Source organism: Trachurus japonicus, chromosome 9, assembly GCF_045865225.1.
Source record: "Trachurus japonicus isolate A0001 chromosome 9, Traja_1.0".
NCBI classification, from domain to species: domain Eukaryota; kingdom Metazoa; phylum Chordata; class Actinopteri; order Carangiformes; family Carangidae; genus Trachurus; species Trachurus japonicus.
Window position 1 is genome coordinate 39,740,491 of NC_140915.1, and position 144,179 is coordinate 39,884,669.

Here is a 144,179-nt window from a genome sequence, read left to right on the forward strand (position 1 = left end):
TCCGTCGTCTATCATCTGCAGGGAGTAGTGGAGGAATGCAGAGCTAAACTCACATATTTAAGGTTCATATAGATCGCTGACGCTGATATGCATTTTTAAAAAGTTATTCAAGAAAATCTGCAAGTTGTAGAAGAAACATAGGCACTAGGGTGAACTTGAATGTACTTGAAAATCACCAACAGGGGCTTTTTAATTTAGACCATGCTTCATTTTGCTTATCTTCTGACCCAATACGTCACTACTTTTATTGTTTTATTTGCTCCATTTGTCTTTGAGGTCATGTTACTATTGTACTGTTCGTGCATGTGTATGTGCGTGTGTGTGCGAACTGTGTAGGCATATAAAGAGCAGTATCAAAGTCACCGGAAAAGGAGGATGTGTAAGAGAGAGGTGGGTACATTTAAGGACAAAAGAGAGATTAGAAAAATGGCTTTAAAATCATAATCCATATTTATCTTAGTTTAAAACAGGGGAAGTAGCCAGCCTGGTCCAGTCTGCCTACAAACACCTCTAAATTAGACTGAGTAACACTAAATATTTTTTGTTGAAATTAATTTACAAACTAAAATAAATAAGACAAGCTCTACTTTTGCTGGGAGTGACATGCTGAATTACTTTGGTTGGGTGCAGTGATTTCCTTCACTCTATCACAATGGAAAAAAATGAAATGATTAATAATTGGATTCCAATAGTTGTTATGTTAATCTTTGGACAGAGCTGACCTGGCTGTTTCCCCCTGCTCCCAGTGTTTATGTTAAACTAATTTAGCATCACATTTAGTGCACTGACATGAAAGAGAGAAAAAAAGAAAAAAGAAGTGAAAAGTGGGTTTGCCAAATATGTTAAACTGCTCCCTTCAGAAGGTTTGTTTGCATCTTAGTAAAAAAAAATCCAATTACATACAGAAAATGGTGTTTTACAAATTGAAGAAATCAGCAGTTGCTTGTTAGATTCTTTTTGGCAGCAGTGAATAAAATAATAAAAGTATCGAGGTTGACAAACTATGTGAATGTATCACTGCAGCTTTGCTTCAGTTTCATCCTCCACGCAAAAACCAGAGAAACTCGGGGAGACAGGGCAAACTCTTGTCTGTAAGAGCAGAACGCTGCGCTCAGCTGCTGCTGCCAGCCTTGAACTGGCTGTGATAGCAGCCCATGATAAGTTGAATAAATTATGGTGCTCTTGTCTTTGTAGTGGGAGTTGAACACCTTGCACAGCAGCTCCAGCCCCCAGTCACTTGGTGAAAGTAAAATACTGAACATTACTAAATACCTGTCTGTGAAGACTTGTCGAGACACGCCTATGAAAAATGAGGAAGTGATATCACTGAGGTCATATTTAACAGCGACTGCGTTTATTTTATTATTATGATTTATATAATTTTTGTGCAAAGCTGAACAGTATTGTTTCTGCAGTGCTGGGGGCACAAGTTTTTGACTTGCCTGTCTGTCTGCCCCATTGTTATAATGAACAAAATATTTCAGTAATGTTCTCAGGGAACTTCTCAAGATTTGACACCAAGGTTCACTTGGACTCAGGATGAGCTGCGTGGTCAAAGGTTAACTTTACTGTGACTTCACAAACATGATTTTGATGACTCCCAAATTCATCCACTTATTAAAACACAATTGAACTTAAATGTCCTCAAGGATAAAATGAAGTGATGACATTTGGCCAAAGGTCAACTTTGCTGTGACATCATGATGTTAAAAAAAAATAAACCTGGCCATTTTTCTGTGCAGACATTCAGGAAGGGGGAATATGTCATATGTGACCATATTTCCTTGTAGTTAAATGTCTCTTATATATCAATAACAGTAGGCTATACAATCAAATAGAGTCTGCTTTGTGCATGGGACATAGAAAGACAAAGAAACAGATGCACACAAGCATCAAGACCTTGAAAAATGCTTTTCTCCTCTCATCTTTACAGTAAATGGATTCATTGTCTAACGACTGCAGTCATTATCTTTTGTATATCATTTGAAGAAAACGACCTCCACAGGGGTGGTGCTGTTTTGTGTCGAAGGCGACATATTGTGAGGGCTCACGTGTGTTGTAAAACATTCTTGGCAATCAATAGCAGCAGTTTCCATGGATATAATTTCCTCTGGATTGTTGCTGATGGCGTCTGTTTTCCCCCCACCCCTCAGTGGTACTGTCAACCCCCCCTGGTGTGCTGAGTGGACACCTGCCATCCACAGCTGAATCTGCACTCCGGAGCTTAAAGTCTTTATCTCTGCCTTTCGCTCTAATATTTAGAAGCTTGGAGCTATTAGTTTACAACCTCTCATCCAGCTAAACCCATAAAACAAACCAATCAAAAACCCAGCACAACACCCAGGCTTAGAGAAATCCATTCGCTTTCTTGGGCTATTGATCTTGCCCTCCAGAGCCAAGGCCTTTCTCTAGCTCAGAGGCTTTACAAGAGAGATAGAGACACGTCTATACCGCTAAAAAATTGCATTGATTTGAATAGAGCTGCTTACCTCGTTTAGAGGCATAAATTATCTGGTGATTATTAGCCCATGAGGGGTCATGCTGCGCTCTGAGGGTCTGTAGGAATCTGAATTTGATGAGAATTTGTTTTAGACTTTGTTACATTAAAGTGAAGGTTAGATTTTGGCTTTGGCAGACTTGAATCAAACAGCACTAAACCTATGAAGACCAACTGTCCATTTATAACTTACATTATCCTATACAGCACTCTATGCCAAATGACACGTTGACAGCCAGTACACACAGGATATGATTACAGAAAATTGGAATTGTAGGAAACATGTTGTGCTCTTTTTCACGGTGCCTGTAATGGTGAATACCTTTTGCATGAAATGAATATGTGGATGGGTGAAGAAAATGGCAGAGCACTCAAGTTAAACTCATTAGCGAGCCCAGCGGGGGCATTTGTTCCACAGCTATCAAGGAATCCTGGACTGCTTTTCATTATGCATTCTCCCTGTATGCTTCCAGTCTGTATTTGGTTGGATTAAAAGCATTTAACTACTAGAGATGGGGGAAAGAAATTGCTCTGCCTTCAAGCAACATGCTCCAAGTCTTTGGTACATAAAACAAAAAAAACAGGGATTTGTCTTCTGCACAAAAGAATTGATTCACGATTGTAATTACAAATTGTGAGAAAATTATTTGAGAGCAATTGTTGCTTGTTGCCTTTTTTGTCATTTTGTTGTTAGTATTTCTAGCATTTTTATTTTTATTTTTTATTTTACATTTTATTTTTTTACCAAATTGAGCCAAACACAAGTTCTATAATTGCCAAGCTGAGTATCAGAGAGATTTCTATTGAGCAATTTATTTATTGTGCTTCCTTTTTCATAAGGCTCTATGTGCTTTGGTGATTCATTGACAAACCATAGAGAGTTATAAAAAAAAAATTAGTCATAACCACTGTGACCTTCTGTATTCTGCCTTTCAATGCAGATTTTTTGCAATTTAACACAATGTATAAAATAAAGTCTAAATGCTGTTATTCTTCCTCCTGCTTGTAACGATGATCTGTGAATTTTAAAGAGACCTGCTGCCTTTCTTTGTCACTCTGAGCACCGCAGTGTTACATCTATATTAAAGTGTAAATGGATTTTGGATTCAGTGTGACAAATGTCTTGGCAGGCGGCACCCACATATTCACACCATATTCCTTTAAGGACAAAGTCGCTGTGAGAAAAGGCAAAGTGATAGACAAAGACAAGCACCTCTTTGCAGAGTGTGATCCTCAGGGGATCGATCAAGGGCAACTCTGTCCATATTTGGTTTTGGCAGCACTCTAGCACAGATCAATATTTATCTGTTTATGATGCTTCTGAATGAGCATTTCAACTTAGTGGTTCCTGTGGCCAAGGATACAGCTCATTCTTCTAAAATGTTATATTCACCGTTACAAATCAAATAATGAATGTCCTGTCTCCTGAATGTTCACTTGCTAATATTAATGGAGAAAAAAAACTTGAACGGAAAGTGCTCTTCTAGCTCTAATAAATTTCCAGTGTATAGGCAGGAATTTGTTATAGTTCCAACACCTGTGTCTGGTGCCTGTCTATGTTTATAGAAGCAACATTTTACGGGAAAATAAACCAATTTCAATAGAATTGCTGCAATCAGTGGATATGCATGTGGGCATATCTATCAAAACGAGTTAATCTTAATGTTACATGCAAATCCCATTATAAGCATTGCATTTTATGTTTTGTCTGATGACAAGAAGCTTGGGCATCTGATTAAGATGTCCCTGTAATGTGTCATGGAGATATTCTGGGCACATCCAATTGGGAGAGGACCCCGAAGAAAACCAAGAGCACATCAGAGACTTAATATATCTCCACTAGCACCTAGACACCCAGGGAACCCCCAGAAAGACATGGAAAAACAAATCCCAGCCCTGTTTTTCTTGGTTAGCTGCCGCTATTACCCAAGAGCACAACATGATGGATGGGTGGATGTCTCTTTCAGGGTAAAAGGACAATGGGATTGTCTTTAGAGTATATTAAAGGGCATAAAGTTGTACTGTAGCTGTAGTAATAGTTGTGCGTGATTGCAGCTTTACACGACAAGAGTGCAATATGAACCATTGCGCCTCCAGCAATTGACAAATGTGACAAGTTTTTTTATGCCATGAATGTTGTAAATTGCTCCCTCAAAGGTCATATTCTTTCAGTTGCTGCTGTGATACAGTCACTTTATCAACATTGTCCACCGCAGAGATGACATAACAGGTTTCATGAGATTGTTAAGTTAATCTGCTTAAAAGAGACTGTGGCAACATCAAGGTTGTCAGCAATAAAAAGGGCTTGGGTGAAATTCAATTGGATGAGATGAGTTGCGACAGTTGATACAGAGAGCTGTTGCGCTGATGAAATGGATTCATTGTGACGGCTGAAGATAATGAGCTTTACTCAATCAGCTTGAGAGGGCATCCAACCACCGCTTCCACCGCTACCTGGCTGGTGTTTGGGGGTCTGATGGGGACAGACAGGACAGGTAGCTGTTTTCCAGATGTGTTCAGTAGAGTTCAGTGATCCAGGGCTCCAGAGCAAGCACAGCCCACAGTGCTCAGCATCACACAGGCAGGGTGATGACTAACTTTTATGTATGTTCATACTTTGGTGGTCAGTGACGTTGCGTGATCTTTAAAGCTGCACTAATCAGTGTTTGTTGCAAAATGTATAAAATTGTAAATGTATAATCTAAAAAGCGCTGAGTGTTTTAGTGTCTTTCAGTTTATTGTTTTGGTTTTGTGGCCCTGCTGCTGTCACCAGTCCTGTTTCCATCTGCTTTTCAGATAAACTGCTCCAAAGATCCACTGAGCAGCAACTGGCTTGTAAATAATAAAGAGCTACACCGTATATTTTTCCACAGATATTAGCGGAGAGTAAACCAGAGATGAAAGTTGAGATTTAAAATGGATTTACTTTCATTGGCAGAAATTGATAGAAACACAGTTTACTGTATATTAAAGCTAATGTTGCTTTATGCCTGCTGGAGGAATAAATAGCCATCTTTTGTTATACTGACTTACCACTTACAATGTAATGAGGCCAAAAACGAATTCAAACAATTCTGTTTTTTTGTATCACTTCATCATTGCAGCTACACTTCAAGTGACATTCTTTGAATCAAATAATCATTTTTGATAAATTAGAGAAAACTAAAGACAGCAGCAGGAATGTTCCAATGGTCTCTTACTGATTTACTGATATAGATTTTATTAGGGCCTTTTACATTATGCAAAATTGAGGGTGTGGTACTTTGAGTGATACAGTGCTGTCACGGTCTGCTAGCTGTCTGCTTGGCATCACTTCAGCTAATTCAACTTACTGAATGTGACCTCGACTGTTTTTATGGGTTGTGTGCTTTTGAGGAATATTTTAATGCAAATTTTAGACACACAACAGCCAGTTTTATGACTCCCAGAATGGGAGGGAGTCTGTTTCCTTTTTCTTTTTTTTTGTGAGTTGAGCGATATTCTAATATTCTTATGTCAGTGCAAATAAGCCAGTATCGATCTCTGTATACACCATGCCTGTGTCATTAGGTCAGATTGTTTATTAGCTAATTAGCCAGTGAATTAATTAGCCTTTGGTTAGCCTTTCACTGGAGCTAAAGATGCTGATGCAGTTATTAAACTGTGATGCACCAAAAGTCTTGTTTTCACACATGCCCCACCCCTTTTTGTATTACATTGGAGTTAGGTGGAGTCAGGTAATACTGTTATGATCATGGGGATGATGGAACAGTTCACTCTGAGCTTCAAAACTGTATTTATGCACTATACATTAACTTTATTTAATGAAATGCTCCCATTACTTTTTATGTCCTGCCAAACGTACAGTACGTATAGTAAGGTATTGTACCTGCTGTTTTTCAAGGATACTTTGATAATCTTGTTCTCTTTTTGTGAGCTCATTTCATTTCATTCATTTTTTGCAGCAGCTACTGCCAGCCCTTTGACCTGTGCACCATTTCATAACAACTTGTCTAGTTTGTGGTGCTAAAATCTGCAACGACAACACATTAAAAACTAAATTTTGAAATATGTACTGTATGTTAACTGTGTCTTTTTGTTGGAAACCCACAAACATGTGCAATTCCAGGGGATTTAAAAGCGGTTGGTTCAGCAATAGTTGTTCTGATTTTGCAACACGGTAGCGCTTCAGGGTAATTTGTTTTAGTTCTGCACCACCACTATTTTTGTTCTAGCAGTGCAAAATGCATTCATGAAAAAGATACATTTTAAACATTAGGATTAGACTTCTTCATGTTTATACACAGACAAGCTGTTAAATGGTTGTGGGTAGAGAAGAAACTGCTCATTTCTGGTCCCGTGGCAATTTATGTCACAATCCTATTCCATTTAAAATACCATGCAGTTAATACCAACATTTAGAATGCTCACTTTGATGCACGGTGTAAAACCCAGTCAGCAGTGCACAGCGTGGGGGCACAGGATAAGCAGCAAATACAATACCTATCAAAATTTGCCTGCACCACAGAATTCTGACAATTTCCTCATAGAGAAGACAGTGCAGAGCAGATCTGTCACAAAAGCTTCTCAAAAAAGAAGCTGATGTCCTTGTGTGGGAGGTGCAGCATCACCACAAGCCAATACACTATACAGCACCTTAAATTAGCTTGGAGAGGACATAACACATTTGGTTACTTTATTTTTCAGTTCCAAGGAGATCCAATGTCCAATGAAAGAAACGCTTTAATGACATTAGGTGATGAGCCAACTGGCTGCCGACCATGCGCACAGCTTTGCCAGAACAGGGGAACACCCATCATGTTTGACATTTTTAGACAGTCCCCATCAATTTACATACTCACAGTTTGCTGTATATAGTTAGCATGAAAAATGTAGGTGGCCTCACATATTTTTATCTGCTTGAGAGGTTTATGTCAAAGTCAAATAGCTTATTCTGCATCACTGAGCAGAGCCTCGAAAATATAAAAGATTTTGAATAGAAATAGAATAGAAAATCAAAGTACATTGATCACATGCTGTTATTTTCATTACATGTTTGACTTGGTCCAAGCAGGAAGTGGCAAAAGCACAAATCCTGATGATCCTTGAAACCTTAAATTTGCACTTAAGTGTTCAACTTAATTACTGACACACCTGTTGTTATAATTTTTTCAACCTTTTTTCAGTCATGTGTCAGTTTCCTGTTTTATTATCTCAGTGTTCCCTTCCTGTTTCCCGTGTGATTACCTGTCCCCACCCTAATGTGTTTCACCTGTGTCTCGCAATCCCTTCCCTCCTGTAACCAGTGTTCCCCAGTGTGTCAGTGCCAGATTGTCTTGTCTCTGAGAGCAGCATTCCAGTGTTTGATTATAGAGAATATCCCCGTATCTGACCATTTTTGTCCCTAGTTTCCGAGTCTTAGTCTGCCGATTTTGTACCTTTGCCTGTCTGACTGCCTTTTTGGATTTTGACCCTTGGACCGAATAAACAACCTTGATAACTGTCTACTGTCTGCCTGCCTGCATCTGTGTCCGCCAGTCTCTGTGTTCTTGACAGGTACACACTTAAAAATGCTGGGTTATTTTCATAACCCAACTGCTGGGCAGCTGTGGATTTTGAGCTGATTGGGTTGTTTTTATCCAAGGTTGGGTTAAATATTTTGACCCAACAGATTGGGTTGATTTTCCTGCCCTGAGATTATCCTAGGTTGGGTTAGGCCTAAATATTTTAACCCAACAGTTGGGTTGATTTTCCCGCCCAGAGATTTCGACAGTTGAGATTTCGACAGTTGGGATTTCGACAGTTGAGAGTACACCTCACTCTCCAGCTTCAGACCACAGAAAACACTGTAAATGGTAAGTAAAACTTAAATTATTAGCCTACAGGTTTGGTAGTTTAATGTGGTAGCCAAATAGTTGTGTCTTAGTGTTACTTAAAAACTTCCCCTCACTCTGGACTAGGCGTTTTTTTCCGAGTTGCTTGCTTGCTCGCTAGCTAATTATTTTCAACTGATAAAATGGTTTCCATCACAGCAGCAGCAGCAGCAGCAGTTGTCAGGGCCGTGAAGGAGAGGAAATGACAGGAGTTTCAACGGACAGGAGGACTGTGGTGAGTTGGGAAGTGGGTGTTAGCCGATAATATAATACATCCATGGTGTTAGCAGCGGATGCTAACCGCTAGCGCTAGGCGAAGTTAGCATCGAGCTAGCTGAACTTTTCTTTGCAGTGCTGCTGCTGCTCAGAGAAAGAGATATGCTAGCAGCAGTGGCTAACATCCAGGATAGCTGGTGGGGCTATTAGCTCTCCTACTCTGCTGCACTTAGCTGTCCATCAAAGTCTGAGTGTAGGGATATTTTTCTGTTAGCTGTGTGTGTATATTCAGTTGTGATAACATTAATGTGTGCTGAACCGTTAGTCGTTAAAAAACCGTCTTTGGTCGTTAGTGGGGGGGGGGTTAACGCACGTCGCCATAGTGACTGGCAGCAGTGAGTCAGGAAGGAGGGTGAGTGCCTTATTTAGTGCTTTTTGGTGCTATTTTGAGATGTATAACATTATTGCGGTCTTTCTTTTCTCTGCCCATAGTGAGAAGTGCTTGCAAATGATGTGGCCTTGTCTCATGGACACTCCAGGCATGGTGAGTTTACATCTACAATGTTTGTTTGTTGCCCTGGCTAAAATTCATATATTTTATTTCGACTTCTGGCTAAAAATCAAGGAATCCCTCATCCCAAAATTCATATAGAACCCTGTTTAAAAATTAATGGAATAAATAAATAAATATTTTGAAAACATTATTGTAAAAAATAGAGTTCATGATTTGATTCTACCATATGGGCTTCAACAGGATGGGTATTTGAAGGGTTAAATGCAGAGATGCATACCGGTAGTTCATTAGCTGTGCACATTCAGCTAATTTGATTAAAATAAGGACAGGAACATAAATATCAGTGGTAAAAGATAAAAGCATTTAATAGTTAATGGTACTCTAAGTTTATAGTTACAAACAGTTCAAGTTCATAACTTCTGTTAAAATACAGTAGTTAAAAACAAGTTCATAGATATTAACGCTTCATTATAACGTACCCAGGTGCCTACCCAGTGTACAGATATTATAGCTACCTGGGATGGCTGTTACATGTGCCTAACACCCCCCTCCCCACCCCCCTTTTTTTTGCTCAGGATTTTGCAGTGATACAGCCAGTGTTCTGAAAGAATGTCTGAGAAATGGATCCCGGAGTTGGCTGAGAAGATCATTCGTATGGCTAGGAAGGAGAAGACTGGAGACCCTCTTGCAAACATCGATTCACTCTCAGCAGGTATTCACATAGAGCTGGTGTAACATGTGGCTCTCAACTTTGTAGAAGTCAGCTTTTTCTCAGTGCAGCAGTGTGAGTTTGAGATCATGCACGTCATAGTTTGAATTGACGTCTGTCAATCATCATTATACTGTGCTAAGTGGAATTGACTGGTCATTTTAGCATGTACAGAAATGTGCTTAATGGACTAAGACTCCAGATACAGCACTGGGCATTACCTGTAGAGTTGAACCTAACCTGGTGTACAAACTAATTTTTGAATCTTGTTTTTTTTTTCTTTATTCTTCAGCCCGGAACAAACATGGTGCAGTACCTGGCGACCGCAAGCAGTAGCGCAGAATACCTGTATGTCCCCATGCTAGGGAGAAGCATCAGTGGGATAGCCTTGGAGCACCCATCTCTATCGGGTGCGGTGGATGGGGTATAGTTGTTACTGATATAATTTGCCAAAATATGTAGACTGAACATGTGAAGGGGGCAAAAAGCTAGATGCACTTTGTTTTTTTCTTTTCCTTTCCTTTTTTAATATGCAAGTTATTGTATGTTTAGCACTTAAAATCAATGCACTTTGCATTAATTTTATGATCCAGCAATGTTAAAAATGTATTCCACTGTTTTAAAGTGAATTTCATCTGAACTTGAAATTTCCTTTTACTTGTATGGTAATAAAATAATGAGCATTATGTACTTGTTTCATTGAATCATTTCAGGTTTAATAACAAATTCATTGTGCAATGCTAAGGTTAATGTTCATTAATTAATGCTAATTTTGTTCTCAAACCAACATTTCCATTTTAACCCACTTCTTTGGTAACATTCACCCAACAACGTGGTTGTGTTTTAGCCCATTTATTAGTTAATATTTAACCCAACAGTTTTGTCTCGGCTATATTGTAAATGAGGTTGCTCCTCAATATATTTCTGAGTTTAAATAAAGGTTATAATAAAAATAATAATTGGTTCTATTTTAGCCCATTTATTGGATAACATTAACCCAACAGCAGAGTTGTTTTTAACCCATTTTTGGGTATACAGTCTCAACCCAACATGCTGGGTTAAGCCCATAACCCAACCCTGTTGGTCTAAAACAACCCAGCGTTGGCCAGGTCCAAAAATGGACCAGCGTTGGGTTGAGCGTTAACCCAATTTGGGTTATTTTCAACCCAACATTTTTAAGTGTGTATCATCATTTTACAGCTTCGTACTGATCTTTTTATTTCTTTATGCTGGATTAGCAGCATCATTATGTGCCCTTGGCTGCCTCTCTGTCTTCCCCTTTGCTTATCCATAATGGTCTTTTTTAATTTGGGCAATCACTCTGAGAGTAGATCTAATTATTTTCAAATGGTGGTTATGTCCCTATGATACATGTATCTCATATCCAGAGTGCTACACGGCAAAAGTAATCAAGCTTTAATTCTAGGGAAACATTTTAAGGTAATCTAATTGAAACCAAGCTATTCATGCTGAGATAAATGCTACATTTGCGAAAGTGGAAAAGAAAAAGCATTTCTTTTGCTTTTGAAAGCTTACATTATTTAGGTACTGCTGTTTTCAGACTGTTCTGTTAGCTCACACTCTAGCAGCAAACAATTACCCCCCCCAAGTTCTTCCACTCTTCCACAGCGAGGTATCAGCACCTTCACAGCTTCACAGTGATCTATCCTTCATGCCAGGAGGTGATTGGAGGTTTTCCACAGTTTTTTTAGTGTACAATTATAATAAACATGAGACAAAGTATGTGTGCAGAAAATATAGGGCACACAGTTAATGAATCCACTTGATGTCATGTTGCAGCCAGGCATCACAGTGTTCCTTATTATGGAGCAGTAAGCTTATTACAAATGTGTTTTGGATGTGTTTGTGTCTTGAACTGTACAGTGTGAGTGTTATCCACGCAGAGTGCACCACTTCACAACTCAAGGAAACAGAGTTTCTGGAGAGCTATAAATATCTTGTAACTTGTAATAAATTTGCCATAATATGCACAGCAAAATACCAACCTGATTTTATTGGGTTTATTGAATAATTTACTCATGTTCTCATGCCACTCAAGCTTTGTGCAGAAACAACAGGCTGGGAATTGAATGGAAAGATTCAGTAGGGTTAGTGGTATGAACCAGACATGCGCAGAGATTTTGTGAGAGATGTAAAGCCAGAGTCTGACCTGATCTTTCCCCCAGGGAGCAGTCTGAACTTCAAAGAGCGTAAATCAGAGACTCATTTATCTCCACTTCAATTAGATCACTTACTATGGATAAAAAAAAGATCAGTTATGTTTTATTTCCATTTTATTATCGCATTTTGAAAACCAAATTTGGGGAAATGATGGATTGAATGCAAAGAATTTGGGTCACTCAGCCCTGTGACCAACATGCTGGTGCAGTCCTCCTCTTCTTCAGCGGGCTCATGAACACAACTCAACATGCTCTACCAATCAGTGTTGGCCAGCACTCTGTTTTTTTTTTTTTTTTGCAGTGGAGTGCTGGGGTGGAAACATCAAGGGCAAGGATGCAGACAGGATTAGCAAACTGGTGAAAAAGACATGGCTCTGTTGGCGAGCTGAGCTAGGACACCCTCGAGGATGTGAACTGAACTGAACTCAGTCCAAGAAAACCTAAGATTCAGACTTGCACACCATGCACAGCTGGACATCCACAGATTAGCTTCCTCATAATAAACATGACTAACATTCACCGAGGATGTAGGCTAGCCTATATCGGCTCTTGTTATTTTATTCATAACTTCTCCTTCACATTCCCTCACAACACAATTCATTTTACACACAGACAGCAAAGGCGTCAAACCTGGTTGATTTGCCTTGAGCTTCCTTGTGCAGGAAACAATAACAGTAAGACAGACTAATTTGCTGAGGTGTAGTTGCAGGGTATCAAATGTTTGGACTGAAAAATAGCAGTTGGCATGCTGATTCGGCCTGATTTGGCTTTTTAAACAGTATAAAGGTAATGTGAGAAGTGGGTACGCACTTTGACATCAGGTGGGCTCAGTTGTGCAGTAGCCTACTCACTCACGTAGCCTGGGCTACTCAACAGCAGGGGGTGGAAGAGTTCAATCTACTGCGCTAGAGACGAAGAAGAGGTCAACCAACCAGGCCGCCTAAATAAGTTCACAGCTCCAGCGCCTCACTTAACTCCGCCCGGCTGGTTTCTCAGGTGAGGACGGTGTTTTAACTGAAAAGTAAAGAGACCTTTGAGTTTGAGGTCTGAATACGGCTGGAAGCGGAAGTGAACATTGAGTTAAGTTAGCACACACCTGTCAGTCTATCATGCTAGCTAGCTCCCGGTCGGGTCATGCATCGGCTACTGGCAAAGTAACGTGACAAGGAACTTCCGTTGTCCGTTTGTCGTAGATTGTTAAAGTGACTGTTCACTAGTAACGTTACCGCAGAAATAACGTTACTTCCAGTTACCGTATTGCATGGATTTGCGTGCGTAGCCCTTTACATTTTTAAGTGATGTGAGGAGGAGGCCACCAGGGACTGAGTGCGTGAAAAAACCCTGATTATATTGTTTTCTTCATTGCAGAGTGCGTTGCACTATCATGATAGCCTACTCAAAATGTTCTCCAGGGCTGAGCAAGTCACACTGCCACATAGCCTACCTCTTCCAGTCCCATATGACATCCCTGCCGCAGTAGCCTATGTGCTAGATTGATGATTATATTGTGATGCTGCTCTGTGTAATTTTCTTGTTCCACTACCACCTAATGGCTTGGGCAGGATATTCAAATTAATTGAGTTGGACTCATATTATGTTCAACATATCACATTGCTTCACTCACCCTACGTCCTCTGGATGCCTGAAAACAGGACGATTGGTGTCAGGAAAGGGTAAAGTGCAACAAAAACATTTACTCCAGGGGAGAGCAGGGAGTAATTACCTGCGTGTGGCTTGAATTGGAAAAGTTGAACAGTGCACAGATTAGAGTGCATCCTCCAGTGCCCATTAATCAAGCACATTGGAATTAACTTTCAGCTGACTTTCTTACCTTTCCGCATAAAATAGATGCCACGGCTGAAAAATGGAGTAAGCAAGCAATCTGTAGTTCAAACATGGTTTGTCACGCCAGTCGAAAAGGAGCAACAACAGAGAAGCTTCAATTTTCATTTGGTTTTCAAAGTAAAAAGGGACAGTCTGAAGGCCCAGTGGTGCTTTTCATTTCACCAGGTTTCATAACAATGGTTTCATAACAATGGACACCATATTAAATGATTCAATAGCTTAGAAGATAATTCCAGATTTTTGTAAGTTCTGCAGATCCATTATCTGTCTTTGTCTGTTCCTCTTTTTAAAGCCTTCTTTTAATAACCCTTTTTGGGTGCTGTGTATTTCAGAAAAAAATGTCTTTACTCTTCTCTTTGAATTACCGTGGAAAAAAAAGAGTGAGACTTACAGTAATACTTTAATGGACAAAATGCTTCAATGGACACTGGGAATCATTTAAATGGGGCTGTTACTGAAATCAATTTTTATTCATGTATTCATACGATGATATTGATTTTGTGAGACTGTTACTACACCTGCTATATGCTTGTCCTTCTTTCATCAACAACCCTTTTATCTTTATTGGTGTACATGCGGAGGCATTTGAAGCAAAGATTTACATGCATTTTAAGAGCTTCACAATGTTGTAAATGCTTATTTGCTTTCTTAGTGTTGAATAATGAGACCAATCCCATATCTGTCAAGCAAATATATGCCTACAGCCAGTAGCTGGTTAGCCTAACCTAGCATAACGACTGTGAAATGTGTGGCTCTGTCTAAAAATATAAAAATGTGAGGTTGCATGAAACAATGAGACTTCAAATTTGCATTTGTAGAATCATAGAGATGTAGGGCCTTGGGACATAACCAATTATCAGCTCCAGTATTCAGCATTTTCTGATGATCAGCATTGATATTTATTTTAAGTGATCACTAATGATAGTAGAACCAGCCACCTGTCCGACTGTCCCTGTGTCTGTGGTCTGGACCAATTAGACCAGTATAGCAGCAGTGATCAGTGTTGATTGCTCATGCAAATGGATGATGTTAAACTCGGATGTTGAATATTTGTTCCTTAATCCACATGAATATTGAGATATGTTCAAAGACTCAACAAAGTCCAGCTGATTTAACTTGTCTTTGCAAAAGGACCTCCCTCAATTAGGTGGAAAAACAGTCTGGATGCTGATTACTCACTACCTTGAATCTTACAGAACAGAAACACATGAGGGAAAGATGAACAGTCTGATCAGTCCCTGTGATTAGCTCTCCAATTAATTTGCCTCATATATTTCCAGGTTACAACCAGTGCTGAAGAGGGTCAGTAAGGGATAACATCTAATGAAGAGAGAGAGATGCATGAAAGGAGGAGGAGTACACAGCCAACATGTCACTGTGGGAGAGCCAGCAAGAGCTGGACAGGTGACGTTGGCAGCATACTCAGTAATAGAGCTGTGGTGTGTATTAATTATTTGTCACACAGTGGCTACATAGAAATTAAAATGTGACCTTGTTGCAATTAGGTAGAGGTGGTGCTGAGGAGCTGTGGGCGAGGGTCTTCTTTTGCCCCCTTGTCAAGATTTACTTATTGCTGGCCTCGTTAGCAAGCCTTGTACCATGTATGTGCCAGCCAGGATACATTACACTAGCCAATGCTTCTTGGTTTCTTTCTATTTTCTATTAACTTTTTTCAATTAAATTAAAGCACGTAGCATATATACCAATTCATGTCCTGTTAAGGCAATTATATATATACACATATATATATATATATATATATATATATATATATAAATAAAATGACAGATCAGACACGAATGTGTTGTAGCCTTGCATTTACCAATTATTATCTTGATTTTTTAAAATATAATTTAGCAAATAAGCATATTGCCCAATTTAAGTGTATAGTGTGCTGCATATTATGCTGATAGTACTATACTGATATACAGGTAAATGCATGAAGCATATCTACATGCACAACTCATTAGTTATCTTTGCTTGTGTTTACAATGTCTTATTTCTCTTTCTAGTTTGCTCCATGAAATGCAGAAGCTCTTATCTCCTGGTCCTGGCTGGATGATGTCTTCTTGATGGATCACCATCCTGCTCAACTGGCTCACTGGTTACCATCATGGATCACTATCCGGCTGCATTCTCATTATGGGTACTGTCATGGACCACTTTCTTGTTATGCTGCGCAAACATCAATGGCAGATCAGAGCCTAGGCAATGTTTTGATTCTAGCGTGTTGAGTGCGATCTGGTGCAATACTAGCAAGACAAATACTCGTTCACTGATGATGATTTGAAAACGTAGTGCGAGGGGTTTGGGATTTACAGCTGCTTGTAAATTCACACTGATGGTGAACCATCATTTCATTCTACCTCTCACTCAAACATCACTCTGACTGGCCTCTGGGAGGAGTGATGTTTAAAAGACGTCCCTGCACCCCCATCTCTCTCTTTCCCTCTCTTCCTGCCCTCTAATCAGCCATCAGGGAGTTGTGTGTGTGTGTGTGTGTGTGTGTGTGTGTGTGTGTGTGTATTGAGGACACTGTGAAGCACGAGGAGCGATGGCCCGCAGTCCTCTGCACCCACTCCGACCTCAGCCGCCGCAGTCTCCTGTGGCTTGGCTGCCCCTCCCTCAACACACACACCTCAGCCACCGCACAGCCCTACATTCATTTACTGCTCCCCCCTTCCCCCCCTCCACACCCACCCACATGCCCTCTTCAGCGGCTGAGCCACATAATTATTTTCTCTGGGAGACATACTGCTTGCGTGTGTCTCTATCTTTAATTACAATCGAGCAAAAGGGTCTTAACAGGAGGGAGCAGACGTGCTGCTTTGATGTCGTCTGCTCCTGGCCCTCCACTTTTCTCTTTCTTTTTCCAGGCAAATGGCAGAATACTTACATATCAAACCCACCCTGACCACACAGCATCACATTCTCTCTGGCGGCGATGGGAACTAAAGCGTGGTGTCTTTGTCCAAAAGCAGATTGGGACCGCTTGGATCGGGGGCTGGTGTTCGGGTGGTAGCGTTAGCTTAACAATGACCAGCGTGTTGTTCTGCTCCCAAAGTAAATTCCAGTCTGGCCATCTGCGCGCTTTGATCCCCACTGCCAACGACGACTTTGTTCTTTTGGAGGAAACACTGGCAACATGGATTAGTGTGTGTGTGAAGAGAGTGTGGGCATCAGTGTGCTTGTAGGTTTTGAGGAGTCGCTTAACCTCATGCATGCGTACAGAATGTACAAAGTTGTATGATGGCAAGATTATGGGGTTTTTAAAAACTGGTACAGACAACATTTCAGATCAAAGCTGTAAATTTGAGCACATTCATGCAAAATACTCACAAATACCTTTGGAATGTATTCCTGTTAGCATATGAAACAGCAATTAGAAGATTTCAAAAAATCTATCTGAAGACAGGATGAGCCAACACTTCTAGTCATTTCATGCGTGTGTAAGAGTATTTACACGTACTAGTTTGTACGTGTGTGCGCGGGCAAGTACACTAGGCTTGTACAGTATGTGTGTGCGACGTGCTTGTAGTGTCTGATTAGCAACTTAGGTTTGTGATTGCTGCTGTGAGTCTGTGATTAGTGCGTTGGCTTAGATGTTGGCTGCCGCTTCTTTTTGGCCACGAACGGACAAGAAACAGGACTGAATGAGCGGCTCAGAGCCTGCCACCTCCTAGTGAGTGAGAAACGTTGCTTTCTATCTCTAATATCCTGAACTCATCACTTTATTATGTAAATAAAACATCCAAAATGAAAGCTGGAGCAGCATTTGTTGTCATCTGAGGCTATTATGTGAGTCAGTTTGTGAAAATGGGGCTCTAATATCCTCCTGGTATCACTTCAAAACACATCAGACCATGCCACAGTTTGGTGAAACTGAGAATTACTCTGCACATCAGTGGCGTGCCATCATGGCAAGCTAGACAAGCAGCGCTATACCAGTTAATGTTACAAACTGACATTAATAAAAATGAAACTGAAGTGATACTTTCCTTACATCTGATCTCAGAGCAGTGTAATTTACTGCCCTTGGTGGCAGTTGGCTATCGTCTCCGTCGATTGACTAGCTTGCCTATACCATCCGTCCATATGTTAGTGTTTGTCCTGTGTCAGGCATGGTGGTGAGCAGCAGTTCCTGGACATTCGCTTATGGAGGATAATCCTGGTTTTGTTGACGGATGATTAGCTGTTGCCAGGAGACTGTGAGGGTGGACATTGGGATTTAGCCCCTGACTTGGCCTCCACTGTTCTGCGATCAGTTGGCCTTGCACATAGTGTAGTTGTGGATATACACAGTACATGGAAAACTAAACTTGTACACTGGAAAATTACTTCTTCAACTGCTAAGTGTTAAGAGACAGCAGTCATACATAAACACGTGAATTACACCGGCGGCGTATCGTCTCAGTGCAAGATATGGATTGAGAAGTTAAGGACGGCATATTATTACACAGGTAGTGCAGCTCCTCTCAGGAATAGCTCCATACTTATCGTGTTTGTAGTGGACAAGAGGGAGAGAGACGAGGCTGGCAGCCAAAGCACAAAGTTAGAAAGTAGTCAAACAGTTGTGAACAGAGCAATGCAATGTTTGTGCTTTTTAGAGTTAGAGTTTGTTTTAGGTTAGTTTAGGTCATTAAAGTAAATAAATGTACTGCAAACGTCTGTGCAGATGATGATGAGGAAAGACTAACAACACAGGGGCAGGTAAATGAAAGAATTCTGTATTTGTATCAATGTCAGTTAATGGAAAATATGTTTAGAATTACCATAAAAGGGATTTTTAGATATCCCTCTATACTGCACATTTGATATATTTAGTGTCAGTTCAGTTCACTGGGTTTAGTGTCATTAGGAATAATCCTAATACCTATTATTTTAGGCTGATGTTGAAGAAATTCCTCATTCAATTGCATTAATTTTCATGGTGAATTAGTGGTATGAGCATAAATCTATTACTGGACAAAAACAAGTGAGACTACCTCTAAAAATAGGATTTTTGTTCAAATATGAGTCAGCTTCAAATGACAGAGTAGTCCAGCATTGTTAGAAATATGCTCATTAGCTCTCCTGCTTAGAGAGAAGAGATACTATTCTCATGCCATGTACATTAAAAGGCAAGCAGTAGGTTTTCTTAGCTTATTGTGCAGACTCAGAAAAACATCTTGAGTGCTGTAATTAGCAGGTTACAGCTCTTGTAAACACTGCGCTAACATGCACTTGCAGACTAAGTGTGCATAACTGTTTCCAGTCTTTACCAACTGTGTACGCAAAATGTGAAACAAACAGCGAGACAGAGATGAGAGTGACATCAATATTCTCATCCTGCTTCCAGTCAGGACAGAAATAAGCTTTGCCAAAATGTCAGTCCATAGCTATTAAGTCTATGTAACGTTTTTGTTTCACTTTAAAGGGATCTTGTGCATCACTATAGTTATGACTGTATCATATAAGTCAGCTTGTGTGTACTCTGTCTTTCTACCTTCCTGCTTTTGAACACAAACCAAGCAATATGTTTTACATTTACATTTGTTTTTGAAGGGATACGAAGGACTTTAAATATGCCACAAAATTCCAGGGAGATTGAGTTGTTGTTGCCTCTGTAGCAGCAGTATGGTAGGGAGTGTGCTGCGATGCAACTAAACAAAGTATAGCCGAGGATTTGTTTTACAAATTACAGCCGATTCTGTTTTAAAGGATTTAGCGTTGACAGTATAGAAATCCTCACAAACGTTCCATCATCACACTTTAATGCATCAATTGAATTAACCCACATACGGCGTCACAGCGCTTCATGTAATTTTTACAATGTGTGCGTGTGTGTGTGTCTGAGCTCAAATGTATGCTTTTCGGTGCATTTTTAATAACATTCTCTTTGTGAATCCATCAACGGCTGTTTTTATCAGTAAAAAAAAAACCTCATCTATTGTCTCACCAAGAAATTGAAAACATAAACAGGAGGAATGCTCACAAGCCATGGAATATCAATCAGTCTGCAAACAAGTCGGAGGTGTCAGCAGAGTAATGGCTTTTGTTTGAGAAAGAGTCCATCGCTGGTGCACACAGGGATTTAAAACAATAATCTTTCCGGCATAATGACTAGGTAATATGGATAGTCCATTTATCTTTGATTAGATTTTTTGATGCAGGGATTCATTCCCCGAGCTCCCTGTTTCATTATTCTTTCTAATTACCTGCACCGATTCGCCCATCAAGCATCGGTACACTGGCAAGATGTAATTGCTTCTGCCATAAATCAAGAAACATTTGGGGGTGTCTGGAGAGTTCCTGCGCCATTAATACAAACACATGAGAAGCCAGGCTTATGCTCATATTGATAAATCCAATCACTCATTTTGACAATTTGATATTTAATGTGCTCAGTCTCCAGCTGAATGTTTTGCCAGTTCCTACACAGATAATTCCTGTCACAGTTTTGTTTGACAACATGTGCACAGAAGCGACGCCTCTGCCTCTGCCTCTGTCTCATTAACAGGGTCAAGATTCACCTGGTCCCCACTTGAGGAAAAAAGCACTTTGCATTTGTGGACGGATAGGATAGCACTGAGTGATGCATTACAGGTACAGCCACAGTTGTCTACCAAGGTCAAGGAGTACACTGAGTCTTAATGAGGCCCCGGCTCTGATAAACATTCAGTTGCTGGCCCCAAGTGTTGCCACATCTCTGTTGTACAAAAACCCAAAGAACATGTGAAAACTGGCCCGCAGCTGAACACCACATATTCCAGTCCGCAGGGTTATTATTCTAATTTAGTTAAGGCATTAGGCAAATCAACAGCTCCTGCAGCAACTCAGTGGGGAGAAATGGCTGGAGGTGGAATGTGAATGAGCTAAGTTAAAGCAGACAGAACTGGGGCTTAGCTGTTAGCCTCAGGGTCAAAGTGATAATGTATGAACTTAGCTCTGGCAGGCGTGCAGGCAGCACTACATTAGTGACCAACGAGTGTCTTTGAGTGGCCGCTTTACTCTGAAAGTGACACAGCAAGTCTGCGTGTCAGCTGATCAGGGACAAACATGGATTATTTACTCAGCTACAGCGCCACCCTGGTGCATCAGATTTGTCCATCGTTGTTGTTTTTTTCTGCATTGGCCACGCTGACCTTGATGTTGCTTGTGGCCAATTAGATCATTTGTACTTTTGCCAAAAATGTTATGCATATTAAGCACTGTGAATACAAATGGAGGACATTTTTTATTTTTAATGAAATGAAATATGAAATTTGCTGTTTGCTAAGGTTAGACATGCTATTTGATCACATGTTTGTATATGTGCTCAGTGCCCTAGTAATTCTTACTAGTTAGACTGAATACAAACTATTTACTTTCAAAAAAGCCACAAGGACTTTCTCTCATTAAATTCTATCAACACACCCGAGAGTACATTTTGTGTTCTATTAAAATGTCACAGTGTGTGGCCTGTTTAAACCTGGACAAAATGTTAGACAAATGCACTGAAAGCAAAGACAGAAAAGTGACAAAAAGCTATTTTGATCTCTCACTCTGCTGTTTAAAATGGGTCCTGCAGTGCAGTGGATGCATGTGATCTGTTGACTTCTGGCTGTCCTTGCTTAGTAGTATCTTGTCTGAACACATCCACTCTTTGAGGTCATGTCGACTGGCCGGTGAAAGCAGCTTCAAATGATAACAATGCCCAGTGGACTTAAATCACTGGGGTGTAGCAAACTAAATGATGCCCAACAAAGCACATCTGTTTTACAGTGACTTTTATCCTCTATGGACCTAGGACTGCTCCTGCCCCCCCCCCCCATACTGTACCTGTATTTACTGCATGGTCTCTGTGTAATCCATACTCACATTTCAATGATGCATTAATCAATATTATTCTACAAACAACAGATTAAATAGCTATTTATAATGTGAAGATTGTCATTCATGGTGATAGTTATCACCTGATTGTGCAGTTCCTCAGCACTACACAGCATTTTAGCACCTTTCTCATCATCATCTCACCTCTCTTATCAGTCTGATTTCCAGATGCTGTTAAACCAACTGTGACAGTCGTTTTTCTTTAGAGCACCAACACAGAGCTACGGGAAGAGGGAATGTTGAAGTTTTGATAATCAGGTTTCCTGAAACATGACTCTATTTGGGTGCTGTTGTTTCTCCATCTACTGGTTGTGCAAATAAGCTAGGCAGCTAGCACACTGAAAATCTTGAAAACTTAAAGCAGAAGTAAGCGATATATTTGTGTTAATCTAAGTCTTAAATAGTTAAATCTTCCGACAGCAATCACTTCTATAGAGTGTTTGGACTGAAACACGGGTCTGTCAGTCACTCTGCTCTGCTCTGAGCCCAGGAGAAAACATTCCTTGTATCCTACAACCTTTATCCAATGAGGAGAGAGAACGGCATGCAGGGCTGTGTGTGCAGCCAAGGAACGCCGTGAATGTGGTGACGTAGGGATGAGGACTGTTATGGTGCGTTCAAGGAAACTCGTAGACTCGTGTTTTTCCGACCTGTGAAGTGGTACCAGTTCGATCTGGTACGAGTTCACAGGTCAGAAGTTACGAGTGGCCGTTATAGTGACTTTCACAGGTAAAACAGGTCGGAAAAACATGAGTGGGTTGCCTGGAACGCTACAAAGTCGTAAGTTGTGACTTGAAGCTGTAATTTACGATTTCAAAAGCCTGCCTGGAACGCAGCATTAGCCAAAACCACCGGATCGCTTACTTCTGCTTTAATAACAAATGTTAACATTTTTGTCTACAGGCTAAATGTCATGGACTCAAGCAGTTGCATTCAAATACAGACAACTGCAGGTCCTGGACTTGTGCTGCAGTGTGCTGTGCTAACTCGTTTACTTTGGGGCCAAAGCAGAGGTTTCAGATTTATTTCTGACTGACTTTGTGTCTGCCTTTCAGAAATAAGACTATTTATTCAAAGAATACTGACATTTTGTTGCAAAAAGAAATAACTTTCAGAATGAAGCTACCTTTAGGTCAACAGGTTCACTTTAAGCATTGCCCTGATGAAGACTGATTCATGTACACAATGAGTAGCACTTTTTACAGGATTAGTAACTGTGGAAGCTCCTACTTTGTTTCCTTTGAACGCAGATCAGATGAATACACGGCTATAGATATTTCTGGCTTTCTTGCAGCAGTGACAGATGCACAGAGTTTCCTCCCACTGAATATGTTCAAGTGGCTTATGTAGAAACACTGAGTGGGTTGACTAAGGTGCAGCTGGCAGTGAACCAGGTTAATGTGGTTAAAACACTCGAGTGCCAGCGTCTGCAGTCGCAGAGGCACGCGGGGAGCTGAATGCAGGAAACAGCATGGAAGTCCTGGAAGTCTTGGGGCAGCGATACTGTACAGTAGCTGATGCATAAACAGCTGCGCTGAGGGCTGCACGGCGGCTGAGGTGGCTGGAACGGTGATTTCCCCGTAGTCCGTCTGTTTCTGCAGACCTTGAATCAAATGAGCACCTTTTGTAACGGGGCTCGTGTGCAGCAGGAATCCTCGTTAAAAACTGCATACAAAACCAATTATTTGTAATGTACTGTCATATGGAGGTGAGAAGCATGAGAGCTGCAGGTAGGGAGCTGAAACACACAGGCTACCATCATCAACACACAAAGAGGTGATGATAAGAAGTGCAATGTATCATCACCGACTAGAATAGTACAATCACTGCGGTTCTTTTTTTGATTTCGTATTCATTGGACTATTTCACAATGATGAGCGCTAGATATTTGGATTGGGCTCTGTGGAATATGGCCTGTCAAACCCCTCAGTGCTCTTGTGCATCTTAAATTTGCGTCTTGATAGAGATGATGAGGTCGCGCTCTTTGAAGAGCTCCAGTGCACTCTTCTTCTCCAACTCTGAATCTCAAAGAGGATTAAAAACAAAAGCTCTTGAATCTGCTCAGAGAACCAGAATTGTTTTCATGGTGAAGGAGTATACCATCAAGACATTTAAGAGGCACGAGAATACTTAAGACTGTGTTTTCACATCAGATGTCCTCTACCAAAGAACTGCCTGTAAAAGTAGTGAAGCAGCAAACAAACTGAGGAGTAAAAATCTGAGATTCTCTGGTGGGTGTGAAGTGGGATCAAAGTGCTCTGGGCAGCCTGTGGTTGTTTAATCAAGTAAAAGTACAGTCAGGCTGGATCTCTTTGTACGTGATTTACTTGAGTCATAATTAATTTAGAATGGGAGATGAGGAGCAGCAGGGAGGTAGTAGGTAGTATTTAGTATTTAAAGTTGTTAGGAGGGACTGGCTGCAGATGTTTCTGTATGTTCATGAAGATTGTTGCAGGATTTCTGCATTTCACTTCACAGAGATCAATCAACAGCGTGGGCTGTGGTTTGATGTGGATTTCTTGTGGTTAAAAGTTGAAAGGTGGTTGACATAGAAACATATCTAAGCCCCCCCCCCATATCTGATTTAGAACTAGCTCATATATTAAAGCAGCAGTAAGTGATCTGGTGGTTTTGGCTAACTTCCTGTCAGCAGACGGAGTTAGCAGCCCCCGCCCTCGTCATGGATCTATTGGTCCTCGTCCCTACGTCACCACATTCAGGCGCATCCCTTGGCTGCACACACAGAGAGGACTGCCCCTTTATGCCGTTCTCTCTCCTCATTGGATAAAGGTTGTAGGATACAAGGAAAGTTTTCTCCTGGGCTCAGAGCAGAGCAGAGTGACTGACAGACCCGTGTTTCAGACCAAACACTCTATAGAAGTGATTGCTGTCGGAAGATACAACTATTTAAGACTTAGATTAACACAAACATTCACCTGACTTCTGCTTTAAGGAAAATGTCTGTTAGCTCCAACTTGATGGAGTTGAAGCTCTGGCCAAGCATATGATACGTGCCTTGATGACTCCACTCCTGAGGTTGACCATGCATGTGTGCAGGGGGGGGGGGGGGCAGTTACATAACATGCTAATGCAAAACCTACAACATCTATGCAGCGTGGACGCAAAGCACCAGAGCTGTGAGTTGTTGCCCCCTGGCAGTGGCATCAGAGGTGAGATGGGAAGCAGCGGTCTAGGTCTAACCTCCTGGTCACGGATCAGATAGCAGGAATCTGTTAACACGTCTCCAGCACATTACACAGTTGACTTCCTGATGTCTGATTGGATGAGGGGGGGTGAGACACAACGTGGAAGTATTTACTCCTGTCACGGTCGAGCTGTGTGTTTTAGCCCGAGCTCCTGAATATTCATGATTGTGCCTCTAAACGTCAGGACGCAGCGGCGGCGGCAGCAGCAGCAGCAGAGAGGAGAGAGGAGAGAGGAGGCTGAAGCTGAGAGGAGAGAGGAGACAGGCTGAGAGGAGCTGAGAGAGGCGGAGAGGAGAGAACAGCCACAGCCCGGACACATCTCTGCTCCCACACCGACACCGGCACCGAGCATCGGCATCGTCTGACAGCATCTGCTGCCCTGCACCGCCGATCAGAGAAACAACAATGGACTGACGGAGGACAAACACAGCGAGAGAGACGGAGAGAGAAAAGGAGGGAGAGAAACACACACACACACACACAGAGAGAGAGAGAGAGAGAGAGAGAGAGAGAGAGAGGGCTAGAGAGAGGGAGAGGAGAAACGCCGCCTTGTTTTTGGAGCATGCACATATTCTGTGGACAGAAGCTGCTACATGTTTGCAGAGCGGCGCGGATCGAGCGAGCACAGCGCCTATAGAGAGAGAGGAGAGAGAGGAGAGAGAGGAGATGCCCCAGCCGAGCAGCGGTCTGAGGGGGGGGCTTCCTGCTTCCACACCAGCGGCTGCTGCGCTGCGTCTCCTGTAAGATGGACGAGACGTACCGGGTCTGAGGGTCTGAGGGGAACTGCGGAGGAGAGATGTTTAGCCCCCCCTCAGGCTGCTGCTCCAGAGGATGAAAACCTCCCGTTCCGCCGCGTCATCTCTCTCCGGTGACATGTAGCTCCACACGGACGGCAAGAGCGCGTGCAGCTGTTTTCCTACGGCTAGTAGAGAACCCCCCCCCCCCCCACCAGCAGCCTCTTTCCTCCACCTTGAACTTTGCTGTTCGGAGTGGCGATGCCCCGATGCCCCGCTGCCCCGATGCCCCGCTGCGGACTGAGCGCAGCCTCGTGAGCTGTCCGCGGTGCTGATCCGCTCGGGTCCGCGCGACTTGACCTTCTCTCTCCTCCCGAGTGGAAACACCCCCCCCCCCCCAACCCCCCCCTCTGCAACACACAGTAAGGTGACAAAGAAGAAGAAGCAGGCCCCCACACATGGACAGCTGCTGGGCTTGACCTCAGTCAGCCAGACTACATTCTCTTTTCATGGCTGTGGCACGCAAAATCAAAACTTTGCTGACCGTCAACATCCTGGTGTTCGTGGGGATTATCCTGTTCTCGGTGTACTGCAGGATCCAGGACCGGTCCGAGGAGCTGATCCAGTTGGGGCGGATCTCTGACCAGAGGCTGCGAGCCAGGAACGGCAAAGTTTCCAACTTGGTGGACAGGCAGTCTATTCTCCAGAGGCTGGAGAGGCTGGAGGATGTGGTGTACAACCAGCTGAACGGTAGGACAGCTTCACTCTGTTAAACCCTGCAGAGCTGTATGACTGGGGACAGAGTCTTCCTCTCCTTAAAGCAAACTGACCTATCCAGACAGACATGTTTTTAAACTGCTCTTTGGGAATATGTAGGTATAGTACTTTGTTGTGGCAGGCACCCGATACACTCAGCTGACTTTCTCTGACCATGAAGCATGACTCATGCATATTTTCCCTGTCAACTTACAGCTCTATTTCCTGGACTGTCCAGCTTCTTTTTGTTCAACGTGCTGGTGGTTGAGTGATGTGCAGCCAACGCACTAACCTGCTTGTTAAGAAGCAAATGAAGCAGGGTGATGTATTACAGTGCATACAGACTTTACTGGGCTGTTACTTTAACAGCCTATCAGACTGTGATGCCCTTAACCCATAATTGACTTGTTGTAAACTTCACATAAACTTATAGTAGAAGTATTGATGCCTATTAGTTCTGTATAGATTCCTACATACAGGAAGTCTCTGTCTCAGCAGCTGCTCCTGTCATTTTACCGATGGCACCACTGGTGAAACATATCGGCTTTAACAAGCTGTCTGCGTTTTGGAGGAGAGTCTAATGTATTGGCTCCATAACAGAGTGACAGACATATATTTCATTACATGGCTATTAATCTGTGGGGCAGGTTTTTGGACTTCTCAGCAGAGGAGCAATTTTTTAAATCAAGTTATATTCAGTATGACTCCTGAAGTCTTACTCATGGTCACATTCCCCCAGCGGATAGTCACACTAATCAACAGCTGTTAAAGATACAATTGGCCATTTATTCACATAGATATTTAAAAACACTGAACTGCAAACGGTAACATGAAATATTCCATGGTTATAATTCACCATAAAGAATATAAATGCACTAATTCCATTAGCGTTAGATAATGTCAGTGATGTAAACATTTCATTCATCATTTCACATCCCCAGAATTCATTTTTCAAATCACATCAAGCTCCATGCTCCCATGCTGTTTACAAATAAATATAGGCTTTACAGTGATGGTATTAGCAGACCACATTAGTAGTAAATCAGTGGGCTTTAATCTGATGTTTAAATGCATGACAATCAGGGATGCAACATATAATTATTTTAATTATCGATCAATCTGCTTATTTTCTCAGCTAATTGTGAGCCCAAACCAAACAAATGTATTTTGCTATTATACATGAAGCAGATCAGTAAATCCCCACATTTGTGAACCAGCTGTCAGTGATATAAATAATTAAATTTTTGTAGTCAGACTGATTCATTATTTTTTCAGCTTGAAGAGAATAAGTAAATATTATTATAAGTCATGGGCACTATTTTCCATTAAACCCCTATGAACTAAAGAGTTTAAAGGTCCAGTAGCATTGCCTTTCTCTTTAGTGATGCATATCCATAATTATTTGACATTAATGAGTTGATGTAATATAAGATAGTAATGTGCTGTGACTGGATGGGTTCTCATTGACCCCTGCTTGCTGTAATCAAAGACATTTATTTCTGGAATTACTGTAGGAGCAGTTTCTCAATGCTCACAGGTTTTCAAGGATAAGTGGACTCAGTTGTCTACTTCAAGGCGACATCAGCTGTGCTGTATGAGAACAGGTTACAGTAGAAATTGCTTTACTACATTTTAACCTGTGCAGATCCTAATGGAATAAAACTTCTCACCCAGATATTAAATTCACCTGCCAAACCCCTCACACCAACCATCTTGTTCTCAATCCAGATAATGAGAAACCAGCATTATTTTTTCATTATATATCATGGTGAAATGTTACTGCTCGTGGATTGATTTGTAATCTATCAGTAAAGTCAATTTCTATTTAGCAGCTTACCGATCTCTCCTGGGAAGTGGTGACTTTATCATCTGTGTAAATTGCAGACCACTGTAGCTCTGGGTGAAGGGTGGGGGGGGGGGGCAGCTCTTTTTCTGCTTGTGTTGTTGTTGTGTGGATACTGGTCACCAGTAGAGGTCACAGACGTCTTAATACTCCTTTAACTAGGTGACAGTTCCCCGCTACGAAAGCTGCTGAAACTTATATTTTCTATTTTTGTTTTGTGTGCTCCTGAATTCTATTTCACAACTGAAGACAGAGTATCACATTTCAAATTCCTGTAATGTTCGACTCGAGCAGTGGCTTGACAGTCCATTTGACTGTTTTCTCAGCAGTCGGTAGTTAAGGATGTTTCACAGCTTCATGGCTCCAAAACAGCGCAACTGTGGATTTTTTGCTGCATGATCTTGTTATTATGCCCGAGCTTCAGCAGCTATGTGAGGGTCACTCTGTCACTTTGAGTTATGCTTGGCATCTGGCGTCCAGCCAGCAGGCATTGCCTCTCAAAAAGTACAATGCATCCTTTCAGTCACTCAGCTTTATACAGAGACAATGCAACTAAGTTATTCAACCCAATACAGTATTACTGCTGTGGGATGGAAACACTGTCTAAAAAATCCTTGTTGGAGTGAAAAAGGAAATCTACTATCTGCTAAACTGCCATTTGTGAAATAATATAGTGATGTTGTTCTAGCTGCAAACCTACACTTTGAATAGGAGGACTTTAAAACACAAATGTACAGAAATGTGCTGCTAAAGTCTATTTCATATATCATTTCCTATAGCCTGAGTATTGGCTGGAAAGCACGCTCCTGCTCTGAGCTTTGACACACACAGTGGAAATGTCAGAGCTTACTGTGTCAGTCGCTGTTTGTTAGTGAACATCATATCAGCCTCATGAATTATTCTCAACAGTGACTACTCTGCAGCACCATTAAGTGCAAGTAGCTGGGACACAATTTGCAGGTCTTTCACAAGTGCAGAGAGTAACGGTGGATTGTTGGGTGAGAGGAGGAAAAGGCTTCAGCTCCACAAACTAAGTGCAGTGCTGGCACAGTTTCTTGCCTTCCGGTTAACACAGGGGCATGAGAGAATAGAAACCTACGAAGCTGTTCAGGAATATATTATAATGAAGATGCTGCATTCATTGTCAGAATATGACAGAGAATTTGAATTTATACAAATTCATAAACAGTAACTACAGGCATGAATCTCTTTCTATGCAATTTGAATAAAAAAAGGAATCAGTCGCAGTTGCGTAATTCTTCTTTGACGGAGGCAATGAGTACCCAGGAGTGCGCACAGGCTGGAAACATTCACTGGCTGTCACAATCCCTCCATGATTTGTCTTGAGCTCTTTAATGGCACGCTTAATCATATCCTCATATCCCAGGTCACTGCCCCCTTTTCTAAATCGTGCACAGACCACAAATTGTATTCAATGGCCACTGGGAATAACCGTGGTGAAAGGGGATTCTGTGCGCCAATAACTATCACCATGTCCGGCAGCGGTATGAAGTAATTACCCATTCCTCCTGTTGTTTATTGCCTACCAATGGCATACCATGGGAGCAGAGGGAATGTCCAATTAGATGTGAAGGACGTAAACAAGTGGGAGAATTTATCTTTTATTTGTCTGATGGATTGTCACTGGACTCCCAATAAGAAAACAATGTTGTTAAAGCTTTATCAGCAGTCCAGTCTGCACAGAAATGAGCAACTGGAGAGTTATCAGCAGCACTGCTGTGCTGTTGATGCCCCTGTCATTGAGTAATTAGATGAGAGGTTTTAAGCTTGTTAACCAGCTTATGAAGCAGTGTTTTGACCTTAAGTACTGCATGAGAGCCAGCAAATACCTCGTCGCCTATACTTACCTGCCGGAGCCCTGTGAGTCTGGCTGGCCTTCATCAGTAGTAAACACAAATAGGAGTAGGAAGAGATAGAAATTCATATTTTTAACATAAGTTTGATAAGATTTTGTAGGTCAGTACTGTTGTTATTTTCATTTTGAACCAAACTGTAGATATGTGTCATAATGTATTAATATTCAATTAGTGCAAAACAAACACGATTAAAGAATGAATTCACTGCTTGGTAAATCCTCATGCCTCCATTGCTGTGTCTCTCAGACTTTCTCTTCATGCTCAGATCACTACAGTATCAGTATTGACGGAGCAGGTCCTTGACAGGTAGACAAGAGCAGGACCATTATTTTTATATATAATGTTCGATTTTGCTAGTATAGATGACAACCATCGGCAGTGGATTTTATCAGCAAGTTCCCCAGAGATGCTTCTTTAAAAAAAAGAAGATGAGCAATTGAATGTGCTGCTGTTCACTTTCCTCGTCCGGCCACTGCTGGATGTGTCATTGTTCAAGATGGGCTGTTGTCCCAGAGCTCACGAGCACGCCGAGGCTCTTGTCATCAACCATGCATGTCACTCCCGGCCTTCTCCCAGTGTGTAGGTGCTGATGGGATGGCAGCCTCACGGGCCCAGCTGCAGCACCAGATATGCTTCTTATCTGTAATGCCCAATTATGGCAAAGAAACCACTGCTGTTTATATGCTAAGCCTGGTAGGGCAAAGACTTGAAGAGAAATGAGAAATGTCACACTCTCTCTTCCACACTGACACATACTTGATGCTTTGACTGTATCTTGGTGATACACATCGCAGCGCCTGCATATTGTTGTTGTTGTGTGGAGTGCGATGGCGGCAGCGGCAGGGACACCACATCACAGCATGGTGAACCCTGATTAAATAAAAATATATTCCAATAATAATATGGAGATTAGGCTCTGGTTGACAAAACAGATAGAAATCAATTCTGCTCAGCCTTTTGCGAATGAAGATAATGAATTCAGAGGCTCACCTGATGATCAGCACTGAGCTGCAGACAAAAAATTACAATTTGAGCATTTGTTTTATTTATACTCTTGGCCTCAAGTCATGCAGGGATTACAATATTGTCATTTAATGATAACATTCAATCAGGGATTGCAAATAGGCTGGGCAGTTACTGATGTAAACTGATTATACTGTAGTTATATAGTATTTTGAAACTCTCACAACAAGAACCAAGCTTGTACATACACAGACACAAATATTCAGATATGAACATGTCTTTTTTTGACCAGTCACCAGTGATATAACTCACTCAGAAACCAGACGAAAAAGAGTTTGTGGTAACTGAGACTCTGATATGAAAAGTAACCCAGGTGATGGTTTGTGGTGGTTTCAGTATACTGTACATAGGGACTACAAGCAATTAATGCTGCATGACCTTTCCCAAAATAAATACAAACAACAAATACAAGCAGATACATTTGTTATTTACTTGTACTTGTGATCAACTTTTAAAGTCTGCTACATCACACCGGTAATTAAGATTATCAGACTGAAGATACTTTCTGTTCATGTGAATTCATAAAGCTGCAACACTTAAGTTAAGTGTGCTACAAACAGGAAGTGTGGGCCACACTGAGACTATCAACAGAGTCTTACAGGTTCGTTTCAACCTTGTGTCTCTTAAACCCATGAACAAACGTGGCTTTTATATGAAGAACAAACAGATAAAGTAATAGGATGAATGCCCTGCCTTTGCACTTTGTCTACTTTGAGCCTACTGTATATATCTCTATATTTGGTGCTCTTGCATTCTCAAGTGAGCTCTTGTATGACTTAAATTTTTCAAAAAGACAACAATCCATTGTTTAGAGATAATTTAGGGGTCTAGTGCTACCAATTTCCAAATCAAGGTTGTTATCCCGCTGACATGCCTGCTGCTGTTATGACTGGCAGTGCAGAATTACTGCAGCTCTTCTCCCACTTCTCAATATTTCATGGATTTGTTTTTGTCTTTGAACGCTTTAAACCTCTCTAGAACGAGTTATTTTCCTCTTTTCGAAGAGATCTCTGTATCCCCCAACCCTCCCCTCACCATCAATATTTAGTACTCTGCAGCTGCATCACTTTGGACACGCATAAATCCACTCTTGCTCTTAAATCATTCATTAAAAAGGAGGTCATCTTTGAATTTGAGACTCTATCCTATAAAGGCCAAATCAGGCACATTCTGTGGGCTTGTGTATAATTTAGAGCTGTTACGGGTTTAATGTGTCATGTCAGAGGGATTTGGACAAATAGATTGTGAGGTGCGAGCACGGAGACAGATGTATACTCGGACACAATGAGATTTAAATTGGCACCTTACGTTGCAAGGATGCACATCCAGCTGAGGCTTTGGATGGGAATGAAGGCTGAGTGGAGGAAGCAGATGTTGGGTTGTAATTGCTCTGTAGTGAGATGATGATGAAAGTGTTGCTGTGCTGTTTGGAGTGTTAACCCACATTGGGAAAAGGGAACGGAAGGAAACACGACAGATATGATATTTGTTTTAGTTTTTAATCCAACATTCATTGTGTCTTTGCGATTGTTTTGGTTGTAGAACCACAGAAAGCATTGAAGGCCGTTAGTGGCTGCCATCTATCTTTGACCAGAACATAACAGCCCACCTGCTGGATGCTTTTATACAAAGTGCCTCACATGATCATGTGTACATACATTTTTAACCTATGCATTCAACATATGAATAGAGCCCTTTATCCCTATAGAGTTTGTTCAGTGCTCCACTTGGATCAACATGGTCCAATTCTTCCCTTAAAGTGAAATTTTAAAAGCCTCTATTTTTGTTTTGGTTTTTTTGCATCTTTCTTGGATAAAAAAAAAATCAGGGAGCATTTGGGTCTTGCTATTGATCAATTTATGCATATTCAAGTTTTGTTTGTATGACTTTCAGCTTTCTTCCAAACAGATTTCACAAGAAGTGAAGATGAAATGGAGAAAACATGAATGATGAATCCAACCCAAACAGAGCAATTTATATATTACCAGTCAGGCATTATCAAAACAGGTTTTTACCAGCAGCCACATAAAACCAGATCTTTACAGTTAACAGCTATAAACAGCGTCAGTTTGCTGCATCACTGTTTTGATTTTGGAAAAACAAACTCCTCATCATGACATTGCTTTTCTAGATTCTTTGAACCTATGCCGACAGACGGCTTTTTTTTCCTGAGAATATCCATTTCTGCTCATCCCATAATGGAATTTCTCTCAATCAGACAGAGGAAGTGCGAGGCGGTGGGAAATGGGAAAATAACACAGTGACCAGAAAACAAAGCTGGCAGGCATTGTTGTGCTTCCAACACTCACGGAGAGGCAGAGAGGCCCTCCAGACCCCAGTCTCCGGCTCTGGAGGGTATCTGTGTTATTGTGTGACACGGGCCGCCGTGCCAGATGGCTGGTCCATGACGTGAACCCCACCCATACTTGTCAAAATGCCACCGCACTGGCTGGTGCAGGGCATGCTAAATCCCTCTCGTGGGAGAAGCCAGTTTGAAACCATTCAGCTCCAATTACAAATCTTCAGTAGCACCCGAGGATTTGAGGCCATCCAAATATGGTGATTACGCCGCAGTTCCTGGAGGGGTGAAGCTGAGAGCTGAGCTCTTCATTGGTATGCGCTGTTTACTTACTGTCTGTGTGTCCATCTGTTGATATGGTGAACAGACGCAGCTCCATTTTTCAGTGGAGGCCACACTGAAAGCTTGGCTCGAATAACAATCATCTGACATTATCCTGCAGTTTCATGGAAGTTTATATAGTCAAAGTAGACTCAAGGCTGACAGAGACTTATGTAAAGAAAGCTGACAACTTCAAACTTTGAGAGACTGCACCAGAGCCATTAGGCTGCTGGTGGTCAGAAGCAGAGGGGTCATGGATTTCCTCTGTTTGCTGAGGACAGGGTCTTTCATTTTTTTATGCCCCAGTTACTGAACACTTTGTCAAAATAGTCTTGCCAAAAAACCTCCTTTTATGTTCCCATGGATGATGAAGGTTTCTTTTACCATCTACAGAGGACGGAAGTTATGTGGATCATTATAATTAGTAGGAATTGACCATTATTCCTCACTTATTTTTAGCCAACAGTTGCCCTCTTTGTACTCTGTATCACCACAGCACAGCTACATCTTCATAAAGACTTCACATAATACAAGGCTTTTTCAGCCCCATCCACCTGTTCTGAGTAGAAAATATTATGACGCTGATGGCTCTCAGCCACAGAGCTGCTGCCTGTGTCCCATTGTTTATCCATTAACAGTGGTTATATAATAATGATTTAATTTAGAGCTTTGTAAACAAAACACACAATTAATGTTTAGTATCACCTCAAAAATGACTAATCCCACTTTTAATGTTTGATAAGGGCTATTTAAAATTATTCTTTCATCAAACCCTATTAAAGCTTGAAATCAGGTTGATATGAGAAATGTGGGAAACAAGAGTCAAAGTCAAACATAAGGTTCACCCCTCCTCCCTACCACAATCATTTTTACAGTCCTGTAGAGTTCTGAATTAGTTAACGTTTTTTTTTTTTCTCGGGCTATTTCATTTTTGACTTCGCACCCATTTTTCTCCTTCCCCTTTTTGAAAGTGTCTCTGCCACAGTACCAAACTGACAGTCTGTTAAATCAAAGTCATGAGTCATTTTAATGAGAGCAGAGGGGTATTTGAAGTCGGACACATTAGAAATCCTGTGCTGAATTCAGTTATGTTAGACCAAAGAAGCCTAACATGACGGGGCTGACCAGGGACCAGCTCTCATTAAGCGCTACGCACATAGACACACATTCATGGCTGCACCTCATGCATCCTTTGTGGGATGAAACAACCTGCATGGAGCAGGCACAGTGAGAACACCCTCCTCATGGTCATGGTGATGCTACACTGCTTCTATAATTAGACTTTCACAGCCATTAGGGGCTCAGTGTAACATCTGGTGGCTTTTTTGTTGGACTAAAGGTTTCTGTAAACATTACTGAAACTTAAGTTTACTAAACCAATTAACCTAAACAACACAGCATTGGTGCTTTGTAAGTATTTTTGCAAGATGTGATTAAGTTGACATGTTTCAAACTAAATCTACATGTGCATCATTCTGTCTAATGCAGAATACAGTATTTACATATAAACTCACTTAAAGTGGTTCACAAATACTTTATTACAGGTAAACATTTTTTTTTATTTCCCCCTTCAAATAATTGTTTTTATTTGATTTTCTTATGCAGCATCCCAAATGTCCTAAGCACTGACTGCATTTGAGAGCACTATATGATGTTGACCAAACACACTAATGGCAATTGCAGCAGTTTCCATGCATTACATGAGATGCACCTTTTAAATTACACTGTAGGCTTAAACTGCATTATATTGTATTGTATTGTATTGTATTTTGTGCCTTAAATATTTTAAATTGAGAAATAAAATAGTAAAAAGAATTTACAGTAAACCACTTTATGACTAGCTAAAATTATCTTGTTGCAAATTATTGATACTACAGTTATGAATACGCTGTTAATTGTCAGCTAAGTAGCATAACATAGAGATTGACTTGTTTGATCATTGAAGACAAATGCATTTGAAGCTTGATAAGTAGATGCAAAGTCAAGCAGAATGTTTTTATCCTCTCCAGCTGAAAGAAAAATGCTCACAATAGATCAAGATCATTTTTTGACAAAGAAAGACTCAGTGTCTGAGCGTCTCCATAATCTGCCTAAAACGATTGCAATCTACCCTTTAACACATTCATCTGAATCAGTGTCTTCACAGTATTTTGCATTATTAAAATGACAATTCAAGACTTATTTTTGTCGTCCTCAAAGTGTAAATATCACGAGCAAAACAAATCAGGAAATCAGATATAATCAAGATCATAATCCCTCTCTCCGTGGATTTGAGAGCGTTTTTCCTCCAGGCCTGATTTACCTGCAGACTGTTGCAGGCCCGCTCCTCTTCTGGATGTGAGCACTATCTCCCTGGTCTCTGCTGTTGGCCCCGTTACACCCAGTCTCCTTGCTTCTGCTCTGTCTGCTTATCTGTGTGACGTCGGTGTCCATGTGGGTGTTTTGCAGCTTTTTCATTGACAGACAGTGTAATGATGCCCTATGGATGAGCCCCGCTGGGTGTCTGAGCTGCCATACACCAGTCTCCTCACACTGCTGCAGAATGTCAATCAGCCGGCCCCCTCTGCATGGCCCCCTCCTCTCACCTGTCTCTCCCTGCTTCATGTGCGATGTGTCTGCCTCTAGACGTGGCCATGTGCACGTGTATGATTGTCTTTTCTGTTCTGTCATTGTCTCGGCAGGTTTGGCGAAGCCCATGGGGCTGGTGGAGGGGCCCGGAGGCCTCGGGCAGGGGGGAGCTGCCGCCACGCTCGGAGAGGACAGTCGCGATGCAGAGGGGAAGTACGAGGAGTACGGCTACAACGCTCAGCTCAGTGACCGCATCTCACTGGACAGGAGCATCCCTGACTACAGGCCTAAAAAGTATGTCTACATCTTGTTTCTTCCTATTTTTTGTCATATACTGTACATTTCTATTTCCACTCTCAGCTCTACATTTCTTTTTCCTTCTGGCAGGGTTTTTGTTTCTTTTAACAAATATAAGAGAGCCAGTTTAATCCCTGTAGCAGTTGATTGGTTCCATTTTCATGAAAGCACACAATGTACAGCAGGACATTCTGCCAAGAAACTTGCGTTTTCATCTCCTTTTTGTCTTTTTCTTCTTCTTTCTGTTGGTATTTGTTGAATCTCCAGAACCTGTTCTGTAAGAGAACTAACGGCATAGTTGCAGTATTCGGTGATTCAGAAATGATCAAATGTTACTACAACCGCCCACAAACTCAGATCAGGTCGGATGTGCATTGCCCAGTCATGCTTTTGTAGATACTTTTGCTAATTAATGACGTCTGCACAGATTGATTCCCACAACGCACCAACTCCTCTTGGCCTTAATTCCCTTAAGGAGAAATATTTCTTTCTAAATGCAGCAGTGGTGTGGTTGTAATCCTAAAAGATCTATCCGGATGCACTAAGTGAGACTTGTTCTGCTGATGTCAGGGACAGGTTGGTTGATGGACCTCTTAAGACTGATGAAACATGGGAACTAAGTGTGCTTTCCTCTTTCATTTATTTCTGATTTAAAGTGCAGGATATTTTCAACATTTCCGATGCAAAACATTGAATCCAGTTGCTGCGGTGGGAAGGTGATGGGATGTATGGAACGTCACATGGATCAAAAACAGCCTCACACCGGTTTCCATATTGGACAACATGAAAATGCAAATGTCACTCTGTCAATCTAATGTCTGCCAGCGGGGGACATTCCCAAACATCTACTTCTTTATGACACTCAGCGGAACATGGCATGTAGTAAACTTGCTGCAACCCCAAATGACATGAATCAGAGAGCAGTGCAGATACATTTATATGGTGCCAAAACACAACTTTAATTAGTACATTTCTGTCTTTCATTTTACATTTGTGGCTGTAACGCTGCTAACATCAGACTTATCACTGCCTGATGACTGTGGATGGATTGTATGTGACCACACTGGTGTTCAGTAGAGCAGCTTTTGTTCCCATGAATATCTGATGAAATGTGCATACAGTTTATTATTGTATAGTTCCTCTAATAGAGCTTCATTCTGCAGAAATCATAATGTTCTCATTTAACTCGTCTTCCTGATATATAACTTAACACTCTGTATTGTGCGGCTTGATAAGCAACATAAATTAGCAGCTTAAAATCAATTGAAAGGAAGAAATACCTCTTAATTCAAATGGAGTTGAAAGAAGAAAGAAGCGTGGCAGGTTTATGAAGCAGCTCTACACTGTTTTCCTCCTTACTATTTGCTATTTTTCAGCTGTGTTATGGGTTTCACTACTGTCAGCGTTCTTAAAGCACAACTAGACAATCTGCTAAGGCCACCAAAAAGGAACATACCATCTATTTCGCTGTCTGTTCTGTCACATGACTTTGGCCTCGCAGGTTGCGATGGTCTCTGGAGAGTCTCCCTCTTCACTTCACTTCCTTGATACTTTCTTGATACTTTTCATCTTCTTCATCTGTCTTATTGCCTAACTCCACTTAATCCTTCCTCCTCTCATCTGTCAACGGCCAAGAGAGGTTTCTGAGGGCTTTACTGGGGATAACAATTCATTTCATCCAATCTGCTTTGTTCCGAGCTCTTTTTCACGCCCAGAAAAATTAGACAAGAGTGGAACGGGGAGGAGGAGGGCAGCTAAAAGGGAGCATGCTAATTAATAAAATCAGCTGAGAGTGCCTCTGGAATGGAAGGGTTTCAGGAAACCCTTTTTTTCTTTTAATCAACCTTTTCAACAGAAAATCTGATGCAAGACAAAAAGAAACTGAGAATTGGGGTTTTGCTGAAGAGTTTTTTTTTCTGGTCTCAAATGCCCTGCGAGATTATGTGTCACTTACTTATAAATAAAAATGTTTGTGCTCATTTAAAAACAGCCCACATCTCCAAATGCAAACAAAATATGTCAGTCAAAGTTATGTATGAACCTCTGGCAGATCCTAGTACTGTCGGTACACATGAAGACCTGGTTAACTTGTTTTGAAGCTCAGTGGAAGTAAAGACGATACAAAGTGCATAGTTGCTTTTGAGTTTGAAGAACAGATGAACATCCAAACACTGTCCTTAGCAACTGGAAAACAGAGAATATATATGTTTACAGCAAGCAACAAACTGTAACTGCCAGTGCTGCGGTGGCACCAGTCAGGACTTTTAGTGGTTTGCACAAACTCTGCTGTTTTGGCCCATTGGGCGGCTGTGAAAGCTGTCTGTCAGGTTTTAGTATTTGACTAAACCACCAGACCAAGACCACTTGAGGAGGTGGATCTGCTTCCAAGTGCAGTGCTTTGGTTGTGTGCAATCAAAACAGACAAATGTAGGCTATGATTTTGTGATAATGTGAATGTAGCATGAATTCCAAAGCTAAGTATTTGTTAAATTTGTCTGCTGGTGTGTGTAACAAAAACACTTGGTAACTATGGTAACATATTTGGGAGCCTGTCTGGAGTTCAGAGTAAAACAGGACTTCACATTTGGAGTGATTGTACTAAAGTACACTCGTTCATGTTTTTGCCTCAGTCGGTGAAATTGTTCTCCTTTCTCCATCTTTCTTCTCTGTGTGTGATAACCTGTGGCACAGACACCATTTCTTTTGCAAACTGTTTAACACTGAAGTCCTCATCCATTTACTGGTTTATTGTTCTCCTGTGCCCATTTAGTGAGATTTATATTTAAAAAAAACATGTTTATGTGCTGTTTTATAATTCTCACGAAAGAAAAATATTCATATTTGTGGATTTGTGCAAACACAGTTATGAATCTACACACTTTGATGCCTCTGCTCCTGGGTAAATGTAGCAAAAGTCACACTACAGAACTTAATTATAACAAGCTTTGTTTTCTTCTTCAATCAGGACTAAATTAACTCAACTTACTAATTAATTTGATTTGTTCTCAAGTGAAACTTTGTGGGATTAAAGAATTGTTTCTTAAGAGCACAATTATCTAGACCTGTCATATGATTCATGTGAAGACGTAGGATTATTTCTACAGAGAAGAAAAGCACTTCCTTGACTTTGACAGAACTTTAATGCTTTGGTCTGAACTGGACTGAATCAGCTGTATCTCACGAAGCGCTCTCCACATGAACAGGTGCATTCATCCAACTGAAACAAATCATTTATAAATGTCCAGTTAAGAGAGTATTATGGACACTCATACCTCACAGAAAAAGGTTTGGGATGTGAAATGCTCCTTGGAGGTCTACCTGCTGCAGCCAGCTACAGTTCCCAGCCTCATACAATATGAAAGACACTCATATATCTCTAATTCTGATTCTGTAATTATGTCCTGTGGGCAAAAGGTGAGAGCAGCGCTGAAATTAGGTTAAATGCAGAGACCAGGCACTTTCTGTCCAATGGGCTTTTAATTGTATGGGAATCATTGGGCAGAGAGGACTTTGATAACTGTGGAGAAGCACGCTGACTGAGTGATCCGCACATTCAAGTCTCTCTCTTTTCAAACCTGACTTGTCTTCAGCAAAACCAACTCAATCTAATTACAGCCACTATTGGCTCCCACACAAAAACCTGTAATCCCCATTCAGCATGTCCTGGTCCACATTTCTCTCCTCTGCCCTTCACTTCTGCAAGTGATATCCTTAACTGAGATACCAAGGGACTTTAGCAGGCCTTATGATACAGTAACTCTGAGCCTCCCATCACTGTCCTTGGGAGTTCATTAAGCTGTGAAGAGAAAAACAAAAAAAAGGCAGACGAGCTGGTAAAATCATAATGTACATGAAACAAAAAGGTTTTGAACGTAACTTGTGTCCCTCATGAAGGAAAGAAAAATGCAATTCGAGCCGTTAAAGCTGCTTTTCACCCCCTGGTTCCCGTCCTGCAGAGCTTTCTTATTCAGTTATTTCTAATCTCACCTCCATCTCTATTGTCACTTTGCAGAGGATTTGATTTATATTTTGTCAAAATAGTTGTTAAACCCAAAACTATATTGAATGCTCTGCTTCCCCAAGGACCCGTCGTCGTTGTGTTTGTCTGCCTGTGGGAGGGTGATAACCAGAAAGGAGGCTGAAGAAACAGGCTTACCTCATCCCTAAAGCGTCTGATACTGCAGAATGGGATCGTAAGGTCTCTATGGTGCAGGAGCTCCTGCTGCAAATTGTTGCTCTTTCCAGTGCCAGAGTTTATCTCCTGGATTGAGGGGGTGGGGGTGTTGGAGAAATGACAAGGCAAACGATTATCTTTGAGAGAGGAGTGCTTGCGGATTGGAAAGTTGCTTTGGTCTTGCCTACGCTGGGCAGGTTATGGGAGGTTAATGTGAAATTTCACAGCGAATAGGAGCGGCCAGCGGGAAAAAGAAAAAAAAGTCAGAGGGAGCGGTTGGGACTACGGACCGCTGGAGGAGGCGAAAGAGGGAGGTGTGGTAGAAATACATCTTAATCTGGCACTCTGTTTCTGTCAAAGCTTGTTCCGGGTCAAATTATGAGCGCTGGCCAGTGAGCTCAGTCCCATTACAAACAGATGAGTCGATCGCTCATCCTGTTACAGCTTTACAAGGCTTCCCCGCTACTGCAGACAGGTACAAATTTAAGGTTGAGCGATGCCCTAAATTGGATCCAGTAACTAGGGCAATGGAACTACAATTTCACTTTACGATTTCGACACTGAAATCCAGCCTCACGCCGCATCTCGGCAAGGAGCGCTGCCCTCGCTCTCTTTGACATTTCCAAGATATTACTCACGTGATATTCATTAAAGCCAACATCTAGTGCATTGTATAAGTGAACAAGAGTGAAATTTACATTTCTTTGTTTTGCGGAGTTGCCATGTCATGGCGGTGTCTCTGCAAAAGAGCGCAGCCGTGCAAAAAATCCCCCCTCAAACTCACTGCCAGATTTGTCATTGTATTTATAGACCTGGCAAGGCTGATTGAGAGAGGCAATAGAGAAAGCTGTGAGAGGGAACAAAGGAGTTGCTGAGGGAGAGCATAAATGCACCAGGAATGACTGAAGTGATACGGAAGGGTTATCAATCAAAGCACTTGTGCATTTACTTTTAAGAATAGAGAGCAAGAGCAGGGCTTAAAGTATAGACAGATGTGCGCTGCGTGCTCTATCATAAACACTCTCTGTAGTTCAGTTTTCTTTTCCCTACCTCTGCTGTCAAATGCATGTTGGCTGTGGTAATGGAAATGATTGATAACTGTGCATGAAATTAAGCTTTTCTAGTCCAGAGCAGCGAGCACTAGCCTATATGGCCAGTACTATAGGCAGCAAAATGTCATTCCTATGCATGGATAGTAGCCAGTATATTGTTTCAGGAGAGATGTGCCAATACCATTTTTCATTACTGACACTGGGTGTTGGCTGATATCTGATACTAATACATTAAAAAGAAGTTTTAACACCCGTACCAGCTGTATACTACTAACCCTGTACTGCAACTGCATGCATGTGATTTGATCAGTATCATTATTTGGCATGGCTCAGGTTAAACCCTTTATAAAAGCTGAATGTAGTGGAGAATTTAGCTTGTAAAGAGACAGATAGTCCCCTAAAGACAGAGCTAGAAGGAGATTATATAGCGGATGTATGCTCATCAGGTGACAGCACAGCGCCATGTCTGATTCCAAGAGGGGGAGTAAGTTCAGACAGTCCGACTGAATGCTAATTTTGCTCTGTACGTGATGTGTAAACACATTGCCAGCTAATTAAAAATCTTAGTTGGCAAAACATCAAAAAAGGAGTAGAGGCTGTTGTCTAAAAGCTTTCTGGGTGGTGACTGTACTACACATTTGGATATGGATAGTTTTGTCAGTATTGAGCTAATGATTGTGATGATGGAATTTGATGTCATCAAAACTATAAAACAGGAAAAATAAATAGGATATTAAATTTTGATTAAATTTGAATATTATTGTCGAAAAACCAATGTATTTCACTAATACAATAAACTGAGCTGTAATGGCTATTTTTGTTATTGAAAAAGAAGTTGTTGCGAGTTTATGGTTTAGAAACTAGTATTTGCTGGAGCACATCAGAGTTATGCACCATCCCTTTTTTTCTTCAAGTTGCAAAATAAAATATCATAAATTAGCATAATCTGGTTAAAAGTCATAAACATTTTTCGGACTTGAAGATCCAATCAATAGTAAATGTTCCACCATAAAAGATGCTGCGAGCTGCCAGTGCCCTTTAGCTGCACAGTGAATGAAACTGTTAAGTAGTAAACACAGACAGGAAGAAAAACATCCAAACATTCGTCACTCGGTCCTCTGACACTTTCTCTGGTTGTGATGCACATACACACAAACATTTTCAAGCCAACAGCTTGTGCTGTTTGAAATTCAAGCTAGCTTTGTCCATTACCTTAGCTTGACCTCTGTCTGCACTCTTCCTTTTCCTCAGAATGGATGTTTCCAGTGTCGTTTCAATGAAATCATTCAAAACATAGACTTCTTGTATTCACTCGCCTCTGTTGCTGAATGTCACGCTAATTAATGACAGGCCACGTATTGAGGGCCAGTCACACGCAGGCTGCACGCGGGCTACATTTAACAGCACAGCACAGTGCTGCTCTCATCCACAGACGAGGCGTAACAACCACAGCTGATTGGTTAAGGTGTTCACTGACTAGATGCATTTATTCCAACTGACCAATGACGTAGGCTGATGAAAATTATGATGTAATAAGTTGAGGTACAATACGTCTTTGCTTAATTCTTAGTACAGTCATATTTTTAGAATTATATTGGAAACAAATAAAGGCCTGTTCTTTAATTCATACAACATAATCGCAATCTGTAATCTAGGTCACACACATGTCAGCCTTCCCCCATAGTTCTTGTATTTATTTGCATCATTTTAGGTCTAAAAACTTTGTCTTTTGATTCTCTGTATACTATATGCCGATCCACCTGTGCATTCACCCTATTTTGCATATAAAGTTCAGGCATTTAATTGACAGTTTAAAGTTGATTGCAACAATATGCACTGATGGGAAAAATATGTTTACTGTATATTCTGAGACAATTAATTAAAAGCAATCAGCTTAAATTGCAAGAGAGTTATTTACAGTGACAGTTGATGTGACAGATGCTCGAGATAAATGTGAAAGTAGAAATTAAAGGTAAAAACTCAAAGAGCGGAGCAGAAATCCCTTGTACTCACATTGTTATCATATTTATTATATAATTTCACAAGTAAATAAGATGCCATCTGTTGTGTCGTCCTACATAATTGCTAGTCCCTCTCTTGCCAGTTCTCATTGTTGAAAGGTGAGAACCTGCTAACACATGCCCACCACACGCACACACACAAACACACACACACACACACACACACACACACACGCACACACAAACACACACACAGACACACACACACAGACCAGTAGCTGTGGAGTATGTGAACGGTTCCACTGGGTGGAGAGAGAAGAGGATGTAACTTTAACGCCACGCTGGGATCCATCTGCTGTGTGGCCGTCCTCCTGCAGCCTGACCCCGTGGTACCCCGTGGTACCCCGTGGATGCTGCTGACTCAAGCTGATACCCCAGTCCGCCGGGGTATCAGAGCACTGAGCACCAGCAGAGTTCAGATGGCTCACAGCGAGGGTGGAGACAGCAGTTAACGCGTTGTCTTCGAACAAAACATGTTCAAGGGAGCGTTGCCTCGCCACAATTGTTACATTTATATGATCACTATCAATTTTTATATCTAAAAATACCATGATTAAGAAAATAAGCGGTTACAGAACCATTGTTACCTTTATGTGCAGAAATAATAGAGTATAACATGAGCCTGGACGAGACCTCCTCCTGTAGGCAGCGCCACATTTTAATCTGGGAGGCGTTTGCTGTATTTTATTAGCTGAATCTGTGATTCAGGATGACAAGACAGTTCATTTTTAAATAACATCTTTTCCCAGAGTAGATTTCCAGCTTTACTTGTTGCCTCCGTCACATCTAATAATCTATGATAGCATGTGAGACTGATACATTCTGACAAATCAATATCTTGTCTCATTAATAGCTCCGGTGTGAATGGTTTTTCACCTGGCAAACGCAGTATGTCACTTGGATGTCTTTAACTCCACACTTGGTGAAAGACTTAACAGGATTTGCTGAAGCTAAATGGAACTCATAGATTTGTTTACACTATGGTTGATTAATGTCAATTTGATATTCTAATATAGTACAGCAATACAAGTGTTTCATCACTGCCAGAATCTCTTGTGAATAATTAAACCACAACAGTTCTACTAGCCACCTCATTATCTCCACATAATGACGCAGCACTGCTGAATAAGATATGTGGAAACATGGGGCAAGAAGAGGCAGAAGCCAGTGAAATGTGTTTGTCAGCTGTTGCGCCTGGATCCTAATTGGAGCACCGTGGAAAGATTCACAAGATGCTCGGTGCGTGTCTGCGTGTGCTCTCCGTTGCCATGGGAATCAGCTAAGAGCCTCGGTCCAGTCAGTGCTGTTATTTCTGATTTCAGGGCCAAAGGATGTTGCTGGAAATGACAGAGGAGTTTGACAGACTTGAGAGCAAAGACCATGAGCAGCAGAAAGCAACCGAGGCATTTGAATGGTGAAGTTTGTTGTAATAATTGGGTCAGTGTAAGTGGCATCATGAAGTAGGATGTCGATGGCAGATGTTACCATGGAGTCTGTGTATGAGAGCAAGCGAAGGAAGCAGAGACTAAGTGCTCAGGTTGTGAGAGAGGACATTGAACACATGCTGCTACACTGTTGTTTTGATCATGTTTGTGCTTCTAACATCGGCCAAGTTGTTTTTTTTTTTGACAGATGTGAGGAGATGAGGGGAGAGGGCAGAAGGCTGCAAGTCAGACTCCAACCTGAGCTGCTACTATATATAGTATATATATATACTATGGGATGTGGCCCATGTGGCATGATGCACTCTGCCAGGTTTCTTTAACCATGCAGGCATGAGTGTGCCTTCATCCAGCCACGGCTTCGTTTACATGCCACAGATTCCAAAAGCCTTGGGCTGCTCATACTCACATATACAGGTTTTTCAGAACCAGGATAACAACTTCTCTAGTTTTCACAAATGTTTCCCTGTGCAGACACAACACAACATGCTCCTCGTTGCTCCTCCATCTCTGATGCTTCCCTTCTTCACTCTGGTCGACTGGCCATTATTGGCTGACCTAAAACTCAACTCTACTGGGTTTACTTCAAACTCAGCATTGTGTTTTGGAAGGGCTGTACACTAACAAACATTCATTTAAATGTTAAACTGGCCCTTTAAAGGGATAGTTCACCCAAAATTCAAATTTCACTCATTATCTACTCCCCCTCATGTGGACTAAGGGCTGGGAGAAGTTTCAGAGTCCTCCGTGGCTTCTCTGAGTTACAGGGGGTCTCAGCGCAGCACTGCATGTCCATATGACGGGTGAGAATGGAGCTCACTTTTCTTCGTCCAAAAAGACACACCAAATAACATCCAAATACCTCCATGCTGCTCGTCTGTAATGTCCCTCTTGTATTGAAGCCCCAACATGACATTACAGATCAGCTGTGTGGAGGTATTTGGATGTTTTTTGGTGTGTCTTTTTGGACGAAGAAAAGTGAGCTCCGTTTGCTACCGTCATATGGACATGCAGTGCTGCACGGAGCCCCGCTGTAACTCAGAGAAGCCACGGAGGACTCTGAAACTTCTCCCAGCCCTTAGTCCACATGAGGGGGAGGAGATATTGAGGGAAATTTGAATTTTGGGTGAACTATCCCTTTAATAGGAACACAGTAACATAACAAATGAGTACTGCCAAAGGTTAATTGGTCATGATGAACCTGTCAAACTCCAGTAAATACATTCTTCTATGACTCTGGAGAATATGATGTTTGCGCAGCATATAGTTTCAGTATTGCAGCTGTGCAGCAGCAGTCGTCACAGCAACGCTGCAGAACATGCAGGTCTGGGGGCTGCAGCTTTACCATCAAATAAAAGTGGGCCTTCAAACAAAATCTTAGAAGAGTGCTATTTTTTGCCTCGCTGTCTTGGTGTACTGAGGAGAAGGAGATTCTGGATACATATCTTTGTTTTGGAGAGAAATAAAAGGCTCCATGCACCATGGGAATGTGACACTGAATGTTTTTGCTTTGTTTTTAACGGGGAAAAAGCATCTTAAACTCCAGGCAGTGGAAGGAAACCGTGAGGCTGACTCAACACATCCATCTATTAAATCTCACCAGAACATTTCCAGGCTAGCTGTTTCAAGTCTTTACGCTAAGCTAAGCCAGTTGTCTCCAGAGTGCAACCGTATTTTTAACAGACACATGAACCTTGTTATTAAACACCCGACAGAAAGAAATAGCAAACTGCATCATACGCTAGGCAGATGCTCAATTGCAACACACACACAGATGAATCTGTTGTGTGTGTGTGTGTGTTTCCCCTCATTGAATGATGTGATTTGAGCTCTGGCTAATGAGATGTAATGTGTGTTAACAGGTGTAAGCTGCTGTCCTACCCAGAGGACCTTCCTCAGATCTCCGTCGTCTTCATCTTCGTGAACGAAGCGCTGTCGGTGATCCTGCGATCTGTCCACAGCGTGGTCAACCACACACCAGCACACCTGCTCAAGGAGATCATTCTGGTGGACGACAACAGCGACAGTGGTAAGACCTTTGCAGCTTTATTGGTAGGATGGGATGGTTCAGCATTATAAAAAGGGGCTTCATACAGCAGCACCTGTGGAGGTTTTATCTAGTGTCTCTCTGACCATATACCTTTTCTGTCTGGTTTAATTGTTTCACTCCTCCCAGTGTAGGGTTAGATACACTCTAGATCACCTGTAGATTTACTTGCAGTTTATCACTGTCTTGTGCCCTAGGTTTGCTTATTCAGTTGAGAGAGGCTCCCTATTTATCATGTTTTGTCTTCCCTGGTGGGAACTGAACTCTGGCGTGGCACACAGATGAGTTGGTGTGATGTTTTTGGACTTATTCCAGAGCAGCCGGTCTGCTTATATGATGACGTCTGCGTATTCCTGGTGTGTGAATGTATGTTTAGGTGTGTGTGACACAGTTTCGTGTGTGTGTTTGGTTTGTGAGTAAAAGCTGAGGGGACTGAGAACCCCCCCAGGCTGGACTGTTGAACACCAGGTTTTTAAAATGGCTTTACAGAGGAGGGGGGGGAGGAGTCTCAGCTTTTTTTCTAAACCGCTCCGTACTACTGTACTGTCTCCATGGCGATGGGGGTACATGCCTCAGTTGCCTCCACACACCACGATGCCCACAGCAGCTGACGATGCTCGACTCCGCATCCCAAATGCTTTCCTGTTTGGAGAGGGAGGGACAGTGAACTAGATTCCAGACGACGCTTGGCCCTCCTTCACTTGGCACAGAATAACGGGCCTGCCTCCCTCAGGCTGGCAGAGGAAAAGGGTGCATAAATAACATACTGAAAGAAGGCCGAGAAGGAGTCGCCACTGGCACACGCTCCCCGCCGAGGCTGGAACTGCCTTCCATTAAACAGGGAGCTGTTAAAAGGCAGTAAAGGCGCCCCCTCCTCTCATCATGTCATTACGTCAGTCCTCCCTACACATGTTGGCTCTTACTCAGGATGTCCCAAAATAGATTCTGTCAAGGACATCTGTATTTCACCGTTTTCTGACACTTTTACTGTGTTTTAGTCTTCCCGTAAAGTGTAGTTGTTGTGAGGGGAATAAGACTCACTGGACTCTTCCTGGAAGTGTAATGAAACAGTTTCAGAGCAACTCTGAATACTCTAAAGCTGCTACAATCAATATCTTTCTATTAAGAAATTAACAAATGAGTCTGTGCTGTGAGAGCTGTTGCTCACACATAATTGCCATCTGCCTCTGCAGCACCCCTCATCACTGTGGATTTTTATTTTTGCTCCTTTCACCTCTTTGTTTTGTTTTTTTTTTTGAAATTCTCTTTTTATTCAGAAAGGCAGACCTCCATCACATACATCGCTTCACACATACATTTACTCAGTTTGTCGAGGATACAATGATGTTGTACATTCTGCCCTTCTGGAGCTTTTTCCCACGGACCCAAACCATTCCAGGTGGAAGCAATAACACAAAAACAACAAAACCGGGTAGCGCACCCCTATATGTAATCTATACTCCGTTCACAAAAAAAAAAATAAATAAATAAATAAATAAAGAGGGTAAGTTCACACAAAGCACAAGTATAGTCAGATAAAATCAGATCTGATTGGTTTTACATACTCAGTCCATTTGGTCCAGATCCTATAAAAAATGTCTTTCTCAACTTTGAGGGAAAAAGAAATCTTCTCCATAACATAAATCTCATAAACAATTTCAATCCATTCGTCGATGGTGGGAGGTTCCACTTTTAACCATTTCCTAGTGACACATTTCTTACTTGCTGCCAACAATATGGTCAGCAGTTTTTTGTCTTTTATGTTCCATGTTTCAAACATTATATCGCCCAAAAACATAGTTTCACATTTTAATGGAATGTTCACATTAAATATATTTTTAATATGTTTGTGGATCTCTTCCCAGTAAGATTTTATTACTTGACAGTCCCAAAAAATATGGAAGTGGTTGGCTCCATTAGACCCACAGAGTCTCCAACAAGCATCCCCGCTACCCTGATAACGCTTCTGAATGGGTGTGATAAAAAATCTTGTTATACTTTTCCAACAGAACTCCCGCCAGGTGTTTGACCCGGTTGAGATCCATTGTAATTGACATATTTTCTCCCAACTCTCCTGTGTAATAATTATCCTTATTTCCTTTTCCCATTTCCTCTTTATGTATTCTGTATTCTCTTGTTTGGCTAGTTGTATGGCGTTATATAATTTGGAAATAATTTTGTTGCAAGATCTGGACTTGGTTAATGATAAGAATACCTCCATGAACCCTGATTCGTCTTTTCTTAACGCCTCTTTAATATTTTTGTTATAATAATCTCTCACTTGCAGGTACCTAAAAAAATCGTCTCTCCCTAGACCATGATCCTTCTGTAGGGCCTCAAAACTCTGAAATGCCCCCTTGTGGACAAACGAATAATAGGTAGTTAAACCTTTCGTGATCCATGTCTTAAATCTGCCGTCGGTTTTATTTGGCGTAAAGTCCGAGTCATAGGCACACCACCTCATAATCTTAGATGTGTCTTTTAATCTGCAAATTTTGACTATTTCCTGCCAGGATTTCAGGAGGCTACTTGTTATAGAGTCCTCTGGGATCTCCTGTTCTTCTTGTAATTTATTGTCACTTAATAAAGCTGTTAATGGAATTCCCTTTATCATCGTTCCTTCAATTTCCTTCCATGCTGCATCATACATAGGCGAGCACAGGCAGACTAAAGGCCTCAACTGAGCTGCATGGTAGTAATCCTGTAAGCAGGGGAGGCCCATTCCCCCTTTTTCTTTTCTTAATTGCAATGTTTTAAATTTGGTTCTGGCCCTTTTCCCTTGCCACAGATACCTCGCTATTACTCTATCCCACTCCAAAAACTGTTTAGACGGTATTTTAATTGGTAAACATTGAAAAAGGTACAACATCCGTGGAAGAATATTCATCCTGATTGACTCTATCCGGGAGCTTAAACTTAAAAAGGGAATAACGTTCCATCTTTGTATATCGGTTTTTATCTTTGAATTTAGTGGGCCATAATTTAAGTTATACAGTCTCGTGAAGTCCCTGGGTAATGAGACACCCAAATATTTAATGGACTCAGCATCCCATTTCCAATTGTACATGGTCCTAATTGAAGGTGGAGGGTCATAATTAAATGTTAATGTTTGGGTTTTATTAATATTAATTTTATAACCAGAAACTAAACCAAATTCCTCTAACAATTTCATCAGTTTTGGGAGTGTCTGAGTAGGTTGTGTTATACTTACCAATAAATCGTCGGCGAATAGGGCCAGTTTTTGTTCCCCAGATGTCATTGTTACCCCCTTTATATCATTCCTCTGCCTAATTAGTTGACTCATGGGTTCTATAAACAATGCGAAGAGGAGCGGCGACGCACAACACCCCTGCCTCGTTCCTCTTTCTAAAGTGAATGAATTGGTTAAGTTTCCATTGATTTTGATTCTAGCTGTTGGTTTGTTATATAATGCTGCAAACGTGTCAATTATAGTTGTATGGAAGCCAAATTTCGAAAGTACTTTATATAAGAATGACCACCTCACTGAGTCAAATGCTTTCTCAGCATCCAAACTTAATATCAGTGTCTCCAGTTTTTGATGTGTGACTTGTCTCATAACGTGCAGTGTTTTCCTGATGTTATCTTGGGTCTGTCTTTGTCTGACAAAGCCAGTCTGGTCCTTGTGTATTAATAATGGTAATAACAACTCTATTCGTTTGGATAATATGGAGGTGAATAATTTATAGTCGTTATTTAAAAGACTTACAGGACGGTAATTTCCACACTCCAATTTATCTTTCCCCTCCTTAGGTATGATCGAAATCATTGCCTCCCTCCATGAGGGGGGGATATTTTTGTTTTCCAAAACCCAGTTAAATGTCTTTAATAAAGTTGGAATTAGTTGATCTTGCATTGTTTTGTACCATTCTGTGGAAAAACCATCTGTCCCTGGAGACTTCCCCCCTTTCATTCTCCTAATTGCTGTTTGAATTTCTTCCTTTGTTATTTTGGACATTAATTTCCCATTTTGTTCATCAGTGACCTTTGGAAGATTTACCTGGGCCAGAAAGGCATCAATCTGGTTGTCGTTGCTTATCTGTGGTTGTGTATATAATATTCTATAGTATTTTTGGAAGCATTGTTGTATTTTCTCTGGGCTTGTTTCTATTACATTCGTTTCGGAGTTTCTTATTTTATATATAGTTCTATCCGTTTGTTGTTTTCTTAACCTATACGATAGAAGTTTCAGTGATTTCCCACCTGTCTCATAGTATCGTTGCTTTGTAAAAAGGAGCCTTTTCTGAATTTCCTGAGTATTTATTTCATCTATTTCTTTTTTTAATTCTTTAATCTTACATTTGTCGTCATCTTTGTGAGACTTTGCATGTTCTTTCTGTAGTCTCTTCAAGTCCTCTTCTAATTTTTTGAGTTTTTGCTCCCTAATTTTCTTCTCATATGAGGAGATGGCTATTATTTTGCCCCTCAATACTGCTTTTAATGCATCCCAGAGAATGGGTGGGTTCACTTCTTCATTATCGTTGTTTTCCAAATACAATTTAATTTCGCTTTTCAATTTATCTTTAATAACTGGGTTATTCAGAATGTTTGAGTTCAGTCTCCAGAGAGTGGATTTCTTATTATTATTCAGATGGATTGACATATAGATGGGACCGTGATCTGAAATAGTACTAGGTCCTATTTCACAGTTGCCCACCCTGAAAAGATCTCCTTTAAGCATAAAAAAGTAGTCGATGCGTGAGTAAACATTGTGAGCGTACGAGTAATGTGAGTAGTCTCGGCTCGTCGGGTTTATCTCTCTCCATACGTCCACAATCCCCACTTCACGCATCCAAGTATTTAATCTATTGCTGATGTTTCTTGCGTCAGATTTCCCGTTAGATGAGTCAATTCTGGGATTTAATCGGATGTTAAAATCTCCGCCACATATTAAAATCCCTTGACTCTTTGTTGTCATTAAATCAACCATATGTTTATAGAAGGACCAGTCACTGCCCGGTGGCACATACACGTTAAGGAGACTTATCACAGTATCTTCTATCTTCCCTGTGACCATAACAAATCTGCCTTCCTTATCCTTATGTTCTGATATGTGTTCATAATTTACCGCACTGGATATCAAGATCGCCACTCCTCTCCGTCTCCCCGATACATGTGAAGAAAAGTAAACATGTTTAAATCCTGATTTATTCAATTTAGCATGTTCGGAGTCGTCGAGGTGTGTCTCCTGTAAGAGAGCTATTTGGATTTTATCTTTCTTCAATTTTGATAAAATTTTCCACCTTTTAACTGGATTGAGTACTCCATTTATGTTAAATGACGCTATTTTTAAAGACCTGTTCTGCATCTATGTGATTTCCCCCTCCCTCCCACTCAAAAACCCGGTGCGCTTCCCCCCTGCGAGAACCAGCAGGGAATAAACAACTAACACACTAAACAGCGTCAAACTGAACACAATTTGTCCGTGTGACTCCCTATGTAGGGGTCTGATAGTCCGACCCTGTTGAGCCTCCCGAGGTGGCTCGAAGGAAACAGTCTCCCTCCTCAGTCCGGAGGAAGAGGCCCTTACCTGCAACAGCCGCATGTCGGAAAAAAAAAGAGAAAGAAAAAAAAGTCCAAAGTGAAAAAATTGGCCCCGAGTGAACCAATAGTGGATCTTAACCACTTATTATAGTCAGTACATTATTAAAAAAAAAAAATCGCCATTTAGTCCGCCGTCCTCTGGCGTGGGTTAAATCCTTCCAGTCCCGGAGGGGGTCGGTGATGTTCTCCTGAAGGCTCGGAGCTTCTCCTTGTAGCTCTGGTCCCGGTCGGCTGGGCCCCTCTTTGCTCGTCTGTCCACTCTCGTCCAGGAGAGCCGCTGCACCTGCTCCATGAGCGTCTCCGGAGGTGCGGTGGTGGTTGTCACAGCGTAGCCTCTTCTCAGCAGGTCCTCTGATGCCTCCTCTACCGTCTCGTAGGTTCTGGTTCCGTCCTCGTGTCTCACGCGCAGCCTGGCAGGGAAGAGGGTCTGGAACTGAACTCTGTTCTCCTTCAGTATTTTGCGGATCTCTGTGTATTCTCTTCTTTTCTTGAGTATTAGTGGTGGATAGTCATGATCCAGGTTTATGCGGTTTTCTTGCCAGGTGAACCCCTTCTTCTGCCATGCCTTGCGGAGTATTGTCTCTTTTGTTTTAAAACTTAAACACTTGATTACGATGGAGCGTGGCGGCGCGTCCCCCGGCGGCTGCGGTCCCAGCGACCGGTGAGCCCTTTCAATCTGCAGGTCGGGCATGTCGTGCGTAAGCTCGAGACCTTCGCGGAGTAAATTTTCCACAAATGAGACCATCGTGGTTGATTCCTTCTCGGACCCCTCCGGTACCCCATAGATCCTTATGTTCTCACGCCTGGAGCGGCTTTCCAGGTCCAGCAGCTTGTCCTCCAGCTTGGTGTGTAGCTTTAGCATGGCCGTGATGACGTCTTCTGTGTTTTGGATCTTCTCTTCTGCTTTCTCAATTCGTCCTTCCGCCTCGTCCAGTCTGGTATTCGCCTTTATAATTTCCTCTCTTATTGTCTCTAGTTGTCCTTTGTTTTCTTGGCGAAATCCTCTTAGTTCTTGCAGAATCAGTTCCAAGTCGGCCATTTCTCCGGACTGCACCGCGTTGTTTGCTAGCTCAAACCTGTTAGCTGCTAATTGTTGCTGCGCTCCGTCTTTCTCTCCCACTTGTCTTCAGACGACGTTTACTGCTCAAAGTGGTGATATTGCTTTTTAACCCCTTTCTCTACATTTTTTGAATTATTTGTTTGGTTTAAATGGGGGTATTTCTCTAATTGCTCTGGCTCAGCCGGGAGCTCCCTCGCTATGCGGCCATCATGACGGTGTTCCGACCGGAAGTCCTCTTTGTTTTGTTTTACTCCCACCTGAATTAATTCTAATGTTACTCAGTGTCTGCCAGATCTTAGATGAGCAGCTCTCTGCTAACACATTCATTATATCAACTTTATAAGGTGACACGTCAGTGTGGTGTTTACAGTTTGACTATGCTTCCACCAAGTTGCTAAAAAATGAATGAATAAATGAATGAATAATAAATGAGCGCAGGTTTTTAAGCGTTTACAAAATACATAAAAAGCAAAACTGAACAATGAATAAATAAACTGTGCAAGACGTTTTCTGGTTTTCATGTAGTTTCTGACAGTGTGTTGCCTCCTTCATCAACAAATGATGTGATTTTTAAAAACAGAAACTTGGCAACTCATTCCCCCTCATTAAAACCTGTTTCACCCAGTTTGCCACAGTAACACTTCAGGCATAGGAACTCATCAGAACTGTTAATGTGCATAAAGTTGTCTCCACCTATAAATGTGACAAAGTGAAACAGATGTAGGAGATGTGTCCTAAACCTGAACTCATGTTGCGACTCCTGTTTTACTCAGTCATTTCTTCAGCAACCTCTGCTGTACAGTAAGGCATCACACACCGGCAGTCTGCCTACAGTTCACTGACATCCTGCAACATGTCGACTCGGTGTTGATGTTGTCAGTATCCACTCGCCTTGTGCATTTTTAATGAAAGGTCAATTTCAGGTGGCGATCTGAGAACCGACACGTCCGTCAGCAGCTCTTACGCTGTGTTTACCAACAGTGACGGTAATTTGTGCAGATGTGTGAGCTGTTTCTCTGCTCTGCCATTAGACAATTAACATGCAGGCTAGACTGCTTGACCTTTACTGCATGGCGCTGTCTGTCCCCTCTGGTTTAATCAAGGCTCAGTGAGATGAGTGTAGGTACAGCCACACTCACTCCTGGCATAATGAATCACGCACAGGAAGCATGTTTGCCTTGTCGCTGCGACACATTTCCTTAGCTGGGACAGCCGGTGACATTTATTGGTGGCTAAGAGGTTTATTCACAGCGCTGCTTCCAGCAGGCTGAACTTAATTCACATTCCCATTGATGAGCTTCAGCTGCGAGATGACTTCAACTCATTGTTGTTCGCCATGTTAGCAGCAAGGAAAGGCTTAATGAGCCCTAAAGGATTCAATTCCAGCAAATACCACCACCAAATTGATAACTTAATGATTCATATAATGAAAACAGGATATAAACCGAGGACCAGCTCAGTACAGCTTGTAATGTTGATTTCAACTGGAGCTAAATCACTTGCAACATTGTGTACGTTAAATCTGATTAAAGCTTTTGGAAAGAGGGTGTTCTCATCAGAATAGTTCTGGTAGTTTGTTGGACAGAGAGACATGATTTAAAAAAGGCGCATTGTTTTTCCTATAGCATCAAATACCCTTCATATGTCCATGAAAGTCCCATAAAATATGTGTTTGAGACAATCACATGTCACCTTGCATTTAAAGTCAGGAAGAAGAATGTACAGTATGTTTACATCTGTCAAACAAGTAATGTAATCACCAGCCATTAGTATTAGAGGGGCCATGAATAAACAGAGAGCAGAGAATAGGAAATAAATTGAGGTCAGTGTGTATTCCTGATGGCTCTTTTCATAATTTATCTGCCAGTCATTCCCAGAAAATCAAGCATGTGTTGCCAGAGAATTTTAAATGAAGTGGATGTAACAGTGTTAAGAGTGGGTTAAAGGTGGGGGAGACAGAGAAAATAAACCAGTTTACCATCCTGCTTTTTTCCAATAAATGTGTGAGAGGTGGATAACCTCCATATTGCTGACATGGTGCTGCACAGATTATTTCTGCAACACACAGATCTAGTGCCAAACCTTCCCCCACCCGCTCACACTGCAGCAGTGTGTTTGAATGTCGTTCCTGACAGGCTGTTGTCCCGGGACGAGAAGTATCATTTTACTTTTGGCGACTGTTGAACATCACGTGACTTGCGGTGAGCCGGTTTACTCGTTAAGTAACTTCTCTAGTCTACTGGTGATCGATCAAAGCGATCAATTTCAGACCTGTTCCCATATCGGTGTCTGAGACAAGTCCATAAATCCAGCCCGAGAAGAACGTAGCCTGTGGTTTGTGTAGCAGAAGTACATCTCTTTTCTATGGAGCTAATCATTTTTACTGAACCAGACCTTTGTGAAAACACAACAGCAACAACACAACTGGCGGGGATTGTGAGATTGATCTCAGAGAAAATCCTGAGGGTTATTTGGATACAGGCACACTGCTGTTTAATGAGCACATAGGTGGCAGGCAGAATGGAGGAGGACAAGCTTTGCAACATGCGAGTGAATTCTGAGGCTTTAGCACATTTTGAATAATTTATAGCATGTTCGATACCTCTCGACCACTTACCCTTAACACAGCGGTGCCCATAATCTTCCATGTTGTCAGAGGAATTCATGGGGCTCTTTGCGAAGTCTACTATATATTAATTTTAAATTTATGGTATGAAGGATACTTATTTATCCTCTGCTATGTTGCACTGCCAGTACTTTAAAATGTATTCCCTGCTCCATAACTCTCCTCCCATGGATGCGGTCCAACGTTTTATTTGCTAGGATCAGAGGGAGGCCCATAACTTTTTTCCTTCCCAGCAAAGCCCAGTAATTATTACCCTCTAATAGCTTTTATCATATTGTCGCTGCAGGGTACACTGATGATGAAGGAGTCCCATTGCACAGGTCTGAAACCCTCAACAGTGCAAGCAGCACCAAACAGCAAAGGTCTGTGGTCTCTCAACGAAGCACATGACTGATCCAAACGGAATTTCAGTCAAAAATAAAGCTCATTCATTAATTATTTTTTACGTGACGTTAGTACTAAATGCTAACAGCGTGCTCATTTGTAATCACCACTCAGGACTGCTTTATACCAAAGGATATCAAAGAGATGAAAGAGGAAAGGTCTGACTTTGATGAGTTCGGCTCTCCCTGGATGGAGAGTTAATCACGAGACATTCTGCATTTCAAACTTTAAGTTTTTATGAATACATTTTCTTATGCTTTACAGCTTCTTGTGAGTGGAACAGGTCACCCAACAACAGAGGGTCTGTCACATAAAATAAATCCTACATCTTCTCAGTTAGTGAAGATGAAATACTCTTAAATCAACCCACGGGAAGAAGGTACTCTGATACTTTACATAAGTAAACTTAACCAAACTTACACGAATAAAACAATGTAAAAGTGAGTTTTCCTCAGTCGATGTTTTTCCTCAGTCGATGTGAGGGTCTAAGGACAGAGGATGTTGTTACGATGCCATGTAAAGCCCTTTGAGACAAACTGTTTGTAAAAACGGGCTATACAAATAAAATTGCCTTGCCTTGCCTTGCCTAAAATATCTTCCAAGTAAAAACTGTGAAGTCATAATCCATCTTGACTGAAATCCAGAAGTTATCAGCACAAACACTCAAAGCATGAACAGTAGGTAAACGTGGTCGCTCCACAGAATTATTACATCAAACATCATATCTTGATACCGATGGATTAATGTGCAAGTGGCATTATTCTATCGTTATTTTGAACTTCTTTATGTACAGTTTAGTATTTTGTTCCAGTGACTCCCAACCCTGGGGCTTGGCCCCCCTCCAGAGGGTCACGAGATAAATCTGAAGGCCATGAAATGAATAATTGGGGGTGGAGAAAAGAAGAAAAGCCATAAAATATTAGATAATTGAACCTCCTCTGGTCTTGAACAGTTGTTTAAGTGAAACCATCTGAGAGGTTTAGAGGGGATATCTCTCTGCTAATAGACATCTAAAATGTGATGAGCCCCCAGCCAGATTGGGCTTTTTTGTGCTGAGTCACAAGCTAAAAACATTAGACAGCAATCATTAAGTGTGTATTGAATTTTGTAAGATGATCAGTTTTTGATGAAGAATCCAAATCTGTCAAGTCATATAATGTAGTGGAGCGGGTGTTTACAGTAGAATAAGACTTGTACTTGTACTTTACAGATGTTAAGTACAAGTACATTAAAAAAAACACACTTATGTGCATCTGAACAGACAGCAGCATCTTGGAGAAAAAGCACAGAGACCAGAGGAAGACATGTAAAGTCCATACAGAAATGCCTGTTGCTAAATCCAGTACCTGCTGCCAATGTGGTCATGCTACATGTAAATATTCTGTAAAAATGGGTCATAACACACCCACTGACAGAAAAATGAAACACGCCAAGTTCCCATAATCCAGTTGTATTTATTTGGTGTTAATGGCTAACTCTAGTTTCCGTGAAGGCTCACTGCCTCCAAATTCTCCTCCTTTCTCGACAGCAGCAGGAAAAACTTCAGAATCCATAACAATCCCTCCACTCGCTGCGTTCCCTCAGTCACACAGATGGAGGGTTTACACCGTCTGATTTATGTGGGGAGCCAAAGTCAGAAGCGAGGTGTGGATGCTGCTCAATGTGCCACGAGCATCCTTATTAATCACTCCCTCAGAAAGTGGAATCCTCAGCAGTAACCCAGAGGAGAAGCTCAAACAGCCGTCGATCCTCCAACAAAACCCAGACAACAATTTGTGCTTTGTTTCCAGTGATGACAGCCAGCGTCATCTGTGAGAGCAGAGATGTTACAGTCCAGCTGGGATAAACAGCAGAGGAATGCATGAATGTAGACAGGGATACTGTACTGCTGCAGCCTGCATACAAACATTGAATACAATCAGAGCTGGAGTAACGATTTGATGTTGGTTTAATGCAGGTTTACCTCTCACATCAGAATCATTTCCTTTTTCTAAAGCAAAAATGGGTTGCTGAAGAAAACAGCTTCCTCTCATTATTTTCCCTCTCACTATTTGGTGCTGTTGCCACGTAGGAAGTTCTCACTTACAGAGTGTTGGGTGGTAATGTCTTATTTAGAAAGGTGCATCGCCTCTGTGCTTCATCATTTAGGCTCTGTGAATTTGATGACTGCTTGATATCAGTTTGGTCAAGTTCAGGGTCTGACTGACCCACACTCTCTTCAGCAGTAACACACACTACACAGATTTTTTACCAGGTTATGTGGCCAATTCTGAACTGAAATATAAAACCTTCATAAGATGTTTCGGGTAACATTGTTGGAAGTCGATATAACACTGACAATTCTACTGTAGACAGATTGATGGGAAATTCCATTTTGTGTCTGAATGTACCAAAGCTCTGTTACTCCATCGGAGTAAATATATATTTTTGGGGATTATCAAATTCAGGTTTTGTGGCGTGGCCTTGCACTAGCTGTTGTTATTGTTGTATGGTCTGAAACTAGGGTGGCATGCATTGAGAGTGGAAAGGTGACTACTGCATCAAAAGAGTTGAAATATTACTCCAAACTTGTGGTAATTACATGCAATGGATATGTTGAAGCCTTGCTAACACCGAACCACTTAAAGGGATACGCCAACATTTTTTTTTTTTACGTGTCTTGCCTCACTCCGGAGTCCATGACAAGCAGATAGACACCATCCTTTCCACTGTGCGTACAGTAACGAGGGAGAGCCCGTAATTAGCTTAGCTCAAACGCTGGAAGTGTATGGGTAGTGTTAGCCTGCCTCCACCTAAAGTCGCTAATTAGCTTAGCTCAAACACTGGAAGTGTATGGGTAGTGTTAGCCTGCCTCCACCTAAAGTCATCAGAGAAACTCTTCAGCAACTCTAAACGGACCGATCTTCGTCTCAGAGCTGACAAAACTCTCCGGTAAGGCATCTTGAGCGGTCAAATGCCGCTAACGGGACGAGATCGGTCGAAACGGAGGGTTCAAGCAAAGACGGTTTATTTTGGTTCAAGCTAGCTACATCGAGGGTAGGTTAGTTTCCTGTTTCAAAGTAAAAGCACTTCTGTATGTAAAGGGAAACGGGTGTTTTATTTTGTGAAAGTAACCGGAAGTGCGTTGGTCACAACGGCTAGCTTGAGTAGCGCCGAATTCATCCGAACAAAATTGTAAACAGCTGGTATTTAGACAAATGAACGACACACTGCTGATCTAAACGGCTACTTTCGCGCCTAAAAATTAAAAAAAAATGTTGGCGTATGACTTTAAACGAATACAAGGTAGGCTTTTGTTCAGAGTTGGAGGGTGTGTCTGTGAAGCCTGCAGCTTCAGTGGGGGGGTGATGCTAGTGTGGCTAATGTTAAGCCGCCTATTAAATGACTCCAAATCATGAGCTGGCTGCTTGTTAAATGTAATGTACTGTTCCTCAGTCATACAAGTAACGAGTCGTGTAACTTGTCGTAATGACTCATTTATTACATTAAGCAATTAAAGCGCCCAACATTGGTGAGTTTGCACTTCTTTAGGGAGAAGTGTAAAAATAATCAAAGAGCATCAAAATGAGCAGTATTTTCATTACAGCCCTGGCACAAAGACTTCAAGGCTAAAACCATTCAACATTAGTACTGGGTTATCTTGGAAAGACTTTATCATTGACTACAGCTGCCTGGGTAATGATCTCACACAGTCATTTGGATGTCATTTAAAGCGGATTCTCTGTTATCTGCCCTCTTTCAGTGGAGCTGAAATTCAACTTGGACCAGTATGTGAACAAACGCTACCCAGGCCTGGTAAAGATTGTGAGGAACAGCAAGCGGGAGGGCCTGATCCGAGCCAGAATACACGGCTGGAACGCCGCCACGGCTCCTGTCGTTGGCTTCTTTGATGCCCATGTCGAGTTCAACACTGGCTGGTAAGAAAAGGTCATGTCTAACACGAGAAGGTCTAAGCTGTTTCTCTCCTCTTTCCCACCTCTGCCTCTGAGCTTTGCTTTTCATATTTTCTGTACAGAGAGGTGTCATGTTAGATGATTATGCTTTAGATGTTCAGCTCAGTCCGCCCTAAGCATTCTTATATGCTCATTCTAACTGACACAGCACATTTCAGCAACATGACCCTCGTTATTAGCGAAGGGTTTGTCGTTAATAAGCTTTTTCCTCTTGCGTCTCCTTTTTTAAGTGGTGAGTAATGGGCTTTGGTAAGAGCTGAATCAAAAGACACCCCAATTTAAAATGACACTACCTGTCCACCATGTACACTATCGTGACGAGAGAGAGACCTAACGCCGTGAAAGGCGTGAGAGAGGGTAATTAAACAGGCAACTGAAATGTTGAGCATTCCAACATCATTTTACTTGCAGGCTCTGGGTTTATTTTACAATATGAAATTACTTGTGGGGGTCTCAGTCCAATGTCTGCCTGCTGCTTAAGTTTACCAGCAAACAAGTCATTCAAATAGATGTAATTGACACCTAATTTGAGCCTGTCATGCTGCCAGTGTTTGAAGATGAAGTGTAGCTTTTGTTCCAAGGGAAAGTGCCTGGGAGGGAGAAGGGGGGCAGGAGGGAAGTGAAGGGAAACAAGGGGGGATGGAGGAGGAGAGCAGAGAGAAGAGTTTTGGTTATAAATTGTTTATCATGTTTCTTGATGCATTTCACCATTTTGGGGTAAACAGATAGCAGTGATGTAAACATCTTTTTAGCCATGAACAACTTACTGTGTGGGCCTAAGTACAGTATCAGTATAACTCTGATAGTGGTTTTGCATTACATCTTCATTAAAGGGATAGTTCAACATTTTGGCAAGTTCTATAATCCCTATAGTCTTAGGAGTAGGTTCATTACCTTTAATTGTCGCAACGGAGGCGAACGGTACTTTCGCCTTTCCCTCATCAAACTCCCTCAAAACTCATCAAATACACAATCCAACAGCTCTGCACATTGACCATGCTACCATTCGAGGCAGATGCGTAGCCGAAACTACATTCCAGACATGGCTGCTTGGCGGAGTGATTTAAAAAACGTAAGTAGTTCAGAGTATTTGCTGTTACATAATTATTTCATAGCGTGGTGAACGTGCAGGTCACAACTTCTCCACGAGAGCGTTTTGGAGTTGTTGGATTGTACATTTGATGAGTTTTGAGGGAAATGCGAAAGTGCCGTTTGCCTCCAATGCATTAGCTGAGCAGCTTGCGTCTCTGCCCCGCCGATCTAAAAACAGCTTGCACCAACAATTAAAGATAACGAACCTACCCCTAAGACTATATAATAGGGATTATGACGAATTTGTTGAAATCCTTTTAAATACAGCCGCGATTACAGAACGGGTATGTTCATGTGTTGAACGGTGTAGCATACTGTGTAAAACGCTCACCGGGTGAGTGTGGCCCTATGTACGATGAAAAAAGCATTTACTGTCCAGCATTAACCAGCCACTGAACGCTGTCACCCTGTCACCCTGTCACCCTGACAACGGGACGATTTGACTACATGTCAGTGAATGGGACGTGGAGACTGGAGGCTGTGCAGGTCATCATTGCTTTGGTTGCTTTACTGATGATAACCGACTCCCATGGCGGTTCCCTCATCTGTTTCTCCATCTGTTCATGCTGGACGGTAGACGTGCCTCTCAGGCCGCCACATGACCCATTCACCTCTGTAGACCCTCCGTCAGCCCCTCACCACCTCTCCTGTTGTACATGTCGAGGCTGTGTCGGCGAATTTCCTTTGAGTTTACTTTCCGTCGTGAATTTCACATCTCTCTTCGTTTCTACACACACACCCTCCCCCACATCCCTACCTCCTGCCTGCTTTGATAACCTGCTGCCTTCATTTTTTCTGTGTGTCGGTGCCTCAGATATATGCTTTTGCATGAGGTTTTATTTACAGGAGTCAATAAAAAGTAGCAGAATCCCTGTGATTTTTCGACAAGTAGATGCTGTGTAAAGGGTTATAGCGATGGAGGAGATGACAGGCTTCTTCAAGAGGCTTGGATTTCTGTGTGTGTGTGTGTGTGTGTGTGTACATGCATATATTATCTACTGTACATCTGCAAACATTCTGCACTGCTCTTTTATTCAGATAGATTCACTTGTGGTATCTACACTATCTATTTGTTAGCATGGGAGAAGCTCCCTATTTATCATAATATAATTATTCAGCATGCCACATACAGTGATAAGTGAGACGGATGGCTCCTGTAGATGTTATGGTGAGTCTCCCTCGATGACCTTGTACATGCTGCCTGTGCATACTGAGCCAGAGACAATGCTGCCAGCTCTCAGCTGCAGCTCTGTGATTCATTGGCACGGCGTTCCCCCTGGGGTGCTGTACATTTTAAGCTGAAATGTATTGCTGGTTTGCATTACTGTTAAAGCAAACATAATTGTATCATACTGTATAGTGCACTTGACAGCTGTTTCCTGTTCCCCCACACCATGTTGGTTTATGAGGAGTTAAGAAGTAAGCAGTTTCCACCGGAGGAGTGATGGAATCTGATTTCCACAGCTTTGCTCTGCTTTAATATGAGGATATGAAAACGTTGCCTGTCATTAATGCAGTATTGCATCAGCTAAATGTTCACAATCCATCTCCTCCAATGCTCTGTCGCCATCCATCACTGAGACAGAGGATGTCCATTCTGCTGCAAACACGACCCGTTTCCAACTACATGCTCTGTAAATAAACAGGATTAATGGAAGGAAATGGGAGCGTGCGGTAATTAGGACCCACTGTATGCCACACTTCAGTCACACTGCTGCAGAGGGGAGGTGCAGGAAAATTGATATTTATTTGGTTTTTGAAGCCCCTACACAGTTGCAATCTCAGGTTATTAACGATTAATGATTAACAGTGTAGCAACCACTCCCTGCTGAGTGTGTGCAGGAGATAAGATTGTCATTGCAGGGAGGCTGTAATGAAATACATGCTTCAGAAAGCAACACTTTGATGAATGTTGAATGGCGTGCTGCTGTGTGACCGGGTGGGTTTATCTAAGAATAAGACAAACCGGTGGAATTCATAAAAGTGAGAAACCAACCTACAGTACACCTCCTGTAAAGATGAAATATGTAATATTTGTCACATTCAGATTCGATATCAGTTCCTTTGTTAATGTCATGGGCCTCTCTCAGCTCATTATGCCAGGCAGGTGCAGCGAGATTATATTTGATTCAATGGCACATACATTTCAGCATTTTTGAAGGTTGAGGAAATATTTTTTTTAGTAAAAGTAAATCATGTCACATCGTGTGGCTCACTGTGTCTGGCAGGAGCTGTGGCTGTAGCCATACTGAGTGCTTGACTGAACACAGGCTGGGCAGACACTGAAACCACAGAAAAGACAGATTTATGCAGCCTCTACATTTGTGTTCCATCAACCACATCCTGAGCAAATGCATTTAGAAATAGAGAGGAGCAATCAAACATTACACTGTAAGAACCTTTTCCAGTTCATGCTCATGCATCCCACTGTTACCTCAAAATACCTTCATGCCATAATGAATTGGAATTCTGTGTGAATACTTTTACTTTCTTTGTACTCTGCATTTTTAATAGGAGGAGGGAAACTGACCGATATCATTATGTGCTCTACATACAGTACGTGTGTGTGAGCTGCTCTCTGGAACAGACAGGAGGACTGTGGACAGCCCCGCATTTACAGATTTAATCTGATTAAAAATGGCTAGAAACACTGCAGGCTTAGAGTCTGCGTGATCCACACAGAGCAAGCACAAATTAACACGATCAGAGTCCATTTTAACACTTTAAAGCTAAGATCTCTAAAATCTAAATGGAACCACACCATAGTATTAATTTATTATCATTTATATTAACTACACAGGTGTTACCCCCATTTGTCACATACAAATATCACACTCAAAAAAACAATAAACAGTGAAAAGAGGGTTTTCCTTTTTGCTTTTCCTTTTAACACATTCAAAACATATAGAATGTAGCATTAACATGTTCATGTTAATGCTTGTATATTTGCATGCTGTAAGTGAGAAAATAAAAATACCATTGATCATGAAAGAGTGGAAAATGGGATGCGGTAAAAAAGCAGATTAAAGCCCCACTAAGCATTTACATAAATGCATTAGGAAAGACTGAAGACATTATTCTGTCCATAGGGAGACACACGGTTATATAAACATGCAAAATAAAACTGGGTGAGCATGTATGTCCAAACATATCATCACATTAATGCCAATCCACACATCTGCATAGCCTTCATATGTTCATTACATACGCTGCCTCCATGATGTCTTCATGTAGCTGAGCCATTTAGCCCCACTGAACTATGAATAATGCATTTATCTTTGTATATGTTCACTTAGTGATCACTGTTTCACATCCTGTATATCATCAATTAGATACATGGCTCTTTGGGGTTTTACCCCATCCCATCGATACATTAAAGGGATGTGTGAGGTAGTTTTACATCGTCAGCATGTACCTACAATAGATTTGGATTGGTACGCTCCAAGTTTGAACCAGACAGGGGCAGCAGCACAGAATCTGAGTGATGTACCACAGGAAATCCACGTTTTAGCCACTTAAATAATTCTCACTGAAAAACGTGTACATTACATTTTGAGTATTTCCACTGCTTTCTCTTGCCGTCAAACAGCCCTTTCCTGTAGAGCTACATGTACTCCTCTGTTGAACTCCTGTATTTCTTCACAGAAACGTCCTATCGTTTACCTCCGACTCAAAACAGCAGTGTAACACAGTGTGCATGCAGTAAGAAAGACAGCTATCCATTTAATGAGGTTGTCTTTCTGATAACACAATTAATGCAGAAAATTAAGTTTGAGTAAAGATTATTTTTAAGTTTAAATTAAAAAATGAAGTTCCAACATGAGCAAATATCTTTATTCCTTCATGACAACTTGTGTTACCAACAAGGCAGAGAGTAAAGTCTTTGTGTAGAGGCCCAGGAGAGTTGAGAGGCCTACAGTATCTGAGCCTGGGTTTTCATCTTCAATCATTCAAAAGATGTTCTGATGAAGTTGTGCCAGGTTTGACTGAAAAAGAGGCTATAATTTAGCAGCTGCATGGAAGTAGATTTTTGTAGATACTTGGGCTCTAAGCACTAAACTGCAAATGACACACAGCAGACACTATCTTAAAATCCCACCAAATAAAGAAGAAATGAATATCTGCATGAAAGTACATTAACCCTCATGAAGAAACTTCTTTTACTTGAAGTCTGAGCGATCTGTGTGAAGTCCGATAAACTGCCTCAAGTGATGTCACCAGAGTTAGCATTAGTTGGAACTGAAGACGACTGAAGTGTGAAAATGAAAGGTGTGATAGATGTGAGCTTGTAGCCCGCTACATACCTCTGCTCAACCTTTGCTGCTGAAGGACACATGAGCTGCTACAGTATGAGCACAACACACCCAAATATCCAAAAGCTGTTTGCGAGTTGGACTGGGAGTACAGTGGCACCAATCCAATGCTTGGATTAAAATAAACATGAAAGTCGGATATCTCTGATTCTCCTGCGGCACTGATGAAGGGTTCCCACCTGAGATTTTGTTTTCCTCAGTTTGTTGTGCTGTCCCTGTACTGTACATTCCCTGGCATGGATTATTTGGGTCATCAATGAAAGCTATTGTACACCTTTTTTTTCTGCAAGGGAAGCTCACGTGTTCTGCAGCGTTAAATCCAATGTAGAATTAAAGCAGATCTTATTTTAGGCACTGAGGGTCCTGCTGCCTCCGAGGCCTCACTCTGAGCATAGTTAGATCCCATTATCTGATAATTCTGCGCTTCAGAATCATTCCCAATTTGAGATCCATTTATCTGGAAATTCTGAATAAAAAATGTAATCTCAGATGGAAAGGCTCCAGGGTTTTTATATCAGCACTGGACAAAGGTAGCACAGATAGTGAAACATCTTCTGAGGTTGCTATATTGAGTCAAGCAGATATAAATGGAGATTGTTCAGCGATACTTATCCTGGCTTGTGACTCACTCTACTGTTTGTTTTATTCTGCAAAATGTGTGCACAGGCTGATGTGAAGCTCCACAGAGGTGCCGGCTATTATGAAAGACAAACAGTGAGCCAGGAAGAGTTAATAAATCAAAAGCGCTCCTGCTTCACTACAAGAAATGGCGTGGTGAGCGAACAGCAACGGAGGTTGTCAACATCTATTCACAATATTGGATGAATCATCTCCGGAAGGGGGAAATCCTATTGTAGTATGGAACTGAGTATGATTCGGAACGATGTGGATGAATAACTCTCTCTGTGTTATGCAGATGAAATGGCAGATATAGGAAGAGGAATGACACAGTCTCGTCTGTCAAAACCAGATGTGTCCTGGTTTCCAGAGTGTCTCTATCCAATCAGTCTCACAGATCCCCGAGGTACAGGAGCTACTGGCTGGCTCAGGGGTGTTTTTGGGTTCTCAAGGACACAGGGAAATGAATGGAAGATGTTCAGGGGGAGGCAGGGGTGGTAGAGAAATCTCCTCAAGGTTAGAGTAGAGAGTATAGAGTGAGAGTCAGACTGCATAACCTCAGCTAACCGTGCCAAAGTAAATACATCAGCAACACTGCGATATCAACAAACCACGGTCAAGCCAAGTCTTTATTCCAGTAAATAACAACCTTCACCCACCTAACTTTACTCATACTGTCCATTTCTAATAGTGGAAGTGCTCATTACCTTAAATAAATGAATTAAACAGCTTTGGAACATCAAAAGGATTTTTTAAAATCACTATATTGACACCTGCAGCAGTATAAATAAAAAGAAACATATATCGCCAGTTATATGAATCAATCTCTGCAGTTTTTTTTTTTTGAGGTCTGACTGTCAGATATATTTCATATTGTTTTGCATCAAAGAGAATACCTAGCAGACATCAACACATGTATGTGTACATCCTCAAAGTGAGGATGCCCTTAGTGTCAGTTCTTCATACTTTGATGTGTTTTTATATTTATTTTTCATATGGTCTAATCAGCCTGCTGATTTTTGCGCCGTGCTCTCTAGCGGCGCTGGCACGACTGCAGAAGTCAAAATGAGTGTGGTTTTGTTGTTGAGAGTGGATGTTTGGGTTATCGCAGTCAGCCATCTCCCCCTCTTGACGGATGAAGGGAGTCTGTGTAAATATGGAAGCTTTTCAGTCTCAAAGCACTACTACACTGTGAAATGTGTTGTGACACAGACTTTGGGAATAAAAAGGAAGTGAAAGTGCTGTGTAAGCATGGGTGTATTAAGAGAGCTGCATACCATGCCACCACTCAGTGGTACTACAGATTTGCCAAAGCAGTCAATCACAGCACAGCACAGCAGTGGGGAAAAATCCTCCAAAAACATGTAATTAGACAACCTGTTCAATGTTTAACAAGGTCATTCTGTACAATTTGTTCAAGGAAGCACTAAGCATTTTTTATTTGTAAAACATCCCCATAGCCCAGAGAGAAGTGATGCACTGAACTGAAGAGTGCAACCAGAAGGTTCAGGACCCAAGAAGAAATGTGCAAGTGTGACCAAATGGAGAAACTTCTCATTTTTTGTGTCATTATGGAGTCTATTAGGTTTCTTTTGATTATTTAAAAATATTTTTTAAGGATATATTATGGTAAACTACTTCCAGTGGTTATATTGAATTACATTTTTTTTAAAATGAAATGAGTAAAATTACTGTTAATGTCCATACTGTCAAATGTGAAACAAATCCATAGGTGCCAAGCCCAGCAAGAGATCTGCTGCACGCTGCAGGCAGCTTTCTGGGCTGTAGCAATCCCAGGCTGCTTTACTATTGATTTGCAGATAAAGACATCAAAGGCATTTTGATGGTTATTCTCTCAGAGGTCGCTATTTGAGGTTTTCCTATAACATCTAAAGGTGTTTGTGATGTCCTTCCTCCATATGCAGGAGAGACAAAACCAGTAGTCCAGTACAATATCACCTTTAACCAAGACCTCAATAATAAACAAATCTGTGAATGTAGACACTTGATACACGTGATAGTGTCTGCTTCACATGTTAGAGGCTGCAAGCTCTCTGTCATATCTGTAAGGAGTACAGATATGGAGTAGCACATTTTGGTAAAGGTGCTAATTGACAGATTGCAGACAGAGAAACGAGAAGACTGATACCACTCTTATCTGCATGGTAAACATGAAGCTGAAACCAGCAGTGGGGTAGCATCTTGGCATCAAGTCCTCCCCACCAATTAACATACCGTATGTGTTGTTTGTACAAAAGCCAGAAATATCCCCAAATGTCTAAACTTGAGAGCACTGTAATGCTGAAGTGTCTGCTTCTGTCTCCACCGCAGATTTATATTGGGCGTTTAGATGACACTGGCTAGAGGTCAGGTGTTTCACTGGTCAGCATTGGTCATTAACATGTGTGCAGGTTAAAGAGGACAACTCATCTTCCACTAACAGTCAACATGGCTGTTGAATCAAGGGTTAGGGTTTGCCTTTCTGTCTGAATTAGCAATTACTTTTACTAACCACGATTAAATGATGAGGTTTTCTAAGTTCTCCTATTTCCTAGGCCTCATATTGTACCAACGCCATCTTATATTGTTCAATTTGGATTCACTCTCTGTACTTTCTGCCCCCTACCTTCATTTGATAAGTAGTAATTTTTGCTTTTTGAAGATAAATGGGTCCCACGTTTTGAAGGGAAGCCGATGGGGGGGGGGGAATCAGGGCAAAGTGAGAGAGGACGAAAGTCAGTGGGTGGGGAGATGGAGAGAAAGTTGGAGTGTGGGAGTATTCTTGAGAGATCCATTTATCATTTTATAATTGCAGCTTCTTTTTTAGAAGGATATCATGTGAAGAATTGAACATGTGAAGAGTTGCTTTGAAGATCATCTCTCAGCGTGAGGAAGATTATACAAATGTAGCCAGTGCCAGGAGCGCTTCAGCCTCATTCTCTACCATATGGATCTTAACACCAGGGCTTTAAATAGCAGAGGAAACTTCCTGAATGTGCTGCTGTCGTAAAAACTGCTCCAGTGACCAGGAGACACTGGCACCAGAAAACCAGCTGTGTTTTGTCTTTTCAACGAATCAGCCTAATTGGAAGAAAAGTTGTTACAGTGGTGCAGTGTTTCCTCATCAGCCATGTTAACAAAACCACTGAGAGCAGCTGTTACTGGGAGGAATGGAGAGACCATTAATGAAGACAGGTCGATACGTTTGCTTTGGATAATCTTATGATGTTATGATTGGATGAGAGGTTTGGTTTGTGTTGGTACATTCATTATAAATAAATACACCAGTGGGATGGAAAATATAGTATTCACAGGTAGAGAAACACAACACTTTTTAAGGTTGCATGTTTTAATAGGTAGATTTATGTGCTGCAAGTTTGTAGCAGTGAAGTGAGGTGAGGGGAAGGACTACTTCCATACTGCTCACACTGTACTTTTGCTCCCATTGTTCCCCCAGGGGAACATGTCTTGTTGTGTTCACTGTCATGTGTTTTTGTCGTTTATATGAAATGTAATTGGGGCATCCTTGTAAAAGCAAGTAGGCTCTCAATGGCCTTCCCTGTTTGAATAAAGGACACTGCGTTACCTTCAGTTTCTCCACCTTATGCATTTAAAATAGCTGGGTTATAGAACAAGGATGGAGACATAAAAGATCCAAACAAATGTCTCACATGGTTTGATGTCCTCACTGTCAATTCCTTTCATTGTAGTATGAATATACTCACAACAAGAATCAGTTGAACATGTTTGGTTCTATTGGTCTCTTTGTCAGGTTTATTACGACAACATGACGGGTGTAATGTGGTTCACTGCTGTGTATTTAATAGTTTTTTGAATAAAGACTCATTTTAGTGAAAAACTGACCATGAGTTAAGAGTAGGCCTATTCAACGTTTGGGTTAGTGATTCAGATGAATAAGGTAGGTGAAACACATTCATGCCCGTTAAAGGAACTATTTGTTAGCTTTGCTATCACCACATAGCCAGCATTAACATTACCAGCTTGTTATTTATCAGTCTAGAAGAAAATTTGCAAGTTCAGCATTAAAGTTAATTTCTTCCTCCCGCTACCATCCTGAGTTGTCTCCAGAGGTGCAAAGCAACAGCTAGGTTAGAGCAGCAGTAAGGTGAATGTTTGTGTTAATCTAAGTCTTAAATAGTTGTATCTTCCGACAGCAATCACTTCTATAGAGTGTTTGGTCTGAAACACGGGTCTGTCAGTCCCTCTGCTCTGCTCTGAGCCCAGGAGAAAACATTCCTTGTATCCTACAACCTTTATCCAATGAGGAGAGAGAACGGCATAAAGGGGCAGTCCTCTCTGTGTGTGCAGCCAAGGGACGCCGTGAATGTGGTGACGTAGGGACGAGGACCAGTAGATCCATGACGAGGGCGGGGGCTGCTAACTCCATCTGCTGACAAGACGTTATGGTGCGTTCAAGGCAACTCGTAACTCGTGTTTTTCCGACCTGTGAAGTGGTACCAGTTCGATCTGGTACGAGTTCACGGGTCAGAAGTTACGAGTGGCCGTTATAGTGACTTTCACAGGTAAAACAGGTCGGAGAAACACGAGTGGGTTGCCTGGAACGCTACAAAGTCGTAAGTTGTGACTTGAAGCTGTAATTTACGGTTTCAAAAGCCTGCCTGGAATGCAGCATTAGCCAAAACCACCGGATCGCTTACTTCTGCTTTAACTCTTGTCTCTATTACATCTTCTCTTCTGCTGAAGTTAGCACACTGACCAGCTAGGCCCGGCCCGTTCTGTTACTTTCCTATAGCGACTCACTGCAGTGTCCAATCAGCCCTGAAGGGCACGTTGTATTTTCTTGTCTTGTAAATGCAACAATGGCCAAAGCTCTTGTCAAGTAATAGTCACCACCACCTGCTCCCAACAAAAATCTGTGTACTTTAAAAATCTGTAATTTTACTTTTACTTAGGTATGTTTTTCAGATGTATTGGATTTTGCTACAGGACTTTTACTTAAAGGGACAGTATGTAGCTTATTTGGCTTTTTATTAGCAAAAATCAAATATTGCTTTCTTAAATACGTATTTACCAAAGTCTAATCATCTAATCACAATCGCATACAAATGAAAGCTGTCTCGTAGCTCAGAATAAGTAGTTTACAAATACATAGGCGGTGGATGCACCCACCGGAGGCTGTCATGTTGCATCGCCATCTTTGTTTGTTTGTTTCTAAATCAAATAAACAACATAGCAAATAAGATCACTCCCCAAAATGTTTAACTTTGAAAGGAAATCAGTGTTGGCAGTTTGAAAGGAGACGGGGAGTAAATTTCATTCTCTGCTGTCAACGTAATCATTGTCCAGTGATGCCACAGCGCTGCTTCTTAATAACTGGTGTAAATCCATAAGGAATGAACTGCTAGACGGTGGCATCTCAGTGAGGCTGTGCTGTTTGATGTAAAGTCTAATTCCACCTAATGCCTAGCGGGCTGCACACTGTAACTAGCTCTGCTCTCATCAACATACTCAAACTGGTTTTATACATTCATTCTCAAAAGGTTAATGTCTTTAAATCTTCCAGCTGTATCGACCCAGCCAGTAGACCGACTGCCTGTGGTGGCCAATTTCAGGACTGTTTGTGGCTTGTTCTCAGTGACTTATGGCTCCTCTCCACTGCCCCTAACTTTGGTCATGTTCAGGAGCTGGTGCTTAAATGCTCCATGAACTGAAGCAAAAAACTTTTTATCAAAGTATTAATGTTAGGACTGATGAGGCCATAACTCTGAGGGGTTTCTTTTAAACTGGCCCATTTAGAGCCGCTCTCAGCCTTCAGATGTTTTGTGACTATGGCCCTTGCTCTCCATTTGATGTGCTTGAAAGGAATACGTGCTGGCCAAGCGGCCTCCGAGCAAAAGCCATGAGATGGAAACTGTCCGAGGGCTGTTTCAGAGCCTACCATGCAGCCCTTCACTCCCAGATAAAGAAGAGAGGGAGTGGATCGCTTTCCGGGGAGCAGTCTGAGCCTCTCTTTTCACCTGATTTGTTTTGCTTTATCAGGTTTTACCTCTTATCAAGTCTCTCAGCTGGAAAACTGTTACATTTTGACATTTCGTTTTCATGAGCTGGAGATATAGAATATGATATGATATTATTTGTTGTTCTGCGGAAAATTCATTTCGCAAGAACTTTGCATCGAACACGGCGGTGGGGAGCGGATTCCTGGCAGTCGCTTTGAACGCTGAATAAATGCAGATTGGGCAGACTGCATCAGCGCTGAAAGCCCATGTAAATGTGGCACTAACGTGAAAGTTGAGATGACGCATGCATTCATGCGTTGCTTCTCTTTGGCATCGTTTTGTTTAATCAGGAACTGCAGTAAATACCTTTCTCCTCCTGTTCTCAAATATTTGAGTTGATTTACTTGACATAGTTTCTGTGGAACCACATTCATACATACCTGTCGGTTCATTCTTGACCAATTATCTCTACCATTGCTGCAATATTAATACTTTGAAACTTTGCAGGGTAGAATGACAACATGCACTACTTAATATTTGACCTGTAGCTGACTGTCCCCTTCTCACTTCCTGTCATCCAGCTTGAGGCTGTGCTGTGAAGTTTCTCCTCTTCTCCATGAGTAGTCCACTTACTTCTGTCTCTTTTGTACTTCAAAGGGCTGAGCCCATCTTGACCCGGATGAAGGAGGACCACACCCGCATCATCCTCCCTGCCATAGACAACATCAAGTACAACACGTTTGAGGTGCAGCAGTACGCCAACGCCGCCCATGGCTACAACTGGGGCCTGTGGTGTATGTACATCATCCCACCGCAGGAATGGCTGGACAAGGGCGATGAGACGGCCCCTATCAGGTGAGGGCCTCGGTTAGTGAACAGCATTCATTATAGATGAGAATGTTTGATGAAATATGGATAACCCTCCAGGATATGACTTATTCATGTATGGAATGTCTTAACTAAGGTGCTGTGTAGACCACGCTGCCACCCTAACACAAATAAAGCCCCCTTGCAGAAAGCAGTCTAATTACCATGAAGAATATCTTCATTTTGATGCAGGATCACGAGGCCATGGCCATGTGGTGTCATTAGTATAATTGTGTGTTGACTATGAGCAGAACATTCCATTATGATACTGCTGCATGAAGGAAAGCTCAGGCTTTTATCATGTTTCTGTATAATCCTCAAACTGGTTACGTGCGTGTTTGGTAAAATTATATTGAATTTTAACAGACTGAAGAAGAGCACAGGAGTAATTGTGTTCCATCAAATTGTCTCATATTGCTACAGTAACGATAACTAAAGCAGACGTCTAATTAGATTTTTGTTTTCATTGTTGATATTTTAATTTTAGCTGAAATAATTTCCCCTCAAATACAGTATCAATGAAGTCTCATCAACGCTTTTCTTTTAATCCCTGTTAACATACTGTATATGTCAACACCTTCAATTGTGTTGCATGTTAAAAGTCTACCAGAAAACACGGAGAGAAATGATACTCTTGGGTGAATAGGATCAGTTAGTCTCATAAAAACATTGAAAATAGAGATTAAAAGCCTGTCATTGTAATAGGAAGAGAAAGGGCACAGGAGTACTGCACTACTGTACATAGAAATGGTTTTATATTCCGGTCAGCATCCGTAGAATAGATGCTTAGGTGAATCTATGGATGTGATCTCAATGTGCAAGGTTTTCCTGTGACTGAAACATCTTACTACACAGGAAATGTGATTACACACAGTCACAGCAATTTATTTATTTATATGTATAGCACATTGTGCTTTAGGAAAATATATCAGAAGCATTAAAAAAAAGAAGCAAAAGCCATAATAAGAGAACTGTATAAAAACAGTAACCAAGCATGAATATCACCAGTCACTGATTTGCTTGACTGTCCATCTTTTCTAATCTGTGTCTCACATGTTGGCATGCAGCCCACCATCATCTTCTCTGTGAATGCTCACATCAGAATTGGTCAGCGCTGCCTTAACAATAGCAAAATCTCACATCATTTGACAGAGAAGATTATCGTGATTTTGTTGCCACGGCAGCGCGGCTGAGCCGGCACGAATATGAAGGCAACAAGAGAGAGACAAAAAGACGGCAGTATACAACAGAAAGACCAGCAATAGGGATGTAGCTACAGTGTGGATGTGAATACCTTTTATTGATATTCTTCAACAGAATCTGAGCACCAGTGTAAAAGAGAATAAATATGAACAAAACAAAACAAAACCGCAGACACACTTTGGTCTATGCACATATCAAATGCTGTTGTGCTTATTAAAATGTCCTTTTGCAAACATTGAAGCTGCCTCCCAGGTTCAGGGTTAAAACTCTTGCTGTTACTGCGCTGTGATCCCACTGACAAAACACATTTTAAAATGCAGTTTGATCAGTTTGGTGTTGGTGAGACAAGGAAACAAATACCACAGTGAAAATGTTTAAATATCAGCATTAATGTATCTTATGGTATGGACATTTAAAAACTCCAGTTACGCGTCTCCCACGCTGCTTTAGCTGGAGGAACCGTGTCTATAGTTGTTTACTTTAATACTGTAAAGCCATGGCAGGAGCCAAGACTGCAGGTCAAGCCAGAGCCAGCAGGAGCTACTCAGCTATTGGTTTTCATCTTTTCCATATTCATGGCACTGTTGGATTACGAATGCCGCTGGGGGCTTGGTGCGTTTCTACTGCTATTCAAATGCCATAAATCTAATCCTGAATTCAGACCTGAAGATAAAACATTCTGGCACATGAAAGGGTTCATACTGGAATGTTTTAATAGAAAATAGTTTACTTGGCGACAGAAGGTAAATGATGGTCAAAAGCGGCCAGCGGCCCGTATTCTGCTTCGTTTGTCAGCACCCAAAGGTTTCAGCGTGTTTTTACGAGACCTGGATAATAACACATGATCAGTCCTTCTCAGAGAGGTCAGGGGTCAGGTGTAGCAACACCAGCCTTCATCAGCTTTCCCCGTCATGTTCAAGGACATTTCAGCCCAGCAGAAACCGCCGAGATGTATCTTGAACACAAGTCATTCAGGAAAGACAGTCTGTCCACTCTGCAGTCATAAATACAAGCAGTGCAGTGACAGACAGATTTTTTTTATTTTGGTAAATTTGAGACACAAAATGAGACATATCACATCATGTTATTTATGTCTTTACAAATAGATGTGTGATTTTTTTTTAAAGGAAACAAACAAGTAGACGTATAGAACCAGTAGAGTAGAAAACATACAAAACCTAACCTCCCCCCCCACTTGGTCCTCCCTTTTTCAACAAAATATGATGAACCATCTCGTATCCCTACATTAATAGTGGTGCAGGAGTATAGCTGGCCAGGAAAACAGAAATGTGTTGTTCATCCCTAAACAGTAGGGCTAGTAGTTATTATCAAAATATGAGAGAAGAGGCTGCCATGTAGTATGTACTGTAGTAGGGTCTGAGATGTGGACCTCACCAGTAGGACTACATCTTAAAGCAACATTGCGGAGTTTATCGGCCTTAAAATAATGTTTCCAGACTCACTGTAATGGTAGAAAAACAGTTAATGGGATGGATGGTGCTGCCGCTGCAGCCTGAGCCGGGTCGCGTCAGCTGAAACTGCACTATGGAACTTCCACGCGTGGGTCGGATCACCCCCCCTCTCCTCCCCTCGAGAGAGAGACGGGTGCATGCCAGCAGCAGTGCGCGGTTATAGCGAAACTCATACGGTTCCCCTCCGTCAGGCGATCCGGTCGTCATACCCCCCCCCCAGTCGGACGATCCGACCACCCACCACAACACAGTCTCCTTGCAAACATGTGGGAAACACTGTCGTTTATTAATGGGAAAACGCTGGATGCGCTGGCTGATAAGTTTCGTTTTTACCCACCCCCCCCCCCAAGACTATAGCGCTTCTCAACCAGATGGTGGAAGCACTGAGCTGAAACTCCGCAATGTTGCTTTAATACCAGTCAAAGGGCCCTAAAATGCTGTTTATTCACTGTTTGCAAGTGTCAATAACAGCTTTGTATGAACTCCATTAACACTCTTAATCAGACTGTCAGGCATTGATTAACGATCAAAAACCTTAATTAACCCTAATTAAGAGAAGTACAAAACACATCACCAAAAATTCAAGACAAGCATAGAGAGAGTAAACACTGAGTGAAGTGAAAAGCATTCACATACTGTAGCTCCTCTGCCAGGTCCTTCTGAAGCCAAAAGCCTGATCAGCTTTAATATGAAACGTTAGAAGGGCAGGAGTCTGCCTAAGGACCTGAGGCTGTACACTGGCTGGGGGCTGTCCAGAGGTCTGTGCTATTGGAGCGTTGATTCTTTGAAATAGGCAGCAACTCTGCCAGATGACTCCAACTCCACTGGCACAAGGAAAGATTGCTGCAATCAGAGTAAAGTAAGCTTTGTCATTTTTTATCACTTACAGCCTTGGCTTTTCATTTTTCTTGTTTGTTTGTTTTACCACTCTGCCAACATGAAAACCTCCACAATGTCCAAAGGTACCAAAATACAACAGAGTGAAACATTCACACATGCTGTTCTGTTTGGACCAATGGCGACAAAAACTGAATTTGCTTTCATTACCTAGCTCGTTCCAGCATAGGCAAAGCAATAACACTTTTATTTGATACAGGATGTCGCACACAAACAAATAATGTGGAGGCAGTTTTCACCATGGGCCTAAATATTGGATATCTTGTCAAAGCTCCATGAAAACCATGTATTATTGAGCATCAACTGCTGGACTTGAGATCGGAGAAAGATAAGAGAAAAGCCTCAGACACTGCAGAGCTGCTCTGTGTTTCCCTGTTGACACTTTGCTGCAAATGGACAGGATTGCCTCAAGGGCCGGCTGAAGTGTGTCGGATGTGCGGATTTATATTGGAAATCATTCTCTTGCTTATTTCCTCAAGGTTTCTGCCCATCAACAACAGAGGCTCTGTGGCCATTCAGAGCGCAGTCCTAATGCCTTTTCTGGCTGTTTGGACATATTCAACCAGAAAGAGAGTAAAAAAAGGACAAGAATACACAAATCCCCCACATTCAAGGGGTACAGAGGATTGCAACAATTTTCGAGATGAAAAAAATTGTTTTTGGATAACAGCAATTACTAAAAGGGCAGAACAGAAATTGTCCACCAAGTGATTTTAAAACTAAAATCTTAAACCAAAATCGTATGTGGTAATAGTTGATAAGGATGTCTTGCTTTTAAAAGGTTATATGAAAAATCAAGGACATTTCAGCCCAGCAGAAAAATCTGAAACATCAGACATTAAAATATAGCTATATATATCTTCTTTTTTGTACAGCTCAGTTATTGTTGGCTTGTGCATGAAGAAGACACATGGGTCTAAGCATCTCACTTAAGCAGATGCTTGAACAGGATCGCATACTGTCGGTGTGAATGCATTTGAAAAAAAGCTTTCCCTTACTTAAGAGGTTTAGTATAAACCTAAGACATCTAACAAGGCTTCACTGCCCTGCTCTACAACACATGATGCACAATAGAGAAAGATAAACATTCAGACTTTGGAATAAATTAGTGTTGTTGTGATGCAGTAACCACAAATGTCAGAAAATGAACAAAACAGAAAAGATGCAGTTTTCTTTTTTTACATTTAATAAAGTCCAGTGACATAGTTTCTCTGAGTTCTACACACGTTAGGGCTTTAATGTAAAAATGTATATATCAGTCTATCATTTCCAAGACATTGCTGTATGAATTAAACATTACAAGGAGGAAATACTTGAAAAAACCAACAACAACTCAATTTCATCAATATGTCTGCATTTTCATCTCACTTGCTTAAAGCATCTGAGAACTTAAAGTATGACAGGTCACAGAAAAATCTGCCAAAAAAAATCAACAGCCGTGTCTTCATCTGGGAGAAAAAGAGAAAAATAAGCAATGTTGCCAAATCACATACATGTATCAGATGTTCATACTGCATACTGCAAGCAAATGATCTGGGGGACAAAGTTAAAGGGTGCGAGGGGCGGATGAGCCTGCAGGCTGACCATCTGTACACTAAAAATAACGAAACCTACTGACATCAAATGAGACAGCAATCTGCCACATTTATACCAAGTGGATGTTATTTTGTGACAGCCTGTTGTAACTTCCTCTTGTTGTCTGTGTTGTGCATCGTTCGCGTGTTTTCTCTCAAGTTTCCGCTTGACAAAGCTCAGAGACATGAGTCTGTGTGGTTTTTTTGCATCTAAATACAAAAAGCCAGAACAACAACACAGGTGAGATAAAGGTGGCAGAGAGAGAAGGATCGTTGTGTCATCCCCGCTTAAAAAATATAATAAAGAAACCACCTGAGACAGCAGGGTCACACAGAGTAGAAACTGTGGCTGCATTGAAACTTACTCTTTGCCTTGTTGGAGAAGTTTGTATTGCCTTCTCTTCTACGACAGATTTCTCTGTATAATTATTGAACATCAGGAATTAAACCATTGGTATATGACTCTTGAAACCAATGTTGAAATATGTATTCAGCCTCTCTATTTGTGCATTTATGGAGGAACATCTGGCTATAATTATTCATTTAATTGGATTCAGTTAATTGGCTCTAGTGGGGGAATTAAAATTATTTTTTCATGCCTAGATATTGGCCGTTTGATTATACTGCAGAGCAGACAAATGAGGCCAGCATCAAACCAAAAGCTACTGGTTTCCCTCCAAACATTACAGGAATACAATGAAACTCTTGAAGTTCCACCTTAGGCATGTTTCAAACCACGTAAAATATTCACCTAGATTAATTATTATTTCCTATAACATGTTTTTTTTCCAGCATGAAAACACAACAAAATTAAAAACTGTCTTCAGGCCCCGCCCTCCAGACATTGCATTAGGTTGAAAGAGCACAAGAACGTCTGTCTGTCTCTCAGTCTGTCTGTCTATCAGGATGATTTCTGTTAGAGGAAACATCTGAGAGACTCAGTCACATGTTTGAGTCTCTTTTGGTTCCAGACCCAGATGAGTTCAAATTTAGGAACGGACCAATGTGTCTGAATGATTAGCATCATTTATTTGTTGAGGCATTGTCTGGTGTTAGTGGTTGTGGAAATGCAAACTCATGTTTTAACAGTCTGGATTGGTTCCCTGTGTGTAGGTGTATTGCTTATTTGTTATTTCCAGTCCATTACTTGTACCATATGGACACCAACAAGGTTATTTTAACCAGTGCATGTTATGTTTACAGCATTTTGCCTTATGTGGTCAGCTGGAGGTTTTAGCATCATCACATGCTTCTGCCTTGGGTCTGGACTTAATCACAGAAACAGTGTTTACATTGCTTGGAAGCTTCTTCCTAGAGGGAGCACTCAAGAGAGCTGCACAAAGTTTGCAGACAGGAAAGGTAGGTCACTTGTCAAGAGAGGAGAAAGGATGAGGGGAACAGGGCTGAGTGGGTGCTGTGTCAGTCTTTTTATGTGCACAGCCAGTGCAAATAATGGCACTTGAACGTTTCCCTGAGATCAGCCGATAATTTAAACAAGACTGTATAAGGCTGCACCAAGCAAAGGGAGTACACACTGCAGGTCAGCAAACATGAGTATGTTAAGGCAGTTTTTAGTTTACAATAATTAGATATTTATAGCAATGACTAATTGTTAGATGTCAGACTGGTGTAAATCACTCATACTATCACACTATTGTTTTGTTTGAGCCACATTACATTGACACCTCTCATATGGCACATACCTGTACTAGAAATGCCAAGCCATAAAGATCCACGCCAGCTACAGTATAATGGTGGAATAGCCTTCCTTTGAAATAACATGGTTCACTGGGGTTTACATCCACTTTCACATCCGTTTTACTTTGCTAGTCAGCCAGGATTTCCAAAATAACACTCCATGGTAATGAGACAATGTTTTATACAGGTTCTAAACCTAAAAGCACCTTTCTTGTTGGCTCACACCCTGCTCAGTGCACTCTCTTAATACAGAGTCAATGAATCATAATGCAGCTCCCACTTAACAGTACTTCTTCCTGCCATGGCCCTCGGAGTGAAGTGGTAGACACACATCTGCCTCTTGTGTGTGTGTGTGTGTGTGTGTGTGTGTGTGTGTGTGTGTGTGTGTGTGTGTGTGTGTGTAGGCTGAATTGTGACAATGCCCTGTTTGTCATTCTAGAAAGAAGAATAAAGCCACTCATTGGTCACTTAGAGAGAAAAAATACATCTCAGTGCTCTGTATGAATGCAATGCTTTTTGTTGGGCTTTGTCCCAGAGCACTTAGGACCTGACAGATAATAGTACTGAAAAAGCAGCCCTGGGGGGACAGCAGCTAAAGTGGGGCCATTTCTTTTTGTAAAGGTGGAAAGTAAGCATTGGCTTTTGTAAGAAACACGCTCTTGCTCTGTCAGGGTTTAAGCTGCAAGTTTTAAAAGTATTTTAGGTGCTTCCTTAAAAGATAAGTATGAGGAACAATCTGACATTTGCAGTGAAATTTACAGTTAACTATCTGGTGGGGAATATGACCCTTATCTCCAGTAGAAAGTCATTTTATGTCATCTTAATATTAAAGCTGCAGTAATACGAATGAGAATTACTGTATCACTGCATGTACTTCTGCATTTCTCCTTAGTGGTACAAGCTGTTAAAACCTCACTGTTCTTTTCACTTTCTTTCAGCAGCAGCTGTTTTTAGCAGGCAGACATTAGTCATTAGCTGACAAACATGGTGCAACATTTAGCAGCTAAAGAGACATGTTTCTCTCAGGACTTGGTTGATACCAAACCTAAAAGACAGGGACTATGACCATAGTGTCTCGCTGCACATTAACTCCAAATGAATGCTAATGCTGCTCCATTTCTCATGAATGTGTTAATACTTGACTGTTTGCTACCACTTTCAATCCCCATGGATTTATTGGCAGTTGTTACCACACATTTCAGTGTAGTTTCAAACACCTAACCAATAAACCTGGAAATTACACTGAATAATATCAATGAATTTGTTGGAAGAAACTTGTTTGTCAGCATGCTCACTTTCTTCATCTCCTACTCTTGCTCTCTCGCTCTCTCTCCCTTTCACATAGGTCATTTAAATGACATTTAAATGTTGATGTCTTTTAAGCTATTTCCATCCCTGCGGGCAATGTCACTTCACATAATCTGGGCAGCCTCCTGTACACAGTTCAGTAAAGGGTCATGAAAGAGGGTCAGTTGACTTTGTTTGAGTTTTGGAGATAGACCTCAATGTGAGCTAAACCTGCTTCTGTGTGTCCATCTGTATGGGGTGTAAAGGGGTCATATAGTGCTTTAAAAACGGTCTTACAACTTTGCCTCCGTGGCAACAGGAGATTGGCAGGCTTGATACATCGAAATCCAGTACCCCCACCTCCCACCCGCCACCCCCCACCCCCAACCAGTTCATTGTGATGAGATAAAAGACAGTTGTGTCTCAATTACAGTGGCTGCATTTTAAATTAAACTGGGCTGATGATGAATTTAGATTGTTTTCATTCATTCATACTTCTAACATTTCAACATTGTTAATCTGTCAAAGTGTAGAGCCACTCTGGTCTCAATGTGAAGCACAAAGGAACAGTGAGAGGCTGATAACCGCAGCACAATCACTCCTCTATATGGCTTCATCATATCTTAACCTTGTGTAAGAGTGTACAGCCTATTCTAAAGCAAGTCAATCAGATCCTCTGTATGTTGCACAAATGCATTCACCACAGCTCAGGAAATGAGATTTTTACTCTTGATAAGTGATTATAAGATTCATTTGACCATGTACCATATCATATCATATAAAATTCAGCTTTTTAGTGTATAAATGTAGTTTGTAAGTTTTTTGAATCCATATAGCAGGAACTGTAACATACAGCTGTCAAAAGTTTGGACATACCTTTTCATTCAATGGTTTTTCTTTACTATTATTACTTTCCACATTGTAGATTCATACTGAAGACATTAAAACTATGAAGGAACACATATGGAATTATGAAGTACCAAATACAAAAGTGTTAATTAAACCAAAGTGTTATCTGTCAGCTGACCTAAACCCAGCTGAGATGGTTTGGGATGAGTTGGACCACAGAGTGAAGGCAAAACAGCCAACAAGTGCTCAGCACATCACTCCTTCAGGACTGTTGGTGACGACCTCTTCAAGCTGGTGACAGAATCAAAAGTGTGCAAAGCTGTCATCAAAGCAAAAGGTGGCTTCTTCGAAACATTTCAAATCTAACACACATTCTGTTTTGTGTAATACTTCAGAGTTTACTACATAATTCCATCTGTGTTCCTTCATAGTTTTGATGTCTTCAGTATGAATCTGAATGAAAATAAAGAAAAACCACTGAATGAGAAGCTGTATTCACACTTCTGACTGGTAGTTTATGTGGAATTCACACCACATGTAGGTTTACTGAACGGTGAAACCGTCCTGAACAACAAGTTACTTTGAAAACACACCGCCACTGGTGCTTGATAGAATTTTTCCAAACTGATTCAGAAAACCCTTCCTTGATTGCATTGAATATTTCAGCCTTCTCTCTGATTGTATAAATATTTAGTTGCTGGATAGTAGTATTGAAAGTTCCTCTCTCTCTCTGCTCACCCAGAACTCCAGCTATGATTGGCTGCTCCTTTGTGGTAGATCGGGAATACTTTGGCGAGATTGGTCTTCTGGATCCTGGCATGGAGGTCTACGGAGGAGAGAACATTGAGCTTGGCATGCGGGTAAGGACGACTACAAATTATTACCCAAGCTGCTGGTAAAGTGATTTAAAATTAAAGGGGGGCTCTGATAGACAACTTGGGGAAAAAAAGAAAAGAAAAGTTTTTTCGTTATAAAACTGAATGAAAATTAAGCAGGAGACTGATTTGCTCTGAGAATTGCTTGTCTTTGATGGCCTTCCCTCAAAGCTGCATCGTTGTGTGTGCAATTGTACACCACACAAAAAGCCATAATTACAAATCCTATATATGTGGTAATATTTAGAGTCCTCATAGGAATGATTTGTGAAATCTATAGTCTGACTTTGGAATAGCTTATGATGAAATTTTCTTATGTTTCCCAGCTGGAGGGATACAGCTTAAGATACAAAACCCAGGGGCGTCAACAGAAGCCATGATTAAACTTTGCAAAATTTCTTAGATGGGAGTGGGGAAGAAAAAAATCCCCTTAATGCAAAATCTTCAGCCAACCCAAAGGCTCTAAATCCTGTATACGGAAAATGTAAATCTCTTTTGCTGCTGCTTTGAGTTGAATTTAACGCTTCATATGAGCGAAGGGCTTGCTGAAGAATTGGTTAGCGTTTAAATTCAGAAAATGTTTCTCTCCAGCCAAGTGGAACCGTTCTGAATCTAAACGCACTCCTTGGGCTTATTGGAATGAGAAATGCTTGAAAGATCCCACTCCCTCATTTAACGTCGTCCCCACATCCATTTCAAAATCTCAAGATGGCTTCAACGACACCTCTGAAGTGTCGGCCGCCTTTGAAAAAGCACTTGAACCGGGGCTGGAGAATGGTTCTTGGTTTACAGATTGCTGCAGTGCTTTATTGAAGCCTGAGACGTTTAGAGTTGTTGATGACCATTTCAGAGTCTCCTATTATTCCACACAGAGTGACTCTTCCACTACATCAATAGCATGTTTTTTCTTTAATAATGACACAACCGTCTAGCTTCTTGTGTCTTTATCTGATGGCTCTTTGGCCATTATCATAGAGTGATAACTCAGCATTATGTATTATGTGCCATGTGCCAGCTCACTCCCCAGAGGTTACACAGTGTTTTCTCATTCAGTGGAGCTGCTTATACGCACCTAACAAAGCATGCAAGCCAACTAGACGAGGTTCGTGGGGGGAGATCAATTCAGCTACAGCAGCTAAATACAGTTAGAACAACTCTATTGAACTGTGTGATATAGTGTAACAGTGAACTTCTTTTTGGCTCACACTCACACATGCTCCTCACTGACTCCATCTCTTGTGAATATTTACTATACCTTTTTGACTCACTGAGTGAAGAGAATCTGCCTCTGCGTCTGCAAACACAATGCCGTCACAAATGCAATTACCTCTCCTCCTGTTTGCCCTGCCTATGTGAAAATGAAACACATGCCACAGAAAACGAGGCCATTCAGCACATGTACAAGCTTGAATAGGTCTGCAGTCAACAACCGGCTTCAACCATTCATATTGCACAGCCGCTAATGGAATGGAGATGGGCTTCTGGCGAATGGACGGCAATTACTCCTCTAAGGCTGCTGTGGCCCAGGCAGCTCATTGTGGTGCTGGCTGAGCAGTTGCCATTTGGGATAGGCTTGATTGACAAGAACATGTTTAACAATTAGCCAGGGCAGCTCACAATAGCTGAGCCTGCCCTGCACCATCTGACTACAGGGGGCTGATGAAAGGCAGGGTCCAGACAGAAAGGTTATGGTGTATTTATAATTTACTGAGAGTTGTGGCTTCTGAAGCTTTCTAAGGGTAAAAAGGCAGCCAGGATCCAAAGAGCCGGCCTCTTTTAGAAGCAGAAAGGAGGCTAGGATGTGCGACGCTGATTATATGTTACACAGCACTGCGTGTGGTGTTGTTTCCAAGGAAAAACGCAGAATGAAACCAAAGCAAGGGAAAATAAATCATAGATTTCACTGCAGTTATCTGTTTGTTGAAGTGTGAAATAATTTACAGGGTTGGACCTTTTAAATAAAAAGAAATGAACAGAGAGGAGAGACAACTGCAGACACAAAGACAATGAATACGTAAAAGATGCTCCGAGCATGATGCAGTGAAGGGTAAATACATCACCTAAAGGCGTATTATGACATTTTTTAGGACTGAATATTTTTTATATTGTCATATAATTTATTAAAATATATAAGGTCAGACCAATACACCTAAAAAACAGAATAACAACAGAAAACAACATATGATGAGGAGATAGAGAGAGGGAAAATGGCATGGACTCGTCATTTGACATTTGAATAGAGTGCAACCTTCAAAATCATTCAAATACAACCAACTAGATGTATTCATATTGTGATTCTGCAACATCTATGTACGAGTAACATCATAAAATTGACATCTCCACCTCTGTAAATTATTATAAATATCCCAAAAAGAATATCCGTGCAAACAGAGAAAAATGGTTACGGACAGAAATGATGAATTCTGCCAGAAGTGTCAATATGAGTTTATCTTGTAATGTGTCTCCCAACCCGCCTGTTCTTCTGCGTCTTTGCTGATATAGCATCTCAGGAGACTAGGACACTGGCTTTCATTTCAGAGCTCCTGCGGGCACGGCTTTATCCTGTGATGTCTCTGTCCACAAGTATACCACTACGTTGGATCTACCAGGGGTCAGCTGCTGCTCCTGCTGGACCCACTGAAGCCTGAGGTGGAGTGAGGTCTTTCTGTGTATTTAAATCACTCTAAAGTGGTGGAATGACAATCAGCTTCGCTTCACTGAACACACTGGTAAATAAACATTATCTGCTGCCGTTTTAGTGTCTCTTGTTTTTAAATGGACACAGTGATACCATTATATTTATGCAGACATTACTAGAGGCTATTGGTTATACAATATAATATCCTCTAATTTTCTTTTATAAAGTAAATGATTTCCCAAATCATCTGAAACAACATTTAGACTCAGGATAAAAACAGGATTTACTGTCTTTAGAATTAAATGTAAATACTCCAATATATTGAGGCACATTTAAATGATAACAAAATGATAACAAAATGCACATTCTGCCTGAGTCATCAGGACTTCTATGACTTTGTCGTGTACAATGTAACAGTCACCACTCATAACAAATGGCCCCACTGCCCAGCCTGGAAGGATTTGGTCTTTTTGAGTGTTTACTGTACCTGAAATGGATAGGCCTGAGGCAGGAGCTGCTATGATGAGATGGTTGTTCTGGTTATGGGATGTTAAATAGATGTTCATTATCGCTTTCACTCATGATGATAATTGTATTAATTTTACACAAGTATTACTTTTCCAACAAGTAAACAAAATTCTAGCTTCTTATTTGTGTGTTGCGTCATGACAGTAGCAGAAGTACAAAATTAATTGGACATGATTAACATGTTCAAATCAATACGCAAAACAATTATTAATTCTGACACACTCAATATGTTGTCTGACTATCAACCAAATTGCGGCAGGGCGTCTCTCCAAACTCCACAGGCAGGGTTGTAGCGCTGAGCGGTCTCAGCTGTGGCGAGGCCCTGGGGGGGGGTCACCACTCGTACTGCAAACAGCAAGCACTGCACTCGGGTGAGATTGTAGCGCTGTTTATGGTTGTAATGATTCCAATTTGAGGTGGGGGTTGGCGAGAGCTTTTGTCAGTGAGAGGCTGTGGCTATTTCCTGGAACCATGATGAGTGCCACTGCAGACTGGGAAAGTACTGGTCTCAGAAAGGTAGAAAACATTTTTTGTCACGTTGTTGCAACAGGTTTTTTTTAGTTTTAGTTTTTAATGAAGACCTCATGTCTAACCCAGTGTAGCCACAAACTGGTGATTCCTGCTTTCCCCCTTTAGTCCAAAGTCAGAATAGTTCAGTTTGGCCCACCTCTCTGTGACGTGTACTGATTCGATTGATACACTTGACTTTTCTGTCGGCCAGAACATGATGGGAACCTGATGTCTGCCAGAAAAAGGCTAATCTGAGCCTACATGGGTTTACCCACACAATATGCCCATGTGCTCACTTTGCCAGCAGTAAACGAAGCTGCCTAATGAAATCTCTCTCATTGTCATAACAGTCAAATCCATCAGTCCAAGAAACTCAAGAGTGCACTCGTGTGGTGGCCAGCTTGTTTCAGTGACAGTTATTAAACTCACCAGGAACTCCTCTCAGAAGTAATGAACCAAAAAATTATTCGATTTTTTTTTTTCTTCGAAGTCTCGTCTCAATAACCACCTGGGCTGGGCCTCGAGGCATCTGGTCATAATCTCTCTGTAGTGAGGAGAATAGAGCTAATTAAACTCTTGTGGTACAGCAGTACATGCAGCTAGACAGGACTGGGACATAATTACACTTCACTTGGTCCCCTCTGCATCCCAGGCAGAGTTAATACAGTGTAGTGACACTTTACTGGACAACAGCTCTCTATTATTCCGGGTGTCAATTTTAATATTCATCTGTTCTTTGTATTTAATAACTGAAAATGTACCACTGGATGTAATTCACAGATGAAATACAAGAGCACAGTGGCCACTGGGACAGTTTTGTTCAGGATCATGTTGATGGTGAATCGGGTGGTCTATGGACAGTAGTATTTTGAATAGGCTGCTATTGGTTTATTTGGCAGTGCCATGAATGCACCCTGAAGTCACATCGCATGCTGCAGGCTGGAAAATTTACAACATACAGTAACTTGTTGAAATTATGAAGAATATAAAATGATCTGGTGTAGATATATAGAACACTCGTTTGGTCAGATTAGAAATTGATGATGATCGTAAGAATATATTTTATAACAAAGTTCTTGCAATCAATTTGTGATAATATAACTCATTATGTGTATGAGATGTTTTCAAAGATAAGTATTGGCAGGAATAGACTGTACTTGTTTTAAATCTTTTTATAAATCATTTAACATAATGGCATGATTATTGCTGGAAATAGGAGTGGGAGTGGGAACCCTGATGAGGTTCTCAAACTGTTCTCCACGAGGCAGGAGGGGCAGAGTGAGTGATGGGAGGTGCAGCTGCACAAGGTGAGAGGAACAGGTGCATACAGGTGTTCTGAAAATAGGACAGAAACAGGAGGTTTATTATTGTAGCTGCTATGTGCTATGATTTGACTCACACAGTCAAAGATTGTCTCTGGAGTAGCTGTGACAAATAACTCATGGAGTCAGTTCAGGTGCTTTAAATGTCCTCAGTTACCAATTACCACAATTTGTGTCAAACACCCACCTCCTCCTCAGAGTCCTAATTCTGTCCAATATGAACACACAGTGGTGATACTCACATTTGTAAGATTCAGCTTGACCTACACTCTCTGATAATACCGTTCTTTTAGATGTCCAGTGTGAATTAAGGTCTATAAAACTGCTTTGAAAAAAACAGATGTTTCTTTTAATTCGCCTTTGAGTTTTTTTCAGTATCAAAGTAAATAATCCAATGATAGCAGTGGAAATGAATTATCTGTTTACTAGGAGCCTTACAGTATGCTGCATCTTATTCCACCCACTACTCGCATATCACAGTCCTCCCTCTTTTTCCAGATGGTAACTTTTCTTCAAGCGGAAAAAAGAAGGAAAAAAAATAGAAACTATGTGCTGAAGATGAGTCAATAAGCATTATTTCAGGCGGCAAAATAACAGGTGCTGCTTCAAAGAAGTTGGTAGAGAAAGTCAGATGTTGCTTTTAGTTTATTTTTGGAAACATCTGCCCCATTGATATAAATATGAAACCTGGACACTTCAACACAGTTGATTAACCCCACGAGCCATCTGGATTTGTAGATACAAATAGATTAAAAGGGAAGTGCCACACAGATGTGTTTGCTTGTTTAATATAAGATTACAATACATTTTCTTATCACCTCGCCATACAGTGTATTTCACTGACGAGAGAGAATCTGATCATTTAAGACTTTGTAAAGCCCAGTTGTGCTCAAATGACAATACAACAATTACTTATAAGCTACACTCATCTTAGAATAAACATTGTTTAAAAAAAAAAAGATTATGTATGGTTCATCCTGCTACACTTTGGTGCCTTCTGCTCCTGTAAAATCCTGTTTATACGATCTTTCTATTCACAATCATAAGCACAATGGTGTTAGATTCATCAGGTTGCTGTCGACTTTGTGAATTAACAGAGTACATGTTAATGTCATCTGCAGGCTACACCGAGCTATCACGCACCGCTTCAATAAACCCAGAGTGAGTTTCTCACTGATAAGCTCAGCCCCCCCCCCCTCTGTCCATTCATTGCATATTACACCCCACAATGATCTGCTGGGTAATGGATGTGGGTTTGTGCGGTTTTCGGTGGAGGGTCCAGCGTACAGGAACACTGCGATCATACCTCAGATTATGCCGTAAGCATTTCACACAGCGCCCGACCGAACCTGTGTGCTGCTCGCCTTGGACACCTCCTCCTGCCTGCAGCCCTCCACAGTGGAAGCAGTCACCTTGAAAAGGGCAGGAACGTCGTTATGAGGCAGCATCAAGCCCCAGCCATCTGTGGACACCAGCCATTTTGGCAGCTTTAAAATCACAAGCGTGCCCATGTCCATCAAGCAGCAAATGACAGTGGCTGTTTCCCATATGTGAGTCCCTTCCAACAAAAAGAGTCGTTCTGAAGATGAGGACAAATCTTCGGCCTCTGTGGAGCTCTGATATTACACTAAAACAAATAGAAACAGATGAACATGGAGAGGTATTGGATAAATGCCATAATGAGAAAAGCTGTAGCGGCCTATGGACCAGACATCACGTACAGCACCAAACAATAGCACAATACAATATCATTCATTGCCTTCTGCACATGTAACCGCTGTTGAAATGTCCTCACTTGAGTCTGGGCTCATCTTAAGTATGTTCTTCTGTCATCTCCTTTTAAGGAAACACAATTTAAAGGAGACATGTTACACCCTCTTTCTACAAATTAAAATAGTTCCCAGTTCTTAAAGACATATCTCTGACATGCTTTGGTCAAAATACCCCAAGGATCAAACATCACAGCTCTTTTCATCCGCTCAAAACAGCCCTGTTCAGAACAGGCCCGCCCCTTCTACCGGCACCAGGTAGGGGTGGTATTATGCAAATTCAAATCCTAGTTACATCACTGGAAGACATCTGAGGGAACAGCTTGTAAAACCACATGGTTTTCAACCTAGGGAGCCTGAAAATTACAGATTTGTTTGCAGAGGTGGGTAGAGTAGCCAAAAATTGTACTCAAGTAAGAGTATAGTTACTTTAGAATAATGTTACTCAAGTAAAAGTAAAAAGTAGCCATTCAAACATTTACTTGAGTAAGAGTAGAAAGTACTTGGTGAAAAAGCTACTCAAGTACTGAGTAACTGCTGAGTAACCTCTGATTTGTTCGTTTAATGATCAGTGCGTAAATGTAACGTTAGGCCTAATCAAATACAGAAAAATATAATAGCAATGAAAAAATCCAGATATTGCCAAAGAACAACATTTAACAACTAAGACAAAAGCCTAAATGACATTTTTTTTACAAAGTAACATAAATGAAGACAAAATTCAGCCACAATAATTTACATAGGTCTATCTATGAAAGATCTATGAACTGTCCATAAGCTCTTTGTATGGGTGTGGTGTCTGATGTGTGTCTATCTGTGACTGTGTGTGTGTGTTTGGGGGGGGGTCCTATGATTGGTTTCTAGTGAAACCAAAGTCACATGACCACACCCCCGAAACTGGGGGGGTGGTCATGTGACTAGGAGTCACATGTCTCCAGGTGTGTATGGGGTTTAAACTTCCTAGGGAGGAAGAAGAATAAGACGACCTGTATGACTGAGAACCTTCACGGACATTATCCACTATTATCCACGACGACATACCAGGGCTGACGTCATCCTAATCATTTACTAGCCGCAGTTCCTCAAATTTTTACCGTGTGTGTTTACCGCGGAGATTTTGCGTGCGGTCATGTGACTGCGTGGCTCTGTCTGATTGGTTACACGGAGGCAAACGTTGCGAGTGGCTACATCTGATTGGTGAAACACAGTCATGTGACAGAGGCTCGGACGTATCTCCATTAAAACCTCTATGATTAAAACATAAACAAATCAATAAGAAAAAGTAGCGAGTAGCGACCGGAATGAAGCTCAATGTAACGGAGTAAAAGTACTGCTTCTTCTGAAGAAATATACTCAAGTAAAAGTAACAAGTATGCTGCATTGAAACTACTCTTAGAAGTACAATTTAACCAAAAAGTTACTCAAGTAAATGTAATGGAGTAAATGTAGCACGTTACTACCCACCTCTGTTTGTTTGTCAGTTCTCACATTTTGGGGGCCGGAAGGCAGGACAAACACCCAGATACTATATGTTAAAGAGCTTTCAAAAAGTGATATTTCCATAATATGTGGCCTTTGAAGGCTGCTGTTTAAAAACCTGTTGCGTGGTTTGTTGTGGTTGAGTTAGTCTGGAGCTTGTTTGGTTTGAACATTACTTTAATTGAAACTGTGCTTGATGTTAGGCTCTCTGTAGTAAATCTTAACTGCGACCCTGCTCTGCTGCTCAACACAGGCTTGGTAAATGACTGATTCATCCTCTCACAACATTATCTAGCCACAACACTGGAGGGACCATCTGCTCTCTATCAATAAAGGCAGCGTAAAGGTAACAATAGCATCGGATATTGATTGGGCATTTGTCTTTTTCGATGCCTGCATTATTTAGTGACTGAATCAATCCGTTGGGGCTTTATAGACTCAGGATTAGTTACTCCATGGTTCATTACTGTATATTCCAGCCTGCATCTGTCTCAGGAAGGACGGACGAGCGGGAAACGCTGCAGCTGTAGGACTTCTGTGAGCAACGCTCAGATCAGGTATTGTTTCAGAGGAATTACTGAAGGACTTAGTGCCGACATATGGCAAAGTAGATCAGCTCTGCATATTCTTCTTGTGTTGTGGAATTAACCGTAAGGTTGGAATTCAATCAACTGACATAATGAAACATGCTCATGGTTTGCATTTATGCATCGGCATGCTCTGTGCATACATAATTCAAGACTTATATTGTCTTGTTGACTGGAAAGGCCCAGCTGATCCAGACTATATCTGTAATTTACGGCTCAACAGATTGTGTGTTTAGATAGCATACCTTACCTTTTAACAATGACATGTGGCATACTTCTCAGCCTGAAATGGCTTTGGAAGGATGACATGACTTTCTGAGCATCCGTTTACCTCTGAGAGTTGCTGCTTTGGTGTTCAGGGCCAGAGGGATAAGTAATTAGACAGACCTTGTCAGCTTGCCTATTATCCATGTGAATCATAAACTTCATTAAAAAACCCCTTTCATGAGTGACTGCAGATACTCCCACCTTAATTTGAGCACATTTTGACAAGGTAATTAAGAACATTTCAGATGAATTGTAAGTTCCACATCCTGCTATTCAAGACAATTGACTTTTATGGAGAAGCATCCAACGCTCCCTCTGTGGACAATGTCATCACCAGGAGATACAGTGATGCTTAACAAGCACAGATTGGCTCATCCCATCCATTATCTGAGCATTAGTTAATCTGTGCACGTAATTGCCTCCGACTCTGCCTGAAAACGTGAAATGATCTGACAAGGCCCGAGTATTTGAAGAGGGCTAGCACGTACACATTTGGCCTCACCAGCAAAACGGGAAGCATATCAAAGATGAAGGGCAGCGACTGGGTGGAATTTGCTTTTAACAAGCACACTTAAAAGAGCCTCAGCATCTATCGGTCTCTCCATCAACATCCTCTTTTTTATGGATGTGTGAGGGGGAGACGCAGGGAAAGAAGGCATGAAATGAAGTGATGGGCCATGGGGAGTGGCTCAGAAGCAGCCCCTCAATGGAGGAGGGGGCCTTCAGTTCCCAGCTTTGAATCATCACTCATCATCACACAAGACTTGAGAGGGAGGAAAGGAGGGGAGGGAAGGGAAGGGGAGGGGAGCATGGTGATGTTTCTGTCCAGTGTGAGATATCGACCATCCGGGGAACATGTTTTTAAATGCAGATGTCCGCAGAAAGTCATCAACAGGGAGATGTTTACACCAGGAGTGGATAGAAAGCACACAAATCCTAAAGACATCTTGGTTTGACATCTTGGGAAATATCCTCATTTCCTTCATTGCTTAAGGAGTCAGATGAAAAGATTGATACCACTCATCTCTGCTGTAAATATGAAGAGATGTTGATAAATATGAAGTAAAAGCACAAATTCTATTTTCTGTATGTAAAGGGCAGCGGGTGTTTTATTTTGTGTAAGTAACCGGAAGTGTGTTGGTCACAACGGCTAGCTTGAGTAGCGCCGAATTTGTCCGAACAAAACAGCTGGTATTTAGACAAATTAACGACACACTGCTGATCTAAATGGCTACTTTCTCACCTAAACATGTTTGAAATGTTGATAAAGTGATATATTTACAGAGTTTAGAGCTAAAATGAAATCAGTTTCTGACTGCTGATTTCGGCTGGGGTAGGAGGCAGGCTAACACTACCCATACACTTCCAGTGTTTGAGCTAAGCTAATTACGGCGATGCGGCTCTATCTCCCTTGTTACTGCACGCACAGTGGAAAGGATGGTGTCTATCTGCTGGTCATGGACTCGGGAGTGAGGCAAGACACGAAAGAAAATGTTGGCGTATCCCTTTAAAAGCTATAATTTGGGAGACAGTCAAAAATAAAATAAATAAATAATTGAAAGCTCTACAGCTCATTAATTGACATGTAACTTATTGTTTGTTTCCAGTGTAAATACATGTTGTGGTTTTATTTCAATTAGTGGGATCTGGAGGTGCTGGTGAGTGGATTATGTCAGCTTTGGACAGGTGGGTTTGCTGTTTTACTTGTTAAAAATGAAGGTGTGTGGAAGCTATTACAAGCTCATTCAAGCTGCAGCACATGAGTCAAATGTGCATTAAATAAGAGATTGAGATCAGGCTCACTGAACACACAATGACTCTGTGACTCAGGCTGTGCTGTGCTAGGTGCTCAGATCTCACCGCTGCTCCAACACACACTGTTCATTTGGAATACTGTCGTTAAAACTTGTTTTTGACTTGACTTGACTTACAGGAAACTTTCATAATCATATCTTTTTTTTTTTACTACACACATAACCCTTCAAATACCAATGGCAACATCTTGCTTCATCACAGGAGGGAGGCTGACATCCCCTCAGAGCTGTAATCCATGTGATAAAAACAAATGGCACCAAAATGACTGCTGGAAATGGATTGATGTCACTAGAGTAAAAGCTTGTAGTGTCAACAGTGTGAGTGTTCGTCCTTCGCATTATAATGTTGGCTCTGTATTTCTCTGTTGATATTCTTCTCACTCACCCAGGAGCTTTGAAAAATGACTTGCTTCCATGTGATATTCACAGCTCTCAGATCTGGAAATGAATGTTGGTGTGAATAAATATTGTTGAGAAAGTGACACAGAGCTGGTTCTAAATAAGGAAAAAGGGCAGTTCCCTGTTGTTTTACTATATATGCTGCCCTCTCTGTGTTTATTAATAATCTTTTCAGAATTCAATGCTTCAGAACATCACAGGGAGATCACACAGGGTCCATTTCATATTTGTTGTAATGTTTTAATGTCTTCCTCTCCACAAAAAAAAAGATAAGATATAAGCACGCAGTCTGGTTAGCCTATGCCCTTAATCAGCATTTCCTGGCATTCCTTTGAAATGGGTGACACGCTTGGATATTATGCTGCAAAAAGGCATCCCATGGGTATAGCGATTGCAGAGTGAAGAGCATTTCAATTAAAAACAGGGACGTGTACAATTCCCCAGACGCTACCGAGCTCACACAACTCATTATCTCAAGTGCATACAGCTAGTATGGGGACGGCTGTCTTCCGCGTTGACTGTGAACATTTCAGCGTGCAGTCCTGTGTCACAGGTGTGCATGTCAATCAACTTGACTTCACTCAGAATACATGAAGTGATCTTGTTTAGACTTCTAATGTTTTATCATCTTTCAAGATGGCAGGCAGTGTAATGCACTCTGATGTAAGGGGGAGGGGCTGTGTAGTAATATCCATTTCCCTCCACTTCCACTGCACATCTTATTAGTGTGTAGCCATAGTTCTGATGCAGTATCTTTTTTTTCATGAAAATGAAATATTTGAGTCATAATAAGAGCATATACACATGTGTAATTGCAAGGAGATTTTTGTTGGTATTCATAGAGCAGTGGTGTGATCAACACCTACAGTACTAGATGCTGTTTGGTAGCTTACTGTATAGGACATAAACTGTCCTGGCTCTAGTGTTCAACCGTAACTGCTGAATTAAAGTGTGGCCATAATGTGACTTTATATGACTTTATTTTCAGAGGATAGCCTCTTGAGATGTACCATCTCCTTTTCGAGGGGGTCTTTATAAACAAAACAAAAGTTCAGTCATACAGGTTCATAATAGAAAGTGAACACAAAACATGATACAATATAGAGACACAGACGCACATTCACACACACTCACACACTACAGTGCTCCACCGATCCTAGCCCCCTCCCCCCCGCACACACACACACCGGCAAAAATAAATAAATAAAATAAAATAATTACCCCTCACTATCAGAAGAACCCTCTGCAGTAAAACATAGTACAGTGGGCCTGTGTACACATAAGCACACATGCACACAGAGTACTTATACATGCACATACATACATCAGCAACAAGAGCAGGATGTTTGGAGGTGAGTAAACAGTGAGGATTTAAAGAGATGGAAAGAGGATATTGACCTAATTGAGCCAGGGAGATTATTCCAGTCTGCTGGGGCTTTAAATTAAAATGCACGTCGACTAGAAAGAAAAGTTGATCAGTAGCTATGCCTAAGATTGTATTGTTTCAGATATGGAGGGAAATTGAGGTAGTTGCCCTAAAAATAAATAATCAGTGAACATGCCTTCTGGACTTGGGGGGCCAACCAGTTCAAAGACTGGTAATCATTTCTGAATGCAGATGTCACACTGCAGGATGATGATGTGTTCTGGTTTTAAAATATAACTTGTAAACTCAGCTTGCTACTGAATATTTACAAAAAAAAGAATCGATAGTTTGGTTTATTTCCTTATAAAATATGAAAATATGAAATCCTTTTAATGTTTAATGTTTGATTGACAGAAACAGAGTCAGTAGAGTTGCCTAACGTTTCCCTAATCTAGTCACCACTCAAGCTGAAAGGCAAACTATATAAAAGTAGCTGTTTGAAAGTAACAGTTTGAAAGTAGAGTTATATGACATTAATTCCCAGCGTTCCACCAACAGTATGGTAATCACACAGAAGTAATTATCTTATGTCCCCTATTAACACATGACAGGAGAAGTGTAATGCACTTGTATGATGCTCTGTGGAAGTATTTCAAGCAAGTAGTTTGATTGGCAGTCGATTAATGCCACCCTGTGAACCAGAGAAGCTACAATATATCACTTTCCGACACCTAGGATAGGGGCTTCTTCTTTTGTCACGCTGTTAATAGCTGTCAAAGTTCAGTTCAATTTGATATGTTTTTAAAAAAAACTTTTTTAAAAGGAGCCAGCAACTGTAACTTGAATAAGGATAATGGGAAAGCAGTCATGACAGTAGAAGAAGTGACCTGTCAGTGGTGCCAAGACTAAAAATAAATGTAATCATGCAGAATTGCTTCTCTATTGATGAATCACAGATACAAGCATTTATGTGTCATGTATCGTGCCACCATGACTCTGAAACCGTCAATAATCTGATGTGTGTGATTGTCCATAGGAAGAAACCATTAGCTGAAGCATTGATTTTCTGTGTGTGTGAGTGATGCATTTGTTAAAAGGCTCATTATGACAAGAACACAATGAAACGGGGCAGTTTTAAACTCGCTATTCATCTCTAAACAAAAAATCTTCTATATGCAGACGTTGGGTGAGAAAGGAACATGGAGATTTTAAAGGTGTCAAATATCACAGCAGAAAGAGACACAGAAACATCAGTTTGACACAGTTGGTGGAGTTAGTGTCTCTGAATGCTGTGATCGATACAGCCCCCATGAACCACTCAGTGACTCCACATGATCCGTCTTTGAGTTATGTTCAGAATGAAATCCTGTCTTCCTTTGTTCCTATTAAGAAGACCAACCGGTTGAAACGTTGTGTGTGCAAAAAAAGTAGTAATCTTTTTGTGGCTCCCAGTGTGCAGGCATACCTTCTCTCTTTTTTCTATGGTATTTTTACATTGCCCTGCACCTAAAAAAGCTGTGATGTGTGTATTAAAAAGCCTCTTTTTGCTCAGAATGAAATCCCCCACACATCTTCACACTTATCTGTTTGTAGCTGAGCTGTTTCAAGTCATTCACAGAATAGCTGACACAAATCTAGATGAACTCTGGTTGACCCCAGGCTATTCCTATATGCAAACCTGAGGCTTCTGTTTGCTGCTGCAGGATCATTTTCCAGACAGATACATCAGCTGTCGAGGCAGGAAGAGGCCTAATGTGAAGTCTGTGTGACCTCGGCGCACCCCTTCATCATCTCATCTGGGTTTTTAGCGGCTCACTAGCTCATTCTGCTCTGCCCTATTTTCCATTTTGACCACTGATGGAGAAAATGCCTAATTGGTAGTAATCACCCTCGCAGTTTCACTAAAGGTTGCACTGATAGGATTGAATATGAGCGGCTACTTTCAAGGGCCCTGAGGGTGCCAGGATACTTCAGCAGAAGTGCTTTTTGGAAGTTCAAACGGCGTCTGAATCATTCTCCTCCTTCTCCCCCTTCCTCCTACTCCTCCTCCTCCTCCTCTTCCTCCTCTTCCTCTTCCTCTTCCCCTACAACTCTCAAATGTCAGAATTGGAGAAGGAACAGTGTCTGACAATTTCAATTACTTTCAGAAACCAGCAATCTGACCATCGTTACACAGCCACATATCTCTGTCACTTTTTTTGTGTGCACCGATGCACAAGGGACCATTTGATATGTCCAGTCGAAAACTCAGAAGGCAGGAAGTCGTTTTACTAGGTAGTTGACCATTATCATGTGCACATGTGCAGGCACTCTTTCATTTCCTTCACTGGGTGTCATGCAGCCATGCAGAAGCAAAGCCGTTTTGCTAACCTATGATATATTGCATGAGAATTAGCTAAATGACTGAGCAACAGGAAGTACAGTAGTTAAGATGCCATCAGGAGAGCTGGATTCAGCTTTGAATGTGAGCATAGTTAACAGTTCTGATGGATAATAATGTCATTCTAATCTGATATTAAGCGTTGTCTCTGTGGTTGGTAGATGATTGAATGAGAGTATATTTCTTTTACCATGAAACCAGTGAAGATCTAAAGTCTAACCACCAGTCAGAAGCCTCCATGTGCTGTATTTTCCCACTCTATTGATTGCAGTGTGTAATGGCGTTGATGCAAACCTGTTTACTGCTGTTAATAGCTTTTATGCTTTTTATGGCTGATGTTTTCTGTAGCCTCGTGGAACTTATCATGCAAATGGTCCAGCTGCAATTAACTAACTGCATGTACAGAGACAATTAAATTAAATTAGCAATTACATTACCACTACATCAAAGTGCTTTGTGTTAAGTGCTTCCTCTTAATGATGCAGGCTGCAGTTTTATGAAGGGTCAGTGCCAAATGGACTTTCCAAAAATGCAGTCCCGAGTACCTGTGTGTGGGATGTCATAAGAGGCAGATGATAAATCTTATTTGGTATTTAAATTTTATTATATTTCCATAATGTCCCATTATTTAAGGGGCCAGTAACCTGCAGTGTGTCACCTGCATTTGCAACACTTTACCTTTTCTATTTCACAGATTTTTCCATTCACACATTCATTTTCTGTCTGTAGAAGCTTTTGTTGAATGCTAATTTATAAAAAAAGAAAAAGAAAAACCTAACCCTAACCCCAACCCCGTAAATGTTCCACTTTTAATACTTCACCAGTTTGCAAGAAGACATAACACATAAAGTGAGACATTGTCATTAGCATAGGTGCATTCAGCATGTCAATACATTTTCCAGTGTGAGCATTACAGCACAAATATATTTTTTCATGGTTGCCCCAAATGAAGGAAATCTGACATTTGGTCTGGTTTGTTCTGCTAATGCTCTGGCTGAAGCCTGAGCTGTCCTTGTATGTAACACAAACACCATAAGAGCTAGCAGTCTGCTGAGCGCCACCTGTTTCTCCTCCAAATCATCAGATCACTCATTCTCTCACATGTTGAAAAAAGTCACTGCAGCATCGATGATCCTCAAAGACGGAGCTGACTCCCTGCAGATGTTTTTGTAACAGGTTGTTTGCTGTTAAATTAGGGAAGAAATGATCCCCAGCCTCCCCCATCTCGCTCCCTGTTGTATCGTTAGTGGTTTGTGATTAGCTTTTCACATCAGTAGATCTCTTAACTCAGAGAATAAAGGTGAGAATGTAACCACATGTTCCCCGTTGCACTGAAACAGTCTCTCGCACCTGTGGGGAAACACATTGAGGACGGATGGCAGAGTCCACTGTGGTGTGTACAGAATGAGCACAAACCCCAGTACAACAAACTGCGTACAAGTATTCACTGTTTGCATGGAAAGACACTCCCAGGATTTGTAAGATCCTGAGAGATGGACCCGTACAATCTGTATCAAAAGCTTATGAGATGATGTCTGTTGAAATGAAGCTCTAGTCTGAGTTATTTGATGTTGGGTTCTTATCCAAGATCAGTTTATTACCGGCAGTAGGTCTGGGTTGGAGAGGCTGGCAACAGCACGGGCACCGCTGAGCAATGCACTGCTGAGGAAGAGAGCAGCAACAAAAAAAAAAGAAGGATTTTAGCCACAAAGAAAGGTGATATTATGAATGTCCACCTCTTCATTTTGCTGTCAGACAGTGCTTTGAATCAAACTGCTGCTGGTCTGATATTATCTCTAAAAGGCTAAAATGTAAATTTTTATGTCTCCACACCACGGTTGTTCATCTGTCCCATTCTCCTGGACACAATATCTCAGTAAGACTTTCACAGAACATCTTCAGATTTGACAAAGACATTCACCGGGCCTCAAGGATGCCCAAATTAGATTTTATGGTCCGAGGTCAAGAGCATGGCGACCTTTATATGATTGTTAGCAACAGGGATGGAGCCTGAAACTAGTCTGAGCAGAGGCAGACAAACCACATGGTGGTAATTCTAGTTTCTGCTGTTCCCATCCACAGCAGTACATTCATACATCATTTCGTGACTCAGCCGGGGTCCTCACACAGAGGCTCCGTCAAGAAAAAAAATGCCGTTCTGTTGCAAAGAAGTTTCTTTTTTCTTTTTGGCACTGTATAGAAAAACAGAGGTATGAAGATTGTTTGTGCATTTTTTAACCTCCAAATCTAAAAACATGTCACTGTGAAGAAATGTGAGTTGAGAAAAGATGAAAACCTACTTATCAGTTACACAGTGATCATGATGTAACCGTTTAAACACAAGTCAATCTGTCAACACTTAACCCTGTACTTGCCATCTTGACCATAACATCTGAAGTTGTAGTTGTTTTCGTCACGATCACCCACGCTTGCACATTGTACAAACACAATCAGTCACACTAATTATACTGAAGGATATTGACTAACAAGGTAAATTGCTTTACAGTCTTAACCAGAGGTAAACAGAGCTTAGTATGTAAGAGCTGCAGGAGCCCAATTAAATCAGCCATCTTCTCTTTGCTCAGCGCCATAACACTGTTGGTAATAGTTCTGCGTCTTTTTCTGCCCTAAAAACATTTAGATCTCAGAAAAAGCTGCAGAAGCCAACACTGATAATGTAACACTGTAACTTTGTTTATTAGTCTCCTGCAGTCTGTTTAGGATGTAATTTATAGGACACCATGTAGTGATATGTAATTAAACAAATTATGCTTATTGTGATGATTACAGCTATCACTATTAGCTGTCTGTACATTGCTGCTGCCATAGGGAGAAATGAACGAGAAATGAACACTTGATCAAACACATTGTGAATTTCCCGAGTCTCTTCCTCATTACCGACAGTTAAACCTGGGTTGCCTCTTGCAACACCATGTGAAGTCTAAAGTGGTATAAAGAAACTACAGCCTGTTTCACAAGCTTCATTAGCTATTAGGTTTCTGACCTTCTGGAAATGGTGGTTGAGAAAATATTGATCTTCAATTTGCTTTTAGTGCCAGGCTAACTGCTAACTGCAATTACACATATACACATTTTCAATTATCCACGAGTAGGCTACTCAGTGCACATATCCACAAGCACTTAACACACTAGGTATTTACACACACACACACACACACACACACACACACACACACGCTATTGATTTTAAAGGGAATACCTGGATAAAGAAACCGAAGACACAGCGCTACAAGGAGCTTACTATGTTACAAAAGGTGATGAGTCGAATCTGCAAGAACTAGAGACTTGCCTTTAAATTGGTATTGCACTTACACCCACAAAAATGAAACCACCCTGAAGGCTGTTGTGGAAAAGCAGCACTTCACATGAGCAGCAGCAAAGCAGGTAAAGCCTACTCTAAAGTACTAATGGATTTTCTAGGCCAGGGTCACTGTGGATCATCAGCAGTGAAGATGAAGGGTCAGACAGTCAATGGAGGTGTTTAAGTTCAGGTCAGACCTTGCTGAGGTACTCCACCACCGACACAAGTGAGACATTAAAGGCTTGCAGGGTAAAATAGTATAACAAAGGATGGATGCTTCAATTGCCTTTATTAATGTCCAATTAAATGCAAACTTTCATACACTCCTGAGCTTCATAGGGACATGTAAATGATCATAAATTAGACTGTTGAAAGTGTCTCATTTCCATGAACACTATATACTTGGTCATACTGCTCCAGGCTCATTGCTTTAAATGTCCAAACCAGCTCATCAGAGTATAAGTTCATGTAGAAGACTCTTGTGATTTCATTTGACTTTCTGCTATCTTCACAGATGACCAGCTTGATTGAAACTGAATTAAAGCCAAATTATGCTTCACATAGTAGTGTTGTAATAATGGCCTAGTTATTAGATAACACAAAGTATGAGACATAGATATTTGAGAGTTGACATTACAATACTCTATACTTAATAGAATTAATGATAGTTAACATTTTTCAGACCATCAAATGAAAATGAAAAGCAGCATAAATTATTTTGAGGTGTATTGTTTGTGTACAGAACCTGCCTGCGCTACATACAAATCACTGTTACTGTACAATTATGATTACATGAATGAGTAACACTGGTTTCCCTGTGATATTTCCCTTCATTACAATCAGCGTGGGCCCTTTATTTTATTTTTAGGCAATTCCACATACACCATTATACTGCTGGAAATACTCACTAGAACAACAAAGGCCTAATAATCCACAGCTGAATCCATCCCCAACAAACCCACCATTTATTTCTGTCAAAGTAACCTTTGTTAAAAACGACAGTGCCGCCTTTGTTGGGATTTTGTTCAGTTGTTTCCATTTTGTTTTTCTTTTAAAAATATATTCCTGAACACTTTTTAAATATTTATATCTTCAGGAAGTATGGAACTTGCTGAGTAAGGCCAGCAGTGCTTCAATTAGTAGATCCTGACAACCCTGATGCAACTGAACAGCCCTCATCTTACAAATGAAAAAGCTAGTGCAAATTCGTATTAGTTTCACAGGAACAAAGCCAAATTCTCAAAATAGATTAGAGACGTCCCACAACCTAGGACAGGTGGTTGCTATAAGTTCAGTGGCACTGCTGTAACTACAGAGTTCCTGTGAACATGCACTAGACCAGAAGCTGTGTTTACTTCCATGGCAGCGCTGCCAGCTTTAACAGGCTTTACCCTTATTCATGACTTAATTGAAAAAATAGTTCTGCAGCAGCCTTCTCCTTTAACACCATGCAGGGGGTACCGTTTTGGGTTCAGAGGGAAGTTAATGGCTTAGAACATCTGTTACGCATTGTGGCGATCATCATTAGGAGACTGTGGGTGGTGGGGCCTCTGCAGTTTGTACGTCTGGAAGGACATCACCATATGCTGTGGCGTTCTGATGGCGCTGCACTAGTGTCTAACTGCCCGACCACTTTCTCACAGCATGGCGTAGACATGCGGACTGTATATCGATGCAGGCTGTTGCACAGAGTGTTTTGCAGAGAATTTTAAAATTCAAATCTTTTGCTGCATCCTGAGAAATGACTCTTTAACTACCATGCGACTGCCTGCCACTGCTTTCTTACCTTGAGTATGTCGGCGGAGTGTCACAGCCTCCCTCAGCCAGCAATCAGTCAATACCCTCTGCTGTGATGGATGCTTTTCAAAGTGACGTATATTTACTGCCTTGGTGTGTATCATCCCTTTTGCCATACAGCATTCACGCTATCAGGGATTTCTGGTTGTCATAGGCAACTCTCCGAGGACTTTTGCATCTAAGGTTCGTTGGCTCACGGAGTAATTTATCATTCCTCCTTCACTTGCTTCAGTAGGAAACAATGGACAGTGACACCTAATTGCAGCTTCAAGCAGCTGCGCCATGTTAAGGATAGACTATGTGGCTAAAAGCATTTCCATGCTGCCATTTCTGTATTGGAGGAGTGTGTTCTGCACTTTCTTTCATATCTCTGGATATCTCTGGAATATGTAACAGTACATTTCTTCCATCCATGGCAGGTTTTGAATGATCTCTCAGGGAATGAATATGTTTTCCACATTAAACCACTGGACTTAATGCAGCAATGAGTGGTTAAATTAAAATGTCAAGTTCACTTGACTGCTTTTCAATGCAATATATCATATTGTGAAGGGAATAATCTAATGAATGTGGATGTATTGGTTGGTTTTGGATAAGAATAATGTCAAATGCTATGGACCTAGACATCGTAATAAAACAGAGTCGTCCGTATGTTTGTCCTTCAGTGAATAGAGACTTTGTTCACCCTGACCTCATGTCAAATGCATTCACACCTTTTGAAATCCGTTCGTTCGAAAATTCTTCAACCACGCTTGAAGCATAATACTGCTACATCATGGTGATCGCTTTAAAGGTTTCAGAAGGTACATGTCTAAAAAAAAAAAAAAAAGTGAGGAGGTTGCTTCTGTTTTTTGCTAATGGATCCATGAAGATATCATAATTGGGTTGATTTTCTGTAAAAAAGAGTCTGTGTGAACACCTTTTTTGTTTTGTGATGAGTTAAATGTGATCAAAATCTAACAGATCAGATTCTAGTAAATGATAGCCATGAAGGAGTTTCATTTCCTCTGCAACCATAAAGTGGTAATGAAGCATCTGCCAGCATTCGCTTTATATGTGCTCGTTTTAAAAAGAGCTTGGGGACTAAATGCCAGTGGAAATCCACGTTTGATTGATCCAGGATTTCTCTGTCTTGCTGCTGTCTAGGTGTGGCAGTGTGGAGGAAGTATGGAAGTCTTGCCATGTGCCAGGGTGGCCCACATCGAGCGCACCAAGAAGCCCTACAACAACGACATAGATTACTACGCCAAGCGCAATGCCCTGCGGGCCGCCGAGGTGTGGATGGATGAATACAAATCCCACGTCTACATGGCCTGGAACATTCCCATGAATGTAAGTTTTCCTCCATCTTAGATCACGCCCTCCCTCGGTCCCTGAGCTCCTTTTCCTCTGCCTATCTCCCTTTCTCGCTTTTTCATTCAGACATGCAGCCGGGGTCTCCAGAGACACCCGTCAATAGAAATTCAAAATTCAGATTTCATCCCACTTGACCTTCACACTGGCAGCAGAGCACAGGCAGTGTGAGGAAGCGCTGGAGTCTCAGTCCACACAGATGAGAGAGGTGCACCCAGTGACGGAGAGGAGTCTCATATCTAATCAGTCTATTTTCATACACATCAGTCCGGCTTAATTGCTTTCAAGGGTCTTTTGAGATGGGCTGCAAAATAATAAACAGATACTTTCATTAATAAACACTTTAGTGCTGAATCCTAATTGCCTCCTCAGCCATGCACACAGAGATGATTGTCAGAGAAGGACGTCGGTGAAGACCTCGGAGCGCCGTCCAAAACAACACTCTGCTGTTCAGAACAAAACAATCAGTGGTTTTGTTACAGACACAGGTCTGCTGATGTCTGATGTCTGCCATGTAGAAATTTAGCACAAACATCATTACAGTGAGAAGCCACTAAGTGCAGGTAGGGAAGTGGCAACTAGGGAAAAGTTGTAACCATGTTGTGTGTGTGAGCGTGTGCGCTGTACATGCTAGTGGTAACAAACTAGCCAATCGGGCCACATCTCTCTTCCACTGTAATTACACACACAATGGCATGGCACGTTATTACCCCAGCTGTCCTGTGGTGCAGAGTTATTTTATGGACAGTACAAAGACCTAACGCTACGATTATTCCATCTACCCCCCTGCCGCCCCCCCCCTCCCCACCCGCTCATGCACACAGTCACTGAGTCTTATTACTGTCGAAGGTCCCTGCTGAGGGCACAAGGCTATATGATGCACCACAGTGGCCGGCTTCAGGTCCAAATACCAAGAAGCATCTCACTGAGATTGACTTCATTTGTTACTGGCACTTTCTAGCACCCTAAAAAACATAAAGAGTATTTTTCCAACTAAAATTTATTAGCAGCAGATGTTAAAGTAAGTTCAGCATCTGGCTGAAGGTTCCAGCAGAGAGGGGGGAACTGATGAGAAAGCTTTGCCTGAGAGCAGTGTGTGTGTGTGTGTGTGTGTGTGTGTGTGTGTGCATGCATACGCCTTTGGTAATTTCTACATGCAGGCAAATGTTGTATATTTGCATATCCATGCACAGTCAAGCAGTGTGCTATATATCCACATACTGATATTGGCTGTGTGTGTGTGTGTGTGTGTCAGGATCAGGCCTCTGTGCCAGGCCGTGCAGCTATTAGGCATTCCCCCAATCAATCAGGGAAGCCACCTCCATAATGCAGGCAGGACTGTGTGGGCTCATAATTAAGCAGCTGATTAGAGTTTGCTCAGCACAGATCATGTGTAATGAAAGAACAATGAAGGTCCCACATGACAGGCACATCTATCCATCTCTTAACTAAATGCTTGTTGCGTCCTCTTTGCACCTCAACACTCCTGCATCTCCCATTTCTCCAGCAGCTCATTATCACTTGGTTCTTAAGTAAAGTGCCCGCTGGATAAGAAGTTGTTTTTTTTTTGTCTTTGTTTTGTTCCACTTGTTAACAGAACCCAGGGGTGGATTTCGGGGATGTCTCTGAGCGCTTGGCCTTAAGGAAGAGGCTGCAGTGCCGAAGCTTCCGCTGGTACCTTGAGCACGTCTACCCAGAGATGCGGATCTACAACAACACCATCACATACGGCGAGGTGAGAAAGATACTTGCTAACAGGATTACTGGAAATACTCTGCATGGTAATTTTGCTATATCATCATCTGTAATTCTATTACAGAGCTGTGGTTTAAAGAGAATGCATAGAGAGGGAGCTAATTTGATTCCATAGATGATAAATGTAGAAAATGAGTCAGTGAGAACTTATTAATTTGCGAGCTGTGCATTATCTGGATCTTTTCTATGTCTGATGTCTTTATTGAGGAAACCTTTGTCTGTGAAACAGACATCAGCAGCTCGTTAATGTCTAATTTATTTTGCTGATGTAAACAGATGGGGATGCTCATACGCTCCGTATCTTTGAAGAAAACAAATATGAATTCACTGAAACCAATCGAACATAACAGTATCCCACAGAGATCCATCGATCGATCCACTGGTGACTGACTGATGCATCACAACATGACAAGAGTGATGAGGTCTCAAAGCTCACAATCTGAAACTGCTGTGAAGCCAAAATGAACTGTGGAGGAACATCAGTGAAGACGTTCACACGTCCTATTTAAAGGGGCAAAGTAGCTAAAACAAATGTCACACCTCTTACCTCACCTCTTACCTCACCCCTTACCTCACCTCTTACCTCACCTCTTACCTCACCTCTTACCTCACCTCTTACCTCACCTCTTACCTCACCTGTGCATGAGCGTTACCTCACTGGCTGATGCCATTCACATTTATTTGTATCCACACCACATGCATTGCTGCTGTGCTGTGGATTTAAGCCGTCAGTAATAATCATCATCATCATCCAGTGATGATGAATAGTCTGAAAAGTGAAGAGTTGCAACAAGAGAGGCTTCAAATATTTAATTAATGTTTGTCCATTAAATACCAAATCTTTGTTTAGCCGTCCACCACATTTGTCAGAAAATGAAAATTGGTAAGTCAGATTTTTTAAGGACCAGAAATTGGTTTTGGCTAAGAAAATTGCAATTGGTGCTGGTGATCTCCAGTATCCCGTTGCTATAGCAATGCAGCAGCATCACACAGCTTAGATGCAATTTCCCCATAATGAGTTTTAATTAAACACTTATTAGTTTTCCTATCCAACTTGATTGTATTGGGCTTGGCTGTGCACTCAGCACAGTGGGGGAAGAAAACAGGATTATGACAGACTGAAGAATTGAACACACTCCAGAGTCAGACACTGTTTTCAGGTTTGCTGAAGTACACCATTTTTCCCTATATCAATTTCAACAATGAAAAACAGAGCAAAATCAATATGCCTTCCAAATGCAATGTCAGAATACATCAAAATTAACCTCTAGATTTATCAAAGCTGTGTGAATTTCCTCCCTCCTTTAGTTTCTCCTGCCGCCTGTTTTGGGTCTTGCACCCAGCTAATAGATTCCTTGGAGCGGCAGCCACTTAAGTGGCACTATTTCAGATCTGTCGACAAGCTGGGAAACACTTACCTTGTGTTGCCACACAGCTGCCGCAGCAGAAGTGAGTCTCATCTGTCACTGAAGATCAGTGCCACGCTTGGCCATGCTGACCAGACCGGCCGAGTGGAACCCTCCCTGACAACAGCACATGATAGATATGTCACAACCTGGAAATGAAGCCGTATGCATTCAAATCACACCGAGGCCGGAGCTCATGCTCAATGCACACCACCATCTGTAGGCCTGGAGGAGAGGGAGAGACAGAACTGGGGCTGGTCACTGCATACCCTATCATGGCCTGGCTGTGACTTTGAGTTGATGCAAGAATCTGCTGTGTGAACAGGCTACAGTGGAACTGGTAGACAGGAGGCAGGCTAATATGCACATGCATTCAGGAATAAAATAGTCAGATTCACCAGGGGACTGACTAGAGAAATGCAAAAGAGTTGGCAACTGTTTTGCTTTCATTTGCAATTCTGTGGCAAATGTAACCTCAACAGCCGGTAACAGCGAGAAGAAAACTGCTCCCAACAAAGGGTTTGATTTCTTTAAAATTTCTGTGTTGAAGCAAGAAATAGTATGAACGTTATTATAAAGCACAAGATGTGTGGATGTCAGAAATATTTTAAAAGCACAATAGGTTTCCCTGCCTTTCTCACTTTCATTTTAAAGGCCATGATAATTCATTATTTCTTGTGAGTTAGCCCTTCTGACCATGCACAGGCCCTCTATATACAACACACTGCATCTTTCCCTTCTCCATTTGAAGTAACTGTATCTCTGCATGATGTTTCAGGTGAGGAACAGTAAGGCCAGTGGCTACTGCCTGGACCAGGGCTCTGAGGACGACGACAAAGCCATCCTCTACCCCTGCCACGGCATGTCCTCCCAGGTTAGACCACACTTGTGGACTGTTTGTGTGCTCATGTTCACTGCTGTGCCAATGAAATTAATTAAACTGCCAGTCAGTCAATGTAGCTGGGGCCGATTCTTCCAAAATAACACCACAAGAGTAGTCTTTGGTTTCATTATTCTGCCCTTCTGGTAAATTCAAATAGTCCTCTTTAATTCATAGATTTATGAATCAACATTCTGCATTTTAACTCTTGAGGACTGTTTGAGATGATGTGCTGTAATTACTGTCCTCCTCAAGCCCCACAGAAGTTAAATCAAATGTTATTTGATAAGTGGTGGTAGCTGTAGCCTAGAGAAAAATCTGTTTTCCTGATTGCTTCTCGTTTAACAGATTTATAAGCTCCCACACACAACAGCTGAGACACACCCAAGACACAACAATATGCACAAAATGACCAGCAAGGTATAGCTCCAATAAACTGCAACAACACTGAGTTAGAAATCTACATTCAGGAGCTACCTACTGTAGGTGTAAATACTGTAAATGTGAGGGAGTGAATTAGCTTGCTGGGTAATAATCATGTCAGGCCAACTATTACGTTGCTATCATCACAGCATGCTGCTCAGTCCACCCATAGACTTAGACACATTGGCTGCATCAGCCCACTGCTGTGATGCATCAAATTGACACCATAGTAGAGTGGGCAAGACTGCACTGTAAATAAATAGGAATAAATAGAAGGGTAGTTTGTCTGGATGAGAAACACTATAAACAAAAACCATTAAGCTGCAACGACATCCTCAGCTAACATATGATTTACTTAAATCCCAGATAAGGGGCGCTAAATTGCATGTTCCTGGTAAAATTTTGCGTGTTTGTTTAGCGCACGCAAGGATGATCCGCTTTTCGCAGCACGCGCAAACAGCAGTATTTAAATGAGGGTTTTGCACGTGGTAATGGTTTCCACCATAGAGAGTGTGGACAGAGAGCTGGATGGCCACAAAGACAGAATGGAATTTGATCTGATGGATTAACAGAGAGCTCAGGTGGGACACTCAGGACACACTCGTATCTAAACGCTCTGACCAGAGGGATCAAGGGCGGTGAAGGTAGAGGTGAGGTCAGTCCTGGTCCCAGAGCTGAGCAGCCATGCAGGTACGGGAGAGAGAGGAGAGAGAGGAGAGAGAGGAGAGGAGCGCAGTGGAGGAGAGAGGTGTGGCGTGTGTAACGGCGATTAAAGGACTTTTAACACACCTGAAAAACTGCTACAGTTCACTGGAATGACCCAGACGTGAGGAAATGCAGAGATATAAGAGCTTTTGCCCTGGCATGTATTAAATCAAAATGTTTGCAAAGCTGTGCCAGTTAAGACTTGCCTTTCAAATGTGCTAAATAAAGAAGCCACCGCAATCTGTTTGGTAAGTCACATTGCTGCGCTAAATAAATCTATTTGCATCTACTCCTCCAAATATTTTGCACGTTCTGGCGGAAACGCCCATATATGCATAATCATTAAGGCAAACACGCTAAGTTAGTAGATCAGCTTCAGCATGTGTTTGTGCGTGGAATCAAGTTTGCACACGTTTTTACACACGTAGACCTTTAATAAATCAGGCCCTAAGTGAACTAGCATAACAGCAGCACACAGCTCTAAACAAACAGACAGCAGGAGGTTCAGGTAGATAATCTATCTTTACACACCTCAGCGTGACACTTCTTTTAACACTGTGTGGGTGTAACATGTGCGAAGGAGCAGAGCATAGAAAAGGCTGCAGATACAGTAGACTTATGCAATATGGCAATGCAATCAAAGCTAAAGATGTCAATTTCATCCGATTCAGAGAACATGAACATAATGTAGAACATGAGGCTCTGAGATGAAGAAAATAACATAACATAAAGTTACATTTTTCTTCCATTCAGAGAAAATACATGTCAGTGCCTGCCCTTGCTTCCTATCTTGTTTAATTAGCACGTGAGCCTCTTGCAGTCAAGAACGATTCAAAACAGATTCAGGATATTACAGTTGGAGAACATATGAAATTAGATTGTAAATGCGCAACAAGAATATGTTAGTAGTTATTTAGAAATGTGAACGCATCAATTTACATACTGAGCTACAGCACTAACACATACTCAGTACCTGAATTTAAAGTTAAATGAGCATAACCAGGAAATAGAATATCTAAAGATGACATTTGATGGCTGTTGTTGTGCAGGTTATAGTGGAGGTGGACCAGAGTAATTGTCATTCGATATTAAATAAATCATACCACATTATTTCAGTTGTTTAAAAATAAATAACAGCAATTTTTCACTTGACAATCATCTGATTGATCCACAGAATCACAAGAGCTCAAACTGAAGATTGATCTTGTCAGTAAAAACAAAACAAACAAACCTGATTGGTGGAGTTAAATAGTTTGAGGTACCCTCACTTCACTCTAGAAATTGCACCCACCCAAATCTGTTTACCCCACCAGGTCTGTATTTTCAACTTCTGCAATTAATGATGTTTATGTTTTGCAATTACAAAATGTGTACAGCGTAGAAGATGCAATTAGACAAGGGAAATCTTCCAGATCATCTTACAATTAATTATCACTCCTGTTCATCCATTCCGTCGCTTATCTTCATCTCACAAGTGAAGGTAAATGTAACATGAAGGATAATCCGAAAATTAAGTGGAAAACTTTTTTCAAATTCAATTAAGATTCAAACATTTTAACTGTTTGAGATTCTTAGTTCATCTCCCCACATATTTAGCCTATTTACTTTATTTGTATGTTATTTAATTGAATTCAGGCATATCTGGGGACAAGTGAGATTTCTGTACAGAATTCATATAGATGGATGGAACCAGCCACCGACTTATTGTTGTAAATTACAGAGACTCAAATAATATTTTCAAGAACTGATCTGACTGGGCACCAGTACAGTCCTGCCAGTTTAGTGTTAAATGAACATATCTCGCTCCAACTCTGCCTCATATTTATTTGCATATGAATATTTATACTGAATTCATAATACTCAGATGCTGTTGTGACTCTTCTACTATGCAAGGTAGAAATGGTCCAGATGACTCCGGCGACTCTATTTGAGCTGCTCAGTAGGGCACAGTGGGAAACTGGGGCACTCCCAGGTGAGAGAGCATGTAATTATATGAACACACAGCTGATGCTGCTGAAAAAAGGGACTGTGCACTCGGTATAACCTTTACTTGAATAGATACCAGGACACTGTGGGTGGGAGCCTGTTGTCCTGTTTTTGTGTAGAGAAATGAAAGGCAATCCCAAAGACAAATCATGCAAATGCTATTCATGCATCAGTTTTTCTCTTACATTAGCCACCTGTCCCAACTGCTTCTCCTGCTGGTGAGTGACATCTTCATTATCTAACATAGGAGGGTGTATTATAAGGACACCAGACACTCACTGCTCTCTCTGTTCTCCTCCAGTGAAAGCTTAGTGGAGTCCAGTAATGTAAAGCTTCACTGACTCCTTTAATCCTGATCCCCAGGGGAAATAAACAAATGGAGATTAATTTTGTGTCTTTGTATCATTAGATTACAGTGATGGCCGGCATTACCGTGAGCGGGCCGAATTCAATTTCATGGAATGCTGTGATTGTGCATTGCTTTTTACCATTGCTCCTTTTACTTATGAAAAAATGTAATTGACCAGAATAAATCTTTATTGTGCTTGTGAGGAATGAGACTCTTTCTGCCGGCTCTCCCAGTGGAAATCTAAATAACAGATAATGTCTCACCTTTGTCCAACAGTATAATGCAGTAAAAGCATGGTAGAGGAGCTAAGAAGCTGCACCATTGCTCTGCAGTCACACACATCCACCAGGCAGTAGTCTGTTAAAGTAACTAATGCATCCTTTTCCTTGGCTCTTATGTGTGCAGCAGTGAAAAGTGCAAAAGGTTTGTGTGAAGGTGAATATAGATCAGAGGCAGCCAGCCACAAAGAAGCATGAAGGCAGAAGCTCAGCACATGGAAAGACGCTGCTTCAGGAAACTGTCTTGCTGCTTGGATGCTGAACACAGCACCACAGATCTGTAACCAAAGGCAGAAGCTGGTGGTTTTAGTGCAACATTTACATCATTTGAAAATATCTCAATCATAAGTACTACTGCATCTCATGTTGTAAACATTCACATCATGCCATAATTAGTGTGATGCATAATGCATAATCAAGAATAAACATACAGCACTTTTCAAACAAAACAAAGCAAAGAGAAGAATTTAAGTCTCCAATAGAAACGGGCAGAATACCAAGCTTTAATCATCCCCTTTGATGTGTGTGTTTTTATTTTGCAGCTGAATCATGCTATTTGCATGTGGTTTAAGTGAACTCAGTGGACTGTGTCTAATGGCACAGAGCTCTGGTGTGCCACTAAATTCATCAGCATAAGTGTCCTGCTGCCTTCAGACGCCTGCAGGGATTTAATGAACTGAAGGACAAACTTTTCAACAACAGAAAGCAGCTGTGAAAACAGGTAGCAAGAGAGTGGCCACCAAAATAGTTTATAGAGTGGTGACCGGATGGCTGAGTGGAGAGGATGTGTACTACAGTATATATGACCATACTGAGCCCTGAGCAGCAGGTCCCCAGTATGATTCCCAGTGGCCACACCCTTCACCGCATGTCTCTTCCCCACTCTCTCACACACATATTTCCTGTCTCTTTCCACATTCCTCATCAAATAAAAGCACAAATACTTCCCAAAAAATAAATCAAACTCCCCAAAAGATTTTAGATGTTTAGATTTAAAATGATTGAGCAATTTTCCTGCTTTAACAATGTAAACAGAGATTACTGAAAGTTGTTCATTTCAGTAACTTATTAGAATTTTATACAGAATGATTGCTACTCATTTTTACTATGTTGTTGTCAACAGAATCACAAATTTTTGAAGACATGAATTAGATCAATAATAAAAATACAGTTTTTACCAAATAACTTCACCACCATGTTCCCTCTCGCAAAGAATTCCAACTATGTGTGTTGCACCTGTGTGTACGTGGTGCTGATGGGCACGCTGTGTACCAGTCATAAGGGGCCTCTTAAGTCTCTGCATACTCATGTGAGGAGGCTGGACGCTCACTGAGACTCCCCTGCTACATTATACAATGGTCACAGTTGTAGGTACGGAGCTGAGGCCCCAAGCCGAGTCCTTCTTAAGACATTTCTTATAATCAGGGGCATAAACTTCACTTCCTGGTGGAGCATGGTACTAGAAAGGTAGAAATGTGAAGATTACAACCCAATGCAATCAGCAAATACTTTGTCTTATATTTACATTGCCACAGCATTGCACCGTTAATGAGCTAATTAAGAAATGTGTGATTAGCTTGACCTCCAAAGTGGCTGCAAAACTTTTACGATGGCAGAAAGGCAATGAAGCGTCTAATATTGCTGCATGAGGCACAGGTTAATTGGTTTGGCAGAATTATTTCCTTGCCTTAATTATTTCTTATGGTCCCATTTTCAATGTATTAGCGTATGAAAGGCTGCCAGACTGAACTGTAAACAGGTATTAGTGGGGATTATATGGGTTTTCCTTGTGCCCAGTCACAGTTTACACCATGGATAAATCTGCTTACAGAGATATAACCCCAAAAGACCCAAGACAGCGATGCAAAATTCTATGAAGATTCCTTAATCAAACTTACACGACCTTTACGTTGTCACCTTGAGAAAAGTAACGTGCTGAATTATAGTCTGAGTTTGAATTAGGTTACAGATATATGCCATTCCTTAGTGCACACACTGATCCTCACTAACCTCCTCAATGCTCCAGTGAAGCAGGAGTGACACACAAAGTGGCACGGCATTGTTTTCCTATTCGTTGAGAGTGGTTCTTTAGGGCAGGACATTGGATCAACAAACACCCTGTAGTCTCTCTTCTCGCAAGGATCAACACCCACACAGGCCACTCAGTGCAGGTTTAGTTTCTCCATCCATGCTACAAAACCCTCCACTCAGACAAGGGTGTATCAGTTTGGAGAGATTTTTACATGTTGAAATAGATTTACAAAGGTATCTGAACACTGACTATTTGGACATCAATACTCCTCAATAGCAGGTTTTCATACTATTACATTTGAAGTGTCAGGAGACAATTTTAGAGATGATGGTACCGAGGGCTTGCTTTTAGAGTGGGACTCCTTTAGAAAATGTGTTCCTAAAAGACTGAAAACAATCACACTGGGACAAAAAACCATGCAGCATATTTATATCAATAAAGCACTGGAAGGCACCTAGTTCAAAACAGTGTGTATTCAGAGGCTTTCTGCTGCATTGATTCCTCTGTGAATGTGCATAACATAACATACCTCCCCTCTGCTGTAATGGAGAAACTGTGTGTGCATGTGTAATTCAGGACAGCAACGTACTGTATGTGCAGGGATGCTGTCATTTTGAAGACCTCCCTATCTTTGGCATCTCATTTTTCAGAGAGGATCACTCCCATAAATAACCAATGCTATCTCTACTACATCCTTACGTAAGAGATACGTATCGTCACAGAGCCTTTCATGTGCAGGATTAAACAGTGAGGGATCAAGTTTAGGTTGGGGATATGCTGTGGCATTAATAAGCTGCACAGTGCGGTTTCCATGAAGCACAATGAAATAGCCTTGTTTTTTTTAATCTAGGACATTTTCTGAATTTCTGCTTTACCATACGATATAATTAGTTTTACTGCAACAGAAATGTATAATTTCATTGAATAATTTAACAACTTAGTTTTTTCATTACTTCTACTAAATAAAACAAATGTATCTTCTCCATCTTTGCTGGACTGACATCCTGTGGATAACTAAACAAGACAACACCTAAATCCACTCACTCAATCACTGTGGACAAAAACACTCAGTGGGTAACAAGCTTAGCGACAGGTTCACAGCAGCTCAACAGTGGAATTCATGCAATATGCTATGATTAATATTTAAATCACACATTTAAATGTGTTGTGTAATAAATTATCTTTTTACAGTATCAATAGACACAGTGATGCATAAAGGATGAAGATATTGGCTGTAAATGAACAAAATAAAGGTGTCGTGCTTGTATCCTGTGAACATTATACTGTATGAAGGCAGAGTGGAACACTGTATCTGCATCTTCTGTGTATTGTCCTATAGATCATGTAAAATGAAACCATCACAACCTTTGTGTGTGTTATGCACTTTACCAAAGCCTGAAAACCTTCTCTGCTGCCTGCTGCTGTAGTTACTGCGGCCTGTCTGAACAGCATAACTGCTCAACACCTTAAGCTGTCACACTGAAGCACATTTAGTGCTCGTGCTTCCCGCTGATACCGAGGTGCTCTTTAAAAAGTCGAGCATTTGTTTTTCAAAGCTGACGATTGCCGCTACAGTACTTGAGTCCAGCAGTGAAACACACTGGTTATCTCTGTGTTGCAGCTCGCCCGCTACTCTACTGAGGGGCTTCTGCAGCTAGGACCCTTGGGTTCCACCACATTCCTGCCTGACACAAAATGTCTGGTTGACGATGGCAGAGGACGCACTCCCAGCCTGAAAAAATGTGATGCAGTTTCAAGGATTTCCCAGAGGCTTTGGGACTTCACACAGGTAAAAAAGGAAATGCATGGTCTGTTCTTTTCATGAATATCAAGATCTTCAAACACACCAACTGTAGTGAAAGCTGAAATACGACAGTGACACAACTCACTGAATCTTGAATAACTGTTACCGATGCATAACAACAGAGGCAGTGGGATATGCTGGTTATTCTGTGAACTCTTAGTGTTGCAACCATCTGTTTCTTCTCAAGGTCATTGCACAAACTGGGTCACATTTCCATGTGTTGTTGTTGCAGAATGGTCCAATCATCAGCAGGGACACTGGTCGATGCTTGGAGGTAGAAATGTCCAAAGATGCCAACTTTGGCCTCCGCCTGGTGGTCCAGAGATGCTCTGGTCAGAAGTGGATGATACGAAACTGGATTAAGCATCCCAGGCACTGAAGCCAGAGAACAACCTCTGAGACAGTTTGGGCAACGTTTCAAGTGGAATTTGGATCTCAAACTGTGGACAGTTCAGAGAGGAGCAGGGACCGCTGGTGCTAGTGTGTGGTATTTCACACCACAGACTGCACTGCACACCGAGCTTCCCTCAGGCCACAGAGCTTCCAACACTGAGTGTTAAAGAAGAATATGATCAATTCATGTGTTCCACTGAGCTGTGGGCACTGTTTGAAACGGCCCACATTTATGACATTCAGCTACATGTATAGAACAGTGTAACAAGACACCCGAGTGCTGCCCCTGAAGGTGGTTCATTATCCCAGTAATTCTTTTGTTTTTACTGTAGAACTAGAGACGAGTGAGTGGTTGCGCGCGGCCCGGCGCGGGTGGGTCTTTTGTTTTTTTTTTGTTTTTTTTCGAGTGCATCTGAGCAAATCAGAGGATATAATTGTCGTCAATTGCCACATCAAAGTGATTATTTTGGGCTGTGATGTGGAAAATTGCTTTGGACATATTGTGCTGCCTTGGCAAGTCATGTAATAGGCTTCAAAGGGACAGCCCATCATCTGATTGGGAGGCATTTCACCTGCACTCACACAAAACCACAACAGTTCTTTGTTTCTTTGGACTGTATTGCTCACTGTGGACAGGAGCAATCATGTGCCTTTTTTCTCATTTTTCTGCTTCATCTGACCAGGGAATGTCAGTCCCAAAAGCATGTACAAAATTCTTTGAAAGTTATTAATATATAAAACAATGTATAAATCAGTCTAATGATAGTAATATATTGTAAAAAGTGAAAATTGATATCCGTCCTCTGATAACAATTAGGATAATAAAATCATTTTTATGATGACCTGACTCTCCTTTCTCTTTCCAAGAGTTTGGACCACCCCAGGTAACACTTCAATCAATCCAGTGTCAAATGTTGCTCCTTGAATGTACAGTACTTGCCTGTGGGTTACATAAAAACTACACATTTTTCTTTGTACGATTGTAAAGTCAGTTGGTAACAACATCGGTACAGTTGGCTGTCTTCTGTTGTGCCGGCACTTACAACCACCTCAAGGCTCCATCTGGTTTCTGGCCCTGTGCACTGTAATTGTTCCACCCGCCCACTGGATAACAGGTCTTCACAAAGCTCTGAAAGCTTTCCAATTATTAGACTCAGAAAGAAACTTTTTCACTTGCTTAGGGTTATTTTTTTTCTCCCAAAAATGTCACTGATTTGGAAGAATGACTTGGCTGAAAGTGCATTGACATACTTTTATTCTGAGTATCAAAATGTTTTTGAGACACCCACCATATTTTTAAGTATGTAGCCAGCTAAGCAGCCCACGCTTATGTTAGAATAAGAATAAAAAACAAAACAAGAAACAGTCTCATCACATTTTCTCATTTTCTTATAGGACTCACTAACTGTACACTGCAGTAGAACAATAGAAGGATGCTGAATCACATGCAGCTTCAGCCTCTGCCTTTGGACAACATCATGTACAGTATCTTACCCTCAAAGTTTGGGTCCATTTAAAGCCCCTGTACGGAGCTTTTAACTGGATACGCAAAAGTCTCTGGTTTCTGCTGATGTGTCTCTGTTACCTACAACAGCAGATGAGCCCATCAGTGTGAAGATACGCTATTTTCTAAGTAGTCTAATTCTAGACCTCTGGAAGGCATGGTCGGGTTGGACCACTGACAAACGATACGGATAGATACATTACGCTGCTAAAAAAAAAAAAAAAAAAGCAAGTCCCGTCTTCTTTCGGACGTTTCCAAAACAAATCTACACGCGCCAGGCAGACAGACGTCTTCTTGACAGTGGGAAATGCAGTCTTCATTCCGTCCACAGGGGCCGCCAAAATCAACACTAAATGAAAAGTACAGGGGCTTTAAAAAAAAACAAATCATTTTAAAGTTAGATCAGAAGCTGATGTTGTCAAACGTCTAGTGTTGTTCTACCGCATCGTATACTGACTCATGTTTACTTGCTTTCGGTACCAGGTGTTTTTTTGTTTGTTTTTTTTCATTGCAGATGTAACTCCTCAATGCGACGTTGTTACCATAGTGATGACATGCAAGCCTATTGTAATGTCACAACATTAAAAGTAGTGGATATCTAAGGCAGATCAAAGATAGAAACATCTTAACATCAGCCTGATTGCCACACCGGGGTAACACAGACAAGAGTAACAGGCTGCAGTGACCAGTGTGTAGTAGCTTGGCTGTTTAAAATGGTAGGATTATCCAAAACATCCCATCTCACACAAATCTGATAACAAGGATCAAAAAAATGAGTTAAAAGTACCCTGGAGGTCACAGTGCCTTATGACAGTATTTTGTGGCTTCCTTTTATGTTGCATTACAAACTGCAATTAACATGTTTTTAAATGATGTTGTGTAATGAAACAACAACAACAACAAAAAAAAGATATGAAAGAGTTCCTCGATAGAAAAGAAAGCTGAAAAATTGTGAGTGTATCGCAGATTCACTGAAGGCATCATGTAATTAGCTGATTAAGGTTCACCTGTGTTCAATTAAAGTGTCACATGATCTATCACTTAACGACCGTATGAATACACCTGTTCTGAATCCCCTATGTAACCTACACCACAAAGCCAGTAGCACCGAGACCAGAGCAGGTCAGCTGTAGTGAAACGTGGGTCATGGTTGGGTTGTAAACGATTATCCTAAACTTTGAGCATCCCACAGAACACAATTAAATTCATTAAAACAGCATGCATCAAAATTCACAAAACACTTAAGAGCACTACAAGGGCATTAATCAGATTCAACAAAGACAGCAGAGAGAAACTGAAACTGAAACACATGCAAGGACACACAGGAGAGGTGGCATTAATCTGTCTATAGGAGCACTTAAAACTGCACACTTCACTGTGGAGAAAATAAGAAAACACATTCAGAGCTTGCCAGGCAGCATGTGACAGACTCCACAATTTCATGGCAGATGGTTCTCAGGTCCGATGTGACTAAAATGAAACATTTTGGCCATTATTCCCATCACACAGTGAACAGCATGTGTGGGAAGGGACTGGAAAACTGGGCTACTAATGCACATTAGAAATATCTGTTTTACTTTGTCTTTATTCATGTTTTGTCACAATGAAAAATGTTTTGCTTCTAGGCCTGACATCTACATTAAAACTCAATTCACCACTGTAATGCAACAACACTTCCTTTTAACATAGACATCAAATACTGTAAGCTAAAAAGTGCTGTCTGTCCTGAAAGCACTGAACCCATTTAATGTGTTCACAAGAGGTTTCCCTGTGTGTCCAATCTATTTTTCCACCATGCTCAGGCTCAGATATACTGTGCATTTTAGGACGCAATGGGAAGTGAAAAGTCCTTTTTGCCGGGGTTAGCCATGCTATCCAACCTGCATGTTCCAAAGGCCCATTTTAATTTGGTTTCCAGCTGGTTTACTCTGAGAGATTGCCTGCACTTGCCACCACGTCATGCTTCTTTGCCTCTAATCATTTCATATAAGCAATGCATCATCTGTGTGTCCTCTAAACGAAGACCGCTCCAGCCCTCCTGAGGTAATATCTTATTCCGGTCTCCGACAAGGTTTACAAACACAGTGTCAGTGCAATGTCTTGCGGCCCCTGTGTCAGGAAATGGCTTGAACTGGGAAATTATTATTCTAGCAATATGGGTTCCCTTGGACTTCGCACCTGCAAAATAATGTTAGCCCACCTGATGGAATGAAAGGACAGTGGGTTATAACTCTGTGGCACAGAGGCACCAACCTCGCCTGCAGAGTCTGAGAGCTACAGTGCTGAGTGGGGTTTCACAGGTCAAAGGAACAAATGCCCTCAGAAAAACTATTGGATTTAAGGTTAAAACTGCTGTTGTCATGTTGGAAATGGTACTTCACCTCAGATTTTCCTTTTAAACCATTAAAGAAATCAATCGTTGACTTCAGATGTTGTGGTTTGTTGTTTTCAGAGTGTAGAGGCTGTGATAATTGTGGATACTTTGAATTCAAGCCTCTGTTTTGCAAAGAAGGAAAACATCAGCAGCAGTGTATTAATCAAATACATTTTGGGTGGAAGGCAGGGCTATGAATTAACATTATGGATAAAGTTCGGATAAAGTGTGTGGCGCCTTGTCTTGTCATATGTGTGTCAGCTAACACTTGCACGTGCAGTGACTGTGTGCATGCGTATTAGCCCTGCGTGCGTGAGCATCAGACAGTTGTGACGGAGCTTGTCACAGGAGGTGAAAGGGAAGGTTAGCCTCCATTACAGGTTTCATTTTCCCTCAGAGTGGATGACAGAGTGACAGTGAGTGATGGGCTGCTGGAGCGTGGGAGGGTGGGGGTAAGGTGTGTGTCACAGGGCGACAGGAGGTGTGGAGTGGTGTTGGGGATTGGGGCGTGTGTGTGGGGTGGGGGGGTAGATGGACAAGGACACCGCATTTGTCTCCCAAGCAGGGACCCTCGTTCTTTTTCATTGTGATGCTGACAATACTGTTTTTTACACCTGGGCCAGAGCCAAGAGGGAGAGGTGACTTCATTATTCAGACAGCTGCATGCGCAGGGGGAGGGAGGGGAGTTTGCAGAGGGTGCAGAGGTTGGTGGGTTTTCTTTCAACAGTATCTGATAGAAGTGCTGCAAAAGGCAGCATTTCCATTTGGAGACCAAACTGATGCTAATTCCCTGGACCGCCACGAATGGATACTGTTTGCACACATATTCATAATTATGAGGGAGCCAGGAGAGCAATCAGAGGTTTATTTATCTGCAGAGAAACTGACAGCACTGACTGCCGTGCCTGGAAAGCACAGAGATCTGGACAGATAGCCAGCTCAATAGGGGGGAAAGTTTTTTAATGAGCAAAGTTTGAGAAGCAAACACACAAACAAAATTCATCATATAGGAAATTGTATACATAGGTGCAATGCAAGTGTAATCTTTGAGGGTATGAATACTTTATTCATTGTAAACACAAGTTCTTTACAGTAATTAAAAGGAGGAAGTAGACGCATTACATTATAGAATCAAAATGACCTTTGGTTCTGTCTTACTCAGATCCATCAATAAAGATTATGAAAAAAATCTCACATATTTTCCTGTGACCTGGATAGCAGCCAGACTTAATGGGGACCGTGAGTGGGTCATTCCTGCACACATACACTTTATGAGCCCTTCTGGGGATAAAAAGATCATTTCTTGATACAGTATTTCACCTCTTTTATAGCCTCCATCTGAGACAATGAATGTTCTCTGTCAACCCAGGCTCACATAACAGGAAATACGTACATGAAACAATGCGCCATTTACAAAGACACAAAATGGGACTATAAAAGAAAACTCAAATAAACCATATAGGTTAAAAACTCCATCCAGAGTGGTTTGGCCAGGGCAGGACACCAACTTGGAAAATTAAGATATAACTTTAGAGGTGTTTTTTTTTTTTTTTACTTTAGAGAGAGCAAAACTAGCTGTTTCTCCCCTGATCTCAGTTTTATGCTAAGCTACGCTAATTGCCTCCCAGATCCAGGTCCGTACTTGAGAGTGTTACCTTTTCATCTCACTCTTGCAAAGAGAGCAAACGCATGTACTTCCCAAAAGCAGCTACGCTTTTAACAGCTTGGCCTACATAAACATTTTCATAGCTATTACTGTAGCTGTGACCTGCAACTTCCTGTTGACTCAGGACATGAGCACGGCTGTTCAGGGCTGTAGTTGCCAGCTGTGGTGATACTGTTTGTTTTTTTAAACCTCTAGGATTAGGTATAATGTAGTGAAAGGATGTACACAGTTGGTTTGATATTGATTTGGTAAGTGCACAAAGCAGCTGCAGCATGACTGAGAATGTCAAGAAATGATAAAATTCATGACACTATTGAAAATGCAGAATTGTGGAAAAGAGAATGGAGAGGGAGGTAAAGGTATCCAAGCATTATCATGAAATAGGTGATGGCCTGGGCAATCCAACGGCCGTATCTGCTCTCAAATGGAAAAAACGTTCTGAAGATTCTGCTCTCATAGCTTGGATCAGAGATAGGCTACTAACTAGACACTTGCTATTGACTGCTAAAAGCAAGATCAAACACCTCGGCGAGCAGTTTATCTCTTTGTCTCTATGCGTCTCTCTTTAGGTGCATGGTGCAATTTCCTAATCAACAATAATTGCTTTATTCTGTCAATACTGCAAGGGGGCGATGGAGATTTCAGACAGTTATGCTGTACAAGCTGATGGGATGAGAGAGTGAGGAGAGCCGGTACGTGCCTGAACAGCTTGTGGATCTTATAATGAGATCTCCAGAGATGAGCAGCACAGTAGCTCCAAGACACAATTAGGCCCAGCGTTGCTCTGCCTCCAAGATAGAAGCGTATAGGCAGCACAGAGGTGGTACTGTATGTGAGCATGTGAGGATATATATGTGTGTTTGTGTGTGTGTGCACATGCACCGCAGCCTCACTGGTATGCTTAAAAATTCAATAAACAGTAGGCCTAGACCATATTTTTCAGAGCTAGCTGTAGCATCCGCACACAACGTGAAAGAACCATATAATGGTTGATTTCCATTTATTATGTTCCACTTCAAACTAGTCATGGTGTTTAGTATTGGTTCAGTTAATAAATTAAGATATGAATGACTACACGTTCCATAGCCAGTTAAATCATTTTTTCCACACACAATGCTTCCGGCAGGTTTAAAAATCTAAAAGAAAAAAAGACCTGATCCCTCAACATAAGGTATGTGGTCCATTGCCTAAGCTCACAGTTGTCCCTAACGCTCAAACCCAGCTGAGGAAAAAACTGCTCCGGGGTTTCAAATAACTACCAAAAGGTTTTGAAGATGCCCTTTGGCCATTATTTGGCAAAGGAATAGAGAAACATGTTTGCCCTGTTTAGTGGGTTTACAGTTTTTGTGATAGAGTATGAAAAATGTCTGCAGGCACAGTTATCAGGGAGAAGAGGAAACATTTGTCACTTGACTGTTATTACTACAGTATCTTATAGTATGTTCCAGCCTTTAATACGATCATAAAGAGAGCACAAGTTGTATTCACTGGCATTAGACTCCACTGAATAATGTAATCGATGACCTCTGCAGGAGATGGCACATCTACACTTATAAAACTTCTCCTACACAGGTTCCTATCAAATGCAAATGTGATGTGTGGGGAGTTTTTATTCAACCATGAGTTCAAGGTGGAGTCAGAGGCATCCAGCCAAATAAAAAACAAGTTTCTAGTACTGATCAGCAAAGTCAACACAAATCAAAATAAAAGTACTCACACACTTTCAACCACGATAGTCCCAAAAGCCTTACTACTCTTGAATACTATAACCTTGTAGCAGCTTAAAATACAGATAACAACAAAGGTATCTTTTCTCTGAGGCTGAGAAGAGAACAAATTAGAGCTAAAAATAGTGAATACTGGACTCAAGTTCAACATCAAGCTTCATATTTAAAGCAGAAGTCAGCGATCTGGTGGTTTTGTCTAACTTCCTGTCAGCAGATGGAGTTAGCAGCCCCCGCCCTCGTCATGGATCTATTGGTCCTCGTCCCTACGTCACCACATTCAGGCGCATCCCTTGGCTGCACACACAGAGAGGACTGCCCCTTTATGCCGTTCTCTCTCCTCATTGGATAAAGGTTGTAGGATACAAGGAAAGTTTTCTCCTGGGCTCAGAGCAGAGCAGAGTGACTGACAGACCCATGTTTCAGACCAAACACTCTATAGAAGTGATTGCCGTCGGAAGATATAACTACGTATTTAAGACTTATATTAACACAGAAATTCCACTTACTTCTGCTTTAACTCATTCAGGTGTCATTACTTGAATATTTCCATCAAATTTTTGTCAAAGTATCAAAAAAAGAAGTAAGTCAACTGTAACACCCTTTTGTCAGTAGTTTACTCCTATCCTATTATATGTGATCTGTTACTCTCAATTTCAGTATTGTAGATACAGTTAACAGTGAACATGACAGCAAAATAATCTGTTTTTGTATAATACAAGGTTATGTAAAACAGCTTGCAGAGCTGACTACATTTCCACATACACACACAACCACCACCTAGTATGTGGGGCCCAAAGGGCTGCTTTATGCTAATAAGCTCCATCAAGGTCAGCCAGTCTCTTTGCTGCTCCCACATCCCTGTGTTCTTTCCACATCGCAGACAGTGATGACTTTAATGGTGCTACTTCCCAAAACAGCACAATGACTTGAGGGGGAACACATTACCCATAGCAGCATTTGAGGTTATTTGCCACAGCAAGGTTTCAGCCCAGCTCTCTCTGCAGCTTCATCCCATCAGAAATCTCTCAAAATGTGTTTCCTGCTCATATTCCTCACAGTACATCCTCATGTTAACACACCGGCATATTGCAAAGGAAAAAAAAGAAGCCCTGTGCAATATGATTAGTCAGTTTTTAAACATCAGTGGATACCAAGGTCCCGTGTTGTCACACCCTAAGGAAACATCATGAATTAAAACTACATTGGACCTGCTCTAAATTCTTCAACAGGAAAGTGAGTCAAAGCTTTTCCAAGCCGCGGGTTCCCTCAGCTGAAGACTGATGAAAGCTGAGACACTGTTTGTGTTTAAGACAAGCTCAGGACAGTTTTAAGTTGGGAACTGTGATAAATTCTTGTCAAGTGCAGGATTTTTGCTGTGAAGTGCTCACTGATGTGGGAGGAGAAGCAGAGCAAGAGTCAGTAATGATCCAGAAAGGCAGTCCAATTTTGGTGTTGAGGATTATTGGGATTGCTGTTTATGTCACTTGCCTAAGACCTTGTCAAAGACACATGGTGTGAAGCATTGAGGTGTGAGTGGTGCTCTGTGATTTTACTAAGTAATGGGCACAGGCACAGATCCCAAGGCTTAGCAAAACTTGCTGCGGATTTTGTCCACTTTGACTTTGGTATAATTCCCTCAGGCAGTGAGGAGTGAAAGTCGACATGTGACTACACTGTACATGCGAGTGTTTGTCATCCAAAATAGAAACACGATAGAGACTGTTGAGGCGGCCATGTCTTTTATAGGTGTCAGAGACCTGCTGCCCCCTTCCTCTGTCCCTGTCCCTGCCATTCACTTGTTTGGCCCTTTTCCATAAATCACTAAAGTGGTTACCGCGTCAGGGACAGCATCTCCTCCCACCGTAATTTTATACTGCCATATTAACTTTCTGCACTTCAAGGACAAGTGTTGAAAAAATACTGAAGCTTGTGTGTTGTCTGATGTGGGTGTTGAGCTTGAAAATGCTGATTGACCAAAAGTGGTTTTCCGAAATTTAGCCGAGCAGACTGACGGTGTGACTGATGGTCACCCTGGCATTGTTCTTGCAGAATGACATTGTTTAAGTGAATGTGGCACCAGGAATTAATTTAGATATCATGCACATATCTGCACTTAATAATTTGCATTTGTATTGTGTATTTTGACTAAATGGTGCAAGGTCACTGCGTTGCTACAGTAGGAACACAGGAAACAAACAAAAGAAAACATGAGGAGATGTCCTTCTCTTCTGTCAGGTACTGTATGAGTTCCTGTGATTCTGATGAACTGCAGGAGGTCCTGCTGTCAAGAAAGTGTCATTACATGCAGCTCATGGAACAGAAACAACTACTTATATTGCCATGAAAAAATACATGTTTCCTTCATTTTTTAAATTGCTGTTTATCGATCCATTTCTTACCACTGGGAGGTCAATATTAATAGCAAAGTGGATTGGTAATGGAGTTAAGGTTTCTTTGCCTTTGTGGAAATGCTAGCAATTGGCAAATAATCACCAGAAACCAACAATCACAGAATATGAAAAACATTTGAATACTTTAAGGCTGAAATTGATTTGGCATAAATTCGGTAAGCAATAGAATAAATCCTCTGTTGGTATCTATAATGATGAGTGAAGGTCAGTCTGCCAGCCTGAAAACAGCACATCATTTTCTGGTTTACAATATCTTGCAGAAATGAGCTACTTGCTGATCCTGTAACGCACAAATCCAGAAATAAAATGACAGGTTATGAGAGAAGTACTGCAGCTGCAAGATAAATGACTATATTCACTGATGGCACACTAGTCACTTTCAGAGAGAATGGAGGCGAGAGCAGTAATTTCAATGTGCTTTTGTGTATTCTGAAGTGAAACCGTCACTGATTTTCTACAGCTGTTACACTGAAACCAATCTCTGCGTTGAAAATAGCAGGAGAAGCCCCCTCCACCCATCCCATTAACCTGACGTGCCTTTAGCCAATCAGCATGTTACTTGCATCTGCGGCAAAAGCCAAGGATGCCATCACTTTACATAGGTTGATCGTCAGCAAAACCCACTGATGCAGGTCGTGTGGAGGTGGTGCAAAGATGGAGGCAGCTAATTGAATTGTCACCGTAGCTCTGCTGTGCCATACTGTACTGCCTCTTCATTGGCCGCCCTCCAGGCCTCTAATAACACGGATGAATGGAATCAATCTCGGCGTACAGTGTGGTGGTAATGGGACATTCAGACATTCATGCATCTGGGTGAGCAGAGGGCTGTGAGGAGTTAAAAGCCGGCCAATGAAGTGAATGCAACAGATCAGCTGGTGTGTCCGCTCATACTTCTGTAATAAACCGTAGCCTTTTCTTTTCTCAACTCTCGACTCTGGCCTTGAACCTGTTTGGTTTTTTCTATGGATCCCTGGTGAAGCACTCCCTAGACCACCAGCCCCCACCTCCTTCAACATACCAGCCCACACAGAGTTTCCTTCCATCAGAAGATGCTGAGAAACATGGTAGAATTTATGTTTTCTTACTTCTCCAGTGTTTCAACAGAATAAAGCCCTGTCTCTCTGGTAGGCTCAAAGCTGTGCTCTCTCTCCCATTCAGCTCAGGGTCATACCTCCTCCAGATCCTCTCTGATGACTCTCCTGTTGTGGGATGAAACATAAGGTACAAAGGGAAGGATGGAAGCCTCTATGAGTGTAGATCTCAAATTTTCAGCACACAAGCGATTATTTTTTCATATACAGTATGTTGTTTTGTTTTTGAACTTGTTTTGTCTATCAGAAAAACTTCTTTCTTAATGAAAACAAATCTAAAGCTACGTTTGACAAGTTAATTAGACAAAAACATTTCTCCCCTGCATCCTTGTGCCAACATCTCAGTGGTGTATTATGTTTCTTATTCGGTGGTGTATTTTGTTTCTTATTCAAAATTGCACTTATCAAACATTTGTATCAATAGTGGTTAAATGTGAAAGGGTTCAGTTATGATGATGAAACTACAGAAAAATGATGATCCTCCCCTGCTCCACGGAGCGATTGTGCATAATTCAGATCATCATTCAGACACAACTTCTAGTCTTCCTTCTTTTTCTTTTCTTTTTTTACATCTTTGACTCGATGGCTACATGTGATGTATTTAATAGTTACTTGTTATGTTTCAGCTTCTCTTGTCAATGTAGTTTTTCATTTGTTTACCTTTTTTGCTATGATTTCAATTGTTTAGTTCCTTTATCTCCCAAGTATTCCTTTTTGTTAAATGTGATAGAGAAATTGTTAGTTATCACCACAGGAAGTAGCACAAGTAATCGTAGTATAGTTTGTAGCTGTTGATGTTGCAGCCTCAGTCTTTGCAGGAAATGTCTGCTACAGAAACACAGGAGCAAAACATCTAAGAGTCACAACTGAGGTAAATAATTAATCTCAGAGAATATGCTAAATATTCCACCAGCTGAGACTCCCAGTTGAACTAGTAGGCCAAGCACGTGTCAATATGAGCATGTATTGGGTCCAGATATTGAAAGCATCAGTAGCACAGAACAAATGACACACAACGTGACACATAGTCATGGAGAGTCTATAGGCCTACAGGAAATTGAAGCCTGTTCTCGTTTATTACAGGTCTCTTTCCCATTATATGAAAAAAGGTAGGTATTGACTTTATCAAGAAAAGGTTTTTTATTTCAAATATGCAGAGGAGGGAGGAAGAAAATAGCAACGTAAATGTCAATTCTCTCCAGTATGCTTGAAGCTTTGTTTAAATGCCAATCAGAGATTGGCTGAGGATATAATGGAAATGAAAGCTTAGAGAACAATTCTCAACAGATGGGACTCATCTCAGAAGTGAATTTAGAATATTTATTCAAATATTCATTCTTACGGGTTCCCCATTAAATTGTTTTTCCTTTTTCACTCACAGAAGAGCAAAGGATAGATGAGTGGCGGGGCAGTGTACTGAATGTGTATGTGTGTGTGTGTGTGTGTCTGTATTGTGCAACTTGTGTACCGTGGTCATTCGTTGCCGAAGTGGTAAATGTTATTAAAGACAGAAATGGCCTTGCTATGCCACTTTACAGTATTATCATAGACAAGGTATTGATTTGACCTGTGGGTTGCTTTCATTTGCAAGTATCGTTCCTGCCCGTGCGTGATGTACTCACTTCTCCCTCTTTACCTGTCTCTGAATACAAATGAGCCTCCTTTTATCTATCTAAATAATCAGCCGTGTCTGTTCAAACGTAGGCAGCCGCTGATGCCCTTGCTGTGGTTCTTTAAGGGGACATTTGCACAACAAACATACGTGACAACGCTAGTCCTTACCTCTGCTGAGAAGGACATTCAATCTACAGTCCTTATGAAAATGAACTGACTTTCCAACTTTCCTGAGATATTTCAAAGGGCATGCAGTCTCACAAGTTGAGGACCAATCTGTTCAAGGTTGTTCTCAGAAGGACGGAGTGCTTTTATCTTACTACTTGATAACCTTCGCAATCAGCCTGTGAATAGTTGTAATCGGGAGCAGTGGGGTAAAATACATCACTTGCAACCACTCTGATGGCAAATCAACAATTAATCACCGTTGCTGTGCTCTGCTACTGATGATTATCATCAATGGGAAGTGTATCGCCATCTAAATAGAGCTGAGGGACAAAACATACCAATTTATTTTCTCTGTTCTCTGGGGAAAATATGCCAAGGACACACTGTACGCACAGTCAAAACAAAACATCTCTCAGAAATGTTGCTCCTTACACTTCTTGTTCTGCAAAAGTAAAATCTGTGATGTGGTTTAGTGATTTGAAAATGTTTCTAGCCAATAGCATGTACGCAAAGAAATAATTAATTGTGCCTTTAAAACACTGACATGCAGTGTGTCACCAGGAAAAAGGTTTTTGATACATAATAACAATAAATGGGCAGTAGATATTCAACTACCTATATTGTTAATGATTGACAGGGTACATACAGTAATTACCCTAACCACAACCCCAACCTTAAAGGGATAGTTCAGCTTTTTTGAAGTGGGGTTGTATGAGGTACAAATGGCCATTAAGTATAATATCTGCAGTAGAAAGGTCTCTGCTCTGAGAAACACCAGCACATCGCGCTGCACTGACACAGGCAGTACACTGTTGTGAATGAGGGACAATTAATCAGCATATTTTCGCCACCTACAAGAAGTCCCGTCTCAAAATAATACACCAGTTCAAGAGTATATGATATAAAGTAAAAATCTACAATGCGTCAGTTGGTTGGAAAAAGTTTGTTTATCTGGAACTACCAACTCACTCAGTATTCCTCCACACAGGCAGGCACACGCTGTATCACTCCGCCTCTTCCACACGCCGCTGATCCAAACAGCTCATAGGCGGAGTGATACTATCACTTTAACCATAACCCAACCCTACTCCCCGTGATGAGCTACTGCTGTATTACTCCACCACGTCCCCACCACAACCTAACCCTGCCTGTGCCTCGGGGACCTCTCTTCTTTTCCCTTAAAGGGACAACGAGGAGTTTCTATTTGGTTATAAAAAAGTCTCACATTAATGTGGATGAATCTACGTTACCACTTGTTAATGGTCCATTTTAGATAAATCTATGGTTTTGTCTCTATGGTTATTTTGTTATTATTAGTGGTGGTGGAAATGCTGGGCGAGCCGACCAGCGTTTCCTTACTTTCGGTTTCGTGGCGAGTCATGAGAATAACGCCGCCGAATCTCCGTTTATGGTCGAAACTACAACGGTATGTGATCGTCTTCAAACCTCTGACTTTAATTCTTGATGAATGAAAACATGAGTCTGTCTTGCACCGGTTAAAGAATTATACAGTATGGTGCGCGCGGAGGCTCATAAATGTAGTGTGAAAACGCTTCGCTTTTCCAAAACTCCTCGTTCTCCCTTTAATTTATGCAATTTCATTATATGAGTTCATGAGTTGTTTTGCCTAACCCCATCCAGACTTGATTTATTGTTGTCTGTATTATCGTATTTTTTTAACCCTAATCATTATCCTGCCTAACCCCGCATGAGCCAGTGCTCTCATAGCACACCGCATGAGTGCCACGTCCCCACCACAACGTAATCCTAACCCTCATTTTTATTGGATGTAACAGAAAAGTTCTATAATGAGTGTGAGAGTGTGACAAATTATGTGGGCAAGGAGTAAGAATACTAGCAACTAGCAAGTAATGGTGATGTAATTATTGTGGCAGATGTTAAGTTGTCAGGGGTGGTTGGGCAAAGCCACTAATGTTAGTCTTCTAAAAGCATCGTTGACGCAATTAAGGAAATGAAAACATGATGGATATGAATGAATTTTCAGGTTTAGTTCTACAACACAACAAATATTTCACCTGGATTTGACTCTGGAGAGGACATTAATTCAGCATTCAGTAAATGTTATCTGCTCCGATAGTATAGGCTTTTATCTGCCAGATAATCACCTAATGACTGAATATAATAAAACAGCCACAGTCACAGTCACACACACTTACCTTCAAAAGCCTTATTTACTTTCATATTTACCTCACTAATGGGAATCTTGGTTTTCTTGTCCCGGTTGTGGTGAAGCTGGTGCCAACCACACTGTCCAATCAGTAATGATTTATGGTTTGTTTGTTTCACAGGACAGAGAAGGGTAGCCTTTGATACCCACAAACAATTGTGGCGCCGGGTGCTCTTGCTTTAAATTGATTCTCCTCTGTATCTGCGTTTGGAAAATGCAGTTGCTCAACCTCAAAGATCAATTGCTTTTCAGCTAGATGGTCTTCAGACAAAAATGGAAAGAAGAAAACAATGTGGATAAAAAAAAACAATTACAGCAACAGCAGAGTGTGTACTGAATCATATTTCCAGTGTATTAGTCTTTTTCTTACGCATGAAGAACTATTTAAAGCATGGATAAGTTTTAGGATAAAGACATACAACAGAACATGGAGAGAACACAGTGTAATACTAAAGAAGTGGTGACAACATGAGTAGTTGAAAATGATATTTCTAACATCTGAAGCAGACTATACATTGTGGTCGTGGTGACCTTTAGTCAGGTACCAAGGTAGCAGAGTCATTTCAACACTTATCAAACATGGACACTTTTGTTTCAGCAAAGGTGGAGCATTTGTTAGCAGCCATGGATCAGTGACAGGCTGAGGTGCACACAGAGCAGGGTCCTTGCTGATTTACCATTATTGCAGAACTAAAGACTTTAGTGAAACCATCTGCAATAAAAAAAAACTGACTCATGTGGCAGCACTGACATTTAGAAAAGGCTTGTGTCCAGGGTGAGTGCACAGAGTCACATAACATGATAAAGCACAAAAGACAAAGATTTGAAAAGGAGTAATATGGTCTGATTGTCCAGAACATTTATTCCTGGAAACAGACAAAGGATAATGTCAGCATACAATAGGGATGGATTACTACTGGCAGCCAGGAACCCTATGTTAGAGTGCACAACCTGATCACTCCTGCTGTTGCCCTTTTACAAGACTCACTGCTGTGTAATATCAACAGTGGTTTGATGAATCCAAGACAGAGTCAGAATTGTCCCACAATCCTCCCAGCTCGTGGATAGAAACAGTCCACCATTCAGGACACAGCAGGGGTGGAGCAACCATTAGAAGTATATACATTATATGTTGAATATGATGTATTTCCACATTCTCTTCACTGCCATAATACTCCGATAGCTGTTTCCATTCATGTCTGGAAGTTTCAGCTTGCAGGTGTTGGTTGTGAGCTCAGCCCCATTAACACACACACACACACGCACTTCAATGACAGGCACATAGAGGGGGCTAAAAGCTTCATGGGGTTTTTGACAGTCCACTGCCACACTGATGTGCGACCCACCGGGACCATCTCTGGAACCCATTGACTAGTCCAACCCTGCACTCACACAATCCACATAAACACAACTTCAGACACCTAACTGTTTAAGATGATATACTATCTTAATTAATATATGAATAATATGAAGACATCATGTGACATGACATTGATAAACACACATTTGCCTTTCCCACTGCTCAGTGCTACTTTATATTCAGAGGTCCAAAAAGCAAAAAGAAAGTGCTTTCGAGGTTCACTGAGACAATTTTTTGCTCTGTGAACACGTCTAAACGACTAAAAAGTTTCCCAAAATAACCTTTGAATACTTTTTCTGCTTTGGTGCTCTCATCTGCAAGATTGTATGATTCTAGGGGTGGAAGTGTCCATCTGTCCTTCACTCCCATTTACACTGAAATATCTCATCAAATATTAGATGAATTGCCATGATTTTATTTTATTTTTTTAACATTCATTCATGGTGCCCTGTGGATGTGGATTATGATAACTGCTTGACATTTTTGATCTAGAGTGAAATGTATCAGTGATTAGAGAATAAATTGTCATGAGATCCATGTCCCCTCAGGATATCAATAGGGGCAATTTTATTTGTGCTGTTCTTTCTGCTTAATATTGGACACTATCACAATATCAGTAAAAGTTTTTCTTTTCTTTTTTTATTGAAAATATGTTGCCTCAAGGCAACATTGTACCATTGTAGACAAATTGTAATATTAGATATTTTCATGCAGAAAAAAAAGAAACACATTTATTGGAAATATCAGTTTTTAATGTATTACAACTTTTATATTAATAAAAAGTAACATTTCATATCCATCTGTTGTTTTCAGGCAATATTGTACCATTGTGAAATACAAATATAACCAAATCATCATCAAAGAGTATGCATTTTGATTAATTAGAGTAGTATAGTAATACTACTCTAATCCAACCTGCTGGAGGTTGGTTGGGAGGTGGAGTTGGAGTCACCTAGCTGCACACCTGCAGTCAATCAAGCCTCATCAGCCACCTACTCTCCTCGTCCATAAAGGTCTGGATCATTCATCGTCCTCATACCTCCAGTTGCATTGTGCCTCAGCTCCTCTTCCTTTGTGCTGTTGAGTTTGCTCTGCTCCTGATTGTGTTACCCTGCGTATATTGTCAGCTCTTGTTTCCACTCATGCACCTGCTCCGTTGTCGGCTCCTTGGATTCAAGACCCAGCCCTGTCCAATCCACCAGCCTCCGTGCCAGTCTCTGCCGGCGCCGCTCTCCCTGGTTTTCACCACCTGGTACCAGTTTATCTCCATCGCCCTTTTGGACTCTGCTAAACCCCCGCCATACCCTACTGACCTGCCTTACCTGTTTTGGACAACAAACCAATTCTGATTTCATCACTTCCAAGTTCCCTGTTTGTGTCCAAACTAGTGTTTCCAGTCTAAAAAACTGTGCCACCGTATATGATATGACACCTGCTGTGCCTCCATTATCACCAGGTTCCTCACTCTCACCATGAACCTCTTCTTTATTGTCTCTCTCCTCTTCATCACGGTGTGTACTCCTCATCCTCATTTATATCAACTGGCAGTGCCACTTGTGCTTCATACTTTTATGAAATGCAGTACAAAACTTGCACATTCATCTACTATTATCATAATGTGTATGTGAATGGTTAAAAATGCATTAAAAATGTATATTCATGACAAGTATATTTAGATAATTCTAAACCTTTCCCTAACAATTAAAGTAATATGTATTTTAAGGGCAACTTCCTTTTTTTTTTTAATTTGTAATTTCCTATGAAACATTTGATGATCTGTCATGTATACTGATTGAAAATAGTCCATTACTTGCCAGCGAAGGTGATTCTGACTACTTGTGGGTGATTATCCCAATAAGAAAATCATGAAACATGCACATTTCATTGGACAAAATATGAGCCAATGTGACATATGTGCACACATGCTGACAGAGGAAGCAAAATAGAGGCCTGTGGGTCCTGCCAGAATTTTTTAGCATTTTAGTTGCTTAGCATTTGAGTTCCCTTGCCCTAAAAGCTATGATAGGCTATGCTGCCTGAAGGCATCACGGTACCTTGGAGGTGATACAGACATGTGTGTCCCTCTCAGGATGAACTGTGGTAAATGTAGGCTAAGGATGCTAATAAACTAAGAATGTTTGCATGTTGAAGATTATAACTGCTAGAGCAGAATAATGTAATTGTGAGCTTGTTAGCATGCTCATGTTGGCATTGAGTCCAAAGTGGTGCTGTTCCTGCACACGGTTAATGACGGAATAATCACAAAGACCTTCTGTGGTACTACAGGTACTATAGCTTATAGATGTTATTTCACATAGGTCTTTTTAGGCTGTTTGAAAATACGACCATTACTGTTGTTTCTCTCACAGTGTTGGTTTAGCTGCTTAGTTTGTATTTTATTCAGAAGTTTTAAATCAGTTTGTCTGAACTGTCAAATCTATGATTTTATTTTGGCAAATCCAGACTTATTAAACGCAGTGAGGAGACAGTTGTTTCTGCTGGCAGCCCTGCTGTCTCTACTTGGATGGTATAGCTATATTTTTCAAAACTCTTGGCATGTGGTGAAGACAGATTTAGTATGACGTGAAGTTGCTGAAATCAAACTGTGCCGCGATCTCAGCCTACAGTTTGGCTACGTGCCTACGTACACCTTCTCTTCCCATTCGCCAAAGACCTCTGAATGTTATTCGCCGTCCTGTATTGACAGCCTTTAGATTGCTTTCCATGCTTGATTGATGAGGAGGTGAAACGAGCACACTCTATCCACTTTCTTAGCGAACTCTATCTCTTGTGTGAGACACTCCATAATTTATTCAGCTTGCTCTAAAGGTACTGTGCTGTTCCATAAGTCCCCATGACTTAAATAGCTGCAGCACTGTCCTTGTTGCATTCTGAGTGTATTTTCTCCCTCTAGGTGCTGTTCTCGCTCTTAAAAAATGGGATCACAAGTCCTATTTTCTACGTTCCAGTTTAAAGAGCAAGTAACTGAGCCAGCAGTTCTGTGGGTGCCAAGTTATGCTCCCTTGACCTGCTGGCGCTCCAACAATGAAGACATCTATTAGAACAGAAGTATATTTCAATAATGGAAGCTATGAGTTTTTCTGCATGTACAGTAATCACTATATTTTCTGAAAACAATTGTATGTGGGCTGGTAATTAATTATCTCCTGTCAAGATGATATGTAAAGCGATGCTATTTTAATTTGGAGTCCTCAGGAACACTCATTAATCTTTCCGAGATACTGCTCAGTGCCTAAGGCCATGTTGTTTACTGTTTATTTTTTCCTGTGTCACTATACGATGTTTTCATACTTTGTCTCCACATTTCCATGTCTTTGCGCTTTGATCTCAAGAAAACATAGCTACACAGGACACACTCTCCCAACTGCTGTAGGCATGCAGGGACATGAAATATGTTGTTCTGTAACAAGCCTCCCGAAGCACCGAGTGTTCCTCATATGGTCAGTAAGTAGGACACATTCATAAACATGTTGCGACACAAGCAAGACACCAGAAACTGCTGAGTGGAAAACACTGGTCCTTCAAGTCAAAGCAAAATGCTTTTTTGTTGCTCTTTCTCACCAGTAAACTGCAGCACAGCCTCTCAGTCTGCTCTTCCCCCATGACAAGATGGGTTTTGACAGTCCTGTGCCAAGTGTTTGATCCGTGGGCTCCGAGAGAAGAAGCGAGGGCCCCAGGGTTTGACAGCGACGGTGCTGCAGAGCCCAGGGGACCGAGCATCAGCCACCGCTCTCAGATGTGAGTCGAGCATTTTCTCCTTCCAACATCGGCCAAACATTCCCCAGACCTCGGCATGTCGACAAACACGATGCACAGGGCTGCATGCGCTGTCAGGGAGGAACGAGAGCATTTCACTGTGCTTCCCGTGTGGCCTTGATTCACTCTAACTGTTCAAGACAAGGCCGAGGCGCTCGTGCTCTGTTCTGTTGTTCCTTATGCAGTTGTTTCAGAGGAGATGGAGATTTGATTTCATTATGGTGTCTTGTTTGTTAGTGTTTGCTTGAAAATATAATTTCCATGTAACCACATTCTGCAAGCATGGAATATTTTATTGATGCAACACAAGAAGTTTTTTTTTTTGGTTCATCAATCTGTCAACCTACAGGACTATTGTAAAGGACAATTCCTTCCTTCATTAATTATGTAAATGTGAGTGTGGTCATGTGAATTATGGGATGGCAGTGTCATGCAGTGTTGTGCATGAGCACCTTCATAACACCGTTTATTGAACATGCTCGTGTTTTGTGCACACTGAACTTTTTACAGCACGCCGCATGACGTCTCCATAGAAACGGTCCAGCAAGGTTGGTGTTAGCAATACAGACACATCTACTACTGCTGAGGCCAGTTTGTTGAAGCATATGAAGACGTTTTATTAAGAAGTAGTAGGTAATAGTGATAGTTCAAGGTTTTTTTTTCAATGCCAAGCCTGTTTTTGTTCTATTAATCAGAATGAATCAATAGTGTCTTTGAACTGCTGAATGAGGACATGTCGGAATAAAATCTCCATACACACTATATCCTAACTATCCTTGAGACTAATATGATAGAAAGAGGTGGATTAAAAGAAGAGGAATTATATTTAGCCCTTTTCCAATAGATGTTTTCTGTTTGTTTCTGTTCAGCATCAGTACAAGTCATGGTGACCTAGCTCTCATGCTGACCTGGCTCTCACTCAATAAAATATATTCTCAGTATCAACATGTTTTGTTGTAATTGTTGTTTTAAATGTGTTAAATGTCTTCAGTGGTTTCAATGATTCATTTAGTTTGGGATCAGCAATGTTTTTGGGCTGGTGGTGGATGAAAGGTTCTTTTAAAAAAACAATAGTGTAATATTGTGATCTTTGTTCAATATTGAAATTGTGTACTTTGAATTAACTAGTTCATGTTCATCTATGGACTGAACTTTGAACTAGTTTTTCTTGTTAGTGGGTTAGAGTGTGCACTGTGGTCTTGAACTGAAATATCTCAACAAATGTTCGATAGCCATCCCCAACGGGAGAAACTTAATGGCAATGGTGCACCCTGAAAAGGAAAGTCATCAATAAAGCTGGTCAGACAAGATTCAGCTCTGGCAGCTTTATTGAGAACCGACAGTACCATGTGCAGAAATATGGATTTATTTCTACATAAAACAATCTGACAGAGATAACCATTTATTTCCCTTTTAGAGCCAACTTTCCAATCTAATTTACTTTTTCACTTTTCTATCTTAGGTTAGTTTATTGTTATTTTTCACCTTTTCAAGAACTGGAAAAATAAAATGTGTGGTTTTGAGAATGGTCTGTTGGACAATCAACATGAACTGAACTGATCAAATGTGTACATTAGTGGGTAATTAAAACACACATCAGTAATTAATCACACATGGACATACTTATAGTTTACCCCACATAGACGTTCATACAGTAATCCTGCACTATGTATCAAACACAATCAAAATACACATCAGCCTTTGCTGGTCATTGAGGCAGAGCCTACAGCTGTTTACCAATTATCATATCATCAGAAAATTTTAATAACACTTCAAAAATACTGAACATACTTGACATGTTAACACAATACTTAAAAAATAAATTCAAAACAACATAACATTAAAAACAAACACGCTTTGAAACATAGAAAAATTATTAATTCTGTGAATGTATGCCTCGATTTCCGACGCTAGGATTGGCTGCCAATAGTTGTGATGTCACTAATCATGCTTGTGATTGTTTTGAAGATTTCACTGTTCAGCTCTCAGACTCTGCACAGTGATGTTCAAACAGTTTTCCCTGTGCAGATGAGTATTTCTTCAGTGGCTGCTGTCCAAACATTGTACAATAGCAATCTTGTCAGTCATTACCACCAAAACACAGATCTGTCATATTGTAATCCAGATGTCAGAGAGGTTGTTGAAGTGTTTTTGCTGTTCATTTGCTGTACCCAGATGTGAAAACATCTGCTTTCCACATGGCACTCTTTATTTATTCATGGGGATATTTCCAGTGCAGTAATAAATCATGAAATTGAAATGAAACGTAAATTAAACATAAAATTATTGCATCACGGCTTTGCACACAACAGTCTTTACTGGCTATTACTCAGTTTCCATGGTGCCATGGCTCAAGAAAGAAGCATTGTTTCACTTTTCATCTGTACTTATACTTTTAGTCCAAGCAGCAACCTCTGGGGCAGAAAAATGAAGCTGGCACAGCAATGAAAATGCTGCAGTTCAATGTGTTGCGCCCACAAACTCCTATATTCTGGGTTCAATTCCTGTCCTCGTGAAATCTTTCCAGGTACTCAGGCTTCCTCCCACAGCATGCAATCGGTGGACTTGTGACTCTAAATTTCCTGTAGTATGTGACTGTAAGTATGTGTGTGTTGTGCATCTCTATGTGGCCCTGCAAGACACTGGTGACCTGTCCAGAGTGTACCCTGTCTTCACCCTATGTCGGCTGGGATTGGCTCCCACCCGCGACCCTGCACAGATAAGCGGTAGATAGATGGATAATGATAATAGAATATCATCATCATAGTTGTAGCAGAGAGCAGGATCACGGGAGCATTCGGTGTCTTGCAATCTCAGGTTCAGCCTTTAAAGCTCCGGAGGCAGAAAAAGTAACAGTTTACTGCAACAGATACAAGGTGAAAGTGAAACTGCCTTCACAGGTCTGATGATGAATGGAGAAATCAAAAAAGAGAAGAAAAAAAAGTGTTTTGGCCAGTATGGGAAGAGGAGCAGTCATTAAAGCGCACAGTGCAGTCTGTCCTCCTTCTCAGACTTGATGTCACAGGTCAAATACAACTGGCATGAGAAAAGCCGTTTCACTGCCAGGCGATGAGAAGACTGCACTTAACTGTCTAATGAGAACTAACAGATTTAATACACAGGGTTTGTTTTGAGGAGGTGGAAAAGTGAAGAGCACTCGGGGATGAATCCGATTCTACAGCTACATGCTCTAGTTTAACATATCATTTTTAATTGATTGTTTCCGAGTGTAAGATCTAGTAGCCTATTGATTTAAAAATAAATAATAAATGAGTTCTGCATGAATTGTGATGGATTTTATATCATTTTTTCTCTTTAGTTTGGTCCTCTGCTGGTTCTACATAGTTTATCAGTGAGGCAATTATTCCAAGATAACAAGGGTTGATTGGAGATTTGTTTGATTTGTTGTGAGGTAGATGTTCAAGAGTAATTAAAGTGTTAATTTAACATAACCGATGTGGGTAGAACAAGGACACAAAATTCATGGGTCATCAGTGAAGAAGCTGTACAAGCAGCATATTAGTGGTGCAGCTATAATGGATACCTGCAGCAGAGAACGTTTTAGGCTTTGTTGCAATTTTCTGGGGTCAGTGAGTGAAAACTGTAGAAATATCTTCAGCTGTCTCTGAGTATTGACAACCAACATTTTAACAAATATAGATTCTTCCAAAAGTTAGTATCCCCTACATGGTGTAGGTAACACACCAACAGTGACATGAGGCAAAACACAGAAATGAAGGTTTTGCCTGTAGCAGTGACTTTTACATGGAGGTGGGCTGTGGATGTAAAATGTAGTTTGATGATCTTCACTTGCACAATACGAAGGTTTAAGTGGGAGCACATTTTCAGTCAGTTCTCTGTCACAATTACACAGCACTGCACTCAGTGCTCGTGCTTGTACAGTGAACAATGCTCAATGATGGACACTTGTAAGCTTTAAGGATGGTAAGTCTACTTCTGCCTGGCTGTGTAACTGTCTTGGCTGGAAAATGTTTGGCTCTGAAAAGATGATCCTGAATGATGGAGTGAACACTGAGTGCTTAAAAGCAGCGATAGTAATGTGCTGCTGGTTGGAAGAGAACTGCCTGAGGAGAGGGATGCTTGTGCCATTTTAAGAAACCAAGCCATCTCAGCTCATATCCATTAAGTGTGACATCATCCTATATGGCTTGGGTGATGGGAGCATGAACATTGTTCTTCAGACAATGCTCTTTCTTCTTCTTCTCTCTCTCTCTTTCTCTTTTTAATGGAAACAATGGAAACACACAGCACTGAACAGGAGACTAAGTTAGAAACTAGCAGGTGAACATAATCAAGATTTTTGAAGCTAAAGCTAAAGCTCATGAGATGGTGGAGACCAAAGCAGAGCCAAAGGAGAGCTTCAAATGAGTGGTAGGCTACAAGTTCACCAAAGTAATATGGTATTATCACTGTGATGTCACAGCTGTAGTTCCAGTTTTTTCTGCATTGCCACAACAAAAAGGTCAGGTAATTAGCCTACTTTTACTATGAAATCACCGTAAGCATCAGTGTATATATTTGCTTGTGGAGACTTACCGCTAATATTTATGTCAGTTACACTCATGGCATGTATAGGCTACATAGCTAATACTTATTTTATATGCTTTACAGCTCAATACACAGCCTTCTTTCACAGTTCTCACATCCATTCACCTTGCTGCTGTTGAATAAACAACAAAAGAAAGTTACTGGCTTCTTTCTGCTATTTTTCCTCTTGAGTGCCCCTTTATATTTACTTTTCAGGCCAGCATGCCTTAGATGAAGGAAAACTTTCTCTCAGCTATCAAGGCACAGCATGCAGCTTCTCAGTCTCTGTAGCTGCAGTATTTATGAGAGATTAATGCTTTTGTTTAATTTCAGCCCAAGGGAGGGCTGGGTATTAAAAAAATAACCCAGGGGAGAGCCATTTAGTTCCTTACTTATGGAGTTTTAATATCTCTCTCAATGGCATGAATTTTATGATGCACTTTTACATTAGTGTTTTAATAATGAATAATTGAGGGCTTATGGTTTGGCACCTTTGAATCATTGTTTAAAACAATACAGGAGCATTCAGAGGTATAGTTTTATTCGCTTACTTGATGAAAGTTCATTGAGGAGATGGAAACCACTCTCATGTCTGTAGCCTACGCTAATTACAGTCCTACAGCCAGCAGAGGGTTAGCTTAGGTTAGCATCAAGAAGTGACTATGGGGAAACAAAGGCAGAACTAACACACTATATCAATTTTGTTTTATCTCAAAAATTCACGAAATCAAGTGTAAAATTAAGTATTTGTGGTTCCCCTCTGGGTTTTCTGTCTGACTGTTTGGTGCAATGAATTCCTATCTTGGCATGAGAGTAAATAAACTTATTTCCCCACATGCTAAACTGTTTCTTTAGTAAGAGTTTGTTGGTCTAAAACACGTTTTAAAAAGTGCTTGTGTTAGATAACAAAGAGCAGAACACAGATGGCAAAAAAAAGTCACTAAATTGCAGTCAGATTGCAAAACCCTTTATAGTAACAGACAACACTGTCGCATCACAATCCTGCATTTGCCTGTCGTGTCCTTCTTTTCGGCTCTCCTGGTTGTTGTAGTGCAACTGACAAATGTTCTGCAAAATTAGATGTTCAGAGCAAAGTGGCCATTTTCTTTTGTATGTCTCAATAAGAAATCTAATGGTTTACAAAAAAAAAGGCATTGGTTGCTTGGTTGAAGAAAAAAACAAAACAATTGATAACCAGTGTTGAATTGATTATTTAGAACTTGAGATAAAATAGGACAAAGTAACATAAGATAGGATTCATCATGTTTGCTTCTGAAAATTGTAAACTTATCCTCTTGATTTACGACTTTAGATAGGAAGTTGCTCAGATGAATAGATTAAGAAAGATTATCCATGACATTGAAATATATGCAATTATCAAGAACAATAAAGAGAGGATGAAAGTATACAGCAACACATTTACACAGTACCTCTCCAGAATTGGTAGTTTTCTTTTAAACCAAGTATTTAATATTTATTTTACCAAGGGTGCACCTTTCTAACATTTTGCTTAAATAATATTGAAGAAGATCCTTGGTGCATTTGGTTTGAAGTTGTGTGCTCCAGACGGCTGAGAAGTGAGGTAGCCTTGGGCCTCCTTGTAATTCTAGTGCTGATCCCAAATGGTATCTGTTTGTGTGTGGAATTATTCAGCTGGCCTTCTGTTCAATTCATTCATTAGTTTTTTTTCAGCTAAATTCTACTAATCTACTCCAAACTCGTTAGTCATGTATCTAAAGTTTATGCATCCTCAGGGACTGAGAGGCTTCTGGGTTTGTGGAAATGAACAAACTGCATTAATCCTGTCTTTATTGTAACAACAAACTAAATAAACGGAAGACATATAGACTATACTCACACGTGTAGGTACAACACAAAGCATTTCAATCCTCAACCAGCTATTTCTGAAATATCCTTATGGGCACAGACATGAATGAGTTCTGATGATGAATGATGAGAATGAATGAATGAATGAATGAGAGTTTTTTGGACCCACACTCGTTCACATGCCTCCAAAAACCATCTCACTGAGCAACAAGAGAATGAGAGAAAAAGAGTGGAGATCTCATAAAGTAGTCCTAATCCACTTGGAACTGATTTCAGCCCAGATACATGATTACAAGTGCTTTCACTGCAGTGACCTTTTAAGAGCATAATCGCAGTCAGTGTAAATGTGTTCTTTTAGAGCTCAGCAGCTGGGTTAAGATCATGACAGAAATAAATCACTATCACCTCTACCATTCTGAACACATATCTTGAACCACAATATTCTGGTTCAAGATGCTGTAAAACAGGTTATCTACATCTTTATCTTCAAAGTTTTAACTAACTGATTGTGCAGCACCTGGGGGTTTACCACACGCAGAAACTGGAGCAAAGTGAGAGATCTCTATTTCTTTCTTCTCCGCAGGGGTACAATGTGGCACTAGGGTTACTAGCATTAAAGATATCTATCTTTCCAGGCCACAGACACCATAAATGTGTGGGCCTCCTCTCAGTGCACTACACATTGTGACACTGCATTGTAATAACAACAACAATAATAATAAAATAATTTTTCGCTTCGTGTTATGA

At 41.2% G+C, this 144,179-nt stretch overlaps 1 protein-coding gene and 1 long non-coding RNA gene across 2 annotated transcripts; both read left to right on the forward strand.

The window, feature by feature from the left end:
• Positions 1 to 8,243: 8,243 nt before the first annotated feature.
• Positions 8,244 to 9,790, forward strand: LOC146982215 (uncharacterized). Its single transcript, XR_015036663.1, has 3 exons — positions 8,244 to 8,331; positions 9,058 to 9,109; positions 9,655 to 9,790. It is a non-coding gene; the product is annotated as an uncharacterized LOC146982215 (long non-coding RNA).
• A 16,230-nt stretch (positions 9,791 to 26,020) lies between these two features.
• galnt9 (polypeptide N-acetylgalactosaminyltransferase 9) lies at positions 26,021 to 118,020 on the forward strand. Its single transcript, XM_085787883.1, has 11 exons — positions 26,021 to 26,354; positions 36,405 to 36,585; positions 47,140 to 47,306; positions 60,699 to 60,873; positions 73,571 to 73,768; positions 83,503 to 83,620; positions 104,960 to 105,145; positions 106,764 to 106,901; positions 109,106 to 109,201; positions 116,602 to 116,769; positions 117,017 to 118,020. Exons 1-11 carry the CDS (start codon positions 26,114 to 26,116, stop codon positions 117,161 to 117,163), a joined length of 1,815 nt encoding a protein of 604 aa, XP_085644009.1. The 5' UTR covers positions 26,021 to 26,113; the 3' UTR covers positions 117,164 to 118,020.
• Positions 118,021 to 144,179: the final 26,159 nt, after the last annotated feature.

Coding starts and splice junctions, on each gene's coding strand:
- galnt9 (XM_085787883.1), top strand. CDS start 26,114: ATGGCTGTGGCACGCAAAATCAAAACTTTGCTGACCGTCAACATCCTG. Junction 105,146..106,763: donor CCTGGAACATTCCCATGAAT/GTAAGTTTTCCT, acceptor ACTTGTTAACAG/AACCCAGGGGTGGATTTCGG. Junction 106,902..109,105: donor ACACCATCACATACGGCGAG/GTGAGAAAGATA, acceptor ATGATGTTTCAG/GTGAGGAACAGTAAGGCCAG.